This window comes from Vulpes lagopus, chromosome 12, assembly GCF_018345385.1.
Source record: "Vulpes lagopus strain Blue_001 chromosome 12, ASM1834538v1, whole genome shotgun sequence".
Taxonomy (NCBI): Eukaryota; Metazoa; Chordata; class Mammalia; order Carnivora; family Canidae; genus Vulpes; species Vulpes lagopus.
Window position 1 is genome coordinate 69,333,169 of NC_054835.1, and position 144,179 is coordinate 69,477,347.

At 41.5% G+C, this 144,179-nt stretch overlaps 1 protein-coding gene, 1 long non-coding RNA gene and 1 pseudogene across 6 annotated transcripts; 2 read left to right on the plus strand and 1 right to left on the minus strand.

Annotated features, from left to right (window-relative positions):
- Positions 1-43,886: 43,886 nt before the first annotated feature.
- Positions 43,887-96,695, minus strand: LOC121472520. Of its 5 annotated transcripts, none has more exons than XR_005982936.1 (8): positions 96,546-96,695; positions 53,917-54,027; positions 52,080-52,118; positions 50,964-51,039; positions 50,286-50,328; positions 49,969-50,010; positions 47,788-47,876; positions 43,887-45,309 (listed from the first exon to the last, which is right to left on the minus strand). It is a non-coding gene; the product is annotated as an uncharacterized LOC121472520 (long non-coding RNA). The 5 variants fall into 5 exon arrangements; XR_005982937.1 differs by lacking the exon at positions 53,917-54,027 and adding an exon at positions 69,099-69,168 and having other exon boundaries at positions 43,888-45,309; XR_005982938.1 differs by lacking the exon at positions 49,969-50,010 and having other exon boundaries at positions 43,888-45,309.
- Positions 96,696-109,544: 12,849 nt separating this feature from the next.
- LOC121473454 (uncharacterized protein C3orf26 homolog) lies at positions 109,545-110,757 on the plus strand. The gene is made up of 2 exons (XM_041725849.1): positions 109,545-109,758; positions 109,797-110,757. Exons 1-2 carry the CDS (start codon positions 109,695-109,697, stop codon positions 110,570-110,572), a joined length of 840 nt encoding a protein of 279 aa, XP_041581783.1. The 5' UTR covers positions 109,545-109,694; the 3' UTR covers positions 110,573-110,757.
- Positions 110,758-127,231: 16,474 nt separating this feature from the next.
- On the plus strand, positions 127,232-127,702 carry LOC121473901 (annotated as a pseudogene).
- Positions 127,703-144,179: the final 16,477 nt, after the last annotated feature.

The following is a 144,179-nucleotide window of genomic DNA, read 5'->3' on the forward strand; positions in this document are numbered from 1 at the left end:
TGATGACAAGCCAACATGTAGTAGGCACCAACTTGTACCTGCTTTGGCGTTTCACATGTCTTGAGAAAACTGTGAATTATTTTTCTGTCCTGTTCAGCACAGCCCCAAGAAACCAATAAAGAGAGTTGGCTGAGAGCGGTGGGTTCCTCAGCCATGATCTGGCACCTTCTTCATAAATGATGGAAGAGGATACTTTCTTGCACCCTTTTCAGACCCTGTTGGAGGCAGATAAGGTAAAAGGATGAAACTTTGGCTTCCATTTTCAGACTCACATGGTAGACGAAGTTGACTTTGCAGGTGTCCCAAATTCAGTGGTAAGGCCACATTCATTTAGCCAAAAAAGTTAATCTACATAGCATCCACATAAAGGCACCAAATACCAACATGTGGTGATTGAACACGCAAGGGATTCCCCAATAGTTAATGTCTTTTGTGCCATATCACACAAATGGGGCTGTAGGCCATTGTGTGAATGTGTGTGTGTGTGTGTGTGTGTGTGAGAGAGAGAGAGAGACAGAGAGACAGAGAGACAGAGAGACAGAGAGAGAGAGAGAGAGAGAACATAGTGTCAGGAGTCATAAGTCAGGATATACTAAGAGGTTTTCCCACAGCTCCAGGAAAATCTCATTTTCCAGAAGGGTAAAGATCCTCCTCATAGTCCAGAAGTTCTTTCATGAATGTATTCCAGGGTACTGAGTTGGGGGCTTTTCTGTTTCAATATTGACTTAATTCTGGAATAGCAGTGGCTGCCCAGGTCCTCAGATCACCATTGACATCTTACGGGGATACATCGAGAATCTCACAATCCTGAGGAAAAGAAGGAATTCATCGTGGCTGCCATTCCAAACATTGGCAGCAAGCACCATGCAGAGTTTGGGATGAATTGATGTGGGGCCATACATTGAATTTTCACCCGATTGTAGAAATTATTGTTCCTTTACAACTTTGGTTTTAACTATGTGCAATTGTATAACTTGATTGTCAATAACATGCTTTTAAACATGTTTAATTATTTTCGACCTTTCATCTTCACAGTCAATAGCGACTGCCACTCTGCTGTAGGTGTCTGAATGATTTTGGAGTTTCAAAAGGAAGTCCACATGCTTGGGGAAGTTGGAACCCCTGTCCGAGGCTGGTTGACTGAGCTCCGCCTGCATCTGGATCATACTGTGCCTGAATTCATCAGCCACTCAAGCCTAACGTTTGCTCCTGGGGAACTTCGTGAAAGGTGTCCCACCCTTGCTGGAGCATGGTTCTCCAGAGCAGTGGGTCATTAATAAGCCCCCATCCCTCCTCTGACTGCTCAGGACGCAGGTCATCTTCCACGGGACACGTTAGTCACCACCAATGACACTGCACGATTTCCCTTAGTTTGACACGGAGACATGCCTCCTTAGGAAAATCATTAGTTTTTTAGAATGGTGACCCTATTAGAACAGAAAACCTGTCACATTGCAGCCCACAATCAGCAAGAACTGGGCAGGAAAAAAAATAACTAAGCCTGGGTCCTCCATGAATTCCTCCCATGAATGGCCTAGGCCAGGCCTGAGAAAATTCCAGAAAATAGAGCATGCTTCACTGGCTTCAGCAAGGGCCTCGCTGTACCTGCCAGCAGAGACCCCCTCCCAGCCGCCCTCTCCCTGTCTTTGTCCGGCTGCAGGCCCTGCCTCTTGAGGCCTCCGGATGCCACCGTTCCGGATGCCTCTCCTTGGCTCCAGCTGGAGGGAGAACGTAAACACACATGGCCTTCCACAGCCCTCGCCAGGATCCAGAAATATTTGGCCACGAGTGCTCTCTTATTTGTGGTTATTTCTTGCTTTTAATTTTGCAGCCGGCCCCAGACGCTGCCCACAAGAGGCTACTGCCTCCCAAGCTGACAGCTCTCAGTGAGGGTGAAAAATGTCAAAACTCAGCAGATCGTCTGCAGCAAGACAGGTCACCTCCTGAGAAGGCATACCGGGGCTCGGCCTCTTGGAGCAAACGTGTACACCCCAGAAGAGCTAGTCAGTCTGACCCACTGCCCCCCACACCACCTCTCCTGGGCGCCCCCAAGCTTCCTGCCTCTTTCCTCTCCACCCAAGGGCTCCTGGGTCCTTGCTTACTGCTGCCACTGTGTCAATCCTTTGGTTGTGGGTGCCCACCGTGTGACCCGCCTTCTGCCCAGGGGAGGGCCCCACGCTGGCTGCGTGGGTTCCAAGTGCTGAGCCTGCCGAAGGAAGATTGTCTGACCACAATCCACCTGGCATCCATCAAAGACAAATAAACAAACTGTGCTTATCACCGAGCTGCCTGGTGTAGCCAAACTGTAAATTAGAACTGCAACGGCCTCCCCAGCAACATCACGTGGCCCCGGGGCGAGGCCTTAACGTCCAGTAGGTGTGGTTGAGCGTCACCCATCATGGCTTTAGCTTGGCTGTGAACTTTGTTTCACTTTGCCCTTGATGGTTGGAATATATACGTATGCACGCATGTGTGTGCTAACAACTATCCGCAAACAAGCCAGGATATACCCAGTGGTTGCCTTTGGGTGGTGACCGTGGGCCTGTGGGCACTTTTGCGCTCTTGGTGCGGTTCTGTATTTTCCAAAGTTGACTGCCATGAGGACTTCATAATGTCTAGGATTCTTAGAAATGTGAACAGACCATTTCCTTGTGTGGTGTTTGAAAATCAAAAATCCTAACTTATGTAATGGGTGAGGGAAGGTAGGAAACAAGGTGAGCTTCGTTGTAAGGTAGGCGCGTTTCTGATTGTCAGGCCAGAGCACCCGGGCACTGAGGAGGGCACTTGATGGGCTGAGCACTGGCTGTTAGACTATATGTTGGCAAATCGAACTCCAATTAAAAAAAAAAAATTGCAAAAAAAAGTTGCTGCTCTAAGCAAACTTCCCTGAGCAGAGCCATCTTTTGAACCTGGGCTCTGTGTCCTGTCGTCCGCCTGCCTGAGAGTTGGCGAGCTCAGGCTTCCTGATGAGACGGAGCTGATCTTCCTGTGGAGACTGTGCTGATCTCCGACCGAGGATGGATGGGAGTCAAGGGCTTTCTCCTACCTGCCTCCCACCAAACCCTTGCCAACTTTGCCCAAGGGAACAACCTCAGGACTCCCAGGGTGAAGGCCGAAGGGCTCGTCAGTTATTTTTGGATACACCCTTTGGCCCTTCCTACGTTTTCTGAGCAGTCTCAGAGGTGAGTGAGCTGGAATTAAGGTGCTTTATCACTTCATACGGTGCCTTACTCAAATTTATGAACCAGAGGACAGGCTCTTTGTCAATGTCTGTGTCCATTTGACCAAAACAATCCACCAATCCAGGGAGTCTCTGTGTACACAGTGCCTGACAGGGTTGACCGAAGAGCCAGGTTGCTTTGCGAATTGTGTAGACACAGTTCTCATCAAAGCATCAGCCATCTCTGTAGCAAAATAAGCCACGCCGACGGATAATGTATCGCAAGTATATCCAGGTGGTGGTGATAGCGTGAAACATTCACGGTTAATCTGATTGACTTGGCACTTGAATTGAGGCTGGAGATGGAAAGCCTATCCCGGGATACTCCGATCCCTCTACGTGAGCAAAGACAGCTGGAGTCCCATTCAAAACCCATGTTCAACCAAAGGGTTGATTTTATTATTATTATTTTTTAAGTTTGGTAGTTATTTTGGAGAATTTGCTCTAGTGACTTTGAGGAGGTTGGCGTTGAGCTCCGAGCCTCCTTTCTTCTCTGCTGGCTTCTGAAATGACTCTGCCAAAAATTCTCACACACATACACTGCAGAGAGGTAATCACCAGAGAAGTCGGGAAGCCAGGAATCACGGGGCGAAATGCGAATCCGCAGGCCTTCAGCTGTGAGGCGGCATTCTCAAATGCTGAAGTCATCTCGTATTTTCCAGAGGCCCTCAGATCTGCACGTCGATATATGAAATGGGAGGCTAATACATAGCTATTGATTTCTCTGAGGGGCGAGTGTCAATATTTACTATCCCAAGAGGGGGCAACTGATTGAGGCAAAACCAAAGTCATGGTGGCGACTGCCAAGGTCATGGCTGAGCAATAATCCTGCTCTTCACAGTACAGGTCAACGTCTCTGCCTCCAAGTGGTGCCAGATAATATGGAGGGTGGAGATTTCAAATGGTCCTCTGGACGTTAACCATCTCCATCGCCTAGAAGCCAGGTGATGCGAAACTCAAGGTAACTGAGCGGATGTCTTCTATCACATAAGCTTTATCATATTAAAATCATCTGGGAGGATGGGGGCTTTTTCAAATTAATTGTTCCGGACTGCCTTCTCCAAAATTGTGATGCTTCCACGGCAGTGTGTGCCCCTGAGAAACATTGCCAGAATGCTGGCGATAGATCCTTTTTCTCAAGTATGAAGGGGTAAACCAGAAAGTTCAGAACACCTGGCTTCAAGATAAAGTCCATTCACATTAAGAAATGGACTATGGTGATTCCTAATCCCAGCTGCACATCGCGGTCTTACCTGTAGAGATTCTGATCCGAGTCCATTGATCTGTGCCAAGGCATAAATATCTGTGTTTCTGTAAAGTCCCGGTGGCTCTACTGTGAAGCCAGTACTGAGATCCATGTAAGATCCTCCAGCTACCTTTCCCATGACATTTCCTCCCCCACTACACACACCCCATATCCTAGTCCTGTGTTTGCACCTACCTCTTTATACTTTCTGTAAGGTTTTCCCTACTCATATCCGGACACTGAATCACCTAGTCTTCCTTCGAGCCACAGGTTATGGCCTCTTTTTCTTGTGTATGAAGCTTTCTCTGACGTGGACCCCACTCTTAAGTCAGATTTCACTTTTTCCCCCTCTCGCCACTCCTCTAGCAAACCACTCATCATACCAGGGCAATTGTAAGTTTACAAAAATCTCTTCCCCCTGGTGGACAGTGGGCAAGAGATCACGCATGAATCTGCTGGGCATTGAAAACACACCCACCTTGTATTGCTTAGTAGCACAAATCATAGTAGTTGCTCTATGAATATCCATTGCAAAGATGGACAAGTTGTGAGTTCATGTTTTGGATTAGGGTGTTTCGTAAATTAAGGAAGAATTCTCACTATCATTTCTATATTTTGAGACAATTGGAGTATATTTTAAATGAGAAAAAAAATCCCAAAATTTTAATTTGAGCCTCTTTGTGTACATAGACCTGGGCCAAATGTCCCCTCTGGCCTTACTCCCTATGGCATCCTCTTTGGGTTCAGTTGGAATAACTCACATCATTTCAGCCCTGAGCACCCCGTGTGCTCACACAGACTATAACCCTATTGCCTGACAGGGACAATGGCAGATTTGCATGCCCACAGAAGGTGGATGGAGATCACCCATGACTGTTTATGTTGGGTAAGGGGGTCCCTTTCTCCTGTTTCAGGCCTTTCCTCCAGGCTTGGCTATTCTCTCACTTCAAAGTCTTCCTTCTTTCTATTCGTCGTGTAACGGATTATTGAGTGCAAAAATTTTACATCATGAGTTAGTGTTGACATAAAATGTGTTACATGTACAGAGATGAAACAGATCGGCAGGCTTAAAACCATGTCAGCACCCAAATGTGCAGGATGGGTGTCTGTGGCTTAAAGAACATCCTGGAGACAACAGTGGGTCATCTTTTAAGAAACGCTGCATCACCAACACCTTGGTGGTATGGAGGATAATTTTGTGTGGAAAATCCTAAATTTTAATGGAGCCGAATAGAAAAGTATTTAAGAAGATTCATACTTTTTGTATAGAAGCTTTAGGAACATCTTAACTCATGTGTTTCTATTATGATTTCCTTTTTTATGTATGTGCAAGAGTTACATTTGGTGAAAACGAGTCTCTATGTAAGAATTCTTTTGATATGTCTAAAAAATTCAAAGCTTTGGTCGTAATTTAATTTGCTATCTTCTTAGCAGTGCCAGTATAAAATAATAGTGCCTATATTAGTTTGCTAGGGCTGCTAACAAAGTACCCCAAGGGGGTGACTTCAACAACAGAAATTTATTTTCTCACAGTTCTGGAGGCTAAAAGTCCAAGATCAAGGTGTTGGCAGGGTTGGTTTCTTCTGAGGCCTCTCTCCTTATCTCGTAGAGGATGTCTTCTCCCTAAACCATGTTCTTCTTTCTGTACTTACCTATTTCTGAATCTCCTCTTCTTATAAGGACACCAGTTATGTTGGGTTAGGACCCACCCTAATGACCTCATTTTACCTCATTTAAAGATCTCATCTCCAAATGCATTTCATTTTGAGGTACTGGGGGTTAAGACTGCAATACAGAATTTTGAGGGAACACAATTCAGTCCATAACAGTGCCTGCTCTAAAGTCAATGGCTTCTTAGTTCGATAAAATTTTGAGTATAAACCACAGAGGATTGTAATGATATTAAATGAGTCCCTGGAGCATAGGAAGCTGTATCTGAGCCTTAGCTGTTTATTATTACCTACCTCTCAGGGTGACTGAGAAAGCTAAATGAGATAGCACCCGCAAAGTACATAGCACAAAACCTAGCACATGGCAAGCACTCAGTCAGCATTGGCTACTGTGATCATTATTGGTTGGGAAATATTTTCATACAAGTAAAGAAAAGTTATCGAGAAAAAAAAAATCACAGTATGCCTTAGAAATCAGAAATGGTTTTTTTTTTTAAGTCGTTGATTTTGATGATGACATTGAAAAACCCTAGTGCACAATTAAGAAAGCAAAAGTTGGTAGTTATGACTTCAGACATAGTGCTTATAAGATGACTTTAATGTGCAAAAGGGTTTTGTAATTATCTAATTGTCTGGCACCACCTCAAGTCCTATTTTTTAACCCCTTTGTGTCGAGCCAAAGACATCTCCGGCAAGTATGACACACTGATGCAAAATGCATTAAGCTTTTACGGCACAGCCTCAAGACCACCAATAGCATCAAGAGATTAATAATTGGAGTAAGAAAGATAAATGTCTTTTATAAATAATTTAGCCTATCATTAGAAATTAGAAACTTGAGAGCCCTGATACTTGGGAGAGTAAACAGTAGCCTGCCTTTAATGGGCTATAATTTTAAATAGGAGGAGGATGTTGCCAGTTGTCACTTAGATCAGCTTAAAACACACTTCTCAATGAAAACCAACTCTCTCAAAATGAGGTCACCTAGTTGAGTCAAGTCTGAGATAAATAGAGATGAATATATTTCTGATCTGATTTAACAACTGATTCTGTTTGTTGTCCTGAATAAGAAAATTGACTTCTTCTTTACAGATAAACTTGTGAAGTTTTTCAGCTTTTCACATATATTTTATCCTAAACTAGGTATCCCCTCACCAAGCCATACTTTTAGAATGCTTCATCAGTCCTCAACACTCAGAATTTTCCACTGAGTCTACCTTTATTCAGAGGTCCCAACAAATGCTAGAGCTTTCTAACATTGTCAACCAATTTATTCTGTGCTAACACAAGAAAACTAGTGATTATGGTCCTAGGAACTTTGTTTATTTTATACCTGGCCTTAAGTGTGCAAAACACTCATCTTTGCCATCAAATTCAAGGGAGTGGCTCAAAAGATTGAAATTTCCATCCAAGCAGGCAGGAGAGAAGGATGAGGGTTTCCATTTATAAAAGAAGGGTATAGGTCTGTGGCGGAGACAAAGTTGTGTGCTTACCAGGCTCATTTAATGTTCTTCCTAAGCTCACAGCCAAGCTACATTTCCCAACCTTCTCTGCAGTTAGTGGGGCCATTTGACTGAGTCTTGGCCAGTGGAATGCATGACTCCATTGGGCCTAGCCCTAAAACTCCCCAAACCATCTTCTACTCTTTCATCTACCATCTGCCACCTGGGTGACAGTGCAAGCCTGGAGACCACAATGCTCAGGCCAACTTTGCACTGATGGTAGAGCCATAATCTAGAGGGAGCCTGTATCCCAAATGACTGCAGAGAATCGGCTTCCCCCATTAAGCCTTTACAGACCATATTACGCTGTGATATGACTGAGAAACACACTTTTACTGTGTGAGGCCACTGAGATGCAAAGGTCATTTCTTACAGTAGCTACCCTTCCTTGCCTTGAATGCTCCAGGTATTAACCTTTCTGAGAGGCATATTACAAGGATCAACTTATTTGTTTGCTTTTCATTTATCCAACAAGTATTTGTTTCAAATCCACCATGCAAGAGTTACTCTGCTAGGTGGCAACTCATGAAGCACTCTGACAATAGTGGTTAAGGCCCTGGACTTTCAAAGCAAAATGGGAGTTTGGATTCTGGCTCTGTCACTTATTGGCCATGTGACCTTGAGCACCTTAATGAGCTTCTCTGTGCTTTAATTTTCTCACTTGTAAGATGAAGTAATAATAATATTGACCTCATAGGGTTGTCCTGAGAATTAAATGAACTAATCAGTGAGCATAAAACCTTAGCTCCTTATCTGGTATATATCTCAATAAAAGTCAATACCCTTGTTAAATCCAGACAAAGCTCCAATTTTCCAAATTAAACATGAAATAAATTATTATTAATAGTCAAATTACTAAATCTAGTCTACTTGAATGGCCACGAAGCTCAGATCAATGATGCCTCTGAAAGGGACCGAAGGAGTGTGCTCATTAAAACAGATTCCCAGCACTCACTCACATTTGGACATGGAGGCACACCCTCTGGCAGCGCACATGGGGAAATCTCATTTTAGCAGAGGAAAAGTATAAAATTACTGGCAAGTTTATTTGCAGATTTGGAAGTAGAAGAGAGAAAGAAAATGGTAGTTGTAGGAAGGCTTCCTTCCCTCAGAGAGCCCTAATCATATGTTTTCTTGGCACTCTGAAGCTTTTCCAGGGGGGTGGGCCCATTGAATAAATACATGTTTCTCTTTACTTTTTCAAAACCCAGTAAGGCAAAGACATGTTTATTTAGTATTTTCCCATTTGTTTTCATAGCCAAAAGATATGTCTTCTGGGCAGGCAGTTCCTTGAGAAGATCCTGTTTACCCCATTCTGCCCCAGTCAAGAGTCTTTTTGGAAGAAAACACAAGATGCCATTTTAGAGGAAGGATTCGGTGGGCTGGCATTCAAAGACTCCATTAACCTAGAGTAAGAGCAAAAGAAAAAGACAGCACACAGCAAAACCCAACCCAACCAACTCTGGATAAACTGACTCCAGGCCCAGAAAAATGTCTTCTTAAAAAAGTTTATAGTATGGTGTTCCCCCACCACCACCCCGCCCAGGCCTGTTGCCCTGGGTTCCGTCATTGATAGCTAATGAACATGAACTTTTATGATGTGAGCAGGGGAATGGAAGGAAATGGAAGATTGTGATCAAACAGAAAGTTGATGACTCGCTTCAGGAGAGAAACAAAACCCACAGTTCAAATCAGCAGTTCAAATCATCTGCTCGCCTCCTCTGTGCCCCATGGATTTTACCAAATAGGAGCGTTAAGGCAGAGATACTGGGGCCTTAAAGATGGGAAGGCAGCTGCTCCCTCCCAAGCAAGCCAGGCAGATAGCTGAATCTGTTTTCTATGATCGACCCAACCCAAGGGATCACATTGTCCCAGACACCAAAAAAAAAAAAAGAAAAAGAAAAAGAAAAAGAAAAGCCAGTGTGAACTTTATTTATTTATTTATTTATTTATTTATTTATTTATTTATTTTCAGTGTGAACTTTTAAAGCCTCCTGTTCAGCAGTTTGCATAGGACAGAGGACAGCCATTTGTGAGACAGGCACAGATTTGTGACTTGAACCTCAAAAACTGGAGAGAGATAGGAGCAGCCTGTCCTTGGCACTGCCCTGTAATGTGATGAGAGATGGTCAGCAAACATCTGTACCCTTGCTCTCTGGGACTGGGTGCAGAGAAGGGCTTCGGGTGCTGGCTACCCCTGGCAGCTTAGATCCTACAGTTTCTGAAAAGGTGTTTGAACATTCTTGGGTCAGCTTGACTAATCGTGTTTTCTTTATAATGGTTTTTTGCTTTAAGCAAGAGTGTATTGAAGAAGGAAGGTCCGTCACTTTAGCATTTGGAGTCAGAAAATTAGTCCAACAAGTGGAGTTAATTGATCACCTTCTTCTTTTTTTCCTCCCAAAGATTTTATTTATTCATTTGTGAAAGACACACAGAGAGAGGCAGAGACATAGGCAGAGGGAGAAGCAAGGGCCCCATGGGGAGCCCAAAGTGGGATTCGATCCCAGGACCTCGGGATCACGACCTGAGCCGAAGGCAGACACCCAACCACTGAGCCACTCAGGTGCCCCAACTGATCACCTTCTGAAACCTGTTTCAGCTGATGGGGTCTAGGATCTTGCTAGTGACCCCAAGACCTTGCAGGAGAAAGAGGATGACTCTGTCTTGGGCTCACTTACCTCACGCCTATGCTCCATACCTACATTATGAGTCTTGAGGTTTAGAACTGAGCAAGGCCTCGGGAAGGCTATACAGCAATAGGAAACCCCAGAAGAAGTCCTTGTCAAGGGGAACTTTCTGGGTCCAGAACTAACTCCTCCTCCACTGGACCACTTTGCTATCACTCTTGGCCGTTTGCAGAACTTGAGCTCCAGATTAGAACCTTGATATCAGATCCATTAGGTGTGTTACATGTACCAGCTCAATTTAATCTTTATGGGGTCTCCATGAGGTAGAACGATTATTCTTCCATTTTATGGAAGGGAGACAGAGGCTCAGAGAATTTGGGTAACTTCCCCAGGGTCAGGCAGCCATGAAGTGGCGGAGCTAGGATCCAAATGCAGGGAGCATGACCCCAGAGTTTATGGATTTTACTAACTTACTATAGCCCCTAAAATACAAAACCCCTAAGATAAGAAGGGACGAATATTTGACATTGGAAATGCTGGAAATCAGTGGGGGAAATCATACCCTTCTTAGCTCTCTTCACATCACGCTTCGTAGGACTCCATCAATTTCTGTAAGGCTCTCCCTGCTAGATACCCCAGGACTGCTCTGCTTTAACTAGTTTCTCCTACGTCTCTGTACACCTGCCCTAGGACATCATCATTCTGGCAGATCGAGTACCACGGGAGGAAGCTGCTCTCGCTCCCTCCAACTAAATAAGCATATTCACATTTTCCAAGATCCCTGATTATGAGCCTGAATAGAAAATTTGGTTTCTGATTAATAAGCATCCTTGCCTTTATGTTGCTACAGAAAGCATTTGTGCTAATAATATGATGCTTAATAATGAGATGTCTATCAAAGGAAGGGAATGGCAATGGGGAAACAATGATGTTGGACCAAGTTTAAATATCATGCTATTCTAAAAGGCTTCACCCAAAAGGGTCATGCCCAACTTACTGGTATCTGTGAAAGGTGTTGCAAAGCAGATTTTTGTTTTCTTATATTGTGAGTGGTTCCAGGGTGCTTTTCCTTTTTTGCTTTTTTATTTTTTTAGAAAAGTCCTAGGTCTGGAAATGTTCAGGCATCAGGCTGGTGGAGTTTGGTTTGGTGACTTTGCTGCCAAGTTCAGGACAAATGTATTTCTCTCTCTGTTACCATTAGAACCTTCATCCCTGCATTTAGAACCTGACATGTGCCAAACTGCCCAATTAGTCCTTGCCCGTCATTAAAGTGTGCAGCTAAACACTGGGTTTGAAATACATCATTGCAACTGTCCAAACACAAACCCAAGTGTATTCAAGAGTCCCGGGGAGGATCAGGGTGAGGGGCGAGAATGATTCGAATTGGCCAAGATTCAAAATGCCATTTAAACTTAAGCACAAAAAAAGGTTGTGCTCATGAAAAGAACTGGATTGACATGCATAGAACACAAAAGCTCGGTCCCATGTTTCCTGAGTTTCTGAGAGGGCCTGCCCCTCTTCCACCTGCCTGTGTGGCTCATTGTAGGGACAGAGAAGAGGTGCTGCTTTGCCAGAGGCCCGGCCAGAGGTGTGCCAGTAGACCGATATCCCGGCAATGTTGTCTTTTTCCAGCTCCCCACTCCTGAAAACCAGCTTGATTCTAGTCAAATCAGAGGGAGGTTGGAGGTGATAGGATTTTATTTTCATAACAAATAAAAATATTTGACTTTTCCATTTAATTTTGCTGAGCAACCTAAAAGAGAGAACCATCGCACCATGTAACCTAGTCTATCTGGCCAAGTTAATGTTAGGTTGGTGCTATTAGGAACAAGTGACTACAAAGTTGCCATGACTTAACCCAACGAAGGTTTATTTCCCAACATACTACCTGCCCAACATAGTTCAGCAGGGATGCTCAGCTCATCACAGTGTTCAGGGACCCACTTTGGCAGAACAACCGCCATGGGTCAAATGCTAGGGGGGGAGAGAAAGCCCTGGAGGGTCTCAGAATGGCCACAAAATGATCTGACCTGGAAGTAACACAATGTTATCTGCTCAAAATTCACTGGCCAGAACTAGTTACAAGGCCCCACCCAAACACAAGAAGGTCAAGACACATAATCCTACCTTCCAGCATTAATGACTACCACTGACACACTCCAGGTCACATCCCTAAGTAGCAAAGTTGGAACTCCCGACTCTAACTTGGCTTTAAAACAAAAGTACAGCTCACAGACTTATGGCCCAACCAGGTTACGGAGTTGATCAAGAGGGGCTCTTAAGGATGGGGGAAAGGTAAGACATGGATAACTCTCTACAGCTGAAAACTCCAGCTGCGGTCAGATATGCCATTCCAGAAGAGAGCAGAATCCCTGATTTGGTCCCAGAATAACTGTTCCCCTAGTTCAGCTTTTTGAAGTTTTCCAGATTGGAGAGAATTTGGAAACATACTGAGTCTTTTGGATGCTTCCTGGCCCAGATGCCCTCGCCTTCTGTGTAGGAGAAACACAGATCCTTAGAGCAGAGCAAAGGCCCTAGGTAACTATTTTCTGACATCAGCTCCAATACAGAAATTCTGCAAGAGGTCTGTGATATAGGCAGTATCTGCAAACTGCGAAAGAATACTTCTTTGCCAGGTGTGTGGGGCTATTTTTAGAAATGTATGCAGATCTTGTGATGTGCAAGATATACATCCAATTAAAAAGGGGCACTGAATGTATTTTATCATTACCTATTTTCTCAATTGACAGCTCCTCAAAGCACTTTGAGCATAATTTGGGGGAGGAGTGGGGAACAATGGTAGTCTGACAACTTTTTTTCTTTCCCTTGTCTAAGGATATAAAGAAGTCCTCGTGGCGCTAGAAACCTCTCTTTACTGAATAGGGTGCTATTGTGATGGTCTTTTCTCTAGGCTTTCTTGGACCTTGTTGGTGAAATTTGTTGACAATGAAAAGCAATCGGTAAACATTTCAGTAGCTGTTTCTGAAGCTGGCATTTGTCTTCCAGGAGAATGATTCCGTTGAGGGAAGGGTGAGGCAAGGAGGGTAAGCAGCATTTTGAGAGTACCAGCCTCAAGCTACACAGAAACAAAACCCCTGCCTGCTGGCAGGTCGGTGCCTGTGACATTTGGTCAAGGGGCATCATGAAAAGCACTAAATCAACAATTATAGAGCTGAAATAGAGAGGATTGTATAACAAACCCTCCAGCATTCGTTGTGATGACTGAAAGTGTGCCATCACCTGTTTCGGGTGGGTCAGAATGATCCGCCTAAAGTCATGGATGGCGTGGAGGGCAGGCAGAGGGCACAAGGATGCCAATATCTCAGCCTGTGATCTTCTATCATGTTAGCACGGACGATAATTCCAATGGTCTGGCCACTTCCATTTATGGGGTGGCTGGTAGTGGTGTGGGGTGAAGAATCAGAGAAGCTCCTTAAGTCCATCTCGTTCATATTCCTAGCCAGCACTCTCCCTCTCCTTGGCGGGGTCTTCTGAAAGGGCAGAGAAGGAGTTCCTGAGGCTACATATCCCCCATCGCTGCCTACATAGCCCCCATCTGGGAAGACCTCTGTATCGGTCATTTTCACCGTGAGAGTGACCACAAGACATTGTATGAGCTTTGCAGATGAAACCAACCTGCTGCACCGGTCACCATTTACAGGGCCAAGAAAAGGTTTGTAAGCTGAAGGCAATCATTTATGACCTGAAGCCGAGGGAGCATCTCTGCTCTGAAGCTTGCTCTGAGCTCTGCCCCGTGGAGCCATGACATCCTGCTTAATCCACTCAAATACTCTCTTTAGGGAAACATCAATGGTAGGTGGACAACACGAGAGCCTGTCATTTCAGATGAGGTCACTGCCACCGCTCTTGAAAGCTCGGGCATAGGCTATTGTTGGAATTTCTGGGAAGCAGAGTGACTACATAGCCAATAAGGCCAACGAAGTAACTTCCTGTGTCACTGTGAGTCCCCTAGTGTCTTTGTAATAAATTCAGATCAACTAATAAATGGCACTCTTCCTTTTGTTCCTCTCTTTAGAAATCTGTCAACATTATGCATTTGCACATAAGCATCCTTTCATCTTAATGGAACCATGAGCAAAGGTTGAAATAAAAATTCCATCTTTGGATGATAGAGCCCTGTTTTTCCACATGGTTTTCCAGTCAATGGTCTAAATTGGTTGCTGTGAATTCCCCTCGCCGGCCCAGGAGTCAGGGCTGGAAAGGGGAGAAAGGGAGATGGGGTCTGTAGCTGCTGGGTGTGAGAAAATCCATTGCACCATTTTGGGTAAACACAGACTCAGAGCAAAAAGTACAATCCAAAGCAGGCTGGCAAGCTCCAGATCCCAAGGAGAGCATCTGCAACCTGCCTGAGCAATGGGAGCAGGAAGGCCAAGAACAGACGGATACAGGGATACAGACACCGACTCACAGAGCTGGGCCCCCTGACAGCAGCAACTTGGAAGCAGCTGTAGATGCAGGAGATGGAGAAGGAGAAAATGTTGGGACTTCACTATTCGGGGCTGTAAGCCCCAGGGCCCCTTGGAGTCAGAAAGTTACTGGAGAGTAAAAGAGCGCTGGCAGCCAAGGGGATTACACCAGCCTTCACTCAGCAGGCTGTTTTCTGATAGGATTAGGATCACAGAGCTCATCAGCCAGAAGGCACCTCTGAATGTCCAGGGTGAGTGGTTTGCACACACAGAAATAATCCACTGCCGTGTCTCTCGAGGATAATCCTGGAGCCGGAACTGCAGTGAGGCAGTGCTTGTCGGCTGCCTGTGAAAGCGAACAGGACACCATGAGCTAATGGGGTGAACCCAGATGACAAGAAAGGACTTAGAGAGGGTGGAAGGACCTCAGAGCATCTCCTGGCCAATGAAGGCGCTCCTTGAGGCATGCAGTGGGAGACAGCCTAGGGATGGCCCAAGAATCTGCATCCTGAACTAAATCCCAAAGTGGAGCCACCAGCGACATTCTGGTGGCCGGTAGGTGTAAGAGGACCGGTGCGTGTGGCATCCTGTTGACATAAGAAGTACAGTTTGCACATTTCAGATGTTTTTGTAAGACCTCAGTAGTTTGTGGGGTTGGAGAATGAGTTTGGATAAACAATGGGCTGGCTTGCGTGGCCGGCGTGCCCTCATGTCAGGGGTCTCCCACACAGATTTGCCCTTGGCCTGGCTGAGTGTGACTCTGTGAAATGAAGGTCAGCGCTATGTTGGTAGGAAGTCCAGATGCCCTGCTGTAGGGTCTCACTCTTATATTGTCATGAAACCTGCCCTGTGAGTTATGACGTCCATTGTTTCTGAAACAGGTCTGAATAATGTTTAGGAATCTTAAGTTTTAAAACAAAAGTTTTACCAGTTATAAAGACAACACTTTAAAAAAAAAAAGATTATTTATTTATTTGTTCATGAGAGACACACAGAGGCAGAAATGTAGGAAGAAGGAGAAGCAGGCTCCCTGCTGGGAGCATGATGCAGGGCTCGATCCCAGGACCCCGGGATCACGACCTGAGCCAAAGGCAGACGCTCAACCACTGAGCCACCCAGGGGCCCCTAAACACAACACTTCTATTTTGGAGTAATAATTCCCATTTGGACGTCTTCTTCCATACAATAAAACTTGATTTCTTTTTTAAGTCAATGTCTCTCCAGACGTGGTCTTCAGAAATGGTGGTGGTGGGGGGGGTTTCAAATACATTCTTAGGGATTTATATGAATGGTCTTTTTTTTTTCCCCTATGAAAAGTGAAAAGCTCTGTTTTAGTGCATTGTAATATAACAGTAGTTTTAAATATAGGACCCAGAAACGAAATCTTCCTTGGCTTTCTAATGACTTTAGGTGGAAAATCTCCAAGGATGAATATGTTGCGTGCCAATTCATTTGAATTCAATCCAATTCAACAAGTATTTATTGAGCTGTGGTCCTAATGCTATAGCGGGCACAAGGGAATAGAGAGTACTAAGTTTCTGGTACTTTGGGGAGAGAATTATCGTACAAGAAGCAATGGGAACATCCTCCCTGGAGGAGCCAGGACAAGCTTCTTAAAGGATGAATTCACCAGGATGATTGGCAGAGAGAGAGAGAGAGAGAGAAGGAGATAGAACATTATAGACACAAGGAACAGCTTGGACAAAGACACGCATGGCTGATAGTTTGACATGACTGGAGCAGAATTTTAGGGTAGACAGCACGAGTAAAGTGACTAGGAAGATGAGGACCTTGTGAGCCTTGCTAAGGAGCTTGGGCTCATTAGTAGAAGAACATGGCAACTGTTCTGTGTTGTGATGCCTTTTGGGGATCCTGCTCCCTATTTGCCTTTATATTAGTCTGTTTTCTCTGGAAAGCTTGAGCTCTCTCAAGAGCCACATGTATTGGTCTCACAATCCCGGGTGTAAAGAGGTAAAAAAAAAAAATGTTACCAGCTTAGCAATGGCACCAGAATTCCAATTGGAAAAAGAAATGTCTTTGTTGGGAAAGCTATGTTGATAAAGCCTTGTGGTAGATCCACACACCTGAAAATTTGTCATTTCAAATATCAGAAAAATGAAAATGATTTTGCCCTGCTGGGGAGAAAGAATTTGGGGCTTTGGAGGGGGAATCAGTCCAAAAGAGAGGTGCTGACAAGGAAGAGGAGAAGAATATGGGAAATGTTGTAAGGATATCTCCCAATTCTACAATTTTTTTTTAAGATTTTATTTATTTATTCATGAGAAACAGAAAGAGAGAGAGAGAGAGAGAGAGAGGCCGAGAAGTAGGGAGAGGGAGAAGCAGGCTCCTCACAGGGAGCCTGATGCAGGACTCAATCCCGAGCTAGAATCACACCCTGGGCCAAAGGCAGACGCTCAACCACTGAGCCCCCCAGGAGTCCCGCAATTCTACAAATCTTGAGGATAGTCTGTAAAATCCACAAATGCTCTATGAAAGTGATGTTTTTGTGGTGGGATACTGAGAGTAGGTTTGAATTTCAGGGCAAACTTGGACTGGGATGTAGGATGGAAGCTGCATAACAGCATGTGTTATGGTGCCTGAGGTGGTCCTAACAACAAAAGCCTCAAGGAATGTGCAGCCATCTCGGAAAGGGCTTTGGATTCCTCACTCTATGGTTCTGAACTAGGTCTTGAGGGGTATGTGGGTTAATTTTACGTATCCACTTGGCTAGGCTATGGTTATTTGGTCAAAAACCAGTTTTGTTGTCATTGTAAAGATATTTTAGATGTAATTAACATTTATAATAAGTAGACTTTGAGTAAAGTAGCTTACTCTCCCTCATGTGGGTGGGCATCATCAAATCACTTGAAGGCTTTAAGAGCAAAAACTGACGTTCCCAAAGAAGAACAATTCCACCTACAGACTTAAACATGGAAACCCTGGCTGAGTTTCTCATCTGATGGCCTTCCCTGCAGATTTTGGACTCAAGACTGCAACATCAGCTCTTAATTTAATTTCTAGGCTGCCAGCTTGCCTTATGGATTTCAGACTTCCCAGCCCCCACAATCACATGAGGCAATTCCTTTAAATCTCTCTTCAGATAAGAGAAATAGAAATATAGCTCTCTAGATGTAGACTTATAAATAAGATATGAATCTACCTCTGTCTATCATCTATCTATCTACCATTGCTTTTGTTTCTCTGGAGAACTCTGACTAATACAAACACAAGATGACCCCAAATGATTGTTCTGTGAAGGGCAACAATACGTTATTTCCAAGTCCTCGGCAGGCACAAGCCTTTCCTCACAAGTTGAGAAAATGCCAAAAGGAAAGGGACTCAAACATGGTTGCTCCTTGGTTCATCAGGATGCTCAGTAAGTGCTCTGTGATATATATTGCGAGATCTTGCTCCAATAACATCTCTTACTCCTTCTCTACTGAAAGGATCCTAATTTTATCTTGATCAACAATGCTTAAACAAATATTTAATTTCCCAGCCTCCCTTATAGCTATGGGTGATCATGTGACACAGTTAACAGCCAATGACACTTAGGCCATCATGTTTGGCTCTTGAGAAAGCTAGTAACAGGATCAATCTGGCTGGCACGTTTCTTTGCTGATTTGCCCTTCCCTCTTTTGCATTCGGCCTGGCTGGAATAAAGATGCAAAGCCTTATGGTGCAGCAGCTATTTTGTAATCATGAGGATGAAAGACACTAAGAATGGCAGAGCCCAGAGTTACAAGGACTCTGGGCAATTGAAGACATCCCCGACCAGCTGTATCTGACTTGGACCACCTACCTCCAGGCTTTTTTTTTTTTTTCTTTTTTAAGATTTTATTTATTGATTCGTGAGAGACACACAGAGAGAGAGGCAGAGGCACAGGCAGAGGGAGAAGCAGGCTCCAGTAGGGAGCTGGATGTGGGACTCAATCCCGGATCACGACCTGAGCCAAAGGCAGACGCCCAACCACTGAGTCACCCAGGCCTTTCTACCTCTAGGCTTCTTAATAGAAGAGGGCAATAGACCTCTTCCTTGTTTATGCCAACCTGATCAAGTTTCCTGCTACTTGTAGCTGAATGTGCTCCTGACCGATAATGCCACAATCTCAGTCACTATTGTATTAAGCGATGGGATTGTTTCTAGAAGGCCACCGGGAAAAAGAAGAGCAAGGGGCCTGATGACCTGATTATTTTTATAGCCCCCCCCCCCCCTTTTTTAAAGATTTTATTTATTTATTCATGAGAGACGGGCGGGGGGGGAGGGAGAGAAAGAGAGAGAGGCAGAGACACAGGCAGAGGGAGAAGCAGGCTCCATGCAGGGAGCCTGGTGGGACTCCATCCGGGTCTGCAGGATCACGCCCTGGGCTAAAGGCGGCGCTAAACCGCTGAGCCACCCGGGCTGCCCTACAGCCCTTTTAATTAGCAAATTAACTGAGCTTAAATGATCATATCAACTTGGCATCACCTTGAATGGAACATGGAAGAGGTAAATTTCTATGGGTTAGAATTGAGATTTGGATGAAGAAGAACTAAGGGTGTGTCATCAACAGGTGGGAGTGGGAGGGAGCAAGAGGGAATTTTAAATTATAAATGATGATTCTAAAAAAATAGAAGCATAGTTAAAGAAAATAAGAAGTCTACTACAAATGGCATACCTTGATCTGTAGTCCAGAGGTGTCTGGTTTAAACAAAATAAATGAATACCCAGGAATATGACCATCGCTATGTTCATAAATAGACTCTGTGTTTTGTCTATACTTTCCATCATTTTTTCACTTTATTTACTCAAACATTCATTCATTCATTCAACAAACGTTTGTTAATGGGTAGGAACCAGGAACACAAGGATAAGTAAGACAAAGTTCTCATCCCTCCAGAGCCAAATATTGAGGGAACAGACAGGATTGTGAGCAGATAAATAACCAAACAAATCTCTAAGGAATATAGAAGAGATAAAAATAAGTCATGAACCACAAAGACTGACCAGAGGAATTATGAGTGACTGATCCCATAGCATAGGAGACATTTGAGCTGGGGTTTGAAGTTTAAATAAGAGTTTCCCAACTGGAGAAGGAGGAAGACCATTTTCATTTCCTAGATCTTCATCTTTGGAAATAGATATTAAAGGAGATTTGACCCATTCAAATATCAAGGGAGGCTTCTCTGAGGGGGCTTCCCTTCAGCTGTGATGTGGGTGATAGGAGTTAATGAGAAAAAAGAGAACTCTGGATCGAGGGAGCCCCAGAGGCAGAGCATTTGACAGGCAGAGGGGTTGAAATGGAACTCATATCATAAGGTGGAGAGAGGTATGAGATGAGGCTAGAGAAATATTTAGGAAATATTCCAAATGATATAGGTGCAGACCAGATTAAGGAGGGTTTTTGGTTTGGATTTTTTTTTTTCTTAAAAACAATGAGAAGTCATTGAAATGTTTTATGCAAGATAACCACCTGACCATCTTAATTCCTAGCAATCTAAAGTGCTTAGACAAAGGAGCCCAGGGATTCTGAATTCCCACTGCAACCTCTCTAAAGCCAAGCTCAGACTCATTGGTGGAACTCACCATAGGTATCAGAATATCTGGCCTTCTCTAGTAGTCCCATAATTCTTCTTCTCCATAAAGGCAAGCATACTGGCAAACTTTAATAAGTGTCAGGTCTAATTATGAATAGCCATTGCCCTTTAGATTTGTATGGGAAGCCCTTTCCACTCCAGAAGCCATCCTGTCAGTCTCTGAATGGCATCCTACAAAATCGAGTGTTAGACAAAGCACTGGGAAAATATGCAAACAATCACTGGAGGTGATGATATCCACACATAATACAATCTCCAAAGAGCAGGAGCTGGAGCCCAGCAGATACCACTGCATTGACGGCTTCATTTTATTCATACCCTACTGCATATGTCACTTCCCACAGTTCGGATGTCAGGCCGTGACCTGAATTTCCAAGCTTGTTGCTCATACCATCAACCATTAGCTTGGAACAAGGCAAGAATTTAAACATGCAAAACTGGATTTGCATATTCGGTGTTTTAGGTAAGAAAGATGCCTTGGATTTTGGCCCAGTTGAGAAGGAATTGCCGTTCTTTTCTCATTAATGTCATCCTACTTACAAGAACATGTTGACACAAACACACACATACACACACAGGACACAAAGAAATTCTCGAAGGCTTTCCAGTGACAACCTCTTAAGAAGCAAAGCTCTCAGAAGCACATTTTATTTGAAAAGGTAAGGAGCTAAGCTGGAGGGTTAAAGGAAAGAAAGCCAAGGCTGAGGAATATTGTAGCAGACACGCCATGATTCCTCGCGAACCTCAGAGTTTTCTCTAGGGAAGGAAGGACCCAAGGTCAAATAGAAAAGCATGGGAAAAAATGAAGTATGGAAGCAAAAGAGCTGGAACAAAATTCAAGGCAGCCCACACTCTAACCACTATACATGACCCATACAATTACCTTTTTTTTTTTAAAAAAAATGCTTTTTATTAAGACTATATTTTTTAGGGCAGTTTAAAGTTCACAAGGGAAGGTACAGAGATTTCCCATATACTCCCTGCCCCCCTCCCTGCCACATGTACAGCTTCCCATAATATCAACATTCCCCACCAGAGTGGTGCATGTGTTACAACTAACAAACCTGCATTGATACAACATAATCTAAAGTCTGTATTTTACATTATGGTTCACTCTGGGCATTATACATTCTTTGGGTTTGGACAAAAGTCCAATGACGTGCATCCATTATTACGGTATCACACAGAGTGTTTTCACTGTCTTAAAAATTCTCTGTTCTCCTCCTTCTCACTCCTCTCCCTCTCCCCAATCCCTGATAACCACTGATTTTTCACTGTCTCGCTGGTTTTGCCTTTTCCAGAACTTCCTATCTTGGAATCATATGGTATGCAGACATTTCAGATCGTCTCCCTTCACCTGGTAATATGTATTTAAAGTTCCTTCATGCCTTTTCATGGCTTGATAGCACTGAATAATATTCCATTGTCTGGATAAACCATAGTTCGCCATTAAGTATGATGTTAACTATAGAGCTTTTGTAGATATTCTTTAAAAAATATATTTATTTACTTTAGAGAGAAAGAGAGAGAGCACAAGTGAGGGAAGAGGCAGAGGGAGAGAATCTCAAGAAGTCTTCTCACTGAGCCAGAACCTAAAGCAGGGCTCAATTTCACAACCCTGAGATCATGACCCAAACTGAAATCAAAAGTTGGTCACCTAACCGACTGAGCCACCCTGACACCCCTGTATATATTCTCTATCACGCTGAAGATGTTCTCTTCTATTCCCAGGTTACTGAGAGTTTTTATCATAAATGGGTGTTGGATTTTTTTGTCAAATTCTTTTTCTGTATCTATGATATGATCGTGTGATTTTTTTTCTCAGCCTATTAGTGTGATATTACATAAATTGAATATTGAATATTGTAGCCTTGCATACCTGGTATAAATCCCACTCGGCTGAGGCATATAATTCTTTTTAAGTGTTACTGGATTCAATTTGCTAATATTTTCTTGAGATTTTTTTTTCTTTGCATCTATATATGAGAGATATTGGCCTACAGTTTTCTTTTCCTGTAATGTCTTTGTCTGGTTTTGTATCAGTGTGGTGCTGGCCTCATGGAATGAGCTAGGAAGTGTTCCTTCTGGTTCTATCCTCTAAAAGAGATTATAGAGAATTGATACCATTTTTTTAATGTTTTGTAGAATTAGCCAGCAAACCCATCTGGGCCTGGTGCTTTCTATTTTGGAAAGTTATTAATTATTATTGATTGAACTTCTTTTTTAAATATAAGCCTATTTGTATTATCTATTTTTATCTTCCAGGAAGCTTAATTACTGACCATTCACCATGAACATGTGGAGGCTTGATTTCAAGCTTTGTTGGAGTGATCTTATTCAATTATTTCCTAGGTTTTAAGGCTTTTACTTAGTCTTGGGACATAGATTTTACTACTAAATCCTGGCCATCATGGTATTTCAAAAGGAAAACCATACCCATTAATTGCACTCCTGGACATTTATTCCAGAGAAATAAAAATCTCTGTGTACACAAAAGACCATAGCAGCTTTACCGGTAATAAAACTTAATATTTGAATACTTGTAATAAAACCAAAAACTTGAAATAACCAAAATGTCCTTCATTAGGTGAATGGCTAAACAAGCTGTTACATCCATGCCATGGAATACTATTCAGCAATAAAACGGAACCATTAGATTTATCGAGACACACGACAACTTAGGTAGATCTCAAGAGCATTATGCTGAGTGGGAAAAAAAAGCCAATTTCAAAAGGTTATATACTATCTGATCCCATATATATGATATTCTCAAAATAACAAAATTACAGAGATTGAGAGCATGTTAGTTACTGTCAGGATTAGAGATTGTGAGATCGTGTCAGGGGTCATGACTATAAAAGGGTACACGAGGGAGCTCTTTGTGGTTATGGAAGAGTTTTGTGTCTTGATTGAAGTGGTGGTTACATAAATCTACACCTGTGATAAAATGGCAGCAAAACTATGCCCACCCTGTAATGTTGATTTTCTGGTTTTGACATAATAACATAGTTACATAAGGATAACCATGGGAGAAACTGAGTGAAGCATGCATGGGACCTACCTTTGCAACTTCCTGTGATCTATTATTATTTCAAAATAAAAGATTTATTAAAGTTTTATTTATTTCTTTGTTTATTTATTTATTTGACAGAGCGAGAGAGAGCACACAAACAGGGGAAGCTCAGAGGGGGAGAGGGAGAAGCAGACTCCCCACTGAGCAAGGAGCCTGACACGGGGCTCCATCTAAGGACCCTGAGATGTTGACCTGAGCTGGAGGCAAACACTTAACTGACTGAGCCACCCAGGCACTCCCCTCTAGATGAATATTGAACAAGTATTTGAAGAATATTGGCTTTGAAGTGGCATCAAGTTATTCAGCTTTTGCAGAATTTTAACTACCTCCTCTGAACTACAAATCCCAAATTTGTACTTAATTCATGACCTCTCACCAGATTCTGACTCATGTATCTCATTGGAATCTCCCTTAGGACACCTACAGATACCTCAAAGAACCTATTCAAAATTCAACATTGTATCCTCCTCTAAGACCTAATTTTTTTTCTATATTTTGTGTGTTTCTTGCAATGGTACCACCGTTGTCAATACTCAAACTAGAAACATGAAATTTGTCTCTCACCCTTTGGGTCCTACTACCCACCAAATCCTGCCAACTCTATATTTATTTCTTGGGCCCACCTCCCTTCTCCATCTGACCTCTGCCTCAGTTCAGTACCTCAGGATTTCTCATCCAGACTATTGCAATAGAACCCTAATTGGTGTCCTCATTTCTGATTTTGCCTTGGACTGGGACAGGGGTTACAGTCTCAAGAGGGCAGACAGCAAGTTTGGACTGTGGTCTAAGTTAAAGAGGAACCAGGGGGTTGGTTAGTCAGTAATTCTCCGGTGATACAGCAATCCCCTAAATTAGAGTGTTAGCACCAACAAAAATCAATATGCTCTTTTTCTATCTTTACTATGTATGATAGCAGACAGGTTTGGTGATAAGAGTTTGAGTAGATGGTGGGCAGACATCACAGCTTCTGATGGCCCCTGTCTTTTTTCGGGGGCAGAGAGAGTAGAAGGAGCAGAGGGCAGAGAATGAAAGCCTGTACAGACAGAGGTAGACAAAGAGGTTCAGCCGAGAGACCCTACGATGGGCTCCTGATGAACTCCAAGACTCAGCTCTGTGAATAGTAGGAAGCTAGTCCATAAAAGGCATAAAGTGTGAGAAGAACAGTTTGGGCTCAGATTATTGACCTAAGAATTCTCAGTATCTATATGTGGTGTGAACACTTTTGTTTCATATGAATAATATCTTGTCATTCATGTTAATTAAATTTCTTAATATAATCCCAGTGTTTCCTATATTTCAAATATCCCCAAGACCATGGTGTGTGTGTTGGGGGCGGAGGGGGGGCATGCCAAATAACAATGTCCCACACAACCGTTATCTAAATCAAACTCACATAACAAAGGAAACGATTCCCTCAAACTACTGCCAACTTTCACCTATCCAAAGGTAAATCTGACAAATCTGCTGAAAATACTTCAGTGGCTCCTCCATCCTTGATGGTCTGTAAAGGTCCCCCACCCCGATGACCCTGCTCCTCCGATCTCTCAAGCATCACCTAACTTTTTCATAGGACAAAGAATCCATTTCCATGGTTAACCTCAGATGTTGCACTTGACTGTGAGCTTCATAGGCAAGAAGTCTCTCTGACTCATCTCCCTGTCATCATTATCTAGCACTATGTGTGGCTCATCATGGTAAGCACTCAAAACAGATCTATTGAACAATTAATTTACTCAGGGATTAGCAAACTTTCTCTGTAAAGAGACAGAAAGTAAGTATTTTTGGCTTTGCAGAGCGTAAGTCTCTGTTACAATGACTCAGCTCTGCCACTGTAACATAAAAGCAGCCTTGGACAATACAAAAAACGGGGCACGGCTGTGTTCCAATAAAATATTATTTACAAAAACAGGTACATGGATGGATTTAGCCCGAGGGTCATCGTTTGCCAACTTTGGAATTAAATGAATTAATGAATATGCAGATTGCCTTGGAACCACTTGGTTTTGACTCAAACTCTCTTTTCTGGGAAAGCAGACTTTCTCTGCACACAAATTCTTCATAATTTCCTGAAGCAAAGCCCAGACCAAAAGATGCTCCAAGTGGAGATAGGACAAGATCTGTTTCTTTTCTCATTGAGCATAATATGAATGTTTTTGTTTGCATGCGGTGTCACTTGATAATACCGGCAGCTCTCATAGGTTATTAAAGATGGAATTTACTATCATGTATATTGAAAATAAGAAAAACTTCCTGATGTTCTAGATCATGATACATTGAAGCAAATACCCCATGATTTCTCAATGTTCCCATGAAAACTGAAAGCAAAGATAATAGAATAAATGGGGTGAGTTCAAGCCTGGTTCAACTATGTGTACCACAGTCATGATTAAGGCTTCTCTGAGGTCCTTTGGGGGTGGAAGTGACTGCGAATAACTGGATATTTGGAGAAGTTGGGCATCCTACAGAAGGTTCAAATATTGGTTCAAATACTAACTTTGACCCTTGTTAGCAATGGGTCAAATTACTTAACTCCACAAATGACTTAACTCCTTAGGCCCTCAATTTCAATATCTATAAAATTAGCATAATAATACCCATATTCCCAGATATTCTTAGGGATCACAGGAGACAAGGCCTTGAGGACAGTTTAGGAAACATTACTGAGCATCTGTGTGAGCTGGGGATGCTGCTGGGTGAGTCCCATGTCTTGTCTCTTGTGCTCCTTCATGGCGCTTACCACTGTTCGATACTGTCTTGTACATTTATGTTTGTTTCTTATTGCCTACCCCTGTTCCCCTCTAAAATGTAAAATCTATGAGGGCAGGGACCACCCCACCTCCTGAACAAAGATGGAGCAGACTTCAGGCTCCGGGTCTTTGTCAGGCAGCACCATCCAGCTAGAATTTAATGACGTTTGGTTGCATTTACATTTCTTTTTCCCACTTAGAAGAAATGATACTGAATTTCTATTTATGGGTCTAATAAAGGTGCCCTTTGAAATTAATTTTTTGATAAATAATTCCAAATATGTGCATGAATTCATTTAGGCTTATTTTTTTTAAGTTAGTTAATTTAAAGAAAAGTATTGGGTAAATGATAGTAAAAATGTAATGCTGATATGACCAAAAAGATATATATCTGTTTCTCAAATAGCTTAAGTTGAGGGCTTGCTGGAGCATAGGATCCTCAGGTTTTTTCCTAGGATCTTCATGCTATGATCTGGTGCTTTTGTAAGGATTGACCTTATCATGACAAAATGAGTTATAGATACACTTTTGCCTTGGGAGACCAGGTTTTGAGCAGAAGGAAAAGCAGCCTGTGAGTAGCTCCATGGGCATATCCTCCCTACCCCAGAGGGAAAGCCTCCAAGCTCTTGTTTTCTTACTTTCCCATTGTCTAATTTTGTTCAGCAAGTTTCTGGTTAGACACCAAACATCTTGGAGCCAGACACTATGCAAATCAAAACAAAACCATAAAAGTGAGTCTTGAGGAAGAATGCAAGTGGAAACGAGAAGCAAGTCTGTCAAGATTTCTTCACTTTACAAGTATCAGATCCCAGGCATGGGGACATCGGAAGGCAGGATTGCATCCTAACTCGAGGTGACCCAAGGTTTCTTCATGTCTCCTCCTTCTCCTGCTTCCCTTTCCCAAGCCATTTTCCCTTTCTTTTTTGCTTAAAGGAAGAAATTCAATGCATACACTGATGAAATCCTTGGGTCTTATTCAGTTCATTTTCAATTACACCAGAGTGGGGTGGCTGGGGTAAGAAGACATGTTAGCTTCCTCAGCACTTTCTTATTTTCAGGGAATCTCCTGAGTCATGATGGAAGCCGTCCTGCCAGCCATGAGAGGATGTCCTCATGAGAGGATGGTCTCCTATATCAGTACTTCTCGAACTTTAATGAGAATATAAATCACTTGAGGATCTTCTGATTCAGGGGACTAGGGGCACACTGGAGGGCTGGGGTTGCTAACAAGCTCCAGCAAGGCAGACCCGTGGACTGCATGAGAAGGTTATATCATTCCTGGTGGCATGTCACAGCACTTGCTAAGCATCTACCTACACCATGCTCTGGCCTACTGCTGGACTGACATTCATTTTCAGATGAGAACCACTCTCCTAGGTCCTGGGAAAAACATGAAGGTGAATAAGATTTTATTTTTGCCCTCAATAAACCCACCGAAACATGTCTAAGATCAAAGCCAAAGACACAAAATAGCACTATAATTATTGCGCGAAAAAGCCCTCATAATGAGGGCATGGGACATATACCAAATCCATGATAATCAATTCTTTCTTTCCTTCCTTCTTTCTTTCTCTTTCTCTTGCTCTCTCTCTCTCTCTCACACACACACACTCTCATGTTCTCATTCTTAGAAATTAAAGTTGAATTTTGCCTTTATAGCACTTACTTGGACCATTTAGATGGAGGGTAAAGGCGAGGTAGCAAACCTTTTAGATAGATCTTGAAGGGCAGGAATGTAAAGCATTGAAAGTTTTTAAAATTTTAAATTACTCTAGAAAACCTCCTTTCTAAGCTCCCCAGAGGAGGACTCTCCTACTGTGCTTTGCTACTGAATTTGATCACATCTTGCGTCCTGTCCTCAATATTCCTCTTGCATATATGTGTGTAAGGCCTAATGTTAAGCCCACTATAATGTGCTGCATTGACATCTAGAGCAAAAAGGAGGGCTTTGAGTGCTTAAGTGCAAGGTCCCTCCTGTCTTTGCTCCTGTGAATAAGGTTCCCTGCCAAAGGTTCCCTCCTTACCCAAGGACCAGTTACAGTTCCCTTTTTGAGTAGTGGGTTCTGTTTCCTCTGAGCTCACAGAATTATTGAAACAAGCCAATTACATCCTCCCATGGGAAATGGGGGTCACCTCACCCTCTTGATACTATAAAGCCTACCTCACAGCCTCTGATGGTTTACACTGTTCCCAAGTGCAACCCCTGTGTGGTCTTGCAAGGTTATGGGTGTCCTCCTACTCCAGGCTGTGAGTGTATATACTTAATTAAACTCCTATCAGTCTCATCTGTCCAGTTTTAGGTGCTTTGTGTTCAACCATTCCCACAACCCTAGGACAGGAATCCTTCTCTCACTAATGAGGTGATTAAGACACAATTAAAACGATATGTGATTTGTCTTTGAGTGGAATTTTAGTTTGATGTGTGTGCTGAATGACATGCAGGTGTAGTTTGCTGCACAGAACATGGATTTCAGACAGCTCTGAGGTTCTCTTTATTACCATCATTACCTTGCAGGCATTCATGCATGGGCTTATGCTAACTCCCAGATGCCTTGGTATTTAAAACCGTTTTGATTGGGTGTTGAATTTCTATTTCAGTAATCCTTTCGCTTATACTAATACTGTTCATTTTCTAACACAACATTGGAAACATTTTAACTACTCATATATATTACAATTTATTCTGAAATCAATTTGGATTGTGTTAAACTCAATACCATAATCATTACTAAAATGCAAACACTGTAGAAGAATGTTCACAGCAGCATTATTTGTAATAGTCCCAAACTGGAATATCCATCAAGACACAATGTCTCAATTCAAATGCCCATCAAGAATAGAATGAATAGTGACATCTGGGTGGCTCAGTGGTTGAGCATCTGCCTTCAGCTCAGGGTGTGGTCCCGGAGTCCCAGGATCGAGTCCCACATTGGGCTCCCCTAGAGGAACCTGCTTCTCCCTCTGCCTGTATCTCTACCTTTCTCTCTGTGTCTCTTATGAATAAATAAATAAGATTTTAAAAAAAATAGAATGAATAAATAAATCTAAGTATATTTATACAGTAGAATACTATTCAGAAATGAATATAAACATACAAAATAAAGCCAAATGCAACCACTTGGATAAATCTCTCAAAACATAGTATGGAGCTAAAGAAGCCAGACACCAGAGAACACATATGTGTAATTACATTATATAAAACTTAAAAATAGTCAAACTAATCCACGGTATTAGAAGTTATAAAAGTGGCTAACTTTGGGGAAAAGGAGGTAATAATTAGGAGGAGAAAGGAGAGCTTATGGGGATGTATTTAATGTTCAATTTCTTGGGGCACCTGGGTAGCTCAGTTAAGTGTCCAACTCTTGATTTTGACTCAGGTCATGATCTCAAGGTTGTGAGATGGAGCCCATCAACGGGCTCTGTGCTGAGTGTGGAATCTACTTAAGTTTCTCTCTCCCCCCCCCCTCCCACTGCCCTTCCCTCCACTCATGCTTACTCTCTATCTCTATAAAAAAATAAGAAATAAATAATGTTCAATTTCTTCGCTTGGGTCACAGTTTAGTGGATATGTGTACTTTGTAATAATTAATTGTTCTGCACATCACTTTCTCTTTTTTCCATATATATGTATATTTACTGTTTGCAGTAAAAAAAATATTTTCATCCATTTAACACCTATTAGGTGCTTACTATATGCTTAATATGAAGATGAGGTTTCTGTGCTAAGACAGGCAAAGTCTCCTGTAATGTATCAAGATGAGAACTGGTCACTTAAAATTAATGCTCTGGGTAGTAACTGATAAAGCCCACGAGAGATGCATATGCAAACTGTCCTAGGAGTTCTGAGGAGGGAAGGATCTTTCCCACCTGAGGGATCAGGGGAGGTTTCATGCACTGCCACTGGGCCATGAAAATTTAGATATGTAGACAATGGCAGAAGACATTGTAGGGGGAGAAAATAATACCAATAGGATGAGTCTAAGGTGAGCAAGGAAGTCAAATGCTTTAAGTTGGTTGGAGTACAGGAATGTGGTAAGAAAAGATGGGAAATGAAAACAGAAAAGTGGTTGGAGTCCAGTCCTGAAAGTCTCTAAGTGGCAGGTTACAGAGATCAGCCTCCATCTGCAGAGGGTGGGGTTTCCCTGAAGGAGAACTGAACTTTAGGGAGGTAAGAGAGCCACAATGTGGCCATCATATCATAGGTGGGGAGGCCAGCATCAAGGAAGCCAGGTGGGGGACCATGGCAATAGTCCAGATCTGAGGTATTATATGCTTTATATGCTTGAACCCATGTGCCTACAATGTGACAGACGGGAGGGGCTCATTATGCAAAGTAGAAAATGAGTCCAATGGACTTAAGGTTTTAATCCCAGCTCTGCCACTTCACTGATGTGTAAGCTTGCTTCACTTGTCTAATTGTTAGTTTATCTGTAAAAAGGGGCAAATACAGGATATTGCTGAGATTTATGAATATAAATGAATATAAAATACCTAGTACAGGTGATCTCTGGGTGGCTCAGCGATACCTAGTACAGGTGATCTCTGGGTGGCTCAGCGATACCTAGTACAGGTGATCTCTGGGTGGCTCAGCGGTTTAGTGCCTGCCTTTGGCCCAGGGTGTGATCCTGGAGACCCGGGATCAAGTCCCACATCAGGCTCCCTGCATGGAGCCTGCTTCTCCCTCTGTCTATGTCTCTGCTTCTCTCTCTGTCTCTCATGAATAAATAAATAAAATCTTTTAAAAAATAAAAAATAAATAAAATAAAATGCCTAGTGCACTGCTCATAATAGAAACTTGATAAATAGTTGTTATTATTATTGTTATTATTAATATTATTATTATTATTATTATTATTACCATCCTAGCCAGACTTCACTCAGTTTTCTTTGGGTTTAGTCTAAATTAGATTCTATTCATGGAGAAGGTGAATATCAACTTCTAAGAAAGTAATCTCCTTCAACCAACTGAAGCCCTTTCAAAATTCTTCCCAAACATAGTTTATAAAAATAAAACAAAATAAACATTTCTCTGTGTGTGTGGTTGTGTGGGTGTGCATTTATGCCTCAGTGCACATTCCTAGCATTAACCAAAAAATGACACCTTTCTAGAAATCAATGGGCATGATCAGCTCTTGAGCTGGACTGATGACTACCCTTCAAGTCCAAATACAGCTTCAAGGTCATGAGTCACACCAACCACTGCTCCTGACGGGTAAAGATGTTTTTTCATGAGGACATTTTTATTTATTTATTTAACATCAGACACCACTCTGTCTGACTCAAAATGTGGTTAGCTTCTGTAACAAAATCCATGTAAATAGGTCTCCCATGAGCCATTGCAAAAATCCTCAGTAACTTCATGCATAATGGAAGCTTATGTAAGTGTGTGTTGCCTTAGGCGGGTGCCTTTGCAGAGCTCCTGGGGGTTTCTGCTGTGATTTTTGTGTTCTCTCTCCTTCAGATGTTTGGGTTCTCTGAGCTGTCATCCCACAGAGATGATTTCAATCCTGGATTGAAAAGCCAATCCAAAAAAAAAAAAGCAGAAAGTGAACATTTATTTTTCTCTTCAGAATTAATTTGTCTGACATGAAATTGACAAAACTGTTGTCAAGAAAATAGACTTAGTTTCACCAGAAAATGAAGAGTTGTCTGTGCTTTAAAAGGTATCTTACGAAAATAGAAACTTCGGTCTAAAGGGTTAATTTCCACGACTTCTCTCCCAGTTACTGGATTTTATCTTTTTACATTTAAAATTTGCTATCCATATTTATGATAATTGAACAGACCCAACTGAGTTTTGATGTAGCTTCAATTTGGGCTAGTTTGGTCTATTATGTCTCCTCTGCAGAAGCCATTTATCTGATAACCTTATCAAACCAGAGTACAGAGAATAAGTGTCCCCCATCACTATAAACACAATTCTAACCAGCTTGGATATCTGCATTCCCACATTAGAGAAGATTAGAAGTGAGAGGGAAGCTAGAATTAGACACATTGACAATTATCAGCAATGATGGTTGACAACCTGCCAGAGAGGGAAATAATAAGAAATATCTAAAGCACACACATAAAAACACAAAACCAGCAGTTTGGAGTCATTAAACGTAGGGTCATATCAACAGCCACTGACCCCCAAATTGTGTTGACAAATGTTTCAAGTAGTTATCATACATACATCACGAAGTTGTTGTACATTTAAAAGTGCTTTCCACTCAACATCATTTAAATTGATTCCCATTGCTTACAGGGATAATCTTTAGACATTTAAATTTTGTACTGAGGTGTACAGAATTTATTCTACAGTGAAAGAGCTAAAAGAAATGTTACCTTATATTTATAAAAATGGCAGCGTCAGCTCAATTAGTTTAAAAAATAAAAACTTGCTGTAAGAACTGTTAAAGAATCTTCCCTTCTAGGTCAATTCCCAAAGTACATCCAAATACTGCATTTCTACAATGGCTCAATGGAAGTGTTTATTGGAACATTGCTTCATAAGATATATTTTAGGGAAAAACGTGGCCATGAAGGTTTAAGTCTTATTCACAATGTATATTAGCTATACTAAAGTTTCTGAGTACAGAAACATTCTAATTTTGTCAAACCCTTTCTTTCCTGGACTTATTTGACCAATGAATCTTTTTCAATGTGAAAAGTGTTTCTACTTCACAGTATTCGTCTTCTATCCATCTTCTATCAACGGCACTTGTGGAAATATCAGTCTCTAGGAATGGTTCCCACATCAGTTGAGGCATCCAGTGGAAAAGAGATGATACATTCAAAAGAATTTAACTAAAGTGAGTTTAATGAAGGGACTATTCTGAGAGGAGTGGTCAGAAGTAGGAGAGCCAGGCAGCCCGGGTGGCTCAGTGGTTTAGCGTTGCCTTCGGCCCAGGGCCTGATTCTGGAGACCCGGGATTGAGTCCCATGTCCGGCTCCCTGCATGGAACCTGCTTCTCCCTCTGCCTGTGTCTCTGCCTCTCTCTCTGTCTCTGTGTCTCTCATAAATAAATAAAATCTTTAAAAAGAAAAAAAAAGAAGTAGGAGAGCCAACAAGAATGCAGGTGTTAGTGGGGAGAAGCTGTCATCATCCCTCGGCCTGAAGACCCAAGAGGAAGACACAGTCTACCAAAGCATGGCGATGATTGGAGTGGTGGAAGAAGAGCCACCCTGAATGGTTGTGCTCAGTGGTTGCTTCCTAGTGAGTGTTGAACAATCTGTTCTTCTGGGAGAAAGAAAAGCCTGAATATGTAATAGTTGCTGATTTTCAAGGAGTAAATCCTCCCATTATGGCTGATTTCATGCCACCACTGTGAAGTTGTGCACATGGAGTTGGGAAGAGATGAAGTGGCCTACCTTTCTCTAGGACTGGCATCATACATGATAGCAAAATTAAATACAGAAAACTATTTAGGGAGTGATTGGTTGTGCATTTATTTTATTCAATGTATTTACTTGTAATTTTATATACTTTATTTTTAAACACTGGCTATGTTTTGCAACTACCTTCATAAAATTACTAAAAACTTAACAAGCCAGCAACAGCAAACTATTGGTTGTAATAATATAGGAGGGATCCTGGGAAAAAAGATACCATGCCCTCCAATCTCTAACCAGGGAGCCAAGAAAACTCTACACCCATGGCAGCATGCAGTCTTTGTGAGTCAGTCTCCCAAGTTGAAGATCAAGCAGTAAAAGGCAGAGAATGGATCTGAAGGATGGTGGCAGGTGGAGAATAACCCAGAGGAGTTCCTAAATGTATATGTTTGGGACTAGCGGTTAGGCTGGTTGTGTGAGGAGCCCCCTCAAAGTACCTTTACATGTACATGCCAGAGCAAAAGTCAGTGGAACTCTCTATATTTTTTCTTTCTTTTTTTTAATTTAAATTCAATTTGCCAACATATAGTATAACACCCAGTGGCCATCCTATCCAGTGCCCTCCTCAGTGTCCTTCACCCAGTTACCCTATCCCCTCACCCCCCTCCCCTTCCGCAACCCTTTGTTTGAAATCTATATATATTTTTAATGCTCCTTAGGTGATTCTAATATACACCTGGATTTGGAGTAAGGTATTACATGAATGTGACTCTCAGGTATTAATGATGCCACAATGCACTGTTTTTCTGTTTATTTGAGTTCAACTGTTCTTACTATCTGATTTGTTCCCTTGAGAAAACATCTTCCTAGATTATCTCACCACATCAGGGATAGTTTAGGATTCTGGGTGAATCAAGTGGGAGTAATACTACGGCCAGAGACTCAAAGACTGGAGTAAGGACTGAGAAGAGCCACACAGGGGATCAGGGCCCCCCCTAAAGAGTGAGAGTAGAGTACAGTGTTTCCCCTGAGTTGAAGAGGCAGAAAGATCAGAATTTGGGGTGAATGAAGATGCTGGAATCTGCAGGACAGTTGTCTTCAGCCGCTCAGGTTGTCATAGCAAATTGCCATAGCCAGGGTGGTTTAAATAACAGGAATTTATTTCTCATAGTTCTCAGAGCTGAGAAGCACAAGATCTAGGAGCCAGTCAATTCACTTCCCCCTCCTCTTTCTTCCTTCCTGGCTTGTAGACAGCTACCGGCTTCACTGTGTCTTCATATGGTGAATAGAGAAAGTGCTCTGGTTTCCTTCTCTCTGTAAGGACACTAATCTCATCCTGGGAGTCCACCCTCATGACCTCATCAAAGCCTAATTACCTCCCAAAGGCCCCACCTCCCAATTCCATCATTCTGGGGGGAAAGACTTCAACATATGAATTTTAGGGGGACATAATCATTCAGCCCATAATAGGAGGGCAACAGAAAAGAGACAGCTGTGCACAGAGGTAATCCAGATGTTCTGTGAGTTTTGCCCATGAGTCCTCAACTAGTGTATACATGCATAGGGCAGGGCCAACCAAGCTTCCCCCTTGGAATGAAGTCCAAGCTCTATATTCCATCTTCCCCCTGTCATGGGTCTTCCGCATATTCTTCATGTAGCTGGATTCTTTTTAGCCTTCAAGCTTCATCTTAAAGTCACATTCTCAAACAGGCCTTCCTTGAACATATACTATCTATACATATTCACTGAGTTTCCGTTTTTAATTTTTAAAAACTTGTTTTTATTTCTTAGTTTCCAAAAAACACAGACACACAAAAAACTGCAGAAAGTACATGTATTACTTCATGGTAAAGATCTTCATAAACTACCCACATCAAGAGACAGAACTTTGACAGCCATTTCAGAACACCTTCCATTGACCCCATACCTGGAAAGTTTTCACTCTTCCTAACGTAACTGACTTTTATAAAAATTATTTCCATGCATTTATCTATAGTTGTATCACTTAAGTGTATACCCCTAAGCATTATACTTTTGTCTGCTTTTTAAAATTTATTCGCTATGTCTTTTAATTCTCCTTACTTACAATCTCTTTTTTATTCTAATACTTAAAACTTAAAAAAGGGGAATAATTTGAATGTAACAAAGTACATAGATTTTTTTAAAAGATTTTATTTACTTGAGCGAGAGCAAGAGAGTGAGATAGTGAGAGAGCACAAACAGGAGGAAGAGAGAGAAGCAGCAGGCTCTCCACTGAGCAGGGAGCCTGATGGGGGGCTCGATCCCAGGACACTGGGATCATGACCTGAGCCAAAGGCAGACGCTTAACTAACTGAGCCACCCATGCGCCCCTACATGAGTTTAAAATGTATAGTTCAATGAATTTTGAAAAATGTATACATCCATGCAGACACCATACCAATGAAGGTATAGCCTATCTGCATTGCTATTATGTAAATGTACGTGTCCCTCCCTCCCCAAATTCCTATGTTGAGGTGATGGTATTCAGAGGTAGGACTGGTGGAGGTAATGAGGTCATGAGAACAGAGCCACCATGAAATGGATTAGTGCCCTTATAAAAGAGGCCCCAGAGGGCTTGCTTGCCACTTCCACCATGTGAGGACATAGACAGAAGGTGCTGTCTATGAGGAAATGGGCTCTCACCAAACACTGAATTTGCCAGCGTCATGATCTTACATTTCTCAGCCTCCAGAACCATGAGAAATAAATGTTTGTTGCTTATAAGCTACCCAATTTATGACAGTTTTGGTTATAGATGACTTTAGTTTCTTTACATTTTTTTTATTTTTTTCATTCATTCACACTCACCATATTGTTTTCATAATCAGAAACAAGCTGATTGTACAAATAAAGATGCTCTAAGGGAAATTTGTATTTAGCTAGAATCCGCAAAAGTAGAATGAGGGAGCCATTTTAGCCCATTTTTCAATGAGCAAAGATTTCATTTCTAGGCTCCTGACATTACTTTGGTCCAGAGAAGGCTACATAAGGAAGTTGTTAATATTTATGAAAACATTGTAGAATAGTAAAACAAACATGTAATGAAGCCCTATAGATTTATAGAGGTGAGAGCTCCCATATCATAAGTATTAAGTTCCTGCAGCACCCATTGCCTGGCACATAGTAGATTTTTAATTAATATTTGTTGAATGCATGAACAGGCATGTGAAGACCATGATGAAATAATATGATATTGTGCAAAGGTTCTATGCACACCAGAGTAATTAAAGAAATGTTGACATGAACACCAACAAGACAATACATCTTAGAAGACACCTTGGTCTTGGAAAATGAGGGAACAGGACCAAAGAAAGGCCCTGGAGAGAGGTGAGAACATGAGCTAAATCTCTGAAGATTAACAGAAAATCCATGAGTTAAACAAGGAAAGAGATAGCCTTCCAGGTAAAAGAAACAACATATGAAAAAGAATACATGTGGGATAAGTATACCACATTCTGAGACATGCAAGGCATTGAGAAGGGCTGGTTTAGAGGGCTGACCCATACGCAGGTAGTTGTCCAATATGCAGTAGTCCAAGCTCGAGAAGTCTGGAAGGAAATAAAAACCACCAAACACAATGTGAAACATCTGAGTTTACTGCTTGCTTGGCAAAGCAGAGACCCAACACTCAGGGGATAAGTTCAGCCCCTCCCCCAATGGGAAGAACTAGATATGGAGTGAATAGAAGGAAGAACACCAGATAAGGCACAGATCTGAGCTCCAGATCTCTTTGGCTCCAAGGTGGACTGTAAATTTTTCACAAACGAGCACTCATGTTGCTGATGCTGTTAAGATGGGTTTTAAATGCTCTAGGATGAGTTGGGTGAGACGCAGGAGGGCATGGGGTTATTTCATAGACCACCTTGCTCAAGTTTGCAGGATTTCTTTAAATAAAAGAAAGCAGGAAGAAGCTCATTAGGGATTCTGTGGCATGCTAAGAAATTTCACCTCTCTTTCACCTCATTACTCACCAGCCTTCTAGTTGGCTTCTCTTGCTTCAGCCCTGCATCCCCACAGCCCTGCATTCTCTACACCTTGTAAACCAAAGTTTGATTGTGTCCACTCAATGGATATTTCTCAAAGACCCATTAAATGCAAGCCACTCTTTGATTCCCCTGTTTAAAGTTCTTGTTACTTATAAAGTCCAAGGTCCTTGCTGGGACATGGAAGGCTGTCTAAGATCTGATACCATTTTCCTTTCCTGTGATGTCCGTCATCACTCTCCCGATTAAGTCATCTTCCAAAAGCCAGTCGTGCTTTGAAGTTTGGTTATTTTTAGCTGAGTTGTCCATAAGGCCATATGTCTTTGGGTATGTTTCTTAGCCCCTCAAAGTCTCAGCTTCCCCATCTATCATATAAAGTAATAATGGTGTCTATCTTCTAGGATTGACTTACAGATCAAAAGTAATCTTGCTCATAAATTACTTAGCCCTGAGCTTGACATATAGGTGAGGTTCTGTGAGGACAGATGGAGAAATTCAAATGTCTGCCTGTCCCCCCAACTTTTCCCCAGTAACGTTGAATGGCTTGATGCCACTTCAAAACCTATATTCTTCAAATACTTGTTCAAGATTCATTTGGAGGGTGCCTGGGTGGCTCAGTCAGTTAAGTGTCTGCCTTCAGCTCAGATCATGATCCTGGGGTCCTGGGATCGAGCCCCACCCACATCAGGCTCCCTGCTCTGTGGAGTCTGCTTCTCTATCTCCCTCTGCGCCTTCCTCTGCTTGTCCTCTCTCTCTCTCTCTCTCTCTCTCTCTCTCTCTTTCTGTTAAATAAATAAATAAATAAAATCTTTTTAAAAATATTCATTTTGAGGAGAGTTGACCTGCTCAGAAGATGTCAGGTGCTCCCCTCCTGAATACATCTCTTTCATCAAAAGCTAATCAGGCCCACTCTCCTTAAAAGACAGCTTGTCATCACCAGCATTCAACTTCTCCCTGGAGTCACTCATTGCCTTCCCACTCCGCCCAGTCATCCTACGTCCCAGTACTATATGAGTTCCTTGGCAAGGGACAAATACAGAGGAATTTACCATCAGCTTGCAGCCAAGTCAGCATTAATGTTCCAGCAAGACAAGCAAGGAGAATGGTTCTTTTTATTACTTTTCCTAGGGCAAATATCCAATGACAGCTTTCTTTTTACCATATTTGGAATATAAGAGGACAAATTCTTCCTAATTTTTAGAGAAACGCATAGAGCAAATAGAATGTGTGTTATAAAAAAACTATTATTTTGATAATAATGTATTTTCAGAACTTCAGTGTTCCTTCTCATTGTAGATATGCAGCTCATGCTGTAGAAGGTCTAGCTGAACCTTGCCAAAGAACACTAGATAGCAGTAATAGGACACTAATGGCAGAGTCAGGAGTCTAAAACCCCACCTATGGACTGTTCCTGAGGATCTTCCATAAAAAGCTGCCAGGCTGTCTCACACCCCAGGCCTCTACTACTCTGAGTCTCCTGTTTACTCTTCTTCCACATTCTTCCATGTTTCATCTGTATTAGATTCGTAGGGTTGCAGTAACAAACCACCAAAAACTTGCATGCTTGAAAACAACAGAAATCACCTCACCAGTTCTGGAACCTAGAAGTCCAAAATCAAGTTTCCAGCAGAGTTGGCTCCTTCTGGGGACTGGGGGGAGAGTCTGTTCTATGCAGCTCTCCTAGTTTCTGCTGGTTGCCAGAAATCCTTGGTTTTCTTGGACTTGTAGACACATCATTCCCATCTCTGCCTCTGTTGTCACATCCCATTCTCCTTGTACATCTGTGTCCATGTTTCCTTCTTCTTATAAGGACACCAATCATTGCTTTCAAGCCCACCCTAAGTCCAATATGACTTCATCTTAACTTGATTTCATCTGCAAAGACTCTGTAAGACCATGTTCATAGATACTGGAAGTTAGGACTTGAACATATCTTTGGGGGAGTACAATTCAACTCACAATCACCTCTACTTAGCAGACACCTAGCTATCGGAAAGACTCAGCTTACTCATATCAAAACTATGACCCAAACATAATTTTTTTAAATAGCTGTGTCTCTTGGGTTCTGAAACTGTTTTTTTCCACTCATATCACTAACTTGATGGCCAAATCAGTTACTTCTTTTCCTATTTTCAATGTACTAACTTAAGAGATCTATATAGATTGAAGGGTTTTATAGATTCTGAATAGGCTCATGATCAATCTATATTCAAACTTGAGCCTCAGTAATTCTTATTTTACCTAATGTGCCAGGGGATACATATTCAATACTGATTATAAAGGCAGCATTTTTTGAAAAATAGAAAAATAAAACATTTTATAAGTACCATATCTGTATACTTTTAGTTCTCAGTATACATATCTTTAATTTTTATATATTAAAAGAATATCAACTGTTATGACAATGGGAAGCAAATAATATATTAATGAATTATATTTCTGTCTATCTTTTCAAACTATTTTATTTAGCAAGTAAAATTATTATAATTGTGTTTCCAAAAGTGAATTTTTATGTCTTCTGTAATTGTACAAAAAGTACCTGGGATTATAATATACTTCCATGTTAAGACAGAAGGCTTTAAGCACTAACATTCTGAGATTTTAATGAAATAATTAGCTTTGGAGATATATATATATATATATATATATATATATATATATATATTTACTATAATCTATATTTATTTATATATACGGAAACTCAAAGCTGGTATATTATATACACAAATTCAAAGATAATTATGTATATAATTATATAATTCAAAGCTAATTATTTATATATGTATGGAGAGGGGAATGGGCAATTACTGTCAATTACTGTCAAATAGGTACGAAGTTTTAGTTTGGGATGATGAAAAAGTTCTGGAGATGGATAGTAGTGATAGTTGTGCAACAAACTGAATTATTTAATGACATTGAAATGTACACTTAAAATGGTTAAATGTTAAATTTTGTTTAAAAAAAGAAAAGACTTAGCTTAACGGTATCTCACAGAAAATACCTCTGGTCCAATCTTCCCAAGTAGAATTGACCACTCCCTTGTGTGTTCCCTCTGATGCTCTGTTCAATTTTCTGCCACCTATATCCTACAGCTTTATTTGTTCACTCAAAATATTCAATCATCAAAAAATGTTCAAGCATCAATATTAAGAGCTTCTCGCTTCCTTTCTCCCCCTTTTTGTCCTACTCCCAAAGATATGTATATTTGTGTTGGGAGCTATTTTGTGCTGGTCAAAGTAATGGGCACAGCTGACAGAATCTAAAGGAGGCAGCTAACTTGATTTACATGAGAAATGGAATGAACCACTCTCAGAGGAAGATAATACATCCAGAAGTCAAAAGGAAGATGGAAAGATTTGAAAGCCCCTTGAGATCCAACACACACATCATATCTTTTTGATTCACCAGTGAATACCACAGTCCCTGGATCATGGTACGTACTTATTGAATAATGACTAATTTTGTGATCTTTGGGAGCCACTGAAAGATTTTAGGGTTCTGAAAGTGGAGACACAAGAAAATTTGTGCTTTAGAAAGATAGCTGTCGCAGAAGTCTGGAATTTATGGAGATACATCCTAAAGATCTAGAACTTCTAGAACTCAGGTTCCTTATATCTTTCACAAATGATGACATCAGGGAAAAACCAGTGAAATCTGAACAAACAGTAGAGCTTAGTTAACAGTATTGTACCAACGTTGGTTCCTCAGTTGTGACAAAGGAGTCATAGTAGTGTAGGATGCTAACAACAAAGGAGCTGGGTAAGGGGTATAGAGGACCCTCGGTATCATCTTCACATTCTGAAATCTACAGTAATAAAAGTTTATTTTTAAAAAGTTTGGGGGAAAAAAAAGTTTGGGAAAATCAATGTTATTTACTCTGTATAAACAAAATCCCACTTTCTTGCCTTATTAAATGCTCTAAACACACTTGGCACATTCTTTAACATTTGAAGAACTTATCTCAAACTCATGATCATCAGTCTGAATATCCAGGCCACTTACAGGGTTATTTAGCTACAGTGTGAAGCAGAAGCCTTGAAATTCTTGAATTTCAAAAACCAGTAAAAGTTCAGATAAAATCTAAGAATCTCTGAGTATTGTATATTATTCATTTTGTCAAATGAGAACAATAGCTTTATGGGAAAACTGCCATTCTATTGCTGCCAGTACATTATAAAAGAATGATCATTTTCACAACCCAAAATAAGAGTAAAGAAAGCCCTCTTACTTTTTTTTTTTTTGGAAAGTCTTTTTTGCTTTAGGATTTCCTACATCTTGCCACACACGATAATATGGATGAAATTTGAGGACATTACGGTAAGTGAAAATAAGCCAGTCACAGAGGATCATGTACTACATGACCCCACTCGTATGAGATCTTTAGAATAGCCATACCCATATAAACAGAAAGTAGAATGGTAGTTGTTAGAGTCTGGGGAGACAGAGAATGGGAATTCACTGTTCAATGAGTCTAAACTATCAGTTATGCAAGATGATTAAGTTCTAGATCTTTGCTATACAACATTGTACCTATAGTTAACAATATTGTATGGCACACTTAAAATTTTTAAGAAGGTAGCTCTCATGTTAAGTGTTCTTACCACAGTAAAAAAAGAAAATGAAAAAAGAAAAGCCCTTTTATTTGAATATTTACCTTTATGAAAAGCTTCTGCATAATTCTTATTTTTCTCACTTTGCTGCAGCCTGGCCAAAACTGTTTCCTAGATATAGATCAGCATTTGGGAATCTGATAAGGGCATAATCTGATAAGGGCATAAAGAATGTGGCTAAATGTATACTGGCCCCAGGAAATCATTGGAAGGGCTCTCTGTTTTGTTCTGTTTTCTATTCAACAAATTGCTGATGTAAGTTTATTTCCTCATGATTTAGCTCTTTGTCCTTTTTTCTTTTTTTCCTAAAGAGATTTTTGGAGCCAGTAGAGGTGTATTTGCTATTTAGAATCTTAAAATCAGAGTTTACTGCTGGTTTTTCCCATGTGGTGGTTGTAAAACCTTGATCCAGTTGCTTAATCTCTTTAACATTTTTTTCTCCCATAGCAAAGCGGGGATCATAATGCTGTGGGAAGCAACCTCTTAAGGGTCCCTGATCATCCATTTCCTGGTATTCATGCCCTCGTGTGATCCATTCCCCTTGAGTATGGGCTAGAACCATGTTTACTTCTAACAGACTGAGGTGAAAGATGAGATGTCACTTCTTAGCTTAGGTGACAAAGAAACTATGGCTTCCAAATTGAGGGCATTTTCTACTTTCTTGCTTAATCACTATAAGGGGAATTAGCTGTTGCAAAATGCTTTGTGGGGAGGCCATCATGGCAATACACTGAGGCTTATCTCAGCTAGGCTAGGTACCGAAGCCTCCCAAGGGTCATGTGAATGAGCTTGGAATCGGATCCACTCCTTCCTTCAGATGAGACCACAGGCCAGACCAGCCTTAGAACTGGAGCCTCCTGAGAGACCTTGACCCAGAGGTACCCAGCTAAGCCATACCCAGGGTACGGACCCACAGGAATTGTAAGATCCTGAGTATTGTTGTTTTAAGCTGCTAAATCTTAGTGTAATTTGTATATGGCAGTAGATACTAATACAAATGCCTACCTCGTAAAAATTGTTGCAAAGAATAATTGGGAAAATGTGCTTAATTAGATTATATATGCTAATGAGCTAAAACGCATAAAACAGGAAGCACAAAATCCCTAGCTCCCAAAAGACAGCCTTGAAATGTTAGTTCCCTCCTCCGTTCTCCTCTAAAATGAGAACAATCATACCTGCTCTATTGTGAAATGTTTTGAAAGCTGTAACGCACTATAGAATTATAATACATGTAATATTGTAAGCTATTATTGTAATAGGGAAGAAAACATTGTTACTTTAAAAGCTGTTTGCAGTTTACCTTGGCCCAGAAGGAAGGCAAAATTCTTCTTATGAAGAAACTAGCTCTTTTGTCAAGGAGGGAAAAAAATCTAACTCAGCAGGTATGATTATGAAAAAGAAAGGAATCCAGTGGGAGCTGGAATTCAAAACAGGAGGTGAACGCTGGTGGTGCAAGACCTCTGAGAAACTCTGGTAATCATGGAGAAGGTGTGGTTTGGTGACATGGGGCTACCTACTATTTAAGGTATATATTCAAAGAAACCAGGTTCCTAGAAAGGTAGAAAGCCTGGAGGCACATGGACAGGAAATACATAGATCACACAATATGTACAGGACTGAAATTTGTCCCCAGAATAAAGCTTTGAATTGTTTGAGGACAGACTCTAAAATGAAAGGGTAAATTATTATGTAAACACTCAAGGAACATGCTCTTTCCTGAAACATGGAGTACAATAGGTTTGTTATAAAAAATGTTTACTAGCTTTCTTTTTATTTGTTCTGATTTATCTTGATTACTCTTATTGATCATTAATTAATCAATCTTACGAATCTCATCAATTTAAGGGATACAAAGGAGGTGTGTTATTTACTAATCAAGGACCTGAGTCCACGGTAAGTAAAAATTTCCCAAACTTGTATTATTTTTAATAAACCTTTGTGATTCCTTGGGTGTTTTTCTTTTTCTTCTTTTGGTGTGATTTAAAAAAAAAAGAAAGAAAAAAGAAAAGAAACAGAATACTAAGAATCAGGGCAGTTCAGAGAATGAGACATTCATATACCCAGCTTTGGTGTTTGCCTACAGACAGGGCTGTGTCTCTCTTTTATTTATATGTTTCACAAGCCTCCGGACAGAGTCTACGCTGCTTGGGGGCTGCACTGAAGTTCTTTCATGATCTGCCTTCTGAGCATCTCTCCAACTTCACTTCCCACCCAGTCCTTACCTGTTTTGCAACATACTCTGACACCAAACTGCCCACGTTCCAGAACTCACCCTGCTTTTTCAGACTTCTCTGCCTACAATCCACCACCTCCATCATTTGGAAGAACCCAACTCAAAGGTCACCTACACCAGGAAGCATCTTCCATCCCCCACTAGTCCCTTCCCTCAGCCCCTTCTGTCCTGGGCATCTGTTTCCAAAACTAACTGCATGTATGGCTGACAGTGTGGGCTGCCTGGAGCCATCACTCACTAGTTGTGTAACCTTGGCCAAGTTTTTCGCTCTTCTATCTCCCAGATTCTTCATTTGTACAATGAGGGCAGGAATAGCACTTGTAATAATAGGTTTATCGTATGGATTAAATGGTTGATACTTACAAAGCATTTAAAACAGTGCTTGGCGTATAGTAAGTGCTCAATAAATGTTATTGTAATTATGAATTTGCTCTTCTTTGTTTGCTTATGTGATTCTGAGTGCCTTTGCCTTAAAGACACCACAACGCCTAGCATATGATAGAGCTAATGAAAATTGTGTGTGTGCATAATTTTTTAAATCAGAATCTTCTGTGGCTATGGATTCCTTAGTGAATTCTTTAATAATTCCCAGATGTTACAAATATGAGCCAAATTTAATTTTTTAGATCCCATGAGCAGCTACTGATAATGATAATAAAATCCTATTTTTGTTTAAAAACAAGCTCCAAAACACAATGCTCCCAGTCCATGGTACTCTATATTTTCCTTCATGGAAACAAAACATCAAATTTAATTTGCATTTGCATCAAGAAGTTTTTAAAAAAGGATTTTCATTAAGAGCAGAATATGGCATTTAGGGAGGATAATTAAATGCATCTGAAACCCAGGAGATAAAAAGAGATGAAGAATTTTGTAATAAAAACAGCCTAGCTGGATCCCTTCCCCCTCCTTCTAGGTTCAAAAATTACTGTCCTTGGAAGACAGAGTGGGCTTTTCATTTAGAGCATCACTGAAGGCTTAGTATGGCTTTTGTCTTTGGGAGCCTCTATCTCCTCTTGATGCGTGAGGTTGACATTGTCACAGAATTGGCCTTGACTCCTAGGAATAAAGACAGGCTTAGGAATATTTCATTTCCAACCCCAATTTTCCCTCCCTTCCTTCTCCTCACTTCTCTGTTACAGAAACATTCTAGGTTTCCTTTCTTTTCTTCTTCCTTCCTTCTTCCCTCCCTTCCTTCCTTCCTTCCTTCCTTCCTTCCTTCCTTCCTTCCTTCCTTCCTTCCTTCCTTCCTTCCTTCCTTCTTATATCTTTCCCTTCCTCCTTCTCTTTCTTTCTCCCACACCTCTTTTTTCCAGATTGTGTTTCAGAAAGAAAATGTTCCTAGAATATCATCGAACCAGCTAATGGAATGACAGCAATGATTAGTGGAGGCGTGAAGCTCGCCAACATCCCTAGGACAAAATGCCAGCCTCCCCCGTGTCTCTGGTGAACTTCCTCCTTGTTAGCACCTGCCCCCTCCCACCTCAACTCAATACTATCTCTTCACTGGATCCTTTTCCTCTGTTGCCAAACAAGCTTGTAGCCCCCCCAATAATTTTTTTAAAAATGTTTTGCTTGCCTCTTCTGCCTCTTTAAACTACTATGGAATTTTTTCCTTTCAAAGCCACATTTCTTGAATATGTCACATACTATTTTTGTCTTCCTCACTACCTGTTTAGTCCACAACTCGCTACAATTCACTACTCTGTAAAACAGCTGTCTAGACAGCTGTTCTTAAATTTGGAAGATAATTCAAAATCTCTTTGGCAATCTGGTGGAAGTTATAGACTACTTCATCAAAACAAAAAAATTTTTTTTGGTAATTTTTTACAACAAAAATTTCCACATAACTTTAAAGATTAATAAACTTCCTGAAGCTTATCCAGGGAGTCCTGTAAGGACCAAAAGATTACAATCCTTTGCTCCAACAAGTCACATCTTCATTTCCATTTTTGAAAGGTTTAGGGGAGGAGCAAGCACTTTGGATTCATACCAAGAACTTGGATTCAAATCCTTCTACTTATGAACTGAATGACCTTGGCCAAATTGCATTGTGTCTCTGCCCATCAATTCCCTCGCCTGTAAAGTGAAGATGGTAATATCCATCTCGGAACTTATGGTGGACATTCCATGTGTTACAACATTTGGGAAACACCTAAGATCGCATTTCACATCTGTGAGGCACTTGGTGGATGAAACTCTTCATTCTTCTTTCCATAGCCTTATACATCTCTCTTTCAAGCATTTGGACTCTTCCTTCTTTGCTTAATTTATTGGCTCTATTTTATCCTGCTGTCCTATCAGCTTAGATGCTTCCTAGGATTCAACCTTGACTGGCCTTGTCCATCCTTCCTCAGAGGATGTTTCTGTTCCCACCTCTTCCCTGACTGAATCTCTGCTCCCTGTGTTCCTATCTCCAGCCTTACTGAAATGGCATATTTCCACCATCACCTGAAGCCTAGCATCGGAAGCCAAACTCACCTCTTCCCTCCAAAATATATTCTTCAATTTCGACTTTCCAATATTTCTCTATCAGTCTCCCAGTCGCCCAGACCTCCGGGACACTTGGCATGATCTCTGCTTCTTCCTTCTTCCTACTTCATATACAACCAGACACTAAAGTCCTTCAAAGCCATCTCTTTCCTTTCTGCTGCCACTGTCACTTCACAGTAGAGCTTTCCCACCAGCTTCTCTGGTTGTCCCTCTGTTCAGTCCATACTAAATAACACTTACTGCTCTATCTCACCCCTGTTTTGTATCAGCTCCACACTGCCTATTGCTCTGAACTCAACATTTGGGTCCAGGAGTAAAATGAAATCAACCACAAATTTTAGTAACATGTTCATGTTCAAATACTTTTTAGAAATAGATTTATTCTGTGGAGGGAAAAAAATCCCAGCTTGTTCTTAACATAAAACCAATTAAAGAGGACAATAAAAATAAGTCTACTTAACAACAACCAATGATGCCAAGACAATGAAAACGAAAATTCTGGTTCTTTGAAAAATTTGAATCACAGAAGTATATTGTGGTTTGCAGACATTGAGAAAAATGCCATGTAGTATTGGCATTATTCACCAAGGAAGGACTACACTGGTACTAAACACATAGCCCAGTACCCTAAACAACTCTCTAGATTAGAACACATGTCATGAGATATTGGAAGTAAATCTGATTTGGGGTTGTCGGCTAGTGGTACTGCCCTACACAAAGGGAGCCTTGAGCAGAAATCTCTATGCATTCAAAGAGACACCAAAGAATGAGGGAAGTGTAGGTAAAGAATCAATATGTAAATCTAAGCATGTGTTCATGCATTTCTTAAAATCTGAGGAGTACTGGAGTATTGTTTTTCATATTGTTTTTCTCACAGATCTGACTCAGGTCATACAACCCCCATGTGTTCTTTCCTGGCCACTCCAAACCTCTCTGAATTCATAGTACCTACTATCTAACCCAGAAATCTCCAACTTCCTCTGTTCATAGGCTCTTAAGTGTCTCCCTTTTTTCTTCATGGTCTCCATTGACCAAAAGACATACCTAATAGTCTTCATCATTTAGTCGTTATGTCCAAACAACTCAATAAATCACATTCTGGCAACTTAGCAGCTGTTTGGATGAAATAGTGCCTGTGAATTAAAAGAAAACAGCTATTTACAATTTTATTCTAATATAATTATAATTACTTACTAATGGATGTATGTGCCTATAGGGCACTGCACAACTTCTCAAATTTAGAAATCAGATTAGACACCACCACCCTCCTTGCCTATTCCACATAGTTTTTTGTACAGTACTTGCATATTTATCACAATAACTGCCAAGAATCCAGCTTTGCAAAGATGTAAGATTAAAGCAATGTAGCATGACCTAATGTCAAAACTATGAACTAATAGTAGCTCACATGGCAGATGATGAGCATTACTGTTTTGTTTTGTTTTTTTATAAAAAAATATCCCATAGTGCCCCTGTAAATTTACTGTGGTACCCTGGGGTGCCTCATCATACAGTTTTGGGATCTCAGACCTAATCTCTGGCTGCCCAAAATTTGGTCATAAGCCATCAGTGTTGGCATCGGCAAAGAACTCATTCCCAACCCCCCACCCAGATTACTGAATCAGAATATGCATTTAAAAAAAAAAAAAAAAAAAGATGGGACTCCTGCATGGCTCAGCGGTTGAGCATCCGGCCTTCGGCCCAGGGCCTAATCCTGGAGACCTGCGAACGAGTCCCACGTCGGGCTCCCTGCATGGAGCCTGCTTCTCTCTCTGCCTGTGTCTCTGCCTCTCTCTCTCTCTCTCTCTTTCTCTCTCTCTCTCTCTCTGTCTCATAAATAAATAAATGAAATCTTTAAAAAAAAAAAAGAAAAAGAAAAAAGAATGCGCACTTCAACAAGACGCCTAAGAGATTTGTATGCAGTAAAAGCTTGAGAAGCACAGTTATAAACCATTATTTGTCACCAGATCTTATCCTATGGTTGTGGGATGTCTTCTATTTTGCATATTTTTTAGTTCTTGCACTATTATTTAATCTTTTCTGCACAACCTTCCCAAGCGGACAGTTAGTTGAATGGAGGACAGAGATATCATTATGTTTTTATGCTTTGTGGTTCCCCCAGTGTCCAGCACAGTACGTTGTATGGAGGAAGAGGCTCAAATATCTGCTGAATGACTGGATTCAATCTCTAGGTTTCCCAGACATCCTGGGTAGAGTCCACTTGTGTAGGAAAATTGTTGATGAAGCCAGATCCAATGATACTAATAACATTCTTAGTAGGTTTATTTATTTATTTATTTATTTATTTATTTATTTATTTATTATTATTTTCATTCTTAGTAGGTTTAAAAAGAACATGGCATTTTAAAGATCTTGGCCCTCATATGTTTGTTCTTCAAAAATGGACACATCCCATTATTTGAGTCATGGTGAGGAGAGAATTATATCTTACTATTCAGCTTGATAAGGAATATAGTTATGTTGTAGAGATATGTAGCCCAACACTACAGTGACATGACTATATAAAAATGAAGACTGACTGAGTAAAAGTAGTCAAAAGTTAGGTAGGCTACATTTCCTAAAAACATAATGCACTAAGTATTCCAAAATAATGCTGCCATTTATTAATTGCACTCGTGAATCATTTGAATGCCAAGATCTGCATGTGTGCAAAATGCCATGGAAATTGGATTTAACTCTGTTTGAAACAGCTGTCTCTACTACAGCCAGTCTGAATGTAGCAAGTTCTTGGGAACAAATTTGAGAGAGAAAGAAAGCGGAAAGGAGTCTGCTTTGTCAGAAGGTTCAGGTTTGTCTCAATGCCACGAGGTACTCTCTACTTATTTAACCATTAGAGATATTTCTCCCATCGGACAATCCTTTGCTTCAGTGAGATGAAGCATCATGGTAGCAGAGGCAAGGTCAGTCTGTGATTTCTCTGCAGCCACTCAAGTTGATCTCATACCCGTGAACCACTTTTCTCACCCTAATCAACCGCCTCCTACATGTAGGATGGGAGAGAGGGGAACTCAGATGGGAGCATGGAAGAATGGAATCTTCTAGACAAATAGATTTAAAAAATCATAAACATCCACTCCTTAGCAAGTACTCTTGGCTTAAACTCTGTGACATGTCCCAACTCTCTTTGTCCCATGACCTCCACCACTACCATCATCTCTCAGCTGGATTGCTGCAGCGTATCTAGTGCCTTTGCTTCATTCTTACCCATTAATACAGCCCATCTCCACTCAGCACCTTGAGTCATCTCTAAAAACAAAACAAGGCAAAAATGCATCACATACTCACTTGACTAAAACTGTTCAATGGGTCAAATTGCTCATGACTACTAGAATAAAACCTAAACCCCTCCTACAGCCAGCCATACCTTACAGAACCTGGCCACTGGCCACTATTCAGACTTCATTGCATTTCACTTTCCTTGCCATTCACTATGCTCCAGCCACACTGATCACACTTATCCTAGAATAGTCCACTATTTGGGACCTTGCTCTAGCTACTCTTATTGCTTAAAGTGCTCTTACCTGAGACCTTGGGGGGAATAACTCTTTCTCATCACTCAGGACTCTGAAAAGAAGCAACCTCATCAGAGAAGTTTTCTTCATACCCGTCCCGTAGAAATAGTTGATCCCAACAACATACATCTCCCTATATATCATTACCCTATTTCATTTTCTTAAATACTTATCCCATCTGAATGGGATCTCCTATTGTTTATTAATTAATATGTCTGCTTTACAAATTATGCTGTCATAAAAATGAATGCTCAAATGGGATCAGGATCTTATCTGTTTTGTTCACTCCCACATTCCTTCAGAAGAACCTGACATAATAGGCACATGCTTGTAAAGTCTTTAGAAATGATTTATTCCTCCTCTCTTGTTTCTAAGAATAATTGAGATCCAGAAAAACCATTGGCTTGTTCTGCATCATATGGAAAGTTAGTGCAAAGCCAAAACTTGGACTCAGTCTTGGAGTTTCTGGGCCACCTCTACTTCTGTTACACCCCCTGGCTGTTCATTCAAAGATAACATAACCTCATCCAAGTAGTTTTAAACAATTGTTCAAAAGAAGTTCAGGTAACTCTGAGTCAGGAATGCCCCATCTTTGGATATGAAAAATGGTCTGTGAAGTTCATCATGCAAACCCTTCTCTGCCAAGACCTCTTTACTTTGCCATACTTCCTTGGGGTATTAACATACAAGTTGGTTTAGACTTCAAGGTGGAAGGCTTTTCTCTTTTTGTTTTTTCGTTTCTTCTTCCATTATTAAAATAAATCTGTTGACGAAATTAACATATCAGATGGAACAACACAACTAGAAATAACTTAGATCTCTGAAGATAATTTATTCATTAGATTAGAACTTTTAAATACAGGCAAAAGAGAAAATAACTATTATTAAAATGTTCCAACCAAATTGCTGCTTATCTTACACTATGCTAATTAGTAACAGCACCCAAAATTCACTCTTCCACAACTATCAGAGAAAATTGGAGATTGGAGAAAAGCTGTGGGAGGGGGGTGAAAGGCAGGGGGTGGGGTGCTACTAGTTATTAGAAAGGCTGAATAATAGCCATTAAGGTTTGAGTTCAAATTCCATCCTTAGGATTTGTGCCCAGATTCTTAATACTTCTTTTCTCTGCCTACCATGCTGAGGACAAATCTTTCATATGTGGATTTAGATTTCAAACAGGATTAAATCCCCTTCTATCTATTTTCTGCACAGCAGACAGAATGATCCTAACAAAGCTCAAGTTCTATTAGGTCATGTTTCCACTTACGACCCTTCCATGTCTCCTGTTGCTCTTAGGAGAAAAATGCAAACTCTTTAATGTGAACTACTGGTCCCATTATAGTCGTACACCTGCTATACAAATTTTATCTTTCCCCTCTATTCTCTACCTCAGCCATATTGAATTATAGTCAGTGTTTTGCCTGAGAGCCTTTATAGATGCCTGACCCCTTTGCTGGGATGTACACTTTTCTTTTAAATTTTGGAAGAATTACACAATAGTATATTCTAGGGACTGAATTGTGTCCTCTTCAAATCTATTTATTGAAATTCTAATCCCACAATGTGACTGTATGTGGAAATGAGGCCTTTAGGAGATAATTAAGGTTAAGTGAAGTCATAAGCATATGGTCCTAATCTGATAGGATTAGTGTCCTTCTAAGAAGAGAAACTTGATAACTCACTCTCTTTTCTTCTCTTTCTCTATTTTTCCATATGTGCACAAATAAGTGATCATTGAACATACAGCAAGATAGATGGTGTCTACCTACAAGCTAAGGGAAGCAGCCCCCAAATTAAACCTACCTTGCTGGCATCTTGATCCTGGACTTCTGGTCTCTAGAACTGTGAGAAAAAAGATTTCTGTTGTTTAAGCCTCTCAGTTTGTGTTATGTTTGTTGTTTGCAGCCTGAGTTGACTAATATCTATAGTATTAAAATACAGTGATGTAAAAAAAAAAAATAGCAACAACAACAATAAGGTACTTTGTGTGTTCCAGGCATTGTGTTAGTCATTTTATATGGATTACCTCACATAATCTTCAAGACAATTCATTGCATAGCTTGTAGCTATTACTGGCTTCATTTTATAGATGAAATAACTGAAGTTCAGAGAGATCATATCTTTCTTTTACAAATGATAGACCTGAAGTCAATAAAGGTTAAGTAACATACACAAGTCACACAGCAGACTTGAGGTGTATCACGGAGCAAGGATTATGACTTGGCTTTATCTGACTTCGTGCCCTTTGCATCTAATTGCTACATGACTCAGTGTCTGCCTTAATGAGGATTAAAGCCGTAATGTCCCATGAGGGACTGCTGAATGATTTTGGAATATTTTGCATAGACATATATGTGGTAACTGCCTCAAGTATCTAAAGGATTATAAAAGGACTAGATTTCTTTTCCAAAAACTTAAGCAAGAGCACCTGAATCCATGGCAGGAAGAGTCATAAAATTGCTTTCAGCCCACTGTACCAGAGAATTTTCTAACAGTCCATATACAGAATGGGCTGTCTGGAGACCTGGGTCTCTTTTCATGAGTGGGATCAAGAAGGAACCAGCAATTAATTCAAAGGCAGTATGGAGGTGACCAGACAGCAGATGGTGGTTGAAAACAGATGAACTCTGAGCTTCCATCCAGCTCCAGGAATAAATGGCACTTGGTTTGGACTGTTCATGACCTTATTGTTGGTACAACCATTTGAGTTGGCAAAACACATAGTCCTAAACCAGCCAGACCTGTTTGGTGAAGATACGGTTGCATTTTTCTGCTACTATTATAGCCAGCCTTCCTCTTACTGAATGCCTGAGGGGAGGTACAATGAAGATCCTATTCTTATCTGGGGATGAGTAATTCCACTTGTGGTAAAGGCCCTCCCAGGTCCCCATTCTTACATTCCCCCTTTCCCTCACTTTCTAAAGCCTGACTGGGATGGTGAGATACAACAAGGCTCAGGAGAGGAAAGTTACACTCCCTAGTTTCCATCTCTAATAAGCAAAAGCACAATGACATTATTTTATAAAAGGAAGTGTTATATTTTATAAAAAAAAAAAAGTTTTAGTTTAAAAACTATTGGGGAAGGGGCACCTGGGTGGCACAGGGGTTGAGCATTGGACTTCAGCTCAGGTCATGATCTCAGGGTCCTGGGATCAAGTCCCACATCGGGCTCCCTGCATGGAGCCTGCTTCTCCCTCTGCCTGTGTCTCTGCCTTTCTCTCGTTTCTCATGTATAAATGAATAGAATCTTTAAAAAAAAAATTATTGAGGAAGAGCAAAGGGAAATAAATATTTTTGGCTTCCTATAGTTCAGTTTGCCAAGTTGGCAGCAGATTTATTCTTTTTCTGCAATTGTTTTACTTTTTCACTGTTTTCCCCACACTTAGTCATACAAACCATCAAGTTCTTATTCTCCCAAGAAGTAACACTGGATGCTTTCTTTTCACTTTAGATTGATCAGTTCAGCTACTTTATATTTCACCTTAAAACAATAAATAAAGGTCTTGAGTGCCTACTCTGAGCCAAGATCTATGCCAGACTTTATGATACATCAGTGAGCAAACCGTGGATTCCACCCTGGAGGAAAGCCTTATGGGACTCTTTGGGTTGCAAAGACAAAAAAGATAATTCATTGACTCACATATTCAAACTCAGAAATGGCTGAAACAACAGGAATCAGAGCCTTGAGCACTTTCAAGATGTTCTCTTCCCATCTATTATCTCAGCTCATTTTCCGTTTTGGCAACTCTTCCTATGAAGTTGATACAAAAACAATCAGAACTCCAAGAACTCAAGGTTCCACCTTCCCGAATTCACTGGCCAAGAGAAGTCTCCTCCACACAGTTGTAGACTTTAAAATCCTGGGAAAGAACTTCACTGGTCCAGCATGGGTCACATGCTGCCAGTCACTGTGGCCACAGGGGCAGGGCCAGCTTCATTTTTTTTTTTAAACATCAGCTTTACTAAGGTATAATTGATATACAAAGAACTGCATGTATTTAATGTGTACAGTTTGATGACTTTGGACGTCACCTACCATTTGTATCTCGTATTAGAGTAGAAGGATATGCCAGGGGAGAGAGAGGAATAGTTTCTCAAAAAGATGGAGGCACTGGGGATCCCTGAGTGGCTCAGTGGTTTGGCGCCTGCCTTTGGCCTAGGGCGCAGTCCTGGAGTCCTGGGATCGAGTCCCACGTAGGGCTCCCGGCATGGAACCTGCTTCTCCCTCTGCCTGTGTCTCTGCCTCTCTCTCTTTCTTACTGTAAGTGTATCATGAATAAATAAATCTTAAAAAAAAAAAAAAAAAGATGGAGGCGCTATTCCCTGAATAAAGATTGGCTACTAAGTGGATGAAAGACCAAAACATACTTTAAGGAGCTTACTAGCTGATAGGAAAGGCAGTCATGCAAGCAAGTAATAACAATGCAATGTTATACATGCTTTAATGGAAGTACGTTCAAGAGTAAGGTGGAGGATCATCAAAGCATGAGAAAGCAATTAATTCTGCCCGGTGGTTTAGGTAAAACTATAACAAGAGGTGACAAGTTCATGGACAAATGAAAAGAGATATGAAAATAGGCTGAAATCAGGTTGTGCTAGGCCTCGTGTACTAAGTTGAGTTTAGACAAACTTCAGTGGGTTACAGGATGGGACTTGAGAATTTTATTCATGGGAGCTGTGTCAAACTACCCTCACACTGAGACACAAAGGCCCTCCACTGGAACACTACACTTTATGAGCACAGCTCTAGCCCTCTTTTAGACACACCAATCTTTTCAAGGCAAGGAGTTCACAGTTCACATCCAATGGGATGTGTCCACCCAGAGCCTGTACTCACTCCTACTTCTAGATCACAGTCTGGGTGGTCAGGAACTGAAATTCTCTGCTCAAAGTATCCCAAGCCTGCTTTTAGGATTTGGAAGTTGTGCAGGCTTCCATAGATCCATTCTCTAGGCCTTAAAGGTAGTTGTTAGGAATGTGAGAAAGAGCTTAAACATGGAAGCTGGGCTGTTTACAGGTATGTCCGTGAGGCCCTTCGTAGTAGGATAGAGCATTGGGGTAGAAAAGGAGGGGTTTGGGGAATGGGTTGAAAAACCCATTTTAATTCTTGTTTGAGGTCCTGCAAATGTCAGAGGTGGGCCTGAGTTATACACTATCAGGTTAGCCAGAAAACTGTGGGGAATTTTAATGGAAAAGAGTGGAAGCAGAGAGGAGCAAATGATTGAGAGATATTTCTGAAGTAGGCCTTACAGGATTCAATAACCACAGTTAGTGTGAGGCATGAGAACAAAAAAGAATGAATAAAGGCTCCAGTTTGCAGCTTGGGTGATTGTAATGTCATAACAAAATGGACAATAAAGGAAGAGAAACAGGAGTAGAGAATAGATAATATTATGATAAAAATTATTTTCTTGTGTTTTCACTATAAATGTGAATTACTAATGTCCCTTTGGAGAGATAGTAATAATCAATATCCCCTTTGGGGAAGGAAATGATAAAAATCAATAAAATAGAGAAGAGAAAAATAGAGACAATCAATTGAAACCAAAAGCTGATTGAAAAGATCAACAAAATTGGCAAGCTTTTAGCTTAGATTTACCAAGAGAGAAGAAAGAAGACTCAAATAACTAGAATCATAAATGAAAGAGGGAATGTTACTACCAACCTTATAAAATAAAAAGGATTATAAAGGAATACTATGAGCAATTGTATACCAGTAATTAGATAACTCAGATGATATGGACAAATTCCTAGAAAGACACAAAGTCCTGAAGCTGACCTAAGAAGAAATAGACAATCTGAATAGACTGATAACAAGTAAAGAGATTCAATTAATAATCAAAAACTACCCACAAAGGAAATCCCAGGCCCAGATGGCTTCACTGCTGAATTCTCCAAACATTAAAGAATATCGAGTACCAATTCTTTATAAACCTTCACAAAATAAAAAAGGAGAGAACTCTTCTGTTATGGTTTTTTTAATGTGTCAAATTGACTGTGCCACAGGGTGCCCAGATAAACATTATTTCTGTGTGTGTCTGTGAGGATGTTTCAGGATGAGATTAGCATTTAAATTGATGGACTCAGTAAAGAGATGGCTCTCCCCAATGTGGGTGGGCATCATTCAACCCTTTGGAGTAGAGAAAAAGGCAGAGAAAGAAGGAATTCATTCCTTCTACTTCCTGCCCATCTACCTCATTATTGATAGAATAAAAAACAAAATCCACATGATTCTTTTAATAAACACAAAATTTGACAAAATCCAACACTTGTTCATTATATAAACACACACACACACACACACACACACACACACACACACACACATCTAGGAATAGCAAGGAGCTTCCTCAACCTGGCAAAGGGCATCTACAAAAAATCCACAGCTAACATGATACTTAATGATGAAAGATGTTTTCCCCTAAGGTTAGGACTGGACATTTTTCCTCTATGATTAGGAAAAGACAAGGGTGTCCACCCTCACCACCTCTATTCAGTGTGTCCTGGAGGTTCTAGCCTGGGCAATTAAGTAAGAAAAATAAATGATGGCATGATCCTGTGTAAAGGAAATCTTAAATAATTCAATAAAACGATCAGAACTAATAAATGAATTCAATAAGCTTGCAGAATGCAAGATGAATATACAAAATTAAATTATATTTTTATATGCTTTTAACTAACAATCCAGAAATGAGATTAAGAAAACAATATAACTAACAACAGCATCCAAAAAAATAAAATAATTAAGAATAAATTTGACAAAATTATTGCAAAATTAACACTCTGAAAACTACAAAGTATTATTGAAAGAAAAAAAAGATCTAAATAAATGGAAAAGCATCCGATATTCATGAATTGGAAAATTTAACATTGTTAAGATGGCAATGCTCCACAAACTGATCTACAGATCTAACATAATCCCCATCAGAACTCTAGCTGACTTCTTTTTGGAAATCAATAAGCTGATTCTAAAATTCACATGGAATTGCAAGGGATCAAGAATAACCAAACAATTTTGAAAAAGAACAAAGACAGAAGACTCAAATTTCCCAATTTCAAAACCTACCGCTAAGTCGTGGTAATCAATACAAATTGTAGTAGTAGTACTAGCACAAAGATGTACATATAGACCATGGAAGGGAACTACAAGTCCAAAAATGAACCATTGTCACAGTCAACTCATTTTGGACAAGGGTCCCAAAACCATCTAATGGGAAAAGAATAATTTTTTTAAAGGAAAAGCTGAATATCTACATGCAAAAAAAAATGAAGCTGGATCCTTACCTCACATGAGGCATAAAATTAAAATGCAACAAAGCCTCAAACAATAGACTAAAACTTTTAGAAGAAAATATTAGGGTAAGTCTTCATGACCTCAGATTTGGCAATGGGTTCTTAGATATGACACTGAAAACACAAGCAATAAAAGAAAAAACACAGATAAATTAGACCTCATCAAAATTTTAAAATTTTGTGCTTCAAAGAATATTATCAAGAAAATGAAAAGACAACCCACAGAATGGGAAAAAAAAATTTGGAAATCAAATACCTGATGAGGGACATGTATCTATATATAAAGAGCTCACACAACTCAATAGGAACAAGACAGATAACCCAAATTAAAAATGGGAAAATGAAAAAAAAAAAAGGAAAATGAACTGAATAAATATTTCTCCAAATAAGATGGATATACAAATAGCCAAAAGCATATGCAGATGCTTGGCATCATTAGTCATCAGGGAAATGCAAATCAAGCCTGCAATGAGATACGACTTCACACCATTAGGATTGCTAGAATTAAAGTCAGATAAGAACGAGTGTTGATGAAAATGTGGAGAAACCAGAACCCTCATACACTGCTAGTGGGAATGTAAAATGGCGCAGCCACTTTGGGAAACAGTTGTAAACTTCCCCAAATGGTTAAACATAGATTTAACACAATATCCAGCAATTCCTTTTTTTTTTTTTAAAGATTTTATTTATTTATTCATGAGAGACACAGAGACAGAGAGAAACAGAAACACAGGCAGAGGGAGAAGCAGACTCCATGCAGGGAGCCTGACGTGGGACTCGATCCTGGGTCTCCAGGATCACACCCTAGGCCGAAGGCAGCGCTAAACCGCTGAGCCACCCAGGCTGCCCAAGACCCAGCAATTCCACTTGTAGGCATACACATAAGAGAAATGAAAACCTATGTCCCTATAAATTTGTACACAAATATTTGTAGTCAAAAGGCGAAAACACCCCAAATGTCCAACGAATAAATAAATAAACAAAATGTGTTTTGCCATCTACACAATGGAATATTATTCACATATTCATAAGAAGGAATGGAGCACTGACACATGCTACAATAAAGATGAACCCCAAAAACTTTATGCCAGGTGAAAGAAGCTTGACACAACAGACCACATATTACGTGATTTCATTTAGATGAAACGACCAAGTCTAAAAGGACAGAAAGTAGATTAGCAGTTGCTTAGGGCTAGAGGGGATGGAAGGACAGGGAGGTCATTGCTGAAGTGTATAGGATTTCTTTAAAGGTGACAGAACGCTCTAAAATTAACTGTGCTGCGGGTTGCTCCTATCAGTGCATATACTAAAAACCATTCTACTATGTTCTTTAAATGGGTGAAATGTCTGATATGTGGATTAAATCTCAACAGAGCTTTAAAATGTTTTTAAAGGCAGTTTGAGGGAAAGGAAAACAAGCAAAGATGCCAAAGTTGTAAGTTACTCTGCAACCGAGTACACAAATGATATTTAGGTATCAAACTTCACAACTTCTCAAAAATTTAAAAATGAAAGGAGTTCTCTCCAGTCCAACTGCCTAGAGGGAGGTAACCCCCATTCCCTGGCCTCATGTTTCCACGTGGGGACTTCTTGCAGTGTAACATTCCTGGCCTGTCTGAACCCCCTCTCCCAACACAGGAGCAATTTACCTGATTGGTGAATTTGAAAATGGAACTGAGCATCCTGTGTCTCGTGTAGCTGGGCCTGCCCACAGAGAGGCATTTAGCAAGCTTCTTGTGCCAGACTTTGCCCCTGCTCTTGTGGCTGGGAGCTGAGTTCTTTCAGTTCAGGGGAGAAGATGTAGAGAAACTAGGTGATGGCACAATGGGGTGGTTTTATTTATTTATTTTATTTTATTATTTGTTTTAATAGGATAGTTTTAAAGCATGTCTGCAAGTTCTTCAACATTCTTCCCATCAAGAGGTGGAGTGTATATCCCCATCTTTTGAACTAGCTGGGATTTCGTGATTGCCTTAATAAGTAGAAAGTTGTAGAAGGGGAGCAGTGTAATTTCGAATTAAAAAAGCCACGTGGCTCTTGTTGGTTTCTCTTAGGACACTCACGTTGGGACGCTTCAGTCACCATGAAAGAAGTCCAGGTACCCGGAGGTGACCATGTGGTGAGAGTGTATGGGAACAGGGGAGAGATGCTGTTCCAGCCTAGGTACTAGACCTGCGAATGAATGCTCCTGCTCCCTGCCACCACCTGACTCTGACCACATGAGGTACCCTCCTGAAAGTCACTGGGTGGAGTCCAGCCAGTTCCCACATCATGAGCAAATTAGTGGTTAGTATTATTCTAAGTCACTCATTAGGGGTGATTTATTAAATTTCAAAAAAGAAATCTGGAATACACCCATTTTCTATGCCAGTAGAGAATTAAATTTACTAATAATGAAACTTGATCTCCCTTTACCTGACCCCTCTTTCTTATTTCTCAGTAAAAGTTGATTCCAAACTCAGAAGGGAAAATTTGTGTTTAGGGGGCTCCTAAACCCTCCAACTTTATCTGCCTAATATAAGAATTTCTCTGCCCTTCTCTGTGGCCCTGGATGGGCCTCAGGCCCCTCTGCTTGATTCTCTCTAGTGACTTGAAATGTCCCTGCAAACATTCAACTTAGAATGGCTCTTCCATAAAACATTTTTTTAAAGATTTTATTTATTCATGAGAGACACAGAGAGAGAGAGAGGGAGAACATATGAGAGACACAGGCAGAGGGAGAAGCAGGCTCCATGCAGGGAGCCGGACGTGGGACTTGATCCCGGGACTCCAGAATCACGCCCTGGGCCGAAGGCAGGCACTTAACTGCTGAGCTACCCTGGGATCCCCTAAAACATTCTTTCTTCAGTTGATCGAAAACCCCTTAAAGCGGCGCTGAACAAACTATCTTCTACATTCACACCTTTCAAGCCTTTCACGGCAGACATCACCTATTTCTTTAGTTGGTTACCTCTACTTCCTTCAACTTTTCCTCGTCAAACTTGAGTGTACATCAGCTGGAGGACTTCTTACCACATAGGTTCTTAGGCCCCCTCCTCGGGGTTTCCTCTGATTCAGGAGGCCTGGGGTAGGGTGGGCGAATTTGCTTATTTAACAAGCTCCCAAGTGCTGCTGGGGCTGACATCCAGGGCCTGCTCTCTGAGAACCACTGAGCTTGAGAAACCAAATGTCTAGGGTGGTGAAAGAGTCCTCATGCTGGCTGTGCTATGTTCCGATAAAATATAAAGGTCCCCAGTAAAAACCAGGGTCCTTGCCTGTGTCACACAGTTGCCAGGTTCTATAGCCTGACTCCGCAAACAGTCTGGGGTTATGGAGACAGGAAATATGGCTTGAAGAGATTTGTCTGTGGACTTCATCTGAGTGTTAATATCCTCTTTCCAAGTGGCATGAGAATCAAACAGAATAGGATGGCTGAAGACCGTAGCAGAATCCACTAACCCATTTCCTGTTTGTTCCCTTGGCATACTCCTGTGCTTTCTAGAAGCTCTGATAATGCAGAAGTAAAAGCAAAAGGGTGACAGGTACTGCATGCTTTTTGTGTACGTATGGAAGAGGCCACATCCCTGAAAGAGGAGAAGATCCCTCTTCGTGGCTGGGACCATTATTCAGAGCCTCAGCTGCATTTGCAGAAAAGGGTAAGGAGAGCCTTACCTCACAGGTTGCCGTGAGGATTAAGTGAAATTAATATATGCAAAGCTCCTAGAAACAGACTTGGCATGCATTAATTATTATTGCTGCTACTATTATCTCCTCCGTTTTAAAGATGAGGATTGAGACTTAGGAAGTTTGAGGAATATACCCCAAAACCTCACAGCTGGAAACTCGGCAATCCTGCCCCTTAGTCAAACAGAGGGATTGCAATGAGGATGCCAGAATAGAATAAAATGTGCAAATCACACCCCTGACACCATCGCCTCCACCTGTGAAAGGCATGGCTCGCGGGTCACAGCACACAGCTCTGCAGAGCCCAGGCGAGGCTTCCGAGGCCTCCTGCAGCCCATGCCGGGGCTTGGCAAGGGCTGCCTGGAAAGAAGCCCAGAGACAGACCTGCTTGACCACACCTGCAGTGGGAACACTGAAGCTGGGGATGCTTCTAGAACGTTATAAAATGAAAGGTCCAAACCCGATAGTAGAAACCTGGAATGGAAGGCTTACGCTACCTACAGATAAGGGAGGAATCCTATAACGTTCCCTCTGGCTCCTTCTGGCTCCTTCTGGCTCCTTCTGGCTCCTTCTGGTTCCTTCTGGCTTCTGTTTCCCTGACTCACTATGGCTATAAAGTCAAAGAAAGGAAAAGCCCTTACTGCCCTTCTACCTTTGGTACAGGCCAATCATTTCTTCGTAATTTTTTTTTTTAAATAATAACTTTGTATTTCAAAAGGCACGCTTCGGTGACTCAATTTTGTCTAAGGCAAACCTCACATAAAACGCTTCCTGATCAGCAGCAGGAGCTCCATTAAAACCAAATAAAAAGGGAAACGTTTTAAGGATCAAAGCAGATGAAACATTACAGAAATGCCACCATCATATTCAAAGGTCCAGTAATTCCGCAGAGCGGATCCCCGATTCTTTGCAATGGTGTTAGAGAAATTAATTGTTTAATCACGATGAAGACGTTGGCTATAAGTAATATTAATTAATATTGCCCTGGGCCTATATTTTATTCTTCTCCCACACTGAGAAGGGGATTATTATGCATCGTGAAAGATGCTCTTCAAAGAGACGTTTTAGCATTCTCCCCACCGCCGCCCCAGCACCAGGCACACAGGCACTGTCTCTCACCCTTATTCCCTGACTTCCCAAGCTCTCAATTGGGTCAAGGCACGCACATGCTCCTCACTCCGTGCCGGGCACCGTTCCAAGCACTTCACACACATTAACTCATTTAATCCTCACCACGATCTGATAATAAGCTTTTACCTGAGAACCAACCTGGGCCCAGGAAGGTCAAACGACTTGTCTGAGGTCACACAACTAGTAAGTGGCACCATCCCATTCCGAGCAGGTGTGATGATGTGGCCTGGAGGGTGTATCATGTGAAGTGTGCGTGGTGAAGCTCTGGCTGTCTGCAGAGGGCCTTCCCCCTGGGAGTGAGTTGTACCCAATTGCACACATTATCTCAGATCATCCCTCAGGGACCCTACAAGGAAGGTTCTAGTACTTCTTTCCATTTTACAGTTAATAAGAATCAAGAGGAAAGAGGCTAAGCAACTTGTTATAGCCGCACTGTTAATAGGTACATGAGGGGAATCAGGCCTGGCAGTGGACGCCAGAGCACCCCTATGAGGTAGGCTGTATTGGAGAAACTTCTAGCTCTATTCCTGCTGTGTGTACTTCATCTCGGACATGATTCCCTGTTTCTGGCTTTCCACTGCTACCACTGCTGGTTGGTTATGTGGATCATAAACAGTTTCATTCAAGTATTCCAACATTCACCTCCTGAGTGCACTGCGCAGCTGCTCCCAAGGCGAGTCCAGACACACAAGGAAGTCTGCCTCCCTCTCCGACACCGGGATCAAGGTCCTCACCCAACAGTCAGGCTTTGGTCATGCTCACCACCAGGCACTCTTTGGACCCCATACATCATCAGATCTGCCCAACTAGGACTGGTGTGCCAAGGGACAGACAACTTCCTCGTTGGTTGGTTCTTAACCTAAGAATTTGCATTACCCTGGCGATTAAATTGTCTTGCCTACACACCAGGAACACTCATCTATGACCGAGTCTGGACCAGAGAATGAAACGAAGTTTAATTTTAAGTAAGGAGTAGAGGGAGAAGGCGATAAAACGAAGTGCAACAGAATTATTAGTTTCTCAGCTCTTCAACGTAGTTAGCATTTGGTGGACATAAATGTTCTCTGGAGGTGTTGGAAACCAAAATACTTGAATTCCAGGGGTTTGTGTTAAGGGTTGTCTTAGAGACAGTCTCTCTCTGTCTCTCTGTCTGTCTGTCTCTCCTTGTCTCTCTCTGTCTATGAAGCAGCATACCCCCGTTCATTTCCTGATGCGGAGCTCCCAGGAGTTGGAAACAAAATGTTTTCGATGGATGCCCTTTATCTTTGGAATCCCTTCCTTCCTGGACTGGCAGAGACTAAATCTCTTGGCCTTCCACAAAGCCTGTTCCAAGGTTTGTCTTTTTAATTGAGCTTCCGCTTAAAAATGCTTAAGACTATTTGCTTACTACTGACAACACAATGAAACTTGGTCATCAAACAGTGCTAGGCCCTCATTTTTTTTTTCTGACTCTAACAAAAAGATCCAACTCAATGCTCACTTAACTAGTAACTATCCCCCCTGTTGCAATTTTCGATTAAGGATTCTGTTCTCAGCCCCTAGTAAAAGGCTTTATGGTGTGATTTGCTTTGGACTTAATTTTGACTCTCAGAGGAGTGTTTAACCCCTGGTAAGAGGAATGCACAAAGAGAAAGCCTGCAAGAGTGGATTCCAAAGGCCAGGCTAAGTCAAATATGGGCATCAGATGTGAGTTCCAATCTCCAGAGCCTCCAAAACAAATGATAAGGCATAGATTAATTTTACAATATTTTTTATGTGAATGAGTTTAAAGTTTTAGGAAGTTTTCCCTAAGTTTATCTTGCACTAAAGAATTAAAATACCATTTTATATGTCCAGGTTTGAGCAAACAAACTGACCTAAGATCATTTAAATTTTTAGAAAAAAAGATTATATAAACACAGATTTTCCAAAAGCAACATGTTTGGTAACTAATGAAGTTTATTTTCTCCACTGAAATTCCTTTTATTGTGTGTCCCATTGTCCTAGTAAAACTTGAGTGAGAAAGTCAAAATAGATGGAGTAATAGGAGGAATATGATATTTTGCTGATCTGGCTGGCTTTCCTTAACTCTTGATTTGCACATTTCCAGAAGGAAATGTTAGCCAGTGTTGGTCACTGCCTGTAAAACTAGCCATCCCTTTTCCGAAATCCAATTCTTAAGCAGGACTGGACTTTGTGTTCCCACCATTGGTCATCAGACCGCTATTTCCCGGCACCTGTCAAAACCCAGAGGTGGTTTTTTAAGCCACTAAGGTCACTTGTGGTGATCCCGGGCAGTAGGCAGGAAGACCCGTGATGTTTGTCAGTCAGAGTATGCTCTCATCTTGGCTTCTGTGCTCCTGCTTCCTGCCCACTTGCCCTTGAAGGGGTTCCGGTGGAACCATGAGCTAGTGAATACAGCTTCTACAACTCAGATGCTAGCCAGACTCCAGTTCTTGGATTCTCAATGACCTCCGGGCCTCTAGCTGGCTGATTTCCCCGGTCCTCCCTCCCATCCAGGTGTCTGAAATGACAAGTTACTATTTACTTAGCTCCCTTTCCTACTTTCAAGAGAAACCAGTGGGTAAAATTGTGCCAGGTGGTGCTGTTGATAAACAAGTTCTAATATAAGATTTCCTCCTGGAACTCCGGCTCCTTTTCTTCTGGATGATGACTGAGGTGGGAGGAAACTTGGCTCTGCCTTCTAGAGATTTTTCCTTTGATAGCTCATCTCCATGCCTCATAGAGTGACAGGAGAAAGAGAATGGTAAGCTGGCTTTGCAGGAGTCCCTGAGGTGGTTTCATTCACCCTAACCTCACCCAATTTACTGAATCCCTGAGGCCAGGCCACCTCCCCCCCTGAATGGCTGGTCTTAGGATGGTGCCCATATGACTCAGATTCTGCCAGCAGTGTTCCTTCATCCACCACAGCCCTACAAATTCTATCTCTTAGATCTTTTGCACATCCCATCAGGATATTTCTTATCTCTGTTCTTGGACATAGGAAGTACTCAACAGATATTTTTGAAAGTTGAATGAACTCTACTTACTGCTTTCCAGCTTTACTAATAGCCCTTTATTCCAGAATTAATGCATCAATCCAGTAACTGGCCATCTTGTTTCTGAGTTCCATGAGAGATAGTAGAGTACACAGGAACCTGAAGTACTTTTTTTAAAAAAATATTTTATTTATTTATTCATGAGAGACACAGAGAGAGGCAGAGACAGAGGCAGAGGGAGAAGCAGGCTCCATGCAGGGAGCCCGACGTGGGACTCAATACCAGGACCCCGGGATCACGGCCTAAGCCAAAGGCAGAGGCTCAACCACTGAGCCACCCAGGGACCTCAGAGCCTGAAATTCTGATAGAGGTCAACTTTGCCACTTACTGTCTATAACCTTGGCTAGTTTCTTCACTGATGGAGGAAGCACCGGTGGAGTGTTTATGGGTCAAGGACTATGCAAGACACAATAGATGGAGAAATGAAATGCACAGTGCCTGCTTGCAGGCTGCAAGTCTCCCACAGCTTAGTGGGGATGAAGGACATGAGAAAGAGCAAAATTTGCACAGTGTGATGGAGGTGTGTGATAGAGATGCCATGGTGGGAGTGTCGGGGGGCCAAGTCTAGGGAACACTTGGTAGGAGGGGCAGCCAGGGAACACTTCCCAGAGGAGCTCACACTTTGGCTAGATTGGAATTATGTTAGCCATTCAGAAAAGGGAAAGAAGGGCACTTCTGGCAGAAGAGAACAGAATATACAGCGTCAAAACAGGCCAGATTGAAAAAGCTAAGCAAAGGTTCTTGTGAAGGAATGCAAGGAGCTAGTGCTGGAAGGTGAGGCAAGGGGCCTGCATTCTATAGTAAGGTATGTGATTTTTACCCTGAAGATGATAGGAAGCAAATGAAGGATTTAAAAATAAGTGTAGCGTGATTATGGGGCCCCTGGGTAGTGTAGTCAGTTAAGCGTAACGACTCAGGTCGTGATCTCAGGGTTGTAAGATCAAGCCTCATAAAGGCTCTGCATCGCTTAGGACTCTCTCTCTCTCCCCCTCTCCCTCTGTCCCTCATCGCCTCTCTAGAACAAATAAATAAATATTAAAAAAATGATTTTTAAAATAAAATAAAATAAAAACAGGAGGAGCCTGATCAGATACGCATTTTAGAATGCCTACTCTAATGAAGGAACAGAAAACAGTAAAGGGAGTTAAAATTCATTCATTCAACAAGTATTTAGGCATCTTCTGTGTGCCTGGTGCACATTTGGCAGGCAGGGCTCCTGTCAGCTAGAGCCTGAAGCCTAGTGTAGCGACAAGACGAAAACTTAGAGGTCAATATAGGTCAGTGGGAATGAAGAGAAGGATGTTGATTTGAGAAATATTTAGGAGGTATAATTAACAGGACTCAATGGCAGGTTAAGAGAGTGAAGGGAGGGGAAGAGAGAGGAAGGGATCTTGGATGACGTCCAGGTTTCTCTCTTGGGCAATTGGATATCCAATGCTGACATTCACATAGTGTTTCTTAATAGAGTACTAGTGGCATTTTGGACAGGACGAGCCTTTCTGTGTGGGACTCTCTTGTGCATTTTTAAATGTTTGACATCTTTGGCCCCAATCCACTAAATTCCAGTGACATTTCCTAGCCATTATGGCAGCCAAAAAGTGACCCACTCCCACATTTCCAAATACCTCTTCAGAGCCAGTATACAGAAGGAAGGATGGATTGGAGTTGCAGAGGAGAAATGAGGCCAGTTTGGGGGCACACCCAACTTGAGGAACTAATCAGCCTTCCATGTGTGCATCCACCTGTGTGCCACCAGCCCCATCACCTGCAGACAAAGGCAAGTCGAGATGCCAATGTCTCACAGTGGGAGCTGTGTTGCTCTCATTTGCAGACCACAGATGGGCGCCTTGCCACCCAGGGATCCCCCTGTCACTCCTATATTCAAGGGCCATTCATTGCTCCCTCCATATGCTTCACATCAGCACCTGGAGCCCCTTCTGATGGGCTTGTTTGGCATTCATTTCCTAGCACCCCTCTTCACACCTACAAACCTACTGACAGTATTATTCTCTGTCTTGAGTGTCTTTCTCTCTTTTTCCCCAGCTCATATCTCTTGGCTCTATATGAGGTCATCTCAAAGCCGCTACCTCCACAAAGTTATCTTGGATTGAACCCACTCAAATGTAACAACTCCTCCATAGAATGTCTTGTATTATTTGACCCCAAAACAATGTGGTGTGTTAAGTGTCTGGCAGGAGTTTCAAATGTGTACGTGTGTATGAAATTTATGAGAAACCCAAGAGTGAGGGGGTCAGGTTAAAGAATACGGGATCTGTGCTGGTTATTCTCCATGCGCCTTTCTAAACCCATTCTGCACCATTCCCTGCCTGGTTCTGTGCCCCAGGAGAGTGGTGTCCACAGATGGCAAAACTCAGGGTCACTTGCCATCTGGCTGCCAGTTGGTTCAACAGGAGGCACCAGTACGGAGAATGAAAGGTAGAAGAGAGGTAAGCGTGTTTATTCCCTCTGCATCCTCACCTGGCCTGCTCTGATGCTGGCATTGGCCAGGTTCAGTGGCCACAGCTGCTGTCAAGCACTTCCCTTCCTCTGAAGCTCAAGCTCCAGCAGTGCCATTCCCACTTCCTGCCGCTTCATGTTATGAAGGCCAGGTTCTGGTCTTTTTTTATTGCAAATTCCATAATTAGAACCTGCAGGAAAAGTGACAAGCCCCTCCACTCCTACTCATACACATACACTTTAAAGCATTTTATTGGTCACCTTTTGTCTATACTTCCTTCTGGATCTTTATATTCTATGCTTTAAGTAAGGTCAAGTCTGTTAGCTGACTGTTCAGGAGTCTAGCATGTGGCCTTTTCAATGGCTAAATGAAATCCCTGACTTTGAAAGGACAGATACCCTAACTGGAGTAATAGGTCATCTGGTCTGGATAACTTGTCTCCCTAAAAAAAAAAAAAAATCATTGGCCTGAATCAAACTATATAGAAATGCATTCCTATAATCCCAATGTGGAATACTTAGTGATTCAAGTAGAGTTATCTAGCCTCAATGTTTCCAGATAAAAATGGAAAACAATATGCGTGGTGACCCTACCTGAATTATCGTATTAAAACTCTTCAAAAAAAAAGTTGAGCATAGTGTGTAAAAATTCCACAGAAATGACAGTTTTAGAAGACCTCAGAGGTCACCTTAATTTTCTCATGCTCCCAAATTCCATTTTGTAAAAAGATAGGACATTAATTAATCTTTGGTAATAGAAGTTACCTAGGACCTTGCCACTCATAGTGACCTGAGGATCAGCAACATCAACAGCACCCAGGAACTTGTCAGAAATGCAGAACTTCCAAACCCACCCCAGATCGACTGGGTCAGAACTTGTATATTTAACAGGGTTCCGGAGGTTCCTTTGCACATTGAACTTGGAGAAGCACTAAACCAAGAGAATCCACAAACTATCTGTGTGAAGGGCCAGTTGTTGTCTTTATTCACAGCTCTTTAGAGAAATAGAACCAACAGTGTGTGTGTGTGTGTGTGTGTGTGTGTGTGTGTACACGCCTGTGTGTAAAGAGATCTATTATAGGGAATTGGTTCATACAATTACGGAGACAGGCAAGTCCCAAGTTTTGCAGGGTAAGTTAACAAATGAAGACTCATGGTTTAGTTCCAGCCCAGGAGCCCATGGTTGAGTCCCAGTCCAAGACTAAGGTCTGAGAAACAGGAGACCTAGGAGAGTAGTTACCATCCAAAGACTGGCAGCCTTGAGACGCAATATTTCAGTCCAAGTCAAAGCAGGAAAAAAAAAAAAAACCCTAAAAACAAAAAACAAAAATCCCAGTTCAAATGCAATCAGGCAGAAAGAATTCTCTCTTATCTGGGGTAGGAGAGGGTCAGCTTTTTTGGTCTATTCATGCCCTCAACTGATTGGATGGGGCCCACACTTTAAAGAGAGCAATGTGCTTTATCCGATCTACTGATTTAAATGTTAATGTCAAAAAATAAATAAATAAATACATAAATAAATAAATAAATAAATAAATAAATAAATAAATAAATGTTAACGTTACCCCCAAAACACCCTCACAGACACACCCAGAATGATGTTTGACCACATCTTTGGTCACCTTGTGGCCCAATCAAATTAACACATAAAATTAACCATAGTAATGTTTAACCACTATCCCGTCCTACCTCCCTTCCCTTATCTTTTTTCATGAATTATTAATTGCAGGGACAGAAGTGTTGGTTATACAGAACCCACTGGCACAGGCTTGCACGCAATCTTATTTTACATTAAAATAATATGTTAGCCCAGAGTCTTTTGGGCCTCTAGAACTGAGCCAAGTTTCCTGCCACTTTGTGATAGGGAACACTTTTCCTCCAATATCCAATAACACGTTCATCACTTCCAGCTGAGACCTCACCAGAAGAACCTTTAACATTCCCATCTACAGCAACATTCTGTTCATGACAGCATATGCATTCTCTCAGATGATAGAAGCTTTCTCTGCAGTCTCCCCATTTCTTCCTGAGTCTTCACCAAAATTATCTTTAATGTCTATATTTCTACCAATCATCTTATCAAGACAATCTAGGCTTTTTCTATCACATATCTTCAAAATTCTTCTAGCCTCTGCCATAACCCAATTCCAAAGCCACGTCTACATTTTTAGGCATTTATTACAGCATCACCCCTCTTTCACTACCAAAATCTGTATCAGTCAGGGTTTTCCAGGGATTTATTTTAAGGAATTAGGGGGCTGGCACATCTAAAACCCAGCGTGGGCTGGAAGCCCAAGCGGGAGTTGGTGTTGTTTCTTGTCTTGAGTCCAAAATGTGCAGTGCAGGCGAGCAGGCTGGGAACTCAAGCAGGAGTTAAGGCTGCAGTCTTGAGCAGAATTTCTTCTTCTCTAGAAACTTCAGTTTCTGCTCTTAAGACCTTCAACTGGTTGGGTGAGACCCACTCACATTATCAATTATGATCACTTTTACTTAGCCAATTGATTCTGTATGTTAACCACACCTGCAAAATAACCTCATGCCTGGATTAGTGTTTGGTTAGATAACTAGATACGATAGCCTAGCCAAGGAGACACATAAAAATAACCATCGAGACTGCCCACCACTACTTTAGACCTCTGATACTCCTAATTGCTTACCTTGATCTTCTTTATCTCTTTAATTATTTTTGCCACAGCACTTAACATCTTCTAACATTTTATACAATTTACTTATTTATTATGTAATTTATTGTATGCCTCTCCCTCTTAAATTTACATAGGGAAAGGAATCTTTTCTGTTTTGTTCACTGATGTAGTCCAAATACCTAGAACAGTGTCTGGCACTTAATAAATACATGTTGAATGAATTAATCCAGGTTTTGCCACTTACTAGAAAGTAACAACCAATGGACAAATTATTTAACCTCAGTGACCAATTAAAGCAAATGAACAAATAAGAATTTTTCTCTTAAGATTGTCATAGGACAAAGCAAGAAAACGTTTATAAAGTGTCAGTAAATGGTATTGATGATTGTGATCTCCTCCAGTTGTTCATTCAGCAAATACTTACAAAGACCTACTATGTGTTGGGTACTGGGCACCAAAGGTACCACAGAGTGTAACAAAACCCCTGCCTTCTTGGAACTTAGTGTCTTGTGTGAAAATAAGACCATAAAGATGCTCTCTGCCCTGGAGAGGAAGTTTCTACCTTTTTATTACAACCCATGGCTCTACTACAAGGTCAGTGTCATGGGCAATCAGAGGTTCTTGCACCGTGGATTGCCTCAAGGCCATGGTGGGTGTCTACTTCAAACCTCAGCTCTTCTTCAACTGTCAAATCCTTTGCCACACAGGCCTTGCATCTGCGCAGTAGAAATAACACTTGGGCTTTGTGATCGGATGACAAATCTTGCAAATATGGAGGATCAGGGTAATTAGCATCGCATCTGACGCCTCCTCTTCTTCATTCAGGGTAAGATATTTCTTGTGTGATAAACTCAAAATGGATGAGAGATCTAAATGTGAGACAAGATTCCATCAAAATCCTAGAGGAGAACACAGGCAACACCCTTTTTGAACTTGGCCACAGTAACTTCTTGCAAGATACATCCACAAAGGCAAAAGAAACAAAAGCAAAAATGAACTCTTGGGACTTCATCAAGATAAGAAGCTTTTGCACAGCAAAGGATACAGTCAACAAAACTAAAAGACAACCTACAGAATGGGAGAAGATATTTGCAAATGACATATCAGATAAAGGGCTAGTTTCCAAAATCTATAAAGAACTTATTAAACTCAACACCAAAGAAACAAACAATCCAATCATGAAATGGGCAAAAGACATGAAGAGAAATCTCACAGAGGAAGACATGGACATGGCCAACAAGCACATGAGAAAATGCTCTGCATCACTTGCCATCAGGGAAATACAAATCAAAACCACAATGAGATACCACCTCACACCAGTGAGAATGGGGAAAATTAACAAGGCAGGAAACAACAAATGTTGGAGAGGATGCGGAGAAAAGGGAACCCTCTTACACTGTTGGTGGGAATGTGAACTGGTGCAGCCACTCTGGAAAATTGTGTGGAGGTTCCTCAAAGAGTTAAAAATAGACCTGCCCTACGACCCAGCAATTGCACTGTTGGGGATTTACCCCAAAGATTCAGATGCAGTGAAACGTCGGGACACCTGCACCCCGATGTTTCTATCAGCAATGTCCACAATAGCCAAACTGTGGAAGGAGCCTCGGTGTCCATCGAAAGATGAATGGATAAAGAAGCTGTGGTTTATGTATACAATGGAATATTCCTCAGCCATTAGAAACGACAAATACCCACCATTTGCTTCAACGTGGATGGAACTCGAGGGTATTATGCTGAGTGAAATAAGTCAATCGGAGAAGGACAAACAGTGTATGTTCTCATTCATTTGGGGAATATGAATAATAGTGAAAGGGAATATAAAGGAAGGGAAAAGAAATGTTGGGAAATATCAGGAAGGGAGACAGAACATAAAGACTCCTAACTCGGGGAAACGAATTAGGGGTGGTGGAAGGGGAGGAGGGCGGGTGTTGGAGGGGAACGGGTGACGGGCACTGAGGTGGACACTTAATGGGATGAGCACTGGGTGTTTTTCTGTATGTTGGTAAATTGAACACCAATAAAAATTAATTAAAAAAAAAAAAGATATTTCTTGTGTGACTGAAAGAAAAGGAGGAAAAATCATTGAGATGGGATCAGAGAGAGCTTTCCAGGCCAGTCTAGCCTGAATGGTACTAGTTCTATGGCAATTACTGCTCTACTGATGATACTAATGATCATAAACTATGTAGCAAACAGCCTTGTGATGATTTCTCTGATCCTCCAAGCCTAGAAGCAGATTCAGGTGTCTGGTGTCTGGGTGTAGGGATGCGGGCAAACCCTGAGGAACTGCTGAGGACAAGGCATTCCCAGAGCAGTGGCTCTCAACATTGGCTGCACTTTGGGATCATCTGGAGAGCTTTTAAAATTCCCAATGTCCAGGTTGCAAATAAGTCAGAATCTCCAGAGGTGGGATCCAGGCGTCAATTCTTTTTAAAGCTTCCCAGGGAAGCTTTCAAAATGTGGTTGAGATTCAGAACTACGCCCTTAAAGGCTTCAGTTCCCGCTTAGAACAGTGCTAAAGCTTCAGCATTCCTGCATCACTTGAGGATCTTGCTAATGGTGCAGACTCTGGCTCAGTAGCTCTGGTGCTGAGATTCTACATTTCTAAGAAGTTCCCAAGTAGATTATGAGGCTGCTAGTCAGCAATGACATTTTCAGTAGCAGGCGCCTAGTCATGTCTGATCCAAAATAGACCCTAGAGGCTTGGGGTAGTTTTGAAACTAATACGGGAGTTGGTGTTGACTCTATAGAGAGTGTGGAATGGCACCAAAGTCATAAAGAAATGGATTTATACAAGAACCTTCTTAAGCCATACCCACGGGCCTGAAGCATGCGAGCTAGCATTGTGCTGAGGTGGACATAGTGGTATTTAGGAATGTGGTTCCCAGAGTTAAATTGCTTGAATTCAAACCCTGGTTCCACCCTCTTCCAGCTGTGTGATCTTTAGTAAGTCACTTATCCTTTTATGCCTCAGTTTCTCCATCTGTAAAACGGGGATGTTTGCAATGCCTACCTCATAGTCTTCTTATAAACATTAAATGAGTCAATAACAATAAAACCCTTAGAAGCGTGGCTGGAAAACAGTAAGTTCTCCTTAATTGTTAGCTATTGTCATTATTAGAATGAAAAGATGTAGGGTTTTGAGTCAAGACAGTCATGGGTTCAAATCCTAGCTTAGCCACGTAACAACTCTATGCCTTGATTTTGTTATCTGTGTATCACAGCAATGATGCCTTCTCTACAGACTTATTGAAAGGGTCCAAATAATATGTGTAAAACACATAGTACATAGCAGGTGCTATGATCTGAATGTTCGTGTCTGTCTAAAATTCATATGTTGAAATCCTAACCCCCACTGTGATGGTACTGGGATGTGATTAAGTCATGAGGGGAGAGCCATCATGGGTGGAATTAGTGCCTTTATAAGAGACCCCACTGAGCTCCCTGGCCCCTTCCACTTGTGAGGATACAACGAGTGGTCTGCAACTCCAAAGACAGGCCCTCACTGGACCCTGATCTCAGACTTCCAGCCCCCAGAAGCGTGAGAAATAAATTTCTGTTTACAAGGCCCCAGTCTGTGGCATTACTGGACTAAGACAGTAGGCGCCAGTGAGTGCCAGTTGCTGCTGAAGGGTCAAGCCCAAGCTTGACTGCAGGAGCAGGGGGCTCACTGGCTGTGTGACTAGAAGGAGGTCGCTACCTCTCTAAGTCCCCATTTCGGCATCCATAATACGGGGATGACAGCAGGGAGGTTGGGAGGAGAGATGAGTACGCATGAACATGCCTAGTATACCAGAAGCTCAAAAACACAAATATAAGCTTTTCCTATTGTGAAAGGATCCCTCCCCTACCCCCAAAGTAAAAGGAAAATGAGACTGGCTGTGGGACACCAAACACTTTCCCAAAGACCTCTTTGAGTAGAGTGGGAAGTTGACGCAGGTTAACAACTCACTTCCCCTCAAGCCTGGCCACACCGTGAAAGAAAGATCACCATTCGTTACAAAAATCCCTTTTGCCTTGTTGGTGGGACAGTTTCTCTATGACGAGGCCTCGCTCCCACACTACTCTCTTTCCTTTTACAGATTTTGGTGGCAACCCTAACCCAAAGCACCTCCCAGTAAGTCCATTAAATGGGCTCCTGCAGGAGCAGGAGAGTGGTGTGTGTGTTTAATGGGTGTCTAAAAGCAAACTGGATAATGTTCTCTGGAAGGAACCCCCAGAGGGGGCAAGATGGCACTCAGCAGTGCCAGGCCACTCATCTCGGCTAATAAAATCTCCCTCAGTAGCCATCCCCCGTGCCCAACTCCTAAGTGCCATCTGGCACTTACATCTTGAGATTTGCCGCTTCTGTTTGTGATCCAGACAGCCACAGCTCACTTCCATGTGGCAACGTAAGTGTATTGACATTTATCATCGGATTCCACTTTCCAGAACAGAGAGAGATGGGCCTGGCAGGCACAGAGGGCGTACATCTCTGTGGTATCACACCCAACAGCTGACACTGGGGATTACTTATCTATTCTGTTACCCTTTGGCACAGACACCTCTGCTCAGTGCGAATGACAATCACTGGCTTGTGCTGCAAGTAAGGAGAGAAGAGAGTTACTCCAAAATCTCCACGCGCCACACAAGCTCCTCTCTCTAGGACAAGATTACACAACTTTTGCAGATGCAACTCACATTTCAAAAAAACCCACAAACATATATATATATAATGTGTGTGTACACATTATATATATAGATATAGATGTGGATATAGATCCATATGTTTCTGTGAAAAATACTGTGGCATTATTTGAGCATGTATCTGTGCATGTGTCAGCATATTCTCATATGCGTGTCTTTGTGGATAAACAGCATATAAAAATACAGGTTATTTTCCCACAAACTGTGTCTTAATGCCGCATTCAGCAACAGATTCAGTTTTCCATTATTAGGACTCAGACTTTTGTTCCCCAGTCCCCAGTGAAGGGCTAAAAATCTGCTTGAAAGCCAAAACATTTGTGCCCCTCTGCTTAAACTCATTGTAGTCCCATTAATGAGAGTCTCAAATGAGCTCTAAGCATGCTTTGGAGCCCCTGAAAATGCTATGTTAACCAGAAAGTTCCCCTAAATTGCCTCATTTATTCAGGTGTTGCCCATTCTTCTTAGTCTTTTTTTTATTTTTTATTATTATTTTTTTTAAACCACAAGCCATTGTTTTAAAGGTGAGCTCATAGCCAGAACAATGTATCTTGTATGACTGGGGCTGTCAGAGAAGGAACCTGTCACCCGTGTTATCAGGAGCTTTGTTTATGGTGATCTCACAGTCAACAACGACTCGGTCTCAGAACTAACCGGTGAATCATGCTGCAGGAAGATGACGACAGCCATGACATTCTGAATCCTCTACAGAGGAGACCAAAGAGGAAACATCAATGGATGAATGAGATTTTGCTACAGAGAAGGAAAATAAAAAGACACTACCAGGAAAGAAGAGTGGATTTGGGTTTCTATTGTGCCTGGTATGTCACCGTGAACCATGGAGCTGCTCAATAAATATTATCCAAGTTGAATTGAAAGATCTGTATCAGCCTGGACAAAGGCAAAGATAGAACTCAAATTTCTATTAAGCATGTACATTTGCAAGGAAAGGATAAGGAGAATTTTGTCCAAATACATTTGACTTTGGATTGACCTTTCTGTCCACAGATAGTGAGGATGAGCTGGCAAGAATGTTTCCTAAAACAGGAAGACAAAAGATCGTAGAAACTAAGGGCTGGAAGGAAGACAGATGAGGTACTTTGAGCCAAGGGATATGAGTAATGCCCAAGGATAAGACAAATGGCCCCCGGGCCAGTACTTTTTGACTTGAAATCATTTTGGCCTCCATATGCTATTAGGGGTCCAGGCCTTCCCATAGCTTAAAAATGGTGGCTCACAGCTTCTTGCCAGAGATTGATCAGTCCACTTAAGTAAGAAAAAAAGCCAAATGGAAGCAATCTCAATCTTACCATGGAAACACAAATCAAGGATCAGAAGAAATATCTCAAGAAGTCCTCCAAGGCAAGGCTTTTTAATTAGTAGTAGTAAGAGAAATGGTGTCAGAAAACCAGCATTTTCATATCCTGCTGATAAATATTTCTGGATGACACTTTGGTAATATGTACTAAAAGCCTTAAAACTGGGGGCACCTGGGGGGCTCAGGGATTGAGCATTTGCCTTTGGCTCAGGTCGTGATCCCAGGGTCCTGGGATCGAGTCCTGCATCGGTTCCCCACAGGGAGCCTGCTTCTCCCTCTGCCTATGTCTCTGCCTCTCTCTGTGTGTCTCTCATGAAAAAATAAATAAAGTCTTTTAAAAAATTAATAGAAGCCTTAAAATTTCCTTACTTTTTGATCCATCAAAAGTATAACTAACCCAATTATAATATCTTTTTCATAGGAAATAAATAATCATGGCTTCGTGCAAAGAAAAAACTAAAATGGCATTAATTGTGCTGTTATATAGTGAAAAATGGGAACAGTTTAAATTTTCTATAACAGGGATTGGGTGAGTGATTATTATATATATGATCTGAAACCCTATGCAGTCATTAATTTGATGTGTGAGAATATTATTTAGCAGGGAAACTGCCAATGCTATATCATTCAATTTAAAAAAGTTGTAAAACTACATATCTAGTATGATCCCATTTTTGTACGATGTCTGTATAGAAATATACACACCTGAATATCGAGGGTAGTTATATCTAGATGGAGGGGGTAATGTATGACTTTCATTTTCTTCTTTATATCTATTTTTTTAATTTCTAAGTTTTCCACAATACACATGTATTGTTTTAATTATGCTTAAAATGAGTTTTTTTTTTAAAGTCATCTATTCCTGAACACTTTGTAGGTGATTGCCCAGTTCTCTGGGGGTGAGGGTGGGGATTGGGAGGAGGAGAATAAGCAGATATTAAAATCACCTTTTAAAATTGTTATTGTTGGTACCATTTTACCAGCAGATGAAGCAAGGAAACAAAGCCCTTGATATGGGCTAGAAAGATACAGAACTAGTACTGCTCTGAGCAATGTGCACCTCCAAGAATTTCTCTAAGATCTTTTATGATTGGTCTCTCTGCCCAACACCCCCTTGTACAAGGTGGCATCCAAGTGCAGCTTCATATCCTTATGGAGGAGCCTCTGTTTGACAGGTAGTTGTCTCTACGCTTACTGGCCTCTATGGAGGTATCCTTGGTCCCAGCTTGTCACTAGATATCAGGCACAGGTACCCTCTGGTGTTTGGGGTGTCATGCCTTGACATGGACTCCAGGAAAGAAATCCCTATACTCTGTAGCCCCTACACTGATCCAGGCGTCTCTCTCACACCCAATCCACAGGCTTCTCAGTTCCTTAGCAGGCTTAGAGCTATACCTGGATCTTCTGCATATTGCACATAAGATGGGAGGAAATGGGGTACTGCCCTTGGTCTTTCGGCAGTGTCCTTTTTCCCTCTTGCTGCTGCTTCCAGACCATTCTCCTTCTCTTTTCCTGATCACAAACTCCCATGCCTACTTGGTTTTAAATTTTCTGTCATTAGATCCCATCTTACTACCCCTCCTTGTCATGTCCATGAACAAACCCCAAGTCACATCCTTTATTCCCTGAAGACTTTGGAGCCTGGTTCAGTCACTCTTTCCAGCACTACTCTGGGCATAATAATTTGTGGGTTCAACATTCAGGGAGATGGACCATACCCTACCTTGGCTTCTTAGTTTCTTGACCTCTTCTCCTCCTCCCATGACATGGTCCTCCATCTACTTTATCTGGTCACTACAAGAGTGATCATACCCTAGACCTTATCACTCCAATAACTGAAATTTTCCATTTTCTTTACTTTTTGTTCTTTCAGTTCAAGCCTTCCACTCTCCTACTATAGCCTCCTATCTTTCTAGCTCTTTCTCTCTAGTACTTCCCCCAAAATCCTTCAACCCTCAGGGATCCCAAATACATTGATCTTAGCACATTTTTACTGTTCTCCACCCCTGCCATGTCCTCACTTCCCTCCCAACCCAGCTTGAATTGAATGATCAATTATTGTAGTCACTTTCTTGTACAGATACTCAATCCCTCACCTCTCTCTCTTATTCCATTTTCCTAACTTGACAAAACTCCAACCCTGGTTAAATCCAATTCTCTGCTTATTCTGTGCCTGCACCCATTGACCATGGCCAGAGAAAACCACAGTTATGTTGAATGATCTCATTTTAAATTCACGCTCTTGAACATCAGGTGATCACTTGCACTGATCACTCTTTCCTTAAACCTCCTTCCTTGTCCTCATTTTCATCTAATGACCCTACTTCTATTTCACTGAACAAATAGAAGCATCCAGAAGAGAACTTCCACTACTACCACACCTATCAACCTGCTAGCATCTGTGCACATATATTTTTCTACTCTCTGGTTGTGGATGAACAGTCCATGTTCCCAGATAAGGCCAACCCTTCAAGTTGAGCACTGGATGCCAACTCTCTTGTTAACTCAAGTTCATAGAGCTACAGCAGTTCTTCCTTCCCTTACCTGGATTATTTTTTTTCTCTCTCTCTATTAACTTTACCCACTAACATATATATGTTATTTTTCCCCCATATAAAACCTCCCTTGATCCCATTTCCCCCTCCAGCTGCCATCTCATTTCTTTTTTCCTTTGATCACAAAACTCCTTGAAAAATTTGTCTTCACTGTCTCCAACCACCCCTCTCTCCATTCTCCTGAACCCACTCAAGGCTTTTGCCTATTAAGATCCCCAAGTGATCTCTATCAAGTCTGGTTGTCAGTTCTCAGCCCTCATCATAGTTGCCCTATCAGCAAATTGGCCAAGGTGACTACTTCCCTCTCCTTGAAACACTCCCTTTATCTGCCTTCCAGTATACTACATTCTCCTGGTTTTTCTCCTACTCATTTGCTGCTCTTTCTCAGTGTCCTTTGCTGGTTCCTCCTCATCTTCTGACCAAGACCTCACAATGCTGGACTTCTTCCCCTTTTCCATCTACATTCACTTTCTTGGTGGTCTCATTCAGTCTCATGGTTTTAATATTGTCCCTATGCTTGATACCTCCCAGATTTATACACCCCCCTCCCCTGGTTTCTCCCCTGAATTCCAGACTTATAGCTCTATCTACCTACTCAACATCTTTACTTGAATGTCTGACTTAACATATCGAAAAGCAAGTTCTTCCTCTTAGCTGCCAAATCTGCTTCTCCTCAGTTTTCACATCAAATAATGGCAACTCTATCCTTCCTGTTACTCTGGACAAAAACCCATTTGTCACCCTCAATCCCTCTCCTTCTCTTATATTGCATATCCAACCCATTAAGAAATCCTGTTGGCTCTTCCTTCAAAATAGATTTGGATCTGACCACTTTTTATCTTCTGTGTTGCTATTACTACCTTGCGTGAGCTACCATAATCTCTTGCCTGGATACTTGTAAATTCTTAACTGGTTTGCTTTGTCTACCTTCAGTCTATTCTTAATCTACCTTAGCAAAGTGGCTCTGCCAAACCCTAGTCAAATTAGGTCATACCTTATCAAAATCGCCCAATGGCTCTGCATTCCTCTTGAGGGTAAGCCAAATCCATGACAATGGCCTCTAAGGCCCTGGATGATCAGACTGCCCTCTCTAACATCATTTTCTCTTCTTCTGTGGCAGTTTTGAAACATGGCTTTCAGTCTTTGACATTCCTCCTGGAGAGAGGCCAAGGGTCTTCTCTCTCCTGCCATTGAATCTGGCCTCTGTGGCTGCTGGACCAATAGATTATGGCAGGCTCCATTTTATGCCTCTTGGAACATTTGCTCTTTGAACCCAGCCACCATGCCTGCAGTAATCCAGCAGCTGTGGAACATCCTACGTGGAGAAGAACGGAGGCCCCGACCAATAGTCCCTGCAGAGCTCTGAGCTGACGGCCAGCACCTACTTGCCAGCCAGGTGAGTGATCCATCATGAAAGGGGTGCCCCAGCGGATGCCACATGGAACAGCGATAAGCCATCCCCGCCAAGCCCTGCTCAAATTGAAGATACACAAACAAAAAGATGATTGTTTTTTTAAGTTGTTTAGTTTCTCGGTGGGTTTGTTTAGAGCCATAGAGAACTCTTCCATTGTAGTACCCTCACTCACTCCATGTTCGCTACTCTGTTGTCTTTGCTGTTCCCTCAACACCCAAAATGCTCTTATCTCAGGGCTTTTGCATTCGCTATTCTCTTCTCTGTTCCCATATGTATGTATGGCTCTCTCACTCACCTCCTGCAGTCTTTAATCACTTGTTATCTCTTCAGTAAGACCTTCTCTCCCAAACTGGCAAGGCACATGTGCTCCCCCAGGGCCTTCTCCCTTTTCATTTAATTTTCTTCCCTCGTAGTTATCACTGTCTAACATACCACGTGTTTACTCATTTAGATTGTTTATTGGATGTCATACCATCTCTATGCTGATTACTCTCTTACATTAGAAGGTAAATGTCATAATACAGGAATCATAATACAGGAATCTTCATTCCCTGCTGATGTGCCCCGAACAGTGTCTTCCACACGGTCACTCTTCAATGAATATTTATGGTTTTACTGCAGCCATGTACTGGGGACTTTGTTTCCTCCCAGATTTCACCCTCCCTCTTGCAACAAGTCTATGAGGTAATAATAATTTTTATTTTTATTCCTGTTTCACAGATGAGCAAACCAAAGCACAACGGGGTTAAGAACCTGCTGCAAAATGGCAGAGCTGGGATCCAAGTTCAGGCAATCAGACACTGACACCCACTCTCTTAATCATGGCATATGCACTGGTTACTCTAGGGACTACAGAGGAGAAACATTGTAACCCAGCTTTGTAGGGTCAAGGAAGGCTTCCCAAGGAGGTGATTTCTAAGCAGCATCCCGAAAGGCAAACAGGAATAGAGTTTGAGACAAAGAGGTTGAGGAAGGGCTTTCTTAGCAGGATTTGCAAGATCACACAGAGTTGCAGGCATCGTGCAAGGAGCAGGGAATACCAGGAGAAATAAAACACGCCCCTTGATTTATACTCAGAAAAGTAGGACAAAGTGTTGAAACAAAGTGTGTTAAAGGCTAATACAGATGCACATAAGATGCTGTGGGGAGATGGAGGAAGTAGGGATTGAGCCAAAGATAATAGTTCAGTGAGGGCTTCCCTGAGGGGGTGGCATCTGAGCTAAATCTTAAAGGATGAGTAAGAGTTTGCTAGACAAACAATGGATGGGGAGTTCTTTTTTAGCAGAAGGAATGGTATATGCAGTGAAAACGTGAAAGAGCTTCTGCGGTTAGGGAAATATCAGGAGGCTATGAAAATCATTATATTTTTTTGTTGAAGATCATTATTTTGTTCTTTCTTTAATATTTGCAGAAAATGAGTCTGTAGCATTGCATAGCATTGAGAGTAGAGGTTCTGTTTGATGTTAAACCTTTGTTCATCCTCCAGTAATACAGACACCCTCACACGTAGCCTTGTTCTCTAACCAAGGCTTAAATAAACTCACTGTTCTTGTCATTTTTATGACGTCCCTTCATACAGGTGGATATTTCTAATCTGTTTCTCTTAACCTCCCAGATTAGAGGCATTCAGTTCCCGCCTTTGCTGATTTAAAGCAGTGCATTCTGAGAGCCAGCCTGAGCAGAGTGTGCATCTAGCCATTGCAGGGAAAAAAGGGAAATGTAAAGTTTTTCCCTGCCATCCAGAATGGCTTACTACCAGTCCATAAGGTCTGCTTTTCAAACTTTAAATCACAGTGCTACTACCCACCCAACACTCTCCAACGCCCATCCATAATATAAGAGGTTAAGTAAGGACTTGTGCTTTGAAGTCATACAGACAAGTTTTGTTACTTTGGGCAAGTTACTAATCTTTTTGAGCCTTTGTGTTCTCGTCTATAAAATATGATAATATTATTAACCCGATGGGATATTTTTGAGGATTAAAGGATTAATGTATGTGTAGAAATTAAGACAACTTTGGAAGGAAGTCACAGAAAACATGACTTACTGTGGTTTAAGGAGAAGGGGGGAATTTGTTGACTTACATGAAAATTCGGGGAGGTATGCCAACTATAGCAGTAGCTTGATCTGGGGGCTCAAATGCTGTCACCAGAACTTGATCTTTCTCCAATTCTAGCTTTATTCCCCTTTTTTGGCTTTGTTCAAGGCTCCACATGGTGTCAAGATGGCAGCCAAGAAGCACAGACCCCATTCTCCTATATTCCAGTCTAACAGTCAAATGAAAGTCCTAAGCCTGACACTCATTGATCTGAAGATTGTCAAATTAATAAGTAATCATTGAACTTATTACTTGGCCAGGGAGTGTAATATGCTGATTTACTTAAGCCTTGGTCAAGGTTCCTTGACAGCTAAAAAAAAAAGGGCTACTCCACCAAACACAAAATAATATGTCCACTATAATATGCAAAAAAGACTAAAATATTTAAAAATCCTTAATGAACAATCACCACCATCATTATCACCATCATCATAGGAATTAAAGTTTCAGTTGTGAATATCTCAAGCAAACAGAACTCGACAATATTCTTGAATAAGAGCCTTCCCAGTACTGAATGGAGAGAAATATCTGGAGCAGACATTTGTTATTTATGGCTACCAAAAACCTCTTGGACACTCTTTCTACATTTTGATAGTTCCCCAAACTATGGATCCTGCCTATCACAAATAGACTCCCCGCCAAAGTTTATTTTTCCCACATGATGCCTCCTTCCACAAAATTGAGTTTCTTCCAATCCTATATACCCATGACAAGATCTGATTTGGAAATAAGTTATGGAAACAAGAGGAGCTTGGAACCCCCATTTTGCTAGTGTAGACAGTAAGAGACATCCAGCTGGTTCTAGAGTTAGGGCAAGGCATCATCCATGTCAGACCACTTCTTGAGGGTGACTTTAGGCATTGTTCCAAGAGCATGAGTCGAGAAATTATTCCTCTAGCTCTTCCAAAGATTCTGCAAATGTTTAAAATTCCTCTACCAAATCCCTCCTTATACAGAGCAGGCAGAGTGATATCTGCAACTAAGAACACAAACCAATACATTGTCCGAGAACTTTGATGGGTTTGCGGTATAGCTCCCTAGGCTCATCTTCTCATCCTACCATTCTCCACAATGTCAGTAGGAGGCCTTTGAAAAAGTAAATCCTCAGAAAAATTACAACTCCGTGACTGAACAAATGAATTCATGACAAGCCTGAAAGGTCATTTGGGGAATATTAGAATTTTTAAAATGTGAAAGGATTAGGAAATTATTGAGCTCATTCTACACTTTGGACAAATGAGACCAAAGACCCAGAAGGTTAATGTGACTTGCTATATTACCCTGATATTTCTAGTTGATAGTTTCCACCAAAATGATCACAAAATTATGTGATCATATCATCATATCAAATTTATAAAGATAATATTAATTATTTTTAAGGTTCTAGAATTTCACTTTGTTCACTGCTATTTGAAATAATTGACATAGATTTTTGGACCTCTATTTTTCTTTTAATCTTCACAATAATCATTTAATGAACTTAAATCAGTGACAACATTAAACAAAACCTACTCCAAATTTGTTTTCTACCAGCTACTACTGATTTACACCAAGGTAGAGCATTAAGAGCACAGAGTCTGGAGCCAAACTGCCTGAATCTGAATTATGGCTCCGGCCCTGTCCAGTTATGTAACTATACACAAGTTATGTATTCTCTACATGCCTTTGTTTCCCATTTGATACTTGGCATAATGATCATACTTACCTTATAAAGTTCTGTGATAATGAAAAGAGTATTTGTAAAATATTTAGAGCAGTGCTTATTGATATACTATAAGTCCTGCATGATGTTCAATTTAAAAAAAAAATTAAGTTTGCCATTAACTAAACTCTCAAATCTCTTTCAGGCATGTGGCTGCTGATTCAGTCTCTCCCAATCTTCTTGCTACCTGAACACATGACTTGGCACTGAGCTGCTTTGGATTTCCTTTCGGTGGCGCTGGCTCAGGGGCACTCTCATGGCCCCTGATCTTGGATGCTCACCCACCCAACCGTGAGGGCAGGTGCTAATGAGAGAGGTGCAAAAGAAAAGGTGAGGAAATGCAATCCCTGCATGCTGTCTACAGTCATCACACTCTGTTTGCAACTTAAGTTTGCAGCCTCACCAAATTTAAGTGGCTCTAAGGACTTATAAATTAGGCAGATCGTTAACATTTGACAGACGTAGAAACCTAATAGCTGACCCATCTCCGGGCAATACTACCACCAAACTGATTTTTAGCTGCCATCAAAATAAGCCCAGGGGGTTGTTATTCAAAGTCCCCCAGTGAAATGAAACAAGGAGCATGACAATGGGGACAGTCACGACAATCACAAAACTGCCATATCCATAGGTGGAATTAAGTGTCTGTCCCATTAATGACTAGAGACACAATTCTGGGAAGCAAGCCATCCACATGCATCACTTGAATCCTGTTTGGCTGTTCTGACGTAGAAGAAGATAAGAAAAGGAATCAACTGGGGAAACGTAAGATGCGGAACTATAAAAATAAACTTGTTTCATCCCTGACATCTGTGTTTATAAATGCATTATGTTAAACAGCAGAGATTTTCCCCATGGCTAGCCAATACCAAGATGGCGTCTTGCGTGTTTTGTTTTTTCTATAGCCCTAATCATAAGGGCTCTCCTTACTGTCTCTTGGCTTCCAGCTTTTGTTTTAGTCACTCCATAAAGAGTTGGCAGAGACATAGCTGGGCCATTTCAGAAATATGGCTTATAACCAGCCTGCTCCACTACTTTATGACAAAAACTGAGTCTGTGCTAATTGTTCTCTAATGAAGAGGTCTTTGGTCCACATCCCACTCCTTACCCAGGTGGAGATTTTCCCTATCAATAACCCCAGAGCGGGCTCGAATCAAAGAACTGACACATGTAGGAGCCAGATGTTTAGAGAGTAAGAAGGGGAGGTAAGTTCACACAATTGTTCTGCCTTCTTGTTTTCCGCTGAGGTTCTTTCCTGTGGGCTGTAGGACACATTAACAGGCTCTGGGCATGCATGTGGACAGCCCCAGCCCAGCCCTCGCTGAGAGAGCCTGCTAGCAGCCTGCTTTCCTTTTTCCGGTGCAGCTGGTGTTTGCAGAAGGACATGATTTGAAAGTTGATTTATTTACCTTGTTGGTTGCTGTTGTTTTCTTTTATTTTTTTTTTCATGAATGGACATAGATGTCTGTTTATTGAAACAATTAATAAACTCTAGTGATATGATTAGTATTTAACAGAAAAACATCCTTGGCTTTCGGGTGGAAATCTAAGGACTTTGACTTCTGGGATGTTCATAATGTAACTCAGAGCAAGATCAGAGGACATTTGGCGGGGGGGGGGGGGCAGTCTTGTTTTTAAGAAAACAGCTGATCACTTTCACTTGTGGAAACCAATGGGCTCTAGTTTATGCCTCTTCGTTTTGTCTTTGTCGTCTCCGGAGACTGAAGATGTTTATAGAGCGCCCCCTCAACTATACAGGGAGGAGAACATGCTAGAAAGGGCCTCCTCCTCTTGGGCCAGTGCCTCCTCTCAAGTCTTTTCAAAAAGGCAAGGGATCTGAAACCTAAGAGATACAGCTTGACTGTGGTGAAAAGTGGGGGTAGACCAAAGAAGGTGTGCTTTCTTCTTTTTAAATTAATTCATTATTTTAGGGATGCCTGGGAGGCTCAGTGGCTGAGCGTCTGCCTTTGGCTCAGGACGTGATCCTGGGGTCCTGGGATCGAGTCCCACATCAGGCTCCCTACATGGAGCCTGCTTCTCCCTCTCCTATGTCTCTGCCTCTCTTTCTGTGTCTCTCATGAATAAATAAATAAAATCTTTTAAAAAGTGTATTCATTATTTTGAATAGTGATGTGAACATGCACACTGATTTAGAAAGCTTTAAGGGAATATCCAGTGAAAAATAATTCTCTCCTGCATCCCTGCCCCCTACCAATCACTAAGTTCTCTTATCAGAGGTTGAACCATTATTACCAGCCTCTGGAGTATTCTTCTGAAGAAACCCTATGTAGACTATAAACATTCTTACATGCATATGCTTCTCAACTACACAAATAATAATGCACAATACACATTGTTCTACATCTTGCTTTTTTCACTTAAAAAATACATCAAAGGGCTTTCTTTTTTTGGTTTTGGGTTTTGTTTTGTTTTTTTTTTTTTTCTGTCTAAAGTGCTATCAGGAGACAGAAGTCATCCTTCAGTTCAGTGATCTACATCTGGTTCTGGCTTATCATACTGACAACAAACAAGATGCCAAGTTAAACTCTCCCTCAGCCTCCTCAAGTCATCTAGGCCTGGAGAAAAAGGAATCACACTGAAAACCTTAATGCTTTTAAAGATTTAAATAATAGGAAGTTTGGAGTGGGTAGAGGAGAAGGGAAGGATGAATTCTGTTTAAAAGAATGTTGTGCGGAATTGACAGTTGAACAGAGAGACTCTGAATACAATCTCACAAAACTAAAATCCATTGGTTCTACTGCCTTCCTAAATAGAACACAAACTTATTGACTATAATCGTGTCACACTTGCGGGTTAAGGATCTCTAGAGGCAACATAGCATCAATATTCTGGACCCCATATGAGGAACTTGAAATGGAACGGAGCTGGATATTAGTACTGGCTAATATATTACTAATAGTTATTAACTTATATAACTTATTCAATCTCTCAGGGCCTCAGTTTTCTTTTTTGTAAAATAGAAACATGTACCTTAAAGAATGATTACAAGTTGGTTTAAAAAAAAAGAAAAGAAAAATGTCAGGCCCTGTAGGCATCCACCATCACCGATAATGCCACATAACAAACAACTCCTGATTCTTCATGACTTGAAACAACGTACATCTACTTCATGTTCGTGGGTTTGTTCTCTGTCTCTTGGCTGTACTCAGCTGAATTTGAACTTGGCTGGACTCCAAGCTCTGGGTTCAGGTTCAGGTGTGCTCCACATGTCTTGGTTTTGGGTCAAAGAGCAAAAATTACCCAGGGCATATTCCTCTCGTAGTGGAGGGGGGAACCTCGAGACGGCTGGAAGAGCCTCACCATGACCGGTGGCACAGTGTGACTTCCGCTCAGTTCTACTGCCCAAAATATCACATGGCCAAGGCCAAGGTCAGTGGCACAGGAAGAGCATTCCACCCACAGTGAACTGCAGCAAAGGCAGGCAGGGAAGGACGAATTGCGAACAAAATACGTAGGCACCCAGTATAGTACCAGGTACCTAGAAAGCTCACATACATGGGAGTTATTGTACTTATTTATATTATATAATAAGTATATGTATATAAATACATAGAGTTACCTTTGTGTACTTTGTACATGTGAAAGGTGTAAGAGATAGCATTAAATTTACGATAATTCTAAAACACTCTTGGGTGCCTGGGTTTTTTAACTCAGACAGTTAAAACACTCTTTAAAGAGTAATGTTTTTCGGTTTTTTTTTTTAAATACCTTCTTTAAAAAGCCAGTCCATTTGTTATCTTGCATTGGTATGCCTGACCTGCGCTGGCATACGCCCATGTCTCTACGAGAACTTCAAGGAGATGACCCCTCGAAGCCGGAGCAGCCCCAGAGCCAACAGCATGGCAAGTACATAACAAGGGACCCCTTGGCATGAGGCAGACGCAGCTCTGCACAAAAGCACACAGCTAGGCGCCTTGGTGGGCTGCCCTCTTAGCCAGGCACGTGGTGCAGTGCGTGACCTGCCCACCACAGGCAGCACTGCTGCTCCAGAAGCTAACTGGAAGGTGACTCCAGAGTCTCATCATGTATTGGGCTCCGGTTCACTGCCACCACTGCTCTAAGCAATATCCTTGGAGCTTTGATTCACAGCTTCCTCTCTGCTTTTCAGTTATGACCTAGAAGGCTGGGGCTTTGGGAACACCGGGGCACCTATTTCCCAGAACCCCCATAGCTTGTCGCTTCTGAATCCAGACCCAGGTGATGCAGCAGCTTGCAGGCAGCTCTAAGGCCTGGAAGCTGGATCACAGAGAAATGTACAGACTTACACAACTTAATTTCTTTCATCCTGACTGACAGGATAAGGACAGACGGGAAGAGGAGAGAAATCTAAAGAAGCTTTATAGGCTCTGACATTCTAAGCTTGTGGATAGATAAGCAGCTCATCAGGAGTGGGGGTGCTGGGCAGCAAACATGGAGGAGGGGAGGGGGGCTTGGGGGGTGGGGGACAGAAAAGGAGGGAGGAAGGGGGGCCAGGAAGGAGGGAGAGGGGAAGGAAGAGGGAGGAAAGACAGGAACTTTGTCTGCTTCATCCCCAGGGTCCAGCACAGGGCCTGGTACGGAGGAGGTACCATCCTACAGGAGAGTGTGTGGGAGAGAGGAGAGAGGAGAGACTGCAGTGTTGACCTTCATGACCTCACTTCAAGCGCTGCCCAGCGACCGGAGCAGAACATCTGAGGTTCCCACCAACCGATCATTAAATATCTTAGGTGGAGAAACAGCACATCCTCTGTCCAACATAACCCGCCAGTGCTTGCCCTGCTTCCTTATCATCTTTCTAGACCTTGTTCTTTCTCCTTCTTTCCCTCCTGCACGCAGAGCAAAGGAAAGCATCTGTTCACTGACTTGAAGGCTCTCTCTCTCTCTCCCTCTCTCTTTGGTTTTCCTGTTTTCTCATTGTAAGAGCCTGTCAGACACTTCCTCTGAGGTTCATCTGCAGTCGGACCTGAGAATCTTTGAAGCAGTCTCTCTTGGGGTCTCTCTCTCCTGTGACACTGGGAGGCCCCCCCTTAGCAAGGCATGCGGAGCAGCAGGGAGGTAATAGGAGCCAGGCGGTCTCTGCATGCTGTCGAGCTGGAGGCTTCAAAAGAAGACAGAGACCCTGAAGGGTGCTCCCGAGTGAACTCTCCTTGGACACTGGCCAGAATCAAATCTTGACTTCCTCTCATCCCTTAAAATGTGGTTGGGCTCAGTCAGGTCTTACATGCCCAGGAATGAGTCCTACCATTGGGCAACCCAACCTCCTCCCTGGGCCTTTCCAGATCCGCTCAGAACCCAGCTGCCGGTGCGGGGATTCAGCATTCTGGGGATGGCATGTTTATTTCGAAACAATCGTGAGGCTTGATTTGATGTAGTGAAAGAAATTAGTGCTTGCTGAATACGGCCCAATTATTACTGCATTAATTCATACAGATTAGCAGCTGACATTGGCTGGAAGGCATACATCGGGATATTTCAATAAGTCTGGCTGAGAGAGCTACCTCTGCCGAGCCTCCCCTCCCTCACCCCAAAGCTCAGATGGTGACTGTGTATTTGGAATGACTTTCACATCAAGGGTGCGTGGTGTTATTTTAGGGTTAGCTGGCAATGGCCAAATCGAAGCATGGTTGGCAGATGCCCCCAAAAGTCAGTCATCACACTGACACCCTTCGGAGACTTGCTTTCTCCAAGCCCACGTCTAACAGTTAAACAACTCACCATGCTTCCACAGCCATACAGCAAGATACCTCATGGGTCATCAAATGTGGTCTGTGGGTCCACCCCTGGTGTGAGCAGTTAAACGTGTTCTCGGTTGCAGTTAACAATGGCTTGAACAAAGAAAGGATTATTTGCTCACTGTTACTGGTTGGATCGTGTCCCATCTTCTAAAATAAGATGTTGATGCTCTAATCCTTAATACCTCAGAATGGGGCTGTATTGAAGATGGGGTCTTTAAAATGGGTGAATAAATTAAAATGGATCCCTTAGGATGGCTTTCCTGTTAGCCAGGGTTCTCCAGGGAAACAGAACCCATAGGCTATATAGATTTCTTGGAAGGAATTGGCTCCCATGATTATGCAGGCTGGCAAGTCCCAAGATCGGCAAGGTGAGCCAGCAAGGTGGAGTCGCAGAACAGCCGATGGAGTGTCCTGGTCTGATCTGAAGGCCTGAGCCCCAGGAGAGATGATGGTGTCATTCCAGCGGTAGGCTAGCGGGCTTGAGACTCAGGAAGAGCTGATGTTTTGCTTGGAGTCTGATGGCAGGAGAAAAGCTGATGTCCTAGTTCAAAGGCAGTCAGGAAGGAAGAACGCTCTCTTACCAGGAGGGTCACTTTTTTTTTTTTTTTTTTTTGCATTCCAGATTCATTCTTTCTGGTCTACTACCAGTTTCCAAACAGGCCTAACTTCATGCTGTACTTCCTACCTCAAAGTCCTTCCCAACATTCATTCATTCGAGTACGAAAGACTACTCTAAATGCTTGGCATGCATTAACTCATTTAAGCACTGAAGTAGAATGGTGGGGGGAGAAAGAAACCCTTGCTTTTATGTCAGATTGGGGGAAAGGAACATACTCCTGTTACTATAATAAAGTGTGGTCGGGAACTGAAAGGGAAGCTCCAGGGAAGAAAGGAGCCACCAGCTGAAAGATCTAACCTACTTACCAAGACCTTTCCCATTCTGCAAGGCGGGAGGCGAGTGTTAGCCCTTCAAGACTCAGCACTCACCCCACACCGGTCAGAATTAATTGCACCTTTGGGCTTTGCTGTACTTAGTAATGTGAAAAGACCACTTACCCCCCTGGTGCTAGGCTTTGAGCTAAGTACTTCAGATACAGTGTATAGCACTGAACCTTTACAACAATCCCATTTGGGTAAATTATTTCCCATTTATAGACAAAGAAACGGAAACTCAGAGACTCATGTGAGAAGACCTTTGCACCAATACTTCCCTCTTTCTAGAATCCCCTTCCTCCAGAAGGTCACCTGGCTGCCTCCTTTCTTAAGTCTCAGTTCAAATGCCACTTCCTCCAAGAAGGCGCCCTAACTGCTCATTTTTAAAGAGCCACTGCTCTGAGTCACTCTTTCACATTACTTTATGTTTTTTGCGCCTCTTGTCAGTCTCTGGAAGTTTATGTTTTTTTCTTTATTTATTTACCTACATGGCTTATTGTCTATCTTCCTCCATTAGAATGTGTAAGTTCTATGAGAGTGAGAAAGGTTGTCTCCTCTAAGTTGGGCCACTGGGTATCCCTGGCATTTAGCAGAATACCTGGTACATAGCTTCCAATTAATTTTTTTGTTGGATGAATGAATCAATATAACCAAAGTCATACAGGTAGCAAGTGGCAGAGTTGAGATTTAAACCTAGATGTGTCTTTGTCCAAACTCCAGGATTCCTTTTATAGATTCCTCTCTCTCTCTCTCTCTGCTTCGTGGCTCTGAAGGCAATGTGGCCACATCCTAGACAATTTTTGCATCTCCGGAAGCTTTCTAGGCTACGTCCTAGACAATTGCTACATCTCCAGAAGCTTTCTATTGGGACACTGCCTTGCTCCCCAAACTGTCTGCCCCCATGTCTGCTGAGAGGACTAAGTTGCCATGAAAATGACAGATGAGGAAGAAGGTCTCTGAGGCCCTGTAAGAGCTTCTTTCCATTGAGGTCAGCATCACAGACTGAGAAAGTTTCCTCCTCAACCCAACTCTGGCCCCATGTGTCATTTGCGGCCTTGGGAGGAGGCATGCCTGGTGCTGAGCTGGCTGGCTCCTCATGAAGTGCAACTTCTGCTGAGTGACCCCCTTCCCCCATTCAGTGGGTGGAAGTTCCAGCCCAGGTTCCATTTGAGGAGTATGGCCAAGTTCCCAAGTTTCTTGCAAGACTCTGGTCCTGCTCACAGAGTAAGGGCACTGGTACCATAGGCAGGATTCTTCTACACCAACGAAACAGGTTGGGTATTTCAGTGGCAGACAGTCATCCTCTCACATGGGGAATGGATATAGCATGACAAAGAGGTTTCCTGCCCTGAGTCTGACTCAGTTTTTCCCATTTTCCCTTAGCTGAGAAATCGATGGAATCTTTCGAAGCTCCCCCGTTGAAACTCCTTTAATGGCGCCTGTGGAGAGATAGGGAGTAGTGAAGCCTCTCTCAGGGGCTTGCAAAAAATTCACTCTCTTGTCATCAGAAAACCCAGAGGAGTAAAGAAGCCAAAGTCAGCTCCTCTCTGTGCACAGAGCCGGGCTGGCTACCCTGACACCAAGGGTGCTTCTGGAACTACATGAAAGGTACGCTTTAGATCTTCTCCATGGGGACCAGCCCAGCTGTGAGAACTGTCTCTCCTTCTCAGTGCTTCCTTGGAAAAGGCAGTTCCTTATCCTGGACTGACAGAGAAGACAGCTGCCTATAGGGTACGCTTTGACAGCAGCTAGACAGGACTTCCTCCTTCAAAATAGCTCTCTATTGCCTGAACTTCCTCTATTAACATCATCCCCTTGAGTCTCAGAGTCAGCCTTTAGGGAGTACCAACAAAATGCAAACTCCCCTAGAAGGGCTAATCACCTGCTAGACAGAGGTTGGCAAACTTTCTGCAAAGGGCCAGGTAGTGGATACTTTAGACCATGTGGACCCTACAGGCTCCGTTGCAACTACTCACCTCTGCAGGTACAGCCCCAAAGCAGCCCCAAAGCAGCCCCAAACAGTGCATAAGCAAACAGGCATGGCTGAGTCCCAGGGAACTATTTACGAAACCTGCAGTGGCTAGATTGGGCCCATGAGCTGTAATTCACCAACCCAGCACTAGGCTGTAAGTCAGTGACTTTTCTTTACCCTCTCTCCACCCCCAGAGCCTCTCACATGAGACACACAGTGGAGAGATTCAAAATGCTGTTTGTTGAAGTATTTATCAGCTGACAACAGTTCAAGAGAAGCTGTTTGATAGCCAACTTTACCAGAAGGAGCCTCAGTATGGGGGAGGGAGGGTTATATTCAGAGGCTAAGAATGGAAATCAAATTTGCCAACTTTACAATTTTAATCAAACACATTCCATGAGTTACAGTCATAAATCTCAAAATCCCACCACTGGGCTGGGATCACCATATGCCCCATCCGGCGATCAGCAGAAAGGGAAGGCAGGGAGCAATGGCAACCAGTGACACACCAAGGGTCCCTGAGCACAATCACTCTCTCCAGCTTTGGCTCTGTTGAAACGTTCCTGCACTCAGGAAAGATGTTTGCTCTTGTCATTGCAGAGAGCGAGCCAGATTCCTAGTGCTCTGGCTCAGATAAACTGCTGAAGCCCTTTGGTAAGGGGGTTAGCTGCTCCTCAAAGAGCCAGCTCTGCCATCCGGTGTTCCACTTTGCCTTCTTTTCTCCCTCACCACAGTCACATCACTGTGGCAATCATGGAATCCAAGACGTGCCTGTTGGTCTTGTTCAAAACGGTAGAAGTCACAAAGGTGAATCTCAGCACTGATTTTAGAAACTGATAATCACCGTCACCTTAAATCCAGCTGCTTTCTGGACTGGCATCTCGGTTTAGCAGAGGGGAGAGCACGAAGGCCTGAGTGTGTGTACTCATTGCAATTCCAGACATTTGAAGACATCGCATCAGCCAGGATAGGTAAGTTGAGGCTGGGACAACAAACAACCTCAAAATTTCAGTTTCTTAACACAACCCACGTTTATTTCTTGCTGATGTTACATTTCTGACAAGGGTTTTCTGGCAGGATGTACTCATTGTAGTCATTCAGGGATGTAGATAATGGTGGTTCCACTATGATATGTGCTTTCTTGGTCCATCTCATCAGGGGATGTATCATGCCCTAAACTCTCTGCCTGGAAATCTCATATCAGCACACATTTCATTGACCAAACTGGTCCTATGCCACATGGAACTTCAAAGAGAATGGGTAAGTGAAATCCTACCATGTGCCTGGAAGGATGACATAGTTGTGAGCAGGCCTAACGACTACTATAGGACCCGAATAAAGGGTTAAGGGACTCTGCTCACACGAGGAGTCAAATATCCCCATGAGAGAGACACATAACTAGAAGCTGAGTGCTGATATGGAGGGGGAAATTCTGAAGTCCCTAGGAGCAGATGTTAATCTGATATTTTAGATGTGTAGCAGATGAGAACAGTGCTCACCAAGGAAAGGCAATTTTTGAGGGCCAGGGTGAAATGGGCTATGAGCTGCAAAAGGTGTTGAGGACTACTGAGTGCTCCAGCATGGGAGAGATAGTCAGACTGCCTTCCTCCAGGAAGATGGACCTTTTTAATAAGTCTGAAATAAGTATAATGCAGTTACCACTAGATTCTGTAGAAGATCAAAGGTTAAGCACAGAGGTGGTTCCAAGAGGGAATAAGACGATTGACAGGGGAAGCTCTGAGCTACTCTGATGGAGCAGACAGTGGAGAGGTGAGGAAGAAGGGGGTATGTCTGCTCCAACCTGGCCCATAAGTAATGCCCTCCATGTACCATGGTGGCACCACTGCCCAAGACAAAAATAAACCAAACAAACAGAAACAAACCTGAGTGCATAGCTCAGTTGTGCAGGTTGAGCAATACACAGCTTGAGAGTGTACCAATCACACTGTGGTTTATGTCAGGAGAGCATGTGGGGGCTGGCAGTGCATGACTTGAAGAATTCTGGGTAGTAGCCCTGCCTCCAGGCCCAGTGCAAGACAAGGTCTTGAACTTCTCTTCATTTCACCAGGCTCCTGACCTCATCAGTGTGGTTTCCTGTTTCTGGCATTGCCTTCACCCTTTGAATCTGACAACAGACCCAGGTTTTCAGGTTTCAACATTTGGTGCTTACCAGTGTATAGCTTATATAGTCCCTAGGAGTGAGGTCACAGAGGGTAAATGCTCAGCCATGCAAGGTATGTAACCCTAGAGAGGACAAGGAGAGGAAGACTACTGTCGGCAAGCATGTTGACACACCCCACAGAACACTGCAGATCAGAAAGAGGGGTTAGGATGAGACTGGGATTCCCATGAGCAAAGGAACCAGGGATTTGCCCTTCCGTTCCAGTTACTGAGACCCTATTGGGCCACGAATGCTGGCCTGGCCTGAGAGAACACCCATGACAGTGGTACATTCAGTGCCTAACCCGATTCTTGCTATCAAGTAGGTCCCCATTACATTTTTGTGGAAAAAAAATTCATGATGACATGTATTTAAAGAATAGTTCAACTTTCTTCTTTCCCTAGTTAAGAAGGGTGATGAGATTTTGACCACAAAACAAGCTATTGAAATGTGAAAAAGTCAATCAACCAAAGTGGAGGGAGAGGAGATGAGTTTTGGTTCTGTCGGAAACCAAGCGACCGTCTGGAATTGGATTGATGCTTGGGGACTATGTCTTCTAGGTCTACCTTCTCTTGGGAATTTGGTCCTTGTCATTTCAGCTTGAAATGCTCGCTGGTGGAGTGAGCTTATAGCTCTTTAAATGCTTGTAAAAACACTAGACAGGGTTACTGCTGGATGATAGTGATGGTGATAACCAGTATCAGACGTGACTAACTAACATCAACATAAACAACAAACATAAACATCAAACTAACATCAAACATAAACAAAGCTGCCATAACAATGTTAAGCAAATAGAGGGAAAATCGCTTATGTTCTTGGCCCTTTTGAGTAAAATCAATGTCGTTACATTGCGTACTTCCTCCTCAGAGCAAACAGAAATGGAAATGACAATTGAACGTGTGTAGGTGTGGAATAACCATTCTTCATGAAATCCCACTGCTTAGGAAAATAAATACTGGGGTTGAGGTCAAGCTGACTTCAGGCAAACATTTGCCTCCAAATGTGTATATGTGACCTCTCCTCCCCATTGTCTTTTGTCATTTTCCTCCAGACACACAAGTTGAAATGTAGGCATAGTGAAAACCTAACTCACTGCTAGTAAGTCCCTTAGCCCGTACAACATCTGTCCTCAGATACACAGAAAACTCCACCGTGAAACAAAGAAGAGAATCCGGGAAAGGGGGAAGGCTAAGACAGAGGGCAAATCTCGATTTTTAGGACACTGTCATCCAGCGGATTTTTCTCTGCCAAGATGAGTATTGGCGATTACAAAACCCACGCTTAACAAAGCTTTCCACCATCAAATTTGCATAATGCCTTATTCACATGCATAGAATTCCACATAACATTGCTTCTGACTAAGGAACTGAGTTTACAGGGGAAAAAAAAAATTGTGACAAGAGTCCAGGAATCAAAGGTGGAAACGTGGGAGTGGCATCTCTCACTCTTACAACTAGTATCTACTCACGGAACGTTTGCTCTCTGGTCCTGTGACTTTGGGCTCTTCTGGTTCCGTGACCTGTTCCATTATGGAGGTTTCTCCACCTCCCACCAGGTGACACACACACTGCTCCACTGGTTTGGAAGTTGAGACTGCCAGTTGGCCTTGGGGCTCCTAGCCCTGCTGAACTAGCAGGTGGAGGAGGGGTTACTGCACGGGCTGATCCTGATTGCTAAAGGATGTGAGATTTCCATTACACAAGAAGTGTTTCTGAAATCCCAGGGATTCTCTACGGTATTTCTGAGTACCTCTGTGCCCAACAGTAAAAGGTAATGGAAATTGGTAGCATCTATAGCCAAGGCAAAAAGTTATTATTTTATATGGAATTTCAAATACAGTGAGAAACAGTGTATTTAGTAGCTGAGCAGCCAACCAAGTCAACTGGGCTCAGAAGCTGCCCTTCTATGTTCTGCTCAGTGATGTGGGGGCTATAGCCCTTTTGACTGTTGGCTCACTGGTTATGTCCTGTCAATAGGGGGCCCTAGAGCAGCGTCAAAGGGCCAGAGCCCCAATAGGGTGGGGACTTGCCAATCCCACCAACATTGCCTCACAAGGACCCTTCACCCTGGCATTGACTTTCAGCATTACCGACTGCAGCCCCATTGCGCCTCTCAGAGGTATCTGCACAAAGTCCTTTCCCCGGAGTGTCTAGGTTTTAATAAGACCACTTGCTTCCCTTTACTTCCTGAGCCCTGTGAGCACTTGCTACTTACAGAGGTGATAACATTGATTACGCCCATGGTTGCTTTTCTCACACCCTCTCACACCTGATGGGACCGGTTCTCCATATCAAGCTCCCTCTGTTGGGGGGGTGGGCACCTGGGTGGCTCAGTTGGCTAAGCACCTGCCTTCAGCTCAGGTCATGATCCCAGGGTCCTGGGATGGAGCCAGGCATTGGCATCCATCGGGCTCCCTTGCTCCCTTGCTCAGCCTGCTTCTCCCTCTCCCTCTGCCCCTACCCCTCACTTGTGCACTCTCTCTCTCTCTCTCTGTCTCTCTCTCTCTCTCTCTCAAATAAGTAAATAAAAATCTTTTTTTAAAATAATAAACTCTTTCTGTTGAAATAGCAAATGTGGGTTTAAAGAAAACGTCTTTTTGAAGTAGAATGGACACACAATGTTACATTCATTTTGGGTGTACAACATAGCGCTTCAACAATCCCATACATTACGCTCTGCTCACCGCAGGTGGAGCTACCATCTGTCTCAAATGTGGTTTTAGTTTTCCTGGCCGGACCCTAACTGATACCCAGCGTTAGAAAGAGGCTCAAGATTTTTTTGACATGTCATTTACTGCCAATTATCCAGCAAGATTTATTAGGACGCTTAGCTTCAAAAAATTCAAAAGAGAGGAGAGAGGAGAGAGGTATTTTTAAGAGAGTTCAGTATGGAATTGCGACTTTTCAAATGCTGCCATCCGGATAGGAAGGGGAGAAATGCCGATGAATGCTTGCTGGAAAACAAATTCGTTTTATTAAAAGGTTTCCCTCTTTGTATTTGGAGGTTAAAGAAATGACAGAATTTATTATCCCACCAAACAAACCATTTTTGCTTATTTTTGGTAAATTGCACTAAATGTGGTTTAATTACTGTGTCCAGAATAGCATTTCACATCTGTGGCCCCAAAAGCTGTCATTGCAGTGGATCTGTGGGATAAAGAAATAGAGCTCTCTTGTGGCCAACCGAAATACTACAACCCTGCGCTTCAACACAGATGGTACCTGGGTCATGGGACCTTTTGGACAGAGACACCTTGGGGACCTGGTCTGGCATTGCCACACACGAAGCATATACTGTCCAGGGAAATAGGGTCCGTGCTTCTTGGCACCTACAAATACAGGCATCTCTCACTGCACCGCGCTTCGCTTTATTGCACTTCACAATCTGCTTTTTACAAATTGAAGGTTTGTGGCAACCCTGCACCGAGCAAGTCTTTGGGCCCCGTTTTTTTCTCACCAGCATTTGCTCACTTCATGTCTCTGGGTCACACTGTGGTCACTCTCCCAATATCTCCAACTTTTTCGTGATTATTGCGTTTGTTACGGTGACCTGTGATCCGTGATTGCAACTCGCCAAAGGCCCTGATGATGGGCAGCAATTTTTGTTTTTAGCAATACAGTTTTTTTGAATTTTTAATGAGGTAATTTTTAACAAGGTGATTTTTTTTAGACATAATGCTACTGTATACTTCATAGAGCTCAGAAGAGCGTGAACACAACTTTTACACGCACCAAAAAATTCATTTGACTTGCTTTATTGAGATACTTGCTTCCTCATGGTGGTGTGGAACCAAACCTGTAATCTCTCCGATGTATGCCTGTATAACATTAAAACACTTATAACTGCCTTTGGCTCAGGGCGTGATCCTGGGGTCCTGGGATCGAGTCCCACATCAGGCTTGCTTCCTGTGAGGAGCCTACTTCTCCCTCTGCCTGTGTCTCTGCCTCTCTCTGTGTGCCTCTCATGAATAAGTAAATAAAATCTTTAAAAAAATAAATGAAACACTTATAAACCATATGAATAAGGTCATTATTAAACACCCAATTTCTTAAGGAGTACGTAGAGGGGGTGAGAATGGATGTGAGCCTGTCTAGCATTATCAGCCAAAAGAGACACTTAGATCCCCCATGTGGCAGGGATCTGAACACGAAGCACAGTCATTTCTTTCTGAATGGGCTTCCCACACACATGTAAGGTCCCCGGGCATCACACTGAGAGAAACTCAATGAATGCAGCAAGATATTAATGCACAGGTGGAATGTGGTGAAATAGGCACAATATTATTTTTTTGTTGGCAAAGACAATATAACCCAGTGAAGTGGAGTGTTAGAGGCCTCATAAGCTGGAGAGGTAGGCTATGGAAGGGAGGGAACATCTAAGGATGGCATTGGGTTCAAACACCATCTTAGCACATTCCTGGCTGTGTGACTTAGAGCAAGTGATCCAACTGCTCTATTTCTCAGTTTCCTCATCTGGGAAATGGATTTAATAACATCTACTTTGAGACAATGTATGGTGCAATGGTTGAAGCTTCCAGTCCTGACCCTGTCACTTACTATGTGACTTGGGCAAGTTACTGAACCTCACTGTGCTTAACCCATAAAATGGGATAAAATATGTTGACCATGGGTTGATTGTTTTGAAGATTAAATGATTCGATACACATAAAACACTTAGAACAGGAGTCATGGATGAGTTTGTCTTGCACGTGGTAAACAAACAGTAAATGTTAACTTTATTATTGGCTATAAATCATCATGGAGAGTTTGTTGTCTTTTCCTACCTGCTTCTTTTTCTATTAAGTAGAGTCATGTGAAATTGCCATTTTTGTAGGTCAAAAATGCTTGAATGGAGTAAATTCTTGGTTTAACCTAATACAGACCAATATTTGTCTCCTCATCACATGAAGGGTTATTGGCAAGAGCCTAAGATCAAGGAATAAAATAGAACTTTCTGTCTACATCTATGTCACCGAGCTCAGATCCCCTTTGCCACCTGCAATGACAAATCCCTTGAGCAGTCTAAATGAGACTTAGTCCCCTGCGAGTCCCCTGAGTCCCCCTTTAGCCCCTGGGAGGGATGGGGAAGCAATGACAAGGGCGTATGTACCAATTAGAGCCTAGTCATAGAAACGGAAACCATTCCAGGCAGTTCTATAGAGGGAATTTAATATCAAGAGCTAGTTATTACAAAGACATTGGAAAAGTTAAAAAGCTATAAAGGAGCCATTGAAGTAACCTCAAGACTAGCAATAGCAGAGAGTAGCTACATCCTTGAGTGTTGGAGGGATATAGGGCACAGGAGTATTGCCGGAGCCAGGGCCTGGGCCCCCAGCAGGAGAAGGACCCCCGTGGGGCCACCTGGCCACTCCCAGAGCTGCCACTGACCCAAAGCAGAGAGGTAGGAGGTGAAATCTCTCTTCCCTCTCTTCCCCCAGCTGGCAGTGCCTCCCTTTGGCAGAACCTAACCATATTCCAGTTGGCAAACGAGCCTGGGGCACGTAGTTCACAGGGACTGGCCCCTGGAATACAGGCCAGACAGGAAAGAAAAGGAATGATTTGAAAGCAGAGAGGCAAATGCCTGCGTAGAGAAGCAAGAGCTGGGAGGGAATGGATGAGGGGAAGAAATGGGAGTTGGCAGCCAATTTTTTCCTCCGGGGCTGCAGAGTCTCCTGAACTTGATGAAGGATGGAGTCCGGCACTTAGCTGCTCTAGCCGGGTGATTCCAAACAAAGCCGTGGGAGCCACAGTAATCTGTTTTGAGTTGACTTCATAAAGTGGAGAAGGGTGCAGGCAACTCAGATAGGTAGTTCTGGGAACTTCGGGGCTGATTGATGATCTTCCAGGAAAGGCAGAGGGCCCCACGCTGCACGCTCTTGGCCTTGGCCCTTTACTTTGGGTGCCAAGCCCAGCAGCCAGGAAGCCGGACATCAGGAAAAGACTCTTCATCTCAGAAGTTATCTCCTGCAAGACTATCGATGCAGTTGGGGAGCCTGGAGAGAATCCTGGGACATGAAAGGGGCATGAGTGGGGAAACTGGATGAAGTCTTTTAATTTAGTCAATAGGCTGGTGCCAATGTTAATTTCTTAATTTTGACACATGCACTAGGGACGCTGGGTGTACTTTAGAGGAAGCTCGCCGATGGGTCAATGGGAACCCTTTGTGTAATTTTCTTTTCTGTAAGTTTATTTCCAAAAAAAAAATTTTTTTTAAGTTACCTCCTCTAGAATGGTTTCTTCCAGTAGCTTCGGCGGGCAGCTCCACTAGAGTTGCCGTGCTACTGTGAGCTGCGTGAGGCATCGCCGAGGGGAAGCCGGCACCTCCCCTTCCCCCCCTCCCACACACACACACACACACCCCCATAACGGCAGTGATCATATCTAGGACAGTGTCAGAAAGGCCACTTCTGGGAAACATTTCTGTGGACATTTCATTACTGGTACAAAATATGAATTCATTAACAGCAGCCTACTTACAAAGAAAATGATTAAAACTTATGTTGTTAGCCCAGCTGGGCCGTTACTCTTGTCAATGGGATTTTTGTTATGCCCCTTTGGCCAAAGCAATGAGCCGCTGATGTTCAAATGTAATGGACAGAGTTCCTGCTCTAAGGAAGTTCTTAATTTAAGACCAGTCAGGGTCCTGGTCGCAGATACTCCGAGTTTGTACACTGGCATCTTTCAAAGTTGCCTTAAATAATTTGTAGAAAAAGCAGGGTACAACTAGCTGCATACGTGCATGCATGTGTACATAGATACACATATAACCAGTTGAGGGAGGAGCCTAACTCATTAGCATCTACGTGAGAAGTGAGGGTTCTCCCAGGTAACTGCTCGCAGGATCCTCCATCAGGGACCCTCTTCCCACTGGGTGGTGGCTCCCTTTGAGGCACCGCAATCCAATTCCATAAACCTTATATTTATTTCTGGTAATTAAAACAGTGTCATTCCGGTTACCAAGGTTTAACCCTGTGCATTTTAAATCTGCAATAGTGTGTTGAATGGAAACCTGCCCCAGACCCCCACGTAGCTGGGGGTGGGGGCTAGTCTGGGTGGGGGCCTTCCTCCCATTGCTCTCTTTCTCACAGTTACTCCTTTGGTTCTGCTCTGGGAGGTGGTGGGGGGGAGGGAGGGAGGAAGGAGGTACTGGAGGGAGGAGTCTCCCTTTTGGACTGGTTGTCATAAAGCATAATTGCCCCTTTCTGTACACTTGTGGCCACTGTCGAGCTTCTAAGCTATAGACTGCTCTGTGGTTACAGGCAGAGACTGCCACAGTCCCTAATATAGAGACATTTGACCCCACTGACTTCTGATGCACGAAGGCTAGCCCCCCATCTGTGTTCCCTTGAGACGATGAGCCTCTTTGGTGGTTGCTCTGGCAGTTCCTGGCAAGCCCGTGGCCTCCAAGCTCACAGACTATCTGCAGCCCTGATCTAGGTACAAACTCAGTACAACTTCTGGGAGTCTCAGAAACCAGCACCCAAGAGGGTGGTCTCTGACCCTCTGCTCCATCTGGGTGTGCCCTGCTCCCGTCAGATGAGGTACGTCAGGAATCTTGATGGCTGCTAACCAGGGTGAGGAATGTCATCCATCCTTACAGAACCCACAATTCCATAAGTAATTAGGGGGGTTGCCTTCTCTGGACTTTAGGGGTGGGAATCATTCATGATAAAGGCTCAGCCTCTTATCCCCCTAGAAGGAGATAGAGGTGAGGAAATGGGCTCTCTTTATTGTACTCCCCAGAGGAAGTGTGGCCTTGACCTCTACCTCACATGCCTTGACAGTATAGGACCTGACCCTGGTCAGCATCGATTACCCCTGGAACTGGAGAGTCTTACACCGAGAATTCTCTCTTATTTGAACTTGGCACTAGAAAATGCAGAGGCATCTCCCCCCAGGAGACCATCTCCACTATGTGTGACCTCGAGAGCAGAAAAGGATCTCAATTAAGACCTCCCTGCAGACTCCGAGGCACACATGGCTAATTATATTCTTAAATGAAACGGCTGACCCCTCCATAAGAGTGACCTCCAAAGGATATACTCTTTGAGATGCAGTGTGGATGCGATAGATCTGTCCCATCTTGACATTCCTTTGAATACCATATATTCTTTTTTACTCTTTTAACACAATAGTGGCAGGGGACATGAAAAGTAAAAATTACCAGTGGTTATTTCAAAGTTCCAAGCATCTAAAATCCAGAGGACGGGGGAGGTTGTCTCCCCATGGACCACTCTTTGAGGGAGAGCTGTCTGTGTCAAAGGACAATGTTCTTGGCTAAACTCACCTCAGTCACAGCTTTGCATTGGCTGCCTGGAGTGTCCCCAGAGGACCTCCCTTCTGTCTCTATTCAAGGGCCACTTGTATTGATGACTTAACAGTTAACATCTCTCTACCTCTCACTTATGTTCTTAGACTATGTCGAAAGGCCATTACTCCATGCACTTCATTCCCTTTGCATTGCTCTTTTTAGGGATTTAACTAAAATGGAGGCTGAGAAGTGGAGAGATTCTCTCGAATTCCATCTTGGGGTAATAAATGTTCACCGCACCGAATATTTTGTTCTTCTAAACATTTGCAGATGGCCTACTTAATGCCAAGTGTAAAATAAGCATTGGGAGATTTCAAAAAAATAGACATGGTCCCTGCCTTTCAGGAGCCCACAGGCTGGCAGGGGAGACAGGTAAGAGTGAGTTCTTGGGTCCAGTGTGAAGGACTCACCTGTCATTCTCGGGTGTCAACATAAGGCTACAGTAACACTCACGTGGGGTCTTGAAGAATAAGAAGCCAAGGGTGGAGATGGAGAGAGGCCTTGCTTGAGGCAAACAGACCAGCTTGACAAAGGCATGGAGAGGTGAGACCTCATGCATGGGCAGTGGTGGTGCTGTCTGGCAGAGCAAGAGCTAGGAGTGTAGACTCTTGACAGCCACTTCCCTCGTAGCCACCTGTCAACAGATCCTGAGGGATAAACTGGCTGTCTCATGTCCAGGCCATAGGAGGGCTGACTACACACTGGAGGTTTTGGGTACAGAATTGTCCCTGGCAATTCGCATTTGTATTAAGCACTTCCTCATATGCTAGACGGTCTGCTAAGCGTGTTATATGCAGTGCACCTCACTTAATCCTCACAGCTATCCCATGAGTCGGTATTGTGTGTATACACCATATCTGACAAAAAAAAAAAAAAACAGGCTTTGCAATTTAAATGATTTATCAAATCATAGAGCAAATAAACAACAGATCCAGGTTTTGAGCTCAGGTGACTATGACTCCAAATCTCATCTTTACCTCTCCTCTGCGAGAGGACTCGTGAGACACAGCCTTCCATTGATGAATCCAGGTGTGTGCTTTTACTCAATTTTATGGCCCAAATCATATATTGGAGACCCCAGGACTCTTGTTCATCAGGATCAGGTAATTTTACCCAATACTACACATGGGATTAATTACCTTAAGCTTAGCTCAGGAGCATCTCTCTCAAGAAACAAGGGGATTACATTTTTTTAATTTAGGAGTATGATTTGGGAACTCATCCCAGAGTGGCAGGGGATCTCCAGGAAGGAGACATGGGCATTCCTTAAAGATCTCCAGCATCCCTATTTCTACCCTCTTCTTGTTCCGGGCTCTGGCCCCTACTCAAAAGGACAAATGCACATTTTTGAACAAGTCAGGGCTGATTAGGACCTTGGTATAAGAGAGGAAGTCATGTTCCACCTTGTAACATTAAGACCAAGCAAGGAAGCAGATTCTGAAGGCCACATGTATGTTGTCATCATAACTTCATTCACCTTTGAATTTGAGGTTTTGCCCTCAACTTAGGATGTTTATTATCCTGCCAGATCTTACACAGAGTTGTTAGTTTTGCTCAATTCAGCCATTGCAAAGTGGACTATATCACTGAGCACAGAAGAAAGCTGAGAGTTTCAAGGGAAAAGATTAGGCTCACTCTTCCATTTTATTTAGAAGACCTTTTTGAATCCATCCATTCAATTTGACAAATATCGATCAAACACCCCCATGTGCTGGGGTCATGGTCTACTACAGATTGTGAGCCCTAATGCTGGTCCTGGAAGAACTTGCTCTCCGCCAGATGAGAAAGAGGTGGATAGCCCACCATCAACCTGAGGGACAAGAGCTGTGATACGTAGGCATCGTCTAAAAAGGCAAAGATGGTACAACCACCCAGAGGAGATGGGAGGTGGAGGAAAGATCACGGAAGACTTCTTGGAAGCGGTGAGACAAGTGAGCCCTGAAAATCCACTGTCAGGAGCATTTTACCCACCCTTGAATATCAATCCTTAAGTAAAACCAATAAAAGCCAATCGTAAGCTAGAGCACCCACCTGGATCATAAAAGCAAACACCAGATGGGTGACCAACATCCCAGGTCATGAGCAAATTCAATTCCAAGGCAAAGATCAAAAGGAAGAATCAACACAGCCAAACACACAAAACACTCTCCAAACTTAAAAGGAGTCATCTCTTCGGGCACAGCGGTAACGTCAACACTAAACGCTAGGTGGCGGCCTCAGCATAGTTTCCTGTCACATCTCCCTGGTAGAGCCAGCCAGGGGAGGTTCACTCTTTCCAGGAAAAACAGAACAAAACAAACTGGGAGTACAACCATCATGAAACCGATTGTAGAGGAAGAAGGGATACCTCTTGCTCTTTGGTATCCTTGACCTACAACGGAACAATAAATGCATCTCATTACTGACAGTAACTGTGTTCTTGTGGTCCCATTTTCTTTGCAAAAATGAGGTGGCCCCCTCGAAGAGGCAAATGCTCCCAGGCCCTTTCAACCAAGCTGTTTTGTAAAAGGTAGCAATACCTCTGGATAATAAAGCCAGGAGATCATGTTCAAGAGTCCCCCAGGCAAGTGTGACCCAACGGTCAACTTCATAGTCTTCTGAGGAGAAGCTTGTAGCTTGGGAGAAGTTGTTACAACAACGGAAACACCCAAATCACCAAGGCTGGGTGACACAGAATGCCTGCCTCCTGCTCCGCTAAGTAGAAAAAATGCTCTATTAGAGGATTAGGGGATACTATGCAAAGCACGTTAAGCTCCTTGAATTAAACGAATTATGAGAACACCAGATGTTAGCAGTAAGTCTCGAAGATGACCAAGATAAGGGGACACCTAACCTCTTAAAGCCACTCTCATAAAGTAGCAAGAATCTGGTAGCACAAGAAGAAAAAAGAAGGAAATAATGACAACGGAAAGTATTTTAGGCAAACAGGTAGTGATGGGGAGAGGGGAGGAGGGTGGATCTCATTCACTATAAGTAAAAGGGATGGAAAAAAAAACTTTAATGCCACAAACAAGAAGCCAACTGATACAAGACACAAGGCAGAGAATTTTTAAAAAGAGAGAGAGAGGGAGAGAGAAAATGATTTACTCCCGGTAATATTTTAGGCAAAGCAGGTTGATTCTATCTGATTTCCAAACACTGGTGTAAGAACCAATCCCGATCTGTGACAAGATTTTCACAGGTCTGCGATGAAAAGGGAGCAAGAAGGACATTGTAAAAAGGTTTTTATTTTTTTAAATTTATTTTTATTTTTATTTTTATTTTTTTTTTTGTAAAAAGGTTTTTAAAAGGCTATCACGGAATTCAACTAATTTACTTTCACTCCTAGATTAGATATTTCCTATCTTTCTAAAATTAAAAAAAAAAAAAAAAAAAGGAGAGAAAAGCCTTCCTGCTATGATCATGGTCATCATAGAGCTGTTTGTTATTTTGTAGTTGATCCTAACTCTCAGTTGGCACCATGTGGCTCCGGAAACAAGTTTTTGGAAACATCACTGGTCTGAGAAACCTAGAAGTTTGAGAACTAATGCATCAACAACCTGTTTCAGAGAGAAGTAATCAGCCTGGTGTTGTTCATTCATCTAGTCAACAAATACTCGTTGAGTCCCTCCTGTGGGCAAGCATCATTCAACAAGAATGGATGAGGCCGGGAAGGAGGCAGGGAAGGAGGCCGGGGGTCCACGGCCAAAGGAAAGGATCATACCAAGGATGACGGCTGACACACTAGTCTTGTGGTTGCACGTGGGCTAATTTTTACCACCTTCTATACAGTCCAGCACTTTAGTTTTTAAAAGCCAGCCTGGGATGAAGGGTGTTTCTTTCCTTCTAAAAGTCAAGTGAGTGAATGTCTATTACTATTGAGCTAAAAAAACACATATGTGCCTCCCCGCTGAGCGTGGCCAGGCTCTCTGACCAAGGCCCGCTCTCTATGTGTAGTGTCTTGTAAAAGGAATCTTTCTAAAGACAGAGCTCCAGGGGTCCACATAACGAATATCCGTGTCTATCCTGATGAGATAGACCAGAAAGGTTCAGGTGCGGACCAGAAATCTTCACCCTGCCATGGACAGTGGGAAAGTCTATTGATAGCCTCCCCACTCCCATTTCGGACGTGTGCCGGCATCCCTGAAGGGTAGACAGTTCACCTTGGTCGCCTTGCTTTCCGGTGTGACATTTCAAGCCTCTCAAGATCACTGGGTTATATTTGGAGCTGATTCCAGCGACTGCCTGGGTCTCCGGTCTCTAACAGTCACATCAGCAGGAGGATTTTAGATGGAAAAGATTGATAAAACCTGACAGTGCTTGCGCTCGTTTCCATGGTGACGTGCTGAGTACTTACTGGTCCTTAAGACCAACAACATGAATAATTAAAATAAATTATTTCAGGGCTGCCTGGCCTAGATAAAGGGATCTGAGTTAAGAAAAAAATTGTAAAGCCTCTGCTTCTGGAACCAAAGTGATACACACACCTAAAAGGAGGCTTGAAAGTAATAGCCGAGCGGGGTTTTGTTTATAGCAAAATCAAAACGTACAGGGACTGCCTCTAAGTTATTTATATATCAGATGCATTACCTGGAGCCTCACTTTACAAGATTTTCAGGTCCTTTAGGGAAGCGTTTCAGTGCATGTACAACCTTATTAATTCTTTTTACAGCAAATTAGTTCTCTTAACTATGTCCCAGTGCACCTCACTTTACATTTTAAATTCACGTTGAATTGTTGTTTTTACAATATACCTTTCAGCTTCGGTGTGTCTGGCCGGTGTGAGCCCCTTGGAGCCAGCAGTGAGCAAGGAGTGCCTTCCACACTGCACAGCATCCACAGACTGGGCCCAGAGCTTTCTTTCTTGTATCTCTCCACACCTTTGCCGGGTCCCATGATCAACTTTGCACATGTAGGGGAAATCCCAGAATGTAGGGGAGCCACTCTACCTCTGGCACCGGGCTAGCTAAATAGGATTTCCAAACTTTGCCCCACTACCTCTCCACGCTTTCCTTCTGGACCCTTCTATGGATCTGCTCTGAATGTCCCACTTTCAATAGTTTCTTCAGGAAACAACTTCCTTGAGGCCAGCCTCCTATGGTAAGCCCTTGGACCACCCTCTTGGAGGACCATCCTTATGACAGCCTCAGCAGACACCACCTGGCCCAGCAGAAGAACCTGGATCAGAGTCACTCTTCACTCTGATTCCTTCCTGCCTTCCCCCTTCCCTTCCTTCTCTTGTAAATGCGATGTGAGATCTTGAATCAAAATCCTCAGTTCATGATGCACCATCACCATTGATACATGCAAGGCACCATTGATCCATGCAAGTCTGCATGCATGGGTTTTTTTTAATGTATTATTTCTTATAAAACAATTATTGTCTTGTACACAGGTATTTCCAATGTACACAAATGGTGTTGCACCATATACCTCATTCCGTGTCTCACTATTGCACAGCATTCTGGTTTCAAGTTCTGTTCATGTTGTGTCACATGTATCAAGTCTTGTTTAACTGTTTTATAATATTCCCTGGTACTGTAAGCACTCCCCATTCTCTCAGCAAAGGACCCCCAGATTGCCTCCACCTCCCTGAAAACCAGTGACCATCTTCACATAGGTCCCCTTAGAGACTGATGCCAGACTCTCCCTGGGCCAGGCACCCAGATATCCTGCCCCACAAAAACCCTTGGATTCCCCAGCAGGATGGCTGACTCATACGATACATGTATTCCTAATTTCACCAAACAGGACACTGGCTTTCCAGCATGGTGCGCCAGGTTCCTGCAGTCCCCATGCCCATCTGTAGAGCATGGGAATCTTTACACCCCCAGCTCTCCATGATACTTGGCACGAGCTCCAGCCTTGTAAACTGTGCTAATCTCATGTGTGTCAAGTGATCATTTTTTGTTTTACTTTGCATTTCTTATAAACCGCAGTGAGTCTGAGCATCTCATCATAGGCTTGAAATCATTTTAAGTTTTCTCTTTTTATGAATCAAGTGTGGTTTTTTTTTTCCTTTGACTTTATTTGTACTGGAATTCTCAAATTCCCAGGTCTGTGCTCTGTCACCTTTACTCATGGTTATTTTCATTGAACAGAAAAGCTTATTTGTGATGTAATCAAATCTATATTAAATTCATAGTTTGTCCTTTGAGGCTCTTGTTAAGAAGTTCAGCCCCGGCCGCGGGGCGGAGGCGACGGAGCCCGAGTGGCGGCTCCGCGTGCTGGCGGCCAGCTCCGGCCTCCCGGCTTGGAGGCAGCGGGAGGACCTGCCACACCGGCCGCTTTCCCGTGGTGGTCCGTTCCCATCTGGCCCCTCCCGGAGATGGCAGACGCTCTTGGAGACGAGTGGTGGGAGAAGCAGCCTGCGGGAGCAGCCAGCAGCCCAGCCTCCATGATGTAAGCTACCAGGATTCCCATCAAGGTGAAGCATCAGATGGTGAAGGAGGAAGAGACACAGAAATGATGCAGCAGGAGACCGCTCCAGTTCCTGCCCAGTCAAAGAAAACCAAACAGCCTAAAGAATGTTTCTTGATAAAACCAAAGGAAACAAAAGAAGATGCCACCAAGACAAAGAGGAGAAGAAAGAAGAAAATTACTGATGTTCTTGCAAAATCAGAGCCAAAACCGGGGACCCCTGAAGACCTGCAGAACTTGATGAAGGACTATTTCAGCAGCAGCCGCTCAGTGATTGAATTAGAAGAACTAAATCTACCAGACTCCTGTTTCCTCAAGGCCAATGATTTGACTCATAGTCTTTCATCATACCTAAGAGAAATCTGCCCTAAGTGGGTAAAACTTCGGAAAAACCATAATGAGAAGAAATCGGTTCTGATGCTGATCATCTGCAGCTCTGCTGTCCGGGCCTTGGAGCTCATTAGGTCGATGACAGCATTCAGAGGAGACAGCAAAGTTATGAAATTATTTGCAAAACACATAAAGGTCCAGGAGCAGGTAAAGCTGCTGGAGAAGCGTGTTGTACACCTGGGTGTCGGAACACCAGGGAGGATTAAAGAACTCATTAAACAAGGTGGCCTTAATTTGAACCCCTTAAAGTTCCTGGTTTTTGACTGGAACTGGAGAGATCAGAAGTTGAGGAGGATGATGGACATTCCCGAGATAAGAAAGGAGGTTTTTGAACTTCTGGAAATGGGAGTCCTCAGTCTGTGCAAATCAGAATCTTTGAAGCTGGGCCTTTTCTAAGTCTGGGTTATAATGAAAATTTCAGCTTTTATGCTGGGATTTTCATCTCACTTAATAGCTCTGGAATATTGCAAGGACTCAGTAAATATCAGCTATTGTTTTATTATGTTAACTGCATCACCAAATGAATCACTAGAAATTTTTGGTGGAGATTCTTTGACAAAAATAAAGCTGTCCTTCGCCAACTTCTCTGTATAATAAAGTATCACCAGCCTGTAAAAAAAAAAAAAAAGAAGTTCAGCCCCATTTATGAGTCACAAAAATATTCTCCTGCCTATCTTCTATTAAGTTTATGTCTTTGCCATTCATAGATGTAGATCTTAATCCAACTAGAGACCATCAATGTATGTGGCGGTTGGCAGGAGTGGTTTTCTGAGTCCTCAATTATGTTTCTTTTTTTTTTTTTTCTCAATTATGTTTCATTGGACTATTTTCCTTTGATGAGAACTGTACTTTTTTTTTTTTACTATTACTCTGTGATAGTGCAAGTCCTGATTCTCCCACCCTTTGGTCTTCTTTTACAAAGTTGACTTCGTTACTCAAGGAGCATTATATATCCGTATCAGCCTTACACACCACTGTTGAGTTTCTAAAAAGAAAATCTCGCTGGAATTTCCATTGGGATTGCACTGAATTTATAGATTCCTTTGCAAAGAACTGACATCTTTATATATTAAGTCACCCTATTCAAAAGCATGGAACAATTCTTCATCTATTCATATCTTATTTATATCTCTTGACAGAGTTGCATATTTTCTTCACTGAGATCTTAAGGAGTCATTTCTTCATCAAATTGTTTCAATGACTGTTGTTTTAAAATACTTCTAACTTTCTGCTAAGTCTACTTCTCTCTTGTTTTCTTATTTTTTCTCTTCAAAATGTTCCCAGCTATTCTTTTTTTTTATTTTAATTCTATTAGCCAATGGATAGTACATCATTAGTTTCAGATGCAGAGTTCAGCTATTCATCACTTGCATAAAACTTATTTATTTATATATGACCTGCATACCGAAGAGTGCACTAAATTTTATTTTTACAGCTTGATGAATATTCATAAAATGAACATTACAGGGATCCCTGGGTGGCGCAGCGGTTTGGCGCCTGCCTTTGGCCCAGGGCGCGATCCTGGAGACCCGGGATCGAATCCCACATCAGGCTCCCAGTGCATGGAGCCTGCTTCTCCCTCCGCCTGTGTCTCTGCCTTGCCTCTCTCTCTCTGTGTGACTATCATAAATAAATAAAAAATTTTAAAAAAAATGAACATTACATCCTCATATACCAGAGAGATCACTAAATGGTCTTTGATAAATTAGTTCTTAGGAACTTGCTAGCTTTTGTTTTTGTTGTGAAGAGCAACCTTATTTATTTATTTATTTATTTATTTATTTATTTATTTATTTTTATTGGAGTTCGATTTGCCAGCATATAGCATAACACCCAGTGCTCATCCCATCAAGTGCCCCCCTCAGTGCCCGTCACCCAGTCACCCCCACCCCTGCCCACCTCCCTTTCCACCACCCCTTGTTCGTTTCCCAGAGTTAGGAGTCTCTCATGTTCTGTCTCCCTTTCCGATATTTCCCTTTTTTCTTTTTTATTGGAGTTCAATTTGCCAACATATAAAGAGTAACCTTTTTAAAAAAATAAATGTAGTAAATAGTTGTTAGTAGTATAGAGAAATGCTACTGATTTTTTAAGTGGTATCTGGCAAACTTGCTGAACTTACTTGTTATAATAGTTGGTTGCTTTACTAAATAGATAATCTTGTCCATGGCAAATATCTCATTTCTTTTCCCTTCAAATCCTTTGCCTCTAATTTCATTTATTGTTTTATAGTGCACTTACCCAGGATCTCCAATATTAAGCTAAACAGTGATAGTGAGCATTCTATCTTGTTCCCAGTCTTAGATGGAATTCTAGAATTTCTCCAGTAAACATAATGCTTGCAGTAGGTATTTGGTGTATGATCTTTACAAAATAAAGATGTTTCCTTCCACATCTTATTTTCTAGAGCTTTTATTTTTAATCAGAATTACTGAATTTTATCTGTGCTCATCCTCATCTATTCATGCGGTGAGTTACATTAACTGATTTTCTGATATTAAATCGTCCTTGCTTTTTGGAGGTAAAACTTTCTTAATGGTGTATTATCATTGTCAAAATGTGAATTACTATGATGATTATTACTATGATTATTAATAATATAGATTGGCCTCACTAATAGTTTTTTTAATGTTTTTTTGAAGCACAGCCTCCCCCATTATCAGTGCTCCCCACCAGAGTAATAGATTTGTTGCAACTGATGAACCTACACAGATACATCATAATCACCAAAGTCCATAGTTTATGATTCACTACTGGCATCATATATTCTATGAGTTTGAACAAATGTATAATTAAATGTATCCATCACTATAGCATCACACAGGATATTTTCACTGACCTAAAAATCCTCCGTGATCCACCTTTCTATCTCCCGCACCCCACAACAACCTCTGAAAACCACCAATCTTTTTACTGTCTCTATGGTTTTACCTTTTCCAGAATGTCACACAGTTTGAATAATACAATATGTAGCCTTCTCAGATTGGCTTCTTATGCTTAGCAATATGCATTCAAGTCTCCTCCATGTCATTTCATGGCTTGAAAGTGTATTTCTTTTTAGTGTCAATGTATTCCATTGTCTGGATATACCACATATTTCACTTATTGGACATTTTGGTTGCTTCCAAGTTTTAGCAACTATGAATAAAGTTGCTGTAAACATTTGTGTGCAGGTTTTTGTGTGGATATAAATTTTCTACTCCTTTAGGGAAATATTAAAAAGCACAATTGCTGAATGGTATGGGAAGGGTCTATTTAGTTTGTAAGAAACTGCCAGACTGTCTTCCAACAAGGCTGTACCATTTTGCATTTCACCAGCAATGAATGAGGGTTCCTATTGCTCTGCATCCTCACTAGCATTTGGTGATATCAGCGTTCTGGATTTCAGCCATTCCAATAAGCGTGTAGTGAAAATACCTTTTTAACAAAGGAAATAACACTGCTCACCTACTCAAGGTTTTCCACTGCCTTCCCATCACAATTATGTCCAAACTCCTTAACATAGTCCATTAAGAACTTGGCCATGTAATGTATCTATCCAAGCCAGGCACTTTTGAGACTAAAAGGCGACTCTGCAAATAATGATGTCAGGAATGATGGCATCACCACTTAAGCTTTCCTTGTTCCCTCAGTTCTAACCACACTTGCTGCATTGCTCTTTTTTTGAATGGTTCCCACATTGAGGCTTTTGCATAAGCAAAAAAATCCAACAAGGATGTATGAAATGCCTGGTATATATCAGGCATCGTATCTGGGGGCATAGTGAATAAAACAGTTTCTACTTTTATGGAGTTCACTTTCTAGATAGTCCTTCTGTCTAGAAGACTCTCCCTGAAGATTCTCACATGGCTCACTCATTCACATCATTCAGGTATTTATTCAAGTGTTACCTTCTTAAAAAGGTCTGGCCTGAATATCCCATCTACAAAACCCAGCCCCTACCACCCCATCAATCTCTATTCCCTGACGATGATTTATTGTGTTTTATTAGTACTTGAAATTATATTAGTATAATATAGTATAATTAGTATAGTCTGTTTCACCCTAGGAATGTAAGCTTCCAGAAGGCAAGGATTTTGCCTGCTGTCTTCACTGCTCTATCCCCAACTCCAGGAACACTGCTTGAACCATCAGTATTTGTCTCATAAATAAATTATGAACAGTTCATTGGGGACATTTAATGTATACAAACCTTTCTTTTGGGAATATTTAACCATGTTTTAAAACATGTTTTAACCATGTTTTTGAAGAGTATTTAATAATAGTGAGTTCCCCAGAGCTATCTAAAGAGATCATTATCACAACCATTTCTCTTGGAAAAAAAAATTTTCTTACTCATTCACTTAATTTAAATGGCTGTTCTTTCTACACTAAGAATTGGATTACAACAAGTAGAATTCACATGTAATTCTGAATTCTCTTAGTATCACAAAAACCCAGACTGAAAGCACATGCATGAAAGGGTTGATAAGTCCATTTTCTGGGGTCTTTCATGGCATATTTATCCACTATTTTCCCCTATAAAATGCCACACTTTTTAAACTGCAAAGAAAGCCCTTGAAAGAGAGCTTTATTTTCCTGAATACCCTTAGTGCTGAAGTCTGAATTGCATGGGTTCCCTAGAGGTGTTTCCATCTCTGGCCAAAGTCCAACTGGCTGGAGTTTTTTGCAGGTTATTGCCTGTATGCCCTAGAGAGCTCTCTGTAGATAAGTACGTGAGCAAGAATAAACTATACAGTTGATACTTGAGTGATGCAGAGGTTTGGGGCACTTACTTTCCTCATAATGCAGTCAAAAATCCATATATAATTTTGGACGCCTCAAAAACTTAACTACTAATAGCCAACTGTTGACTGGAAGCCTTAGTGATAACAGCCAATCAACAGATTTAGTTTGTTTTATGTGTTATATCCTGTATTCTCACAATAAAGTAAGCTAGAGAAGAGAAAATCTTATGACAAAAACATAAAGAAGGGCAAATGTGTTTCCAGTACTATACTGTATTTACTGAAAAGAATCTGCAAATAAATGGACCCTCTTAGAGTTCAAACCTGTGTTGTTCGAGTGTCAACTGTAATTATAAAATAATGAAAACAATTTTTCTGCAGAACTTATGGATACCATTCTCATGAAGACTGCCTGCCTAGTCAAATGTTTTCTTCTTCATTCTGCCAAGTTTCTCAGAAATTTAATTAAAAATGGCTTTGGCGGTGTGTATCCAAGGGAAACCAATTCCTGGTTTTAACTAAGGAAGAAATGAATACTTAAAGCAGGTTGCTATGATGGACAAGGAGAGCACAAGTAGGGTTTCGAGACACTGAACTGGCTTGCATGCCAAATCCAGCTGGTGGCTTAAAGAATGTGTTGAGAAAATGCTTGTTTAGAGCAGAGAATATTATGGAAGCATGTGATTCAGCATAACTTTTGAGAGGTGTATGTCGAGTACTCTTTGGAAAACAATTGCTAGGACCCCTTCAGGCATACTGCTTTGAGCATCCTGCAATCTCAATTTCCATTAGAATACTTCTTAGAATGAGTTTTATTCATATATTTCAATCCATTATTACTGGATTCCTTATGTGTCTTTTGTATTACTGTCCTGGACTGCAGTTCTGTTTTGGTGGAAAGAATGCAGCTTATGTTCAAATTCAACTTGAACAGGTTCAAGGTTTCAATTTAAAAGTTTGGCAAGATGCTTAATCTTTCTGTGGCTCAGTCTATTTCGCTGTAAGATGAAGCTAGTGATCCCTACATCTTGGGCTGCTGTAAGAAGCTAATTTGGTCATACGTGTGAGTATTTGCCCTTCAATTTGGTATGAGCAAGGCTGGGACCAAGGTGAGGGGAGTGAGGAGCAAAACTTAAGTCTTTCCCCCCTGCAATTCAGCAATCAAGATAAATAATAGTTTAATGCAATATTTTTTAAAAGCCAAACTTGATGTAAAAAAAAAAATCTGTGTGAACAAAATTTCAAAGGGGCTCATCCTAAGTATGATAATGTGTTATAATCATTTGTTTGGTAGAGCTATAAAGGACCTTTGACCAACATATTTGCGTCATCACACAGTTTTAAGACTTTTTTGTTTTCAGCAGCTGGTTTCAGAGCCAGGTTGCCATCTGCTTCTGCTTTCTCATTGTCTGGTCAGTTGGAATCTGTTCTTAACTTACTGTTTGCTTGAACTGGCTCTCTCTTCCTTGCAGTTAGTTGCACGTTGCTTTTCTGACCATTCTCTCATCCTTCTGGTTCCTCCATTGTCCTGCAAGGGGCGCTCTGGTTCTTTGAAAAACCTTTTGTTTTAGTTCAAGATTTGGAACCAACAGTTTCATTTTTTTAATCTTGTTTTTTTTTTTTTTCTGACATTGGACTCTTGCATCAAACTCTGCCTTTTTCTGAGGCTCTCAAGGTGGTGAAATGTCAAAAGAATCACCTGCTTTAGGTGGCATCACAATTCCACACTTCAAGCTGTACTACAAAACTGTAATCATCAAGACAGTATGGTACTGGCACTAAAACAGACACAGAGATCAATGGAACAGAATAGAGAACCCAGAAATGGACCCCAAATGTATGGTCAACTAATCTTCAACAAAGCAGGAAAGAATATCCAATCAAAAAAAAGGCAGTCTCTCCAACAAATGGTGTTGGGAAAATTGGACAGACACATGCAGAAGAATTCAACTGGACCATTTTCTTACACCATACATAAAAATAAACTCAAATGGATGAAAGACCTAAATGTGAGACAGGAATCCATCAAAATCCTGGAGAAGAACACAGGCAGGAACCTCTTTGACCTTGGTGACAGCAACTTCTTGCTAGACACATTTTCAAAGGCAAGGGAAACAAAAGCAAAAATTGCAGCTTCATCAAGATAAAAACCTTTTGCACAGCAAAGGAAACAGTCAACAAAACTAAAAGATGACCTACAGAATGGGAGAAGATATTTGCAAATATCAGATAAAGGGCTAGCACTCAAAATCTATAAGGACTTACAAACTCAACACCCAAAGCCCAAATAATCCAGTCAAGAAGTGGGTAGAAGACATTAACAGATATTTCTCCAAAAAAGACATACAAATGGCCACAGACACATGAAGAAATACTCCGCATCACTCAGCATCAGGGAAATATAAATCAAAACCACAATGAGATATCACCTCATACTGGTCAAAATGGCTAAAATTAACAAGATAGGAAACAACAGATGTTGGCAAGGATGCAGAGAAAGGGGAAACCTCTTATGCTGCTGTTGGGAATTGAACCTGGTGCAAGCCACTTTGGAAAACAGTGTGGAAGTTTCTCCAAAAATTGAAAATAGAGCTACCTTACAACCCAGCAATTGCACTACTAGGTATTTACCTCAAAGATACAAATTTAGTGATCCGAAGGGGCATCTGCACCCTAATGGTTATAGCAGCAATGTCCACAATAGCCCAAATAGGGAAAGAACCCAGATGTCCACCAACAGATGAATGAATAAAGAAGAGGTGGTTTTATATATATATATATATAACCACCTCTTCTTCTACCTCTATATATAATGAGATACTACTCAGTCATCAAAAACATGAAATCTTACCTTTTGCAATGATGTGGATGAAACTAGAGGGTATTATGCTAAGCAAAAAAAGTCACCCAGAGAAAGACAATTATCATATGAGTTCGCTCGCATGTGGAATTTAAGAAACAAAACAGATAAACATAGGGAAAGTGAAGGAAAAATAAAATAAGATGAGACCAGAGAGAGAAACAAACCATAAGAGACTCTCAACTTTAGGCCATGAGGGTTGCTGGAGGGGAGGTAGGCAGTGGGAAAAGGTAACTCAGTGATGAGCATTAAGGAGGGCATATCACATGATGTGATAAGCCCTGGGTGTTATATGCAACTGATGAATCACTAAACTCTACCACTGAAACTAATAACATACTATAGGTTAATTAATTGATTTAATTTTATTTATTTATTTTTTAATTAATTGATTTTAAATAAAATTTTTAAATGATAACAAGAAGGAGGAGGAGAAGGAAGAGAAGGAGGAGGAGGAGGAGGAGAATCACCTGCTTTAATGTATACTCACTCTCAGGCGAGTTGTGCACATACAGCTGCATTCACCAGTCCAACCAGGTGACAAGTGCATGCCTATAACCTGCACATTTCACAGAAACACAAAGGCAGCCAGTATTTAAACATGGAATAAATGAAGCAAGATCAGAAATCTAAGACATGTGGCTACCTGTGTGGCCCAGTCGGTTAAGCGTCTGACTCTTGGTGTCAGTTCTGACTCATGATCTTAGGGTCATGAGATTGAGCCCTCTGTCGGGCTCTCTGCTCAGCTTGGAGTCTGCTGGAGATTCCCACTCCCTCTCCCTCTCCCTTTGCCCCTCCCACTCATACTTGCACTCTCTCTCTCTCTCAATACATAAATATTTTTTAAAAAAGAAAGAAAGAAATCAATCAATCAATCAATCAGGACATGGATTCATGTATCCTATTCAAACTCTCTCCTTCTATGCAAGCAAGGGATTATTGATTGATTTATTGTTATCACCATCACCAGATTCATATTTCTACCAATAATAGCTACTCTTTACTGCTTACCTACTAAGTACGAGTTGCTCTGCATACATTTTCTCAGTCATTCCTTACAATATCCCTTTGGAGTAGGAATTATTAGCCTGTTTATGGATGAAGAAACACAGTCTTAGGCTATTACAGCTAGCAACAATAGATTCAGTCATTTATCCATGTAACAAATACTTACACGTAATTACTACATGTTTCCTGTAGTGATTGAGGCTCTGTGTTAGTATCTTTGGAGGCTGAAACAGACTCTGGTTGTGTTAAACAGAAAGAGATTCATAAAAGAATACTGAATAGCTCACAGAATCCTAGGGAGATGTGGCAATGCCAACAGGGACAAAGCCTAAAGTCTCATCACAGACCCAATCTGGTAAGGAAACTGTTACACTGACTTCACTACCATGGGCACTGAAAGATGCCATCAGCAACATGGCCACTCCTTCCCTTGGGGCTTTGTCTTGCTGCACACAGCCACCTCCAGCAAAGAGCATCTTTGCTGTTCTTGCTGCCTTGCATCATTAGCTTTCCTTTCAAGGCCTCATTTGGGGCATCTGTTTGAAAGAATATAAGTCAAATGTACACATCCTAAGTATAAAGAAGTCTGGGAACTTCTTTTTTTTTTTTTTTTTTTGGGGAACTTCTTTTTTTTTTTTTTTTTTTGGGGAACTTCTATAGTAGAAAGTGGGGTGGGTCTTCAACAAAGACTCAATTCTCAAAATATAGAAAGGGACCTCAGATACCAGTACATCCTAAACAGTGACACATGGCCACTACATTGAGTCCTTGACTTCCAGGCACTTACAAACTGGCAGGAGAAAAGATGCACACAAATGACCACAGTATGTAATTTTTGCCACCAAAACGATGGAGACAAAGAGTGCCACTTGTGGGAAGAAGTAGATCAATTCTGGCTGGAGATAACAGGACAGACTCAAAGAATGGTTCACATTGCTATTGGGTCTTCAAGAGAAGTAGAATCAGAAGAAGTAACAATGGGGAGTGAGTCAGATAGGAGAGACAATTCAAAGAATGAGGCAGGCAGCCAAAAGGGCCCCCAGGGTGTTGGCAAGGATGAGTCCTCAGATTTCTGCTGAGAGGGAGAGAAGAGAGAGTCTATCGCAGACAGCTGGCCGTGAGAGGATAAATGTGACTGTGGGAAAGGGAAAAAAGGAATAGACTTGGGAGCAATTACGCAAGAAGCAACAACTGAACTTATTTCTCCTTTCAGCACTTGTCTTGGTTGGGACTCATTTGTGTCTATGATGACTTAAATAACATCTTTCTCCTATGTCAGACAGCAGCCCCCAGGAGGCAGAGACCATGTCTGCTGTTCCCCTCCTCATACACCTGGAGCCTTGCACAGTGCCGGTTAAGTAGAAGGAGCTCAGCAGATATTACCAAGGGGAACACAGGTTGACAAACAAGAAGACTGATACATAATTTGATAGAGAAAAGGAAATGAAGGTAAAAGATAATTCTGAGGTTTGAGTCATACAGAAGTCTTATTGGCATATTGAATTTGAGGTTCCAAAGTGACCTCTCAGGGGAAATTTTCCAACGAGGTTTTGGAGAGGAGGGAAAAATAATTTCTAGCTCAACAGAACTAAGGCAAGCAAGACTGTTCTATTTAAATGTGCAATGGCTAATATATCTCAAGTGTGCACTGCCCGGATGACATGCACTATATGCAGTATAAGAAAACTGGCTTTGGGAAGCAATGATCTTTGACTATTCTCTTTTATTTCACATAGCTCATGCTACTGTTCATACATTCCCTTGACAGGTACAGATACTCTGACAGGACTGTGTGGTCTGAGTGGAGAGCTGTATCTCCTTGGACAAGCTTTATCCAACTGCCTGTCCTACACCTGCAGTATAAAACAGAATAAAAATGAACATCCAATCAAGGTAGGGAGAAGAAAAAGAACGTATGTCAAAGATGCAGCCCCCAAGTCTCCCTGGGTACAGTATAAGACGGTCCCCTACTAGGATATACATGAGTGTGTTCCTTGGTCTTACACTACAGTTCACTTCAAGAGTTGATTAATTTTTCACAGTGAGGCTCAGTGTGTGTGTTTGCTTTTCAGTCTTGCTCTTCTGGGGTCAAGTGACCCAAGCAGAGTTTGGTGGCTAATAGGGACACAGGATTTAAAGAATAGCGCAAGAGCTGGAGGGTTTCCACCGAGCTCCCCTGGTAACGCAGTGAGGTGATAGGGAACACTTTATAAATTAATCTGCTTTAATCAGAAAAGGAAGCAGAACTGTTGCTTGCTTGCAGTTAACTATTTCTCTCCCAATAATAAGAAAAGTAAATGATATATGTCCACTGTGTCTCCCCTAAATTTGGGTAAAAACAAACCACTGAATCTGGGTCATAGGGATGTCAGAAGAAATTAAATTGTCCTGGCTAGTAAACAGAGGACATATTTGAAGAAGGGAAAACCAGGTAGTGGACATTTGAGGCCTTGAGCTTCCCAGCAGCCTTTATTTTGGCAACTCAATACACACTTGCCCTTGGACAATCCCACCTCCCTGGTCTCAGTCCAGGTTACCAGGATGGGCATGTGGCCCAAGCTGCTTCAAGAGATCCAAGAGCATAGCACTCCTGGCTGGTGAGGTTGGTTTAGGGATTGGCACGTTTCTCACCAAGTAAGTCAGAGAAAACCCTGGAGCCCTGTAGCTACTCTTAGTCTGAAGTAGTTTCAGAAATGTTTGAGTCTAGCCTCATAATGGTTATATCAAAAGGGTATAAAAAATTTCTTCTGAAAATGAATTTACACCAAAGCTCTTGGTTTACACTTTAAAACAACACTAAACACAAGCATTATGGATTGAAAGTGTATGTTCCCCCAGAATTCAGATGTTGCAATCCTAATCCCCGATGTGATGGTAATGGGGAGGGTTGGGCTTTGGGAGGTGATCAGGTCTGAGGTTGGAGTCCCCATGAATGAAATTAGTACCTTTATAAGAAGAGAGAGAAGAGTTTTCTCCCTTTCTCTGCCAGGTGAGGATACAATGAGAAGATGGCCCTTTGCCATCCAGAAAGTAGGTCCTCACCAGACACTGGATCTGTCGGTGTCTTGATCATGGAGACCTTCCGACCTTCAGAACAATAAGAAATAAATGTCTGTTGTATAAGTCACCCAGCCTCTGGTATTTTGTTTTAGCAAACCAAGCTGACTAAGATAACAAGCTACTTTGTATGAGAATTATTTGTGTATTTATGTGTTCCCCCTCACTAGGCTATGGATGCAGGAGACAAAGATCACCTCTCTCTCTCTCTCTCTCTCTCTCTCTCTCTCCTTTAAATCTTATATTCCCAGAGCACTAGCACAGTGCTGCACACATGAAATTTTTAGAGATATTTAATAAAAATGTGTCAACCTCAGCTCTGCCCAAGCATGGGCGATAGATATTCTAAAATAGGTTGACATCATGGTAAACTGCTATGCAGATAGATTCTACAACCTACCCAAGGTTTCATTTCATGGATATATCCTAAAATAGATAACTTCGTGAAAAAATTCCTTTGTTTTCTGAAGTCTTTCATGAGATATCTTCAGAGCTAAAGAGCAAAATGCTTTGCTTCCAGAGGAAAGACTATTTTTTCCCTAGTGGATAATAATATCCGTGTAAATGACCATATTTCTTTCTTTGCTTTGGCCATAAGAAAACTCTGGGGTAAATTTACTGCTCAATTATTATAACGGTGTAAGATCTTTTTAGTTCCATCTTCGTTTTGTGCTTGTTCTAATTTAGTTTTCTCCGGCCCTGTTATTCAATTTTAAACCTATATTTTGTTTTATGTATTTCCTATACTGTTTGTTGGAGAAGGAATGGGATATTAACAGGCCAATTCTGGCTCAAATAATACAATTTTTTCAAAGTGCATGGATGCTTAAGATAATAGTGCTGAGTGTCTAGAACAAGGACACTCATTTGACTTTTATTAGGTGGAAGGCTTTGTTTTCCTAAAACATAACTCTGTTCTGGAGGTGGTACAATGGAGAGAGTTCTTTGCTGGGCTTCTGCCCTGACCAGCCCTGATTCAACCTTGACAGGCTCACTTTTCTAATATGAGATTGGCATTGCTCACTGCCCAAATCCATTTGGATCAATGGGTTAATGTTTGAAATAATTCTGAATGTGAAAAATTCTGGGTCGTTCTTACCTTAGTTGCGATGTTAATCTTTATCTTTGTGACAGATGAGTGTGCTTAAGTCTTTCTTAAATACTGTGAAACCATTTCCCTTAAAAGCCTGCTGAAGTCACCAGAAAAGTAGATAAAGCCAACTACCGGCTTGAAGGAACCCAATCTGGACATCTGAATATGACTCAGAGAAACCAAACAAGAGACATAGAAAGAGGTTGGGGCAAGAATTTAGGACTTGCAGGGACACAGGGCCATCAAGATTTCTAGGAGAAATTACGGAAACATCTGCAAGGTCAGGGCAGGAAGTCCAAAGCTAATTCTCAGGGAGGGAAGTGCCTTTCTTGGGACCTCTACGGCAATACTGAAATGCTGTATAACCAGGGGTCCAGGAGGCCCGCTGAAGACCAGGGAGTAGATTTCCTGAAGGACCAACAGTCCATCAATCCAACTTCAAGTCCTTCATCCACACACAGGAGAGGACAAGCCTTAGGACTTTGGGACCCAGTGAATTACGTTAGCCAGGCCAAGACACAGCTCACCATTAATTGTATTAAGAGTGAAGAATCTGTGTTCAGGAAATCTTGACTGCTTTTGCTTCTGTTCCTTCCCAGACTTTGCCAATCATGCTCTGCAAAGGGCTAACCAAAGGATAAAACAAACAAAGGTCAATTGCTGAATTATAATCAAACGTTTGTGACACTTCGTAATTTTGGTGCTTCAAAAATATACAAAGTCCACAAAATGTCAGCTGAATAACAGATAATTGGCCAGAAAAATACATTCAAGAGGGGCTTGGACTGCTTTTGGGTAAGGAATTCCTCCCTTCAGCACCCTGGGGGTGTGGTAAGGTAGGACTGGAGTGGGATCTGGACAACTAGGGACTCACTTCAAGTCCTGCCAGTTCGGCAAAGAGCCTCCTGCTTCTCTGGGCTGGCTCATCCAGCCCACATCCCACCCTTCTCTGCTTGCTGTACAACCTTTCACACTGTTCCCCAGAAGCGCTCACTTTCAGCATTACCACTTAGAATCACTACCTTTGTGACCCTCACCCTTTCTATCAGTCCAGCATTGTTCAGCCTGACCGATGACCCAGCCTCCTGGTTTTCTTTAAATAATGAGAGAACATTTGCTGTCTGGAAATATCAGGCTGCATCCAAATTTAAAAAAGAAAAATAAGAGAGGAAAGCATTCAAACAAAACTCTTGGAACTGGGCTTCTGTGGTAACATACCGAATAAAGGAAAACAGGAAAGCAATTGCAATATTAAAAATAGATGACTTCCTGCATGTAAATTCTTCACTGACCTTGTTGATTAGAGTGTGGTCAATGTTTGCTGGCCTGCCACCTCCTGACTTCATGAGGGTTCATACCAAGGGACAGTTCTCCAGGGTTCAGAAATCCCCCTCTCCCCATTTGAAAAGCATTTGTTTATAAATTTGCCTATTGGCATCAGATCTTTTCTCCTTGGTCCTCAATACCTATCAGAGATCAATTCCTCATCCTTTGTTTCATTGTTGTGTCTAAGGAGAATTCACTGAATATTGAGAGTAACTCAGAGGACCCTGGAGAAGAGATGGTACCTGTGCATAACACCATGCACCTTGATACCTGCATCCACTACCAACACAGTGTGAAAGTAATGGAGAAAATCATGCATCATCCTGCTGAGAGAGCACCCCTCCACTCAGTGACTATTTAATGAGAACCTACTATATGCCAGGTACTGCTCTATACACTTGGGACATACTTGTGCCCTCAGTGAGCCTACATTGTAGTTAGATAAAACAACAATAAGCAATAGGCATAGTAAATCAATAAAAGATGTATAACCAAAAAAGGACAAGAAATGTAGGGTAAGGATTGGTCATGCGGGTGGTATTATATTACATAAGGTCGGTGGTCCTTGGTAAGAATATATAAGCAAAGGCAAGTAGTTAGGCAGATCCCTCAAGAAGGTGTTCAGGCTGACACAGCAGCCCAAGCAAAGATCCTGAGGCAGAACCATTGATTGGTCACCCTGAGACTTGGATTCCCTCTCTTCCACTGTCAGGGGGGCTTCAGATAAGACAGTTGTTCTCCAGGCGCACCAGAGGGGTTGGGATGGCTTTGAAGCAGAAGGAACAACAATGAAGATGGTTTCAACGGGGGCAGCTCTTTGGAACTGGGCTGTGCATGGGTGAAAGGGAGGGGTAAAAAGTCAAAAAAAAAAAAAAAAGAAGAAGAAGAAGAAGAAGAAAAAGCAGCAGCAGCAGCAGCAGCAGCATGTTCCAAGATTCCACTCCCTGAGTGGAGAGTAAGAACTGGAATCTAAGGGCACACCCAAAACAAATCAGCAGGAGACAAGTAGCCCCAGTTGTAGGGTTTTGATTCCTCATGCAGTTATAAGTACTGCTTGGTGTCTTCTGAAGCACTCATGGAATTTGGCCTTGGATCACAGAATTTGGGGACTGAATTGTTTCTTCCTAGCTGTGCTTATTCCCTAATCCCCTTCTCTACATCTCCATGGTTCCTGGAGTTCTCTTAACCATTTTCTGTTCAGGGCCACTCTTGAAACTAGATCTAGCCATGCGATGATCAGTAGATCTTAGCACAGCCCCTTCCTTTCTCCACTAAGGCAGATTAATTTACTATAATCTGAGGTCCTGGGGCAGGGGGCGGATTTCATACCCGTGATTAGAGAGGCATTGGGATTGCCCAGAGCCTGGGAACTCAGGTATTTATAAAAAATTGTTTGATTTCCTCCCATAGCCATTATGGTTTAATTATGGGGGGGGGGGGGTGGGGAGAGAGAGGGAACTAGAAATATATGCATTTAAAACCCTCCTGGCTACCCACCTTTTAACTTTTTGCCCTGTCTTGATCCACTGTGGTGGTGATCTTGGGCAAGTCACTTCACTTTTTGAATTACACTTTTATCATCCAAAAAAATAAACTTGGGGCCATTTTGGGGATATTAGCCAAGTTTATGTATGACCAAAGGCCCCACACAATAGTGGAATTATTAATGATCACCAATGCTATCCCCAGCTGTTCCCTGTAAGGTTTTATTAGTCTCACTGCTGTTTCCTGATTCGTTTCCATTCAGGAAGCTTTGAAATAATGGTTAGCAGAGGGGCACATTGCAAGAATAAAAATTTTCACTCTTTTAACTTTTCCATCCACTTTAATCCCACTGCCCATCCTTCCTCTCTCTCCAGCTTCAGCTGGAGTCCTGCCATTCCTGTGATCAATCATGCACTGGAGAGAATCTTACTCATGGTGGGAGTGGGAGGCTAGGGGCAGGGGGAGCTCGGGGCCAGCATGACTGTTGAGTGTGATGTCCTTTTGTGGTGCCCTCAAAAACAGAAGTGAGGAAACAGGCCATCATTTATCATGTGGCTTTGTAATGGATGCTGATAATGCAAAACAGCCAGGCAGCTCTTGAGGTCGCTCCAGTGAAGTACTGAGTCAGCTGTTGGGGGCCAAGTCGGAAAGGGAGGTTCCCTGTGTGACTTGCCCTTCTGCCAGGGATCTCCCTGCAGTGACAACTGCCCACTTGCTGATGGAGCCTGCCATTTGCCCTCGGAAGACACACAGCCTCCGGCCTTGTGCACACTGATGACTTGGGGCCTCAAGGGGGAGCTGAAGTCTTCTCTCCTGTCCAGCCACTCACACCCCAGACCTCCCCAAGGCAGGCACACTATTGGATGCAGGTGCTAGAAGGTGGAGCTTTTGGCATGATGGCTACTGCTGGCCCTTGAACCAATCACTATGACGGAGGAGTTCTGTTGCATTGTGGTTGGCCAAGCCTAGTCACTTGCCCATTCTCGGTTGGAAGAGAAGCAACCTAAGTCATGTGCAAGTTGCGGGGTGAGGTATGATTCCAGAGTGAAGGAAGAGGAGGTATGATGGGTGCTGTAGTGACCACTAGAATCATGTCACCCATTTCTCTGCATTCCTATCCTTTTGCCCAAAGGAATATGGGTTTACTGGCAAGAAAACCCTTGAATCCACACATTAGCACACGATAAAAGTCATGCAAAGGCAGAGCTCCATGAAAGCACTTTTTTTTTTTTTGGAAGAACCTTTTCTCCACCCGGTACCCACCTAAGAAAATGTCAAACCGAGAGAATGGCATTGCTAAAATAGAGTAGACTAGAGTAGGTTCAGCCTCTCAAGCCCATTTAGCCACACCGTCTCCTTCTGACCTTTGCTGCTCTTCAAGGTCACAAGGTTGCTGCCTGCCAGGGCTCATTTCTCAGGCCTCATCTGACTTGCCCTATCAGCAGCATTAGACTCAGTTGATAACTTTCTTCTCCTTGAAAACTTCTCTCCCTTTCACGAAGATGGCGCCGAAGGCAAAGAAGGAAGCCCCTGCCCCTCCCAAAGCCCAAGCCAAAGCAAAGGCTTTGAAAGCTAAGAAAGCAGTGTTGAAAGGCGTGCACAGTCACAATAAAAAGAAGATCCGCACGTCACCTACATTCCGATGACCCAAGACCTTGCGTCTCTGAAGGCAGCCCAAATATCCTGGAAAGAGCGACCCGAGGAGAAACAAGCTTGATCACTATGCCATCATCAAGTTCCCCCTGACTACTGAGTCAGCCATGAAGAAAATAGAAGACAACAACATACTTGTGTTCATTGTGGATGTCAAGGCCAATAAGCACCAGATCAAACAGGCTGTGAAGAAGCTCTATGACATTGATGTGGCCAAGGTCAACACCTTGATCAGGCCTGATGGAGAGAAGAAAGCATATGTTCGACTGGCTCCTGACTATGATGCTTTGGATGTTGCCAACAAAATTGGGATCATCTAAACTGAGTCCAGCCAGCTATAAATCTACATATAAATTTTTTCACACACACACACACACACAAAAAGAAATGAAATGAAAAAAGAAAAAGAAAAAAGAAAACTTCTCTTCCCCAGGCTTTTAGGACATCACATTGACTTCGTTTTCTTCTTACATCTCTAGTCTTTCATTCTTGGATTTTTTTCCTGATTCTCCTCATCCTTCCAGTCTCTGACTGTTCAATGTCCAGGGTCAGTAATTGGACCTCTGTTTTTCTATCTATGATCACTCTTTAGGTGATCTCATCCAGTTTATGTCTTTACTACCATCCATGTGCTACAACTCCAACATGAATCCCTCTTATACCTATATTCTTATACCTTATACCTATATTCCCAGTTAGTGTTTCTATTTGAATGTCTAATAGACATCAACCTATCCCATGTTAAATTGAGGCCATGATAGCTCTCCTTCAGCTACTATCAAAAGAACAGTACCTCCAATAATCCAGTCATTCAGGCAAAAATCCATCATGCTGTTCTTGACTATCCCCTCTCCCCACCCTATACTCCCCACCTTGTCCATGAGAATACTCTATAGGTTATATCTTGAAAATATATTCAAGATTGAATACCCTCTCTATTGCTAGTGCCCTATTCCTAACAGGTCTCCCTGCTTCCGCCATTGTCTCCTACCCCATTTCATACTCATGGCCCAATCTCAACATGCTAGCCACAATGGTTCTGTTAAAATATTAGTCAGATCACGTCAATTCTTTGCTTAAAAACCACAGTGTCCTCAGAGTAAAAGCTAAATTCTTATTATTACCTATAGGTGGGCCTATGTTAGTCTGCCTCTAACTTACCTTGCTCACTATATCTACTGTTAATCTCACCCTTATTTCTTGCAGTCCGGCCATTTTACCCCCTTCTTCAGATATACCAAGCATGCTTCCACCTCAGGCCTTTGCACTTGCTCTTCCCTCTTCCTGGAAAGTTCTTCTTCTACATGGTTTTCTCAACTTCTTTAAGTCTTAACTCAAAAGTCACCTTCTTAGAGAGGTTTTCTCTGGAAACCCTGTTCAAAATTCAACACCCTCACTGTCCCCCTGTCCTTCTTGTTTTTTTCCCCTATTCTTTTATCTATTATATTGTTTTTATTTTATCTTGTGCATTATGTCTTCTCCCACTAGATTTTTAGCTCTCTGAGGACAGAGCTAGTTTTGTTTTTATCATTAATATCTTCTTAGGACCTACAACAGCCCTTTTATATGAAAAAGGGAAGTGAACAAAATAACATAACTGTACAACTAAGATTTGAGACCCTTGAAATCTATGCTCTATATTTGGGCTTGGCTTTTAATTAAATTCAGTCATGAAGCGGGATTGGTTTCCAAGTCTTCAGGTCCATTCTTGGTCTAGTGGAAGCCATGAAGATGTTCTATTAATGTCATTTACTAGCTCAAAAGTTTCCAATAGCTTCCCCGATGCCTTAGGGTTTAAATTCATCCTTCCATCATTTGTATGTTTCCAAGGTTATCTCCTGTGTCAGCACTACATTTGTCTTCTCTAGCTAAATTGTTCTATCTACTATGTCTCCAAATTATCTTACTCCATATTATTTCTCCTCCCTTTCTGTGATCTGAAACATTCTCCTTCATCTCTTCTATCCATCCAGGTAAACCCACCCAATCTTTTATGATCTTTATCCTTCTCTACCTGCTGACATCCAGCTCATTTATTTAACTCACATGATACCTCTTTATAAAGTTTTCCCTGAATACTCCAGATGGAATGAAATGCTCCTTAGCTAATAATTTTACAGTATTTTTTTTCTAAGCATACTCCAGCTTGTTTCACAGTACACGGTGAAGTAGCAAAGTAAAAATCTACAGCAATCTAGAATCTAAATCCACTGATTGAAATCTAGGTCCTGCCACTCACGGGTTGTATGACCTTGGGCAAGTAATATAATCTCTCTGTGCTTCAGTTTATTTATTTGTAAAATGAGGACAAGAATTACCTATTTTATATGGTTTTACAAAGACTAAATTCACTAATATGTAAAATACCTGGAATAGTGTCTCTACTCTGAGTATTTGTTATTATGGTGGCTAGAAATCCACTTTCAGGCCACTTGATTTTTTAGGGGTAAAACATAACAGCTGGATTTATTTCTAGTTGCTTAAAACATATTCCTCAATTTTATTAAGTAATAAGTATTTCATTTTTTTCTGTTTTTCCCAATTTGAAGGTACAGATGAATTAAATCCCTTATAGGGAATTCTTGCTGCTATAAACAACTTCATTGGGTTTTTTTCCTGCATACACAAAATACAACCACAATGCAAGTGTGATGCTGACTTGAATTGACTTCAACTCCCATTTATTGAATTGACCCACTGGGGGAAACAGAAACATGAAGGCAAGGTCCTTCCCTGAATCACTACCTATTCAGAAAGATCAGCATATGCACAAATAACTTCCCAATATCTGCTATATGCTACATATTATATAGTTCTTTTATTTCTATTTAAAGATTTCAGCTTTCCTCAATTTCTCAGTCATAGTTTTTTTTTATAATGTTGAATCCAGGATGCATTAGTTCATTTGAACCACTTTCTTGTTTTAATGTGGGGACACAAGACATTAGTTGCAGTCTATTACTGTCTACTTAATGTAATTGTTTTTGAAACCTTGCCTGTTAACCTTTAACCCTGAGGCCCTGCATAGTTTCCGTATTCAAATAAATGATTAACTCACTTACCAGTGGTATTTATGAGTTCTTGGCTCAGCCTGAATCTGCTTGACCTAGTTCAGAGACTGAGGAGGTTCCAGAATCATCTCCCCAGGATTCTCCTGAGACACATCTCTGGCTGCCCCATTTGTCTTCTCTTTCCTGGTCATCCCCCCACCCCTATTCTCTCACATCTCTTCATTCTCTCAGGAGGTACAATGCATCTGGTTCTCATTGTGGTGATTATTCAACTTTGCAGTTATTTTTATAGATGTTTAATCAGGTATATAGGTGTAAAGATGAAAAGTAAAGCATACATCTTTCTAAATATTTTTTCAAAAAACAAATTCAGCAATATTCAATCTAGACTCTTGTCTTCCCCAGGGACGTTGCATCAACATCCTGTTGTTCAACAGCGGCCTGAGACACTTGGCCCCAGAAGGTGAATCCTGGAACTAATGCTTAATACCCATGAAATTAATTGTTTTTTCACACCTAATAGTGTCCTCACATTCTCCACTCTGGATAAACAGGCTCAGGGGTTGTTTATATGCCAGGTTGTTTTCCTTCTGAAAGATGATCCTTAAAGTAACTTCAGAAAACAGAAGGGCAACCCCAGAGATGAAAAAGGAGGCCATGATTATGTCAAAAAGCTCTTCAGTAGGCTACAGTGCTGTTAACTGAAGTTATAAAATAGCTTCTACCAGTAAATGAAAATTAGTTTACTAATTTTAAGGTCATTTAGAGCAATGGGACTTATAAGGAAAGATGCCCATGAGGATAGTACCTTTGGTCATTTTTTCTGAAGGTGGTTAAGATAAAACAAAGTATTCTATAGTCTGATACAGGTCACTTTAGGATATAAAACACTAAGTATTCTACTGTTGAAAGGGACAAAGTGATATCAAACAATGGCATGAATGAAAGGTTGTGGTAATGGCTCGTTTTCCTGAAAAATCAACAAGACAATTAAAAAAGGAAGACAAGTCCTTCCATATTGCTTTGGAAATCCTCCAATACATAAGCTTTGCCTTTAAAATATCTCTGAGGTCAAGGTCAGGGATTGTGAGTCAGGCTTCCCAAGTGTACTCAATGCCCTTAGTCCCAGGCTAACAATGACAAAGGGAAGGAGTCACACAATTTAAGAATCTAGCTGGAGGTAGCTGAAAAGAACCAGTAAAACTCATCTTAGGAAGTTTAGAAGAATAATTTTCTCAATGAGGCCATAACTAAATTATGACCACAGGGGTTTTGGTGGACAGAGCCCTATCTTTTATCAAGTATCTGAACATCCCAATAGGGGATCCCTGGGTGGCGCAGCGGTTTGGCGCCTGCCTTTGGCCCAGGGCGCGATCCTGGGGACCCGGGATCGAATCCCATGTCGGGCTCTCGGTGCATGGAGCCTGCTTCTCCCTCTGCCTGTGTCTCTGCCTCTCTCTCTCTCTCTCTCTCTTTCTGTGTGGCTATCATAAATAAATAAAAATTAAAAAAAATGAACATCCCAATAAAATGGCTATACCATTTATGAAAAGATTAGAGGAATCCACAGAATTCCCCAGACCAAGAACTACTGAGAGGATGTGAAGTTCAATCAGTGACCACAGGAATAAATAAAAGAGGAATTCGAGATCACACATTTCAAAGAGATGAATGAGATAGATGAGACCTTCATGGGCAGAAAGAGAAACAGAGATGGCAGTGATCTCTGTCAATGCTGCTCAGAAAAAAGTAGTTGCATTAGACAAGACTGAACTATCAGAGGATTTGACTGCAATTTCCAAGGTCCACATATAAAAGGGAGAGAACCCATCTGTTTTGTTGAATGGTTTTCTGGAATGTCATCAAAGTGAAAGAGAACTCTATTTAATTAGTCAGAGTCTATCAGATGCACACGTGAAAGGAAGCTAAAGCCAACACTTATTAAAATAAGGGTCAGGTTCTTGGACATCAGTGAAGGGCACTGGAACCTTTGCCAGAAGGTGGTACACTGGTGCTCTTTTGTGGGGAAAAAAGGTCTCTGGATGACAACCTGACATTAAAGCATAAAAGTACCAATCAATTAAAATAAATAAAGAAAACCAGTTATGTCAAATGTTTTTATATTATCTTATTTAATCTTCTCAACAGTATATGAGGTTCGCATGGAAACTGAGGCTCAGAGAAGCAAAGCAGTTTTACCAATTTTACCTAGTTAGTTTCTACCCAGAATTTAGATCTAAACTGAAAGTTTCTAGAGTCCCTGCTATTTCACAACATGCTGCCTCCACATGGGGCAATAGTCTCTGTGTGGATGAAAGAGGCAAAAGACCAAGATAGTGCTTTGAAGAGAAAAACATGGGCACCTGGGAGGCTCAGTGGTTGAGTGTCTGCCTTTGGCTCAGGTTGTGATTCTGAGGTCTTGGGTGGAGTCCCGCATCAGGCTCCCCTCAGGGAGCCTGCTTCTCCCTCTACCTGTGTCTCTGCCTCTTTCCATGTGTCTCTCATAAACAAATAAATTAAATCTTTATTAAAAAAAAAAAAGAGCAAAACATGAGCCTTTCTGTTACTGAACAGTAAGATAATCCCTGGAGGACAAGCGGATAAACCATTCTGCGAGTAGGTGCTAATGAGATCACTTTAAGATGCCTGATTTTGCTGGCTCCAGAGTCCCACCAGGACCTCAACATTAGCTGCACATCTACTTCCTCTCCTTTAAGATTCTCTCCCCTTTGGAATCTCTGGGAATCCCCAGGGTGTCATGGGCACAGCAGACTAATGCTCTCCTTCAGTAACACTACTGCCTATTCGCACATCTCAGGGCTCCACCTGTAACACTACCATCTCTCAGCTGTCTCCCCTCCACTGAAGACTCCTGAGCTACTTCTTTATTCCTCCCTACTCTGGCTACCTTCTCTGAGCTCTGGGCCTGTACATTCAAATGTCTTTCAGACATCCCAACAGGCTGTCCTAAAGACATCGCAAACAAAACACATCCAAAAGAGAAATCATCTCTTCCAAAAACCTTCTTTGCCTCTTGTGGCTGAATTTTGATGAATAAATGACACCAGCATTCACAGTGACTCAAGTCAGAAACCTAGAATCACCCTATAGTTTCTTCAACCAGACATTAAGTCCTATCAGTTTTACCTTCCTTACAACTGTCCATCATTCCTTGCTCTTCCCTGAAGGGTGAATCAGTAAACCAAATGCTCTTGGGCCACACCCACATTCTTATTCACCTTGTTCCAGGCCTCTTTATCATCCTCCTCTTCCCTGCCTTCCATGTTTCTTACCAGGATCATCATTCCAAAATGCATATCGTATCAAGTTACCATATTCCATACAAAGCAAAGTCTTAAGTTTGGCATTTAAAGCCCCTCATGATTTGCCCCCTATTCACTTTTTCCACCCAAAGTTAAATAATTGGCCCATTTATACTTTCTTAAATCTATTGACTTCAAAACAGCATGGAGAGATGATATATAGTGGACCTCCGATGTAGACAGTGAATAATAGGGTTGCATTTTCCAAGAACAAGAAAATTACATTATGCATACCTGCTATGTCAAAGAAGAAACAAAAGATGGCTTGCTATGTGAAGTGAGCAACAACATAGGGGATTGAAAATACTGAACTTCAGCAACTCTCTTAATCATATCTGTTTTCCTATGTCCCATGTTCCAGCTAATGAAAGAGTAATCAAAGCAAACAGCTCTGGAATGAAAATAACTTTATTAAGAATGTATGGACTGAATGCAATCTGTGTAAGAGGCATGAGTGAATGAATACCAGTGGAGATCAGAAACAAGACTGATGGTGAAAAGATGAAAATGATGAAACAGATGAAAATGATTAACACTGAGAGACAAAACAGCCTACTGCAGAATCCGGGAGAAATTTCTACTAACTGTAAGGTGAATGGGAGTGTCCTGGGAAAACAAAATGATGGTCTGTTTGTGCTTTCCCACGTGAAACAGAACTCCTAGCAACCTGAGAGAAGGTAGCAAGACACATGTATTTATTTCTCTTGCTCAGGGACACAGGGTCATATTTAAGACTTACTTAAGACTTACTTTAAGTCATATTCTAGGCCTACTTGTAGATTATTAATTTCTCTGAGGCAACATTGTGCATCCTTATGCAAGTGTTTCTTTATAAGTAGAATAATAAGTAGAGGGATTAAGGTGTGAGTAGAAAGCAAAAGAGTCTATGTTAAGAATTATTGCCCTTTTAATAATAAAAAGAGGGGTAAGGAAAACATTCTTACAGCACTTAATATGCTAAACATTCATCCAAGTACTTTTATATATTAATTAATGTTTAGAACAACCTCCTATTAGTCAGAATAGCATAAACTATGTTGTGGTAAAAATAAAATAAAAAATTTCAAAATCTCCATCTTTGGTACAACACAAAATTTATTTCTTGCTCATTCAAAGTTTGATTTGGATAAGCAGAGACTCTCCTGCACCTGGTACCCCAAGGATTCAGGTTCCCTCCACTTTGAGATACCAAGCAAGGGCACTGTTGTACAGAAAGAGAGGGATGCAGAGGGCAAACTGGTTCTTACCTGCCCTATTCTTGAAATAACATATTGGCCAAAACTAGTCACATGGCCCCAGTCACAGCAAGAGAGGCTGGGAAATGTTGAGGAATCCATGGATGTCCCAGGGAGCACTGTCTTCCTTATAACCATCATGAGAAAGATAATAGCATAATCCTCATGATTTTTACAGATGATGGGAAATTTGCAAATGAGTGAAAGTAATTTACCCAAATTCACAGTTAGTAAGTGGTAGACCTTATATGTTAACCAGAATGATTCCAGAATCCATGCTTATAAAAATTGTATCATAATGCCTTTCAAAAGTAATAGAAATGCCAGTGATTTCATTTATGGTTTATATCAGTGAAACAAACTGTGGATGGAGATAGAAAATCTTCTCTTAGAATCCCAGAGCCGGGTTAATGAGCACCAGCTGGACACTGGGAATTAGGAATAAAATGTACAATCACTTTTCTGTAAACCTGAGAAAGGACTCAACCAGAAGGCTGGTATTCAGTAAGGACAATCAAGGGAAATCCCTGCATCCTGCTTACTGGCAAACATATAGTCTAGAGATATCTCTCTTACTGAGGATGAGTAGCAGGGGAAAAAAATCAACTTAAGACATATAAGAAAAGTACTAAAAATCCAAGATAAAGGAAATAGGAGATTGACAATATAAGAGTCTATTCTCTAGAGCAGGGGTGAACAAACTTTTTCATAAAGGTCCAGATGGTAAATTTTTTAGGCTTTGCAGACCATACTATTTCTTTCACAATTATGCAACTCTGCAAAAAGGCACATAAGCAGTCATAGAAAATACATAAATCAAAGGGGTGTGGGTGTATCCCAATAAAATTCTGCTTACAGAAACAGACTGAGAACTAGATTTGGCCCATAGACTGTAGTTTGTCAAGTCTTGCTCTAAGGAAAAGGAAGCAAAGAAATATAAAAGATCAATAAACATTTGAAAAATATTCAATGTAGTAGGAATCTAAGAATTATAAATTTAAACAGTGATGTAATTGTTTATCAACAAACAACTGAGAGATATTTTTTAAGAAGTTATTGTTAGAAGAGGTTCAGTGGGATGATTTTATATACTTCTGATAAGGGTGTGAATAGGTGAAATTTATCCTGAAATTAATCTGTTGCAGAAATTTTATATATATATATATATATATATATATATATATATATATATATATACATGTCTATTATGTTAAGTGAAATAAGTCAGACATAGAAGGACAAATATTATATGATATCACTTATTTATAGAATTAAAAAACCAAACTCAGAAATAGAAAGTAGAATGGTAGTTGCCAGGGTCTGGGAATTGGGGTAAATGGGAAGACATTGGTCGCAGCATACAAACTCTCCATTTACAAGTTCTGGGGGTCTAATGCACAGTATGGTAACTGGTATATTAATAATACTATATTGTATACTTAAAAGTTAATAAGAAAGTAGAACTTAAATATTTTCACCAAAACTTTTGTATGAAAAAGATAATCATGTGAAGTGATAGATGTGCTAACTTACCTTATTTTGGCAATCATTTTGCTATATATGTGTATCAAATTATCACATTGTATACCTTAAACTCACACAAGGTGATATGTGTGTATATTACATATAATATCTCAATTAAGCTGGAAATATACATACATGTATTTATATGTGCCAATTTGATAAATATATATTTAAGATTGCATAAGATAAAGACAGAGCACAAACCATAAAATGTTAATGGTGAGTTAGGATGTAGGCTTTGAGAAGGTACATCTTTATTTGAATTTTTCTACATAAATGTTTCATAATCAGAAAAAAATGATAAAATGCAAAAAGAATTTTGTATTCCTTTTCCTTTGAGTCAGACTTGACCTGAATTCTCAGCTATATACTAGTTGGTGATGTTAGTCAAATTATATCTCTGACCCTTTTTCACTTAAAAAAGTAGATTAAAAAAAAAAGTAGATATAATCACGTTTACTTCTCATGATTTTTTTCAAGGAGTGAGTTAACTTATATATATGTATATATATATATATATATATATATATGAGAGAATGTAGCATATATTCAATATATTCAAGTCTCAAATATTAGTTACACTTTTAGAAAGACATAAATTTAGGATTGCACAGAAAAGGCATGTAATGGGAGGGAGAAGGGAAGGAGAGAGAGAGATGGAGAGTGAGAGAGGAGATGAAAGGGAGAGAAAGAGAAGAAGGAGGGAGATTGAGATTATTGCAATCTCTCATTCTGTGAATGGTGGATTATGGGTGCTTTTCCTAGTCAGGATTTGGGTAATGTAAAACGTTTTCAGTTAGGAGTTGAGAGACATAACTGAGATGCAGGAAGAAAAACTGGTTTGTTTTTGTTTGTTTGTTTGTTTTGCTTTGTTTTTTTCTGAACACAGGAGCTGAAAGAAAATCCACCTTTTTTTTTTTTTTTTTAAGAGGAAAGCTGTCAAGGAGGTCCTGGGGAGTAGGGGCCAGGGCCAAAGTGGAGGGCTCAACACAGCAGGAAGCTCAGATGGTGAGTGTCCACGCCTGATGACGAAGGTATGCTTAGTGAGGATGGTCACACCCCAGATCTACACCTGTTGGTTTGTTCCCTGAGAGCCCCACATGGCAGCAAAGCTTTTCCGACATAGCAGAGTTGCAGTAGAAACATTGAGGGAAGTAAAGTTGGAGGAAGAGAAAAAAGAAGAAATGAATACCAAAGAGATGAAGTGAGAATAGGACTTGGCTCTCACAGTGGGTCTTCAGAGCAAAGGAATCCTCCACCTTGCTGCTGGGCAGGTCACAGGGAAATCTTCCATAGACAAAAGAGATCCCTCCCCAGACACCAGAGAGGTGAGGTGTGGTGTCAGTAGCAGTCAGGCAAATAGTTCTTCAAATATCCCTTCCTCTTCTCACTTCTAAGCACCACGCAAGGTGTAACTTCACAGAAGAAGTGTTTTCCAAATGCTCCTTCTCTGTCTCTTCCTCACATTCCCCAACCCCATCTTACAGTACACAAAGGTACTTGCATGGATGCACACACAGGTCAGCTCCTTTGGCTGACTCCTTATTTACGACTTTACTTCTGAGCGTTGATGTCCCTGTCTCTGGGCTGGGACTTCTAGAACCCTATGTTGAAATCTGTGTGGCACTCACAGCTCTGCAATGGCATTGCCTATGTGCTGGCTTGTCTCATACACTGAACTGTGGTGAGCAACTTAGGGACAGAGAAGCTGTCTCATGGCCATTGTTCCTAAGCTCCTAGTACAGCAACCAGCACACAAATGTGGTGAGGCTCTTCCTACAGTTAGTTTTCAGCATGCCTCCTTCACCACCACACCTAATAGAGCTCCTTTAGTTTAGGACCCAGCTTCTGGCACACAGACAAAATGATCTCAAGAATCGCAGAGTGAGAAGTAAAGAGGCACGGCAGGCAGTAGAGACCTGTACACAATGGGAATGATTGACTGGGGCTGTGGCAACAGACAGGACCAGGGCTGCAAAACAATGGCATGATTTCAACCTCTCTCACCTTCTGAAGGTCCTCCCCCTTTTCTTTAATATTTCTTGCAATATTGTAAAGTGTTTGCCAAAGATTGGGCAGAGGTGAGTGTAGGAAACCGGTCCACCAGTTTCCAATTTGACTTGTCATTCTTGCTCTCCATACAATCTTAAACCAAAATCTGTAGTCTCTCTCTTCTTGGCTATCAGTTGGCAACCCATTCTTGGTATAACTGAAGACATGATGCCCTTGTTAGTTAGAAAATCAGAAGGATACTACTTACTTTATTTATTGATCCAGTGGTAAATAAATACTGGCATGACTCTAAGCCATGCCCTGTGCTAGATGTTTTACATGCATCTCACTTAGTCCTCACAATAAACCTTTGAGATGAACATTATTGTCCAATTTTGCACATGAAGAAGCTCATGAAAGTTGAGTCATTTGCCCAAGGTCATACATTTCAAAAGTGCTATAGTCGGAATTTGAGACAAGTCTTTCTGTCCTGTCCAAACTGTACTGCCAAGAATCACAGACATAAAGGACTCATTAAAGATCATTCAGCAAAAGCTGAATTAGGAAAGGCCCCAATCTCAAATTGTATGTTCAACTGATGGTAAATGACTTATCTAAAAGACCAAGGATTGGGTTGAATTACTGATAAGTAGGTAGCCTTTAAGAGACTTAGGTTGTAGTGGTAGCAATCACAGACCTCAAAAGCATGTTGGAAGTTGACCCCAATTAACACCACCGGGCATACTCAGTTTAGCTGTAATATCATGTAACTTCTACAACATCCTTAAAGCTTGAAGTTCTGTTTTCCAGGATCATTGATGACAGTTTTGTTTTCAGAACAAACAGCTAGAGTGGTATAAGGATTCTCAGTGGATATTGAGTCTCTGGCAGTGCCTATGACCCACATTTTAAGCCCTGGGAATAAACACAGCCCACTTGCCAAAAGGTCTGTCCATCATGTTGGTTCAGACAAAGATAAACTCAATTAGGTATAACCAAGAAAGTGAAGAAAATTGCTGAGTGAGGAAAATACCACGCCATTAAAAAGGCATCAAGACAAATCTACTTTTCTAGGGGTTTAAGAGTGCCGGGGTAACTGGATTAACTCTGACATCTGTGCTCAGATTTGAACCTTTGGTGGAAGAAAAGCTTATAGCTTAATTTTGCAAGACCCAGCATGGAACCTACAGGGATGGGGTATGAGAAAATTGGATTAGAGCTTCTGATATCGGGGCTTGAACAATCAAGAGGAAAATGCAATTATAAGCAGTTGCACCAGACAAGTCTTTCCTCTGTGTGATGTTTCAATTCCAGAAAAGATCACAGGCTGGATAACCAAATCACCACTGATCTGTTCCATCCAACAAGTGGCTGAACCTGAACTGAAACAGCTTCTGCGCTGGTAACAGTAAGGAATACATCCTTTTTAAAGGCAATAGTTTTAAGCTCTTATTTCCCCTTCTTTTAGAGAAAAAGCAGCCAGCTCCCAAAAGAGTGCTCCATCTTTACATGCTATTGATATTCTTATCTCTGTGCTCTATCTCATCTCCCATTCCAGTCAGCAACCACCTTCCCTTTTCCCACCCCAAAGCTATCTATACATGAGTTGTCTCAGTGGTGATGCCTTTTCCAATGTTCTCATAACTCCTATCATTTAACTCACTTCAATATACTAAAATTGTTTATATGTCTTCCCGTATGAGAATGTAAATTCTTTGTCTTATCCATTTTTTTCATCAGTATCTAGCACAGTGCCACACTTAAAGCAAGTTCTCAAAAAAGGTTTATTGAATGAAATCGTGGATGGATAGATGGCTGGCTGGCTGGATGGGTGGATGGATGGATGGATGGATGGATGGATAAATAATTGACTGACAGGATTCTCTGAAGACCTGCTGTAGGAAGACATGCCTGGATGATCTTTCAGAACATTTCAGCTCCTTTTGTGTCCTTCTAATGAGTTATTGAACATCACTGAGGTTTAGATCTTATTTATAAAATGAAAGCAATGGTACCCATTTCATTAGGTTGTGAAGCTCAAAATAAGTAATTCATGCTGGGTGCTGATCCATGAACGAGACACTGTTCCTCATTACTTTCTCTATATTTAGTCTATCTTCTACGGGCAGAAGGTGTCCCGGGTAGCAAAGGGACAGTAGTAGCCATGCTATAATGAGGTAAAATGATAATGTGGCCCCAAAAACTCAGGAGTTTGAGTCTAATGTGTTCAGAGGATAGTTTTATTGGGGTAGGAGGAGAACTATATTAATTCCTCAATTCAGCTTACTTTACAATAGAAATCTCATAAATTAGAATATTTAGAAATAATGCCAAAATTTCTACCTCCCACAACTTAAAGAACAAATACTATGAAGAACCTCCACGGCTTATGACACCTAAAAATGCTAGATAAAAGATCTTAAAATGCTTAAATGAGCTTTCAGGAAAATAATGGAAATCAGCAGAGTCTAAAAATGTGAGAAAACACAAATTTTCAGAGGTAACCACCCTGCCGCAATGGGACCCTGAGGATATTCATTTACTCCTAGTGGCCTAGAGTCTTCATTTTAATGGAAATCAAGGAGGGATAATGAATTATGCAATGCCTAGGACCTGAACAGGGTGAAGACAGAAGAAAAAATCCCTAAATAGGCCAGGACCTAGAAGTTGACATTCTTAATGCAAGGGCAAACCAAAAGAAGAAAATATATCCCACAAAGGAAAATAGTAAAGAAACTTTTAAATCTCAATCTTGACTCTGAGTAGAGTCTAAAACTACCATTCACAAGGGGTTCTCATGAGAATTTAAAGCCAGAATCTAGAATTCACACTACATATGTGATCCCAAAATACCTACCTTAGAATTTAATTTAAAATGACTCAAGATTACTAATGTTTTCCTGGTAAATATGCATACCTTAAACTAAGGCCTCAAATATTTCCTCAGGTAAATATAAACTCACTGATATATAAAAATATAAAACACAAGAGGAAACAAATCATTTGAATGAGAATAAGTAGAAATAACAAACAATAGGATTATAGTCACAAACATGGCTGATATTGCAGTTACTAATTAAATATAAAATAGTTAAATTTGATATACTTATTTATATCTTTTTATTTTATTTCTTTATTCATTTGAGAATAAAGAAATAATTCATTTCTTTATTCATTTATTTGAGAGAAAAATACAGAGAAAGCACAAGCAGGGCAGAGGGAGAGGGAGAAGCAGACTCCACCAAGCAGGGAGCCTGACATGGGCATGATCCCAGGACCCAAGGTCATAACCTGAGCCAAAGGCAGATAGTTAACCAACTGAGCCACCCAGGTGCCCCATATGCTCATTTTTTAAAAGAATATTTGAAGTATAACAAAGTATAAAAACTATGTAATAAGATCAAGTAGATTTGATAAAAAGAACCAAATAGAACTTCCAAGTTAAAAAAAACCCCACATAATAAATGAAACTAAAAACTCAGTAGATGGATATAGCATTAGATACAGTAGAAGAGAGAATTAATGAAGTGGAAGAAAAAGTTACTCAATGTGCAGGAGAGAGAAAAAGAAATTGAAAAAAAAAATGGAAATTAAGACATGGAGAGGAGATGGTAGCAGTGGACATTTGAGCCATGCTGTTGCTCATGGCTCTAGGGTTTCTCTGAGAGGCTCCTGATCAGAGGTGCCAGTGAAATACATTAGCCACTATACAAGTTGTTCTGGATGTTCCCACAGCTGAATTACATGTTTGAAAATAGACTCAGTGGCCTCTGAAGACTCTGGGTTCTCAAATTCCACAGTTGGGCTCTGATTGATTGATCTTGGAAGCTTAAGTGAAAATAAGAAGAGTGTTGATCACTTTATTCTCTCAAACAAATGGATTTCAAGGGCACCAAAAAGAGATCCAAATTAAATATGGAACTTAAAAATAAAAGCATAGGTGCTCATTTCAATGCCTATGCCTCCAGAGAGTAGATCACATATTTGCCAAAGAACTCTTTAAAGATTTGCCAACAGCTTTAGAAATTCTTGTTGATATAACAAAATACAGAGGATCCCTGGGTGGCTCAGTGGTTTAGCACCTGCCTTTGGCCCACGGCGTGATCCTGGAATCCCAGGATCGAGTCTCACATCAGGCTCCCTGCATGGAGCCTGCTTCTCCCTCTGCCTGTGTCTCTGCCTCTCTCTCTCTCTCTCTCTCTCTCTCTGTTTCTCATGAATAAATAAATAAAATATTTTTAAAAAAACAACAAAATACAGTACATTGGGAGAAACAGAGATTGAACATAAATATGGAGGAAGTCAAAGCCAAAAAGTTGTTTTTTATTATCTATATGCCATAACTTAACAGAATAGTGCATTTGGATGAAAGATTTGAGGACCAATGGGAAATATCAAACCTAAAGATCATTAGGACTTAATGAACTATGTAATCACATATTATAAATGGCCAGGAATAGTCCCTACTGTAACTGGAGGAGTTTCCTATGATGAATAGCTTGAGTTAGCAAAGTTTTGTTTTTGTTACTTTTTGTCCACATACAAAAATACCAACTCTGTATCCTTGCAAATTCACAGGAAGTAAGAATTGAATGAGGAATTATAAAGTGGCTTTGGCACACCTTGAAAGAGCTGATGAAACTTTTCGTTCAGCACATCCAGATACAATCTCTTTCATGATTATAAACACACTGATTGGCAACTAGGATTGCCAGTTCAGAGAAGGAATAAATTTATCTAGTAAGCCAGCCACACTCATTTGTCGTGGCAATCACTGCTCTAGCTTCCAGTCTTTTCATACTTCCTACACAGATATAGGATTGTGGAGAATCTACATGAGTTGTGAATCAACCATTGTTGTAGACATGTTACATATTGTTCAAAAAGAATAGATGTGATTGTGGATACATATCACTGAAAGTAAAGTTGCACAAGTCATAATTCCTCTAAAAACAAACATGTTGCTGCAATTCTATGATTCAAGTCCAAATTATAAAGATATTTATAGGTAAATGTTATGCTATAATAGAAAAATTCCCATTGCCCGAGCTTATAGCTGGACTCAACACAAGGGTTAAGCAAAGGAAGAAATCTGGGTTCAATGCTGCAGATGCTGAGGGAGTTCAAAAAGTGTGCACCCAATATATTTAGGATAAGGGCCCAGCTACTGTGCCATTGATTTCACTGAGCAAGATTTTAAATAGATTTGCAGTAATTTATGCTGGTTTTGTGGTTAGAATCCTCCTAATCAAAACATTTGGAATATACTTACTTATAAACTAACAGAGATCTGCAAGTTTTAAGCTATTAAACCTTAAAGAAAAAAAAACAAAAATTAACATGTATATTTGATAAAGAAGACATGGAGACTACAATTAAGATATCTAACATATCAAATCAGAGTACAAGAAAGAAATAGAGAACAATGTAAAAGAAGGCAATATTCAAAGAGACGAAGACAAATAATTATTATGAATTTACAAAAGACAGAAATCCTCAGTTTTAGGAAACCCAATGAATCCCAAGCAGAATAAATAAAAAGAAATACAAGAGATACATTGTAATGATATTGCAGGACACCAAAAGAGGGAAAGAGGAAGGAAGGAAGGAAGGAAGGAAGGAAGGAAGGAAGGAAGGAAGGAAGGAAGGAAGGAAGGAAGGAGAAGAGAGAGAAAAGAAAAGAAGAAAAGAAAACAAAGAAAAGAAAAGGAA

What these genes read in the sequence shown, in the direction of transcription:
- LOC121473454 (XM_041725849.1), top strand. Translation starts at nt 109,695, where the DNA reads ATGGCAGACGCTCTTGGAGACGAGTGGTGGGAGAAGCAGCCTGCGGGA. An exon ending in GGGAGCAGCCAGCAGCCCAG is followed by an intron (nt 109,759 to 109,796) that starts CCTCCATGATGT and finishes CCCATCAAGGTG; the next exon opens with AAGCATCAGATGGTGAAGGA.